Source organism: Varanus komodoensis, unplaced genomic scaffold (assembly GCF_004798865.1).
Source record: "Varanus komodoensis strain SLA01 unplaced genomic scaffold, ASM479886v1 scaffold1, whole genome shotgun sequence".
NCBI classification, from domain to species: domain Eukaryota; kingdom Metazoa; phylum Chordata; class Lepidosauria; order Squamata; family Varanidae; genus Varanus; species Varanus komodoensis.
In genome coordinates, this window is record NW_025335268.1 from 59,164,831 (window position 1) to 59,309,009 (window position 144,179).

Genomic DNA, 144,179 nt, shown 5'->3' on the forward strand with positions numbered 1-144,179 from the left:
TAATGTGGGGGTGGGAAGTGGGTTTGAAGAATATCCAGAAGAGGAACTAAAGAAAGGAAACAGGTAGTTATTTGAAATGCAGAGACCTCCTGCAAGATGTGGACTTCAGCTCATGCGTCAAGACTTCATCCATCTGGCTAGAAGTGCCTCCCAATCTCCTAGAGAGATTGGAGAGACAGGGATGTTCACTGCACCAGCAGTTTCTAATATCCCGGTGAACTGGTGGTATTGTGTACAACCCTCCATTTGAAGTGAAAGCTGACAGGTAGGATCCTGCAAAGAACAAGAAAAGCACATCTTAGGGTCAATTCACAGAAGGCCATGTCCACATTAACTCACTGAAACTGACTGGATTTGGGGATGGAGCAATGCTTGCTAGGAAATGCCTTTAACTGATGTAGGGAGGAAGCATAGCATGTTACTGAGAGTCTTGTTTTGAAAAGGCACCTCAAGGTTTTCTGGTTGCTGGGCGGGGCCATAGCAAAGGCACATTGTCGATATTCTTTTGTGGTAAGTCAAGAGCACATTATCCTCATGTTTCTAAAGGCCAATCAAAATGAAACCTGCCATTAGAAGAGAGCAAAGATACTTCACACCCACAGAGACAGCATGCACTCATTTTTGTAAGAGAGGTTAGAGCAAGAGCCTCACACTCTGTCTCCGGGGTCCTGCAAAAGCAATTCTCCATATGACTGTGCTCAAAGAGTGCTTTAAACCTCATGACCACACAGCATTTTAACTGCTTATTCATAAAGCTGGTTTTCACTTTTTTTTTTTTAAGTTCCCTTCCACTTTTCAAATTTGCTGACAGTTTAGAAATAGAGTGTGGTCTAACTGGGCTAGATCAAATGCAGCATAAGACTGCTCAAACACACCTTTAAATATCATGGGACTGGAAAGGGAGAGCTGCTCTGGCAAACCTTAATATCAAGGTGCTCTGGGCTGTATAGGGGTGCCTGGCTCCATTTTTCAATGGCCATTTTAAAAGCAAACATTTCTTATCAGGTACACAAAGAATAAAACAAAAAGTGAGCTGCTTGTGCTATGAATGAGGAATATTTCATACTGTCTATCCCAGTGAAAAGAAGCATGGCATTCTTACTTGTGTTCTCAGGATCTGCTTGGAATTATACCCTGTCATTGCCAAATAGTAATGACCCTCCTTTTGGTATACAGAAACCACTGAGCCTAGGATCCCAACTAGCTAACAGGCTAATGGGTGTGAGAGGTTGCTTTGTTAGCACTCTACTCTAGATTGCCCAGGCAGAAACCAAATATTGAACAAAATGTCTGTCACATCACTCTAGCTGCGGATGGTCTCTTCTCTCCAAGTAGGCCAGAGGCAGGCATCCTGGTGGCCTCCAGAAGTTTTGGCCTACAACTGCCGTACTCTCTGGCCATTGGCCTTGCTGCCTGGGGCTGATGGGAGTTAAAAACATGCTCTAGGCATGGGGACTCCTTTCCTCCTTAGTTAAGAATGAGTGGACATGTGCACCCCTGCAGTTGTGTGTGTGTGTGGGGGGGGGGCGGTTAATCAAGAAGATTTAGCCAATGTTCAACACTTCTTTCTCACAACTTCCAAGTTTTCTGTATATATTTCTTAACAGAGATTCACAAATATGCATATTTAAAATTAATCAGCTTGTTTTTGATACCAGTATGATAAATGGAAGTGCTTGTTTCATTCCTTCTCTAAACATCACATTAATGCTTTTCTTTAATATGAAGCTTGAGACGGGCTTTGCTTGTCAGTGCTTTGGAAAGACTTCCTTTTTTTGCTAGAATAAAAGTGGCAGCAGCTGCCGCTCCACTGCAGCTTGATGAGATTGCTGGTTACACTGTGCATTGCCTTTTGACTGTGATGTGTTTTATGAAACATCTTCTAAAGCTTGTAAGTGACCTCGGGACATAGCTCTCCAACACAAAAGTCTTTCCTGGCCAACTAAAGAAGCATAATTTATGATGCTAATGCTCAGTCGAAGGTATGTGTGTTTGTGCATGTATTTTTTTTTAAAGAATCGGTGCTCTGTAGAATATAGGAGCATAACATGCACCATTTGGCACATTTATGACAAAGGTGCTCTGGTTTTCTTAACTCCACAGTTCTGTGCTGGCAGTTTTTCACATTCTTCAGACAGATGTTTAAATGAATTTAAGAGGACAGAGAAATACTTTTAAAACATCATTCAGAGTTGAGGGTCTCAATATAAAAAGCAACATTATTTCTCTACCAATTCAAATAGGAAAGGGTACCACATGGCCTATCCTGTTTAAAGTCTGGTGTTAGATGATAGAAACAGCAAATGTGGAATTAGCTTTGTGGGACAAGCGCTGTTTAGTATTCAGTTGTGGGCTTGTGTAGTGGGAGGGTGCTGGGAGCACTTTGCAATTCTTCTAGACTTAAAATGTATTCACATCTAGTTTCTGAAAAACATACCAGGAGTTGACTGGCATGCAGAAAATGTGGTTGTTACTGTTCATGCAGAACCCAAGCTGCTGTTGAGACATTAAGATACGTCATGTAAGACCTTCCAAATGTACTCCAAAAATAACGGGTGCAATTCAGGGGAAGCCGGATATGTTGAAAACCAATTGAATTCTATAGGGCCTAAGCCCTACAGGGAGACAGAAATATGATGTTAGCATCAGTGGGCAAAAACATATCCACCGTTATCTTCAGTGCACTGACAGTAATGACTAAACTAGGTAATCACAGCTTCTCTGAAACTGCACAAAGTGTATGCTACCCATGTGTTAATTCCATGTAGGAACTCTGAAGCAGAACTCTGTCATCTGCATGTGTTTTGAAAATGAAAACTGAGGAACAACCATGTGAATTATCTAGAATCTGATGACAGATTTCTTTACATGGCAACAAATATGAACACAACATACCCACAAATGAAGGGCACTTGCCATAGCACAGGAGTCCAAAAAACAAGAAGTTTCATAAAATATATTCACAACTTAGTTGTAGGTCCCACTATCTAAAGGAGACTTTCTGTGAATGGTTTCAGTCACATGGAGATCACAGAATTGCATGAATGACTGACATGGCCTGTCCGTGTGTCTTTTTCATGTAATAGCTGTCATCAGCACCCAGTGTTAGTGAAGTTAGTGGACAATTGTCCTTCCATGTATTTGAAGACCCCTGGGCAACACACCATCAATGGGCACCCTCTCCTACCCAGCCTGTTTCACTGCCAGTGTCACAAGTTGCTTTTGCTGTCCCCTTTCTCATCATTTGCTCCTGCTTGTTGGTTGGACAGGCAGAGCGCCAGTGACCAAGTCGGCAGCGGTATCTACGATTCCTTCTCAGCTTCACCATTGCCTTGGTCGGAGAGGCGAAAAACAATCATACAGCAATGGTAAAGGAAAGGAACACCGAGGAGCCTCATCCAGGTCCCCTGCTGGGTTGCTGGCCCTTAGAAGATGGCCAGCCATGCCTGCCCTCCATGATGACCCATCAGTTGGCTTTTAACAAGTGGGCAATTTGTGGTCCTCCAGGCGTTTTGGCTTACAACTCCCATCAGCCTAGCCAAGTTGACCATTCTAGGTTTATAAGAACACACTGCTGAGCATGGGATTACAGGTAAAGGAACTTCAAATATAAGGGTTTGGGGGGGGGGAAGGGAAGGGGTGTAAAAATTTGTTCCATCATTACTTGCAGAAACAAAATTACTTCCAACCAGAAAGGTGTGCACAGTACTTTCTCATATAAAATGTTTACCTAGGGTTTCCTGAGAATGAAAAATAAAGCACTATCTCATATTTAAGAAATGGATGGGAGTCACTGGTAAAGCAATGAACATTTTATATTTAATTTACATTTTGACATTTTTGCACATAAATAACAATGTAAACCAGTACGTAAACATAAGATAGTTTGTTCTAGCAAAGTAAAAAGCCTGTTAACTTTGGTCAGAGCCTGTTCTTAAAAAAAAAACACTGATTGTTGCTACATTCACATGTAAAGTTCCTAAATGGAGAGGAGAAGATTGGACAGAGAAGCAAATTTTAAAGCTGATGCATGTAAATCTTTGCAAAATTTGTATCAAATACATGAAAGCACTACAGACAATTAATGAAAGCAGGTGTGTGTCCAGTGACAGGAGTAGTGGTACTTTGGATTATCCTAAAGTTAAGTCCTACATTTATGAAACATTGCTACATTTAAATATATTTGCCTCACAATTTATGGGAGTGGAAATGTAATGAACTGTAGTCCTTCCTTCAAAAGCTATAATTAAAGTTTTCCTTGGGCTATTTTAGACCATAGATATGTTTGATGTTTTAAATAAGAAGGCATTATAATTATTTCACTTCTGAAACAGTCTAATTCCTTAAGACTATTATGAGATACAAATATATATACACAGACAGAGTGGAAGAGAATGTAATAATGCTAGTTCTTTTCCCCCGTTACTTATAGGTAATCATGCAACCTTTAAGAGGCAGAAAAAAACTATGGCAGACTTCCTGGACCACTTTAAATACCTCACTCTACTTTTTTAACATTTTATATTGTATTTGTCATGCATTGGTGAGTGAGATCTTTTTTCCCCCATAAAAAAATCTGGGTTGGGTGGTTTTCCCTCTACAAATGAATTTTTTTAATGAGCATATGAGAAGACAGAAGACTCAGCCATGCAATCTTCACAAAATTCTTTGGAGATATTTAAAATAGCATATGATTAAACTTGTTTATGTAACAGTTTTCAGGATCAAGCCTCAGTAAATATTACTGTGCGAATGTTCATTAATCTTTGGCACAGTCTTATGGTTTGGAGGCTGGTATTCCTTTCCTTTGGGAAGGTGAAGTAAGCTATGCAAAATAGGTTTTATTATAAATTGGCTCACAAACTTAAGTGATACAAAAATATATGTGCATGTGCACACATGGTACATTGGCATAAGGATCCTATAAATATACATGTTTTCTTTGCCACACCTTGTATGCTGATATGGACTCTTTGGATTTAGCAAAACAAAAAGGATATACAAAAGAAAAGAAAGAAGAGGAAGAGGAGGAAGAAGAGAATGTGCACGCTTATCTTCTCCTCTGCACATTTTGGTTTGTTCTCTAAAGTAGGAAAGCAGTAGATAAAATAGCATTTTCTACACCACTGGACACACTCAATGAGGTAAATGTTGTTCAGCAATTTTGCAATGCCCTTTGCATCTTTAATTAAATTAACCACAACATGTACTAATACAAATACTGAAAGAAATCTTGAATTATACAAAAGGTGTGTGTGTGTGTGGGGGGGGGAGGATGGGTACACCATGAAAGGACTTTGTTACCAATTTCTGTCCAAGGAAATTGAGTAGATGGAGACAAAAAGAAAAGATGTCCCTTACATCTTTCCTTTAAAAAATCTAGAAATCAGACCCCACCCCCAATAGGACTCACCCAGCAATACCTTCCTTTGTAGGCAGCATCCTTGGGGTATTATATGACATATACTGTATGAACAGTTTGGGAAGGAGGCAAGTAATTTTGTAATACTATTGTTCAACTACTACTTTACAGCTAATTTTGAGGTGGGTGGGAACCCTATTGGACATCCCATTTCTGATAAAGTATTTTAGTTTCCCATTCATCCTAGACATAAAGCATTACAGACCGAAACCACCACCCTCTTCATCTATTTGAACACCAGCATGTCTTTTGGTGCTGTGTAGATTTTAGAGGGTCATCTCATATTTCTTCCTACTTTGTCCAATTAGACAGCACTGTTCCAACTTGAAGGGTTTTTTTTTTTTTTTTTGGAACAAGTATATAACATTTTCCCCTCAGAGTCCTTTCAGTCTTTAGGCTTTGTTAAACTGATGTACAAGAATAAATTCAAAGAATGGCCACAAGACAAGGAAAAAAACACATATTTAAACTTACAATGAATTTTCCTATCATTGTAAATATTTCTATCTATTGCTTTTTGAATGGTAAATTGCATAATAAATTATGAAGTATTAATGGAGAATGATTATGGATGAAAGATTGTCTTTTTTTGGAAGTGGAGAGGCAATAGAACAGTTTTTGCCTCTTTTCATGCCCTGAGAAAACAACTTTGGAGTTCCTTCTTTCAGTTGAAGTTAGAGAATCTACTGTAAGCCAAGATTGCTTTGCAGCATTGACATTATATACAACTGCTACAGGCACCCTGACTTGCCAAGTCATAACTTAAAAACAAAACAAACCTGCTTGTTACACATTCAATGCACATGTAAGTATGCATGTGTGCGCAGGCTCACTCTCTCTCTCTCTCTCTCTCTCTCTCACACACACACACACACACAGAAGCACATCCCACAGTATTTAAGGGTCCATTGGTTCAACTGTTTCTTGCTTGACCTTTATAGGTACCCGAGGTAGTGGATGACCATGAGGCAACTTCACAATGGACATATCTGACGATTCATAAAGATTGCATCCTGAGGAGACCAGCCCATTTCCCAGGTTCCTCTGCAACGATGCTTTCAGAGTGGTTCCTTCCATTTCTCTTCGAAGCACAGCAAGTATTTCCTTTTCTACCACTGATGCCGTGTCAACATTGTCCTCAACATCGTCCAGCCTGTCTGCATTGTCACTAATGTCGAATTTCTCTATCTCTTCATTGATCCGATTGAGGTCCTCTGTAGAAAGGTTGGATGCAGGGACAACAGGACAGTTGCCCTTCAGGTGGACTTTGAGGCTGCAGAGGTGGATGTAGCTCTTATGGCAGTGCACACACTTGTGTGGGCGCTCTCTGGTGTGCAGTCGTTTGTGCAGTTTCAAGTGCACAAACTGGGTGAATTTAGCAGTGCACAATTTGCACTGATAAGGCTTCTCTCCAGAATGGAGCCGCAAGTGGGTCTTCAGGTTGCTTGTGCTGCTGAATCGTTTATGGCAGACCTAATTAAGAAAAGACAAATAAGGGCATTAGGAGGATTACTGCATTTAAAATAATTACATGTTTAAACAGAAACATGTTAGTGATGAAAGTGTAATTCAGCCCCACGCAGTCTTTTAAAATCACACCATCCCCATATTTTTAAATCCATGCTAAAGTATTATCGCAACTTCATGTCTACCAGGCTTTTAAGTACCAGGGGTTAAGGCACAAGAGACATTACCCAAAAAAGCAGGCAACCAAAATTTGTTTGATGTTGTGTTACCACAGTTGCCACTACAAGAGAGAAATCCAGTTTTCAAAAAAAAAAAAAGGAATACTATCCCTTCAACATTGCAAGATAATATCAAACAATGCTGAGTTTTGCCTCCATCATATTCTCTTTCTGTACAAATGGTTACATACCTGACATTCATGAGGCTTTTCTCCAGTGTGTACCAAATAGTGCTTTTGGAGGTGAGCCAACTGAGTGAACCCTTTATTGCAAGTAGTACATTTGAATGGTCTTTCTCCACTGTGTACTCGAAGGTGAACCTTTTAAGAAACAAAACATTCATTGTAGTCTCACAATGGCTGCTGAGATACTAAGTATTACTGTTATTATTATTAGTAGTATTTATTTGTTGTATATCTAAAATACCGGGCATTGTAAAAAGTGATGAAACAAATATTTGAATATACTTGATAAGTAATAGTGCCTGAATTCAGTATATGTTCCATGAATCGTATGGGTGGCATCATCTGTCATGCGTTCTGATCCCTGCTAAACACAGTTCTTTGATCAAGCTTTCTCCAGCTCCTGATTCTAGATTTATATTTTTGGATTTCTATGTTGTTTTCATGGCCCCATTGGTCCTTTTTTATGATGCACACACAGTCTTATAAGTGATCTGGAAATTACATTTCCAAATAAACAAGAGTTATTGGAATGGCTGCTGATTGTGTGGCAGTGTTCAGTGACAGAGGCGATGAAGTCAGAAGCTGCCACCGCCTTCTTGCAATATGTACCACCCCTGTCCTTACCCCTTCCTTCTCCTCCTCCTCCTCCACCACCACCACCCCTTAAAGGTGGCAGTCTCTTCCTGCAAGCTGCATTTCTTCACCAGGAACCACTGGCTATACAGATACCGATCAAAGTAAGCAGCATCATGCAACATCTGAATGGTGTATCCCATGTATATGCTCACTTTCTGAGTGTAGTTGTCAAAAACTCATGCAGCAGTACAGGAAACCCTCAAAGAGTGAAAGTGAGAGGGTCACACCCACTTCATGTCATACCCAACTTGTTTGCAGCACGGAATTACCATTTAAGCCATTCATGGAAAATACACTATTGTTTGTGACTACCTGATTTTTCAAATTTTTAAAGATGCAAATGCATGCACATGACATGAAGGAAAGCTGCAGAACCCCAGTGTCAAGATACAATACTAAAACCTAGGTAGGTGACTAATCTAGAGAGGAAAAAAAAGGTCTTTTCCAGGTTAAATACAATCCTTCTTAAAAAGGTACTGCCATTTGTAGTTAGACATGAGGAGAGCTGTGTAGAAACGTTTCCTTTAGAGACCTACCTTCAGGTTGGACAGCTGCCCGAAGGTTTTGGAGCAGACATTGCACTCATACTTGATTTTACCATTCTGCTTCTTCAGTGGGTATGGGAGGGTTTTGTAACCAGTCATATTTCGCTTGCTCTTGATGAGATTCATGGCTTCTTCACTGCCAGTGGCAGCCAATACTGCTGAGGTAGGTTTAGGTTGCATGATGTGTTCTGAAGTAGCTGCTGTGCCTGCTGTGGGTGAGCCACTCGTAGGGCTGCAGGGCTTGTCTTTCATGCTGGCAGCGGCTCCTGTGATGGAGAAGGCACTGTTATGCGCAGGGATAAGAAAGTCCCGTGGATGCTCAGGTTGTAGCAGCTGGCGGCTTCCATCAGATGGCAAGGAACTTGGAAGAGGAGAGGAGTTCAGCATTGGATTAGAGATGCTTCCTCCACTGAACAGGCCGCTATAAAAAGGATACATCCTTGGAAAGAGATTGAAATTGCTCATGTTCATGCCATATGGTGGTAACAGGAATTTGGGATAAGAAAAGGGTTGTGAGAGATGGGTTGAAGGTGCATACCCAGAATATGACCCTAATCCTTCTGAGTTATAGAGTCCATTCAAGTAAGGATAAGGTTCTCTGTGCTCTTGAGGCATGGAAGCCAGGGGTGAAACTGTAACTCCCGGACTACTGTGAGGACTTGAACTTTTCAAACTTTGGTCTGGGCTACTTCTTGCTGAAGGGCTTGGTGTGGTAGAAGACTGGATAGGTGAGTGGGCAATATAACTAGGCCTTTCAATCGCATAAGCGAGAGAAGCTTTTAGGTAATCTTCTGGAATGTGAGGTCGGATAGGGTAGACAATTCGAGGATAGAAAGTCCTTTCAGGGCTACAATTTTTTCTCAAACCCTCCAAGTCTTTTTCTTGAGTATGTGGAGAAATGTGGCTATAGAATACATCCCTTCCTCTAGGGTTACTGAAATCAGTTTTCAGGATTTCCTTCACACTGTGCTCTCTTTTGGGAACGTTTTTCTGATAAAGTTCATCTTTGTCATTGGTTTGCTGCTTTGGGTTAACATGTCTTTGTGCTGAAATAAAGAAAATAAAACAACAAAGAAATGAATAATTCAACTCAATATAGACAGTTTATAACATTTCAAGAACAATGATATTTGACCTTTGTCAAACAGAAACCTTTTGACAGCACTTTGATTAATATAAACTGTCTTTAAAAAGAAAGATGATCTTAGGCCTTTGTATCAGTAGAATGACTAGCACCAGATTAAACTCGAGGGACATAAAATTAGTGATTATTAAATAGTAGTTAATTATAATGAGTCTCTACGTTCGTCTCTGCCTTCCTAAATAGGGATTAACTTAATTATTAAAAGCTTTTCTATCCCATCCCCTACAAATAAATTGTATTAAATTATTTACAGAAAACTTTATCCATTTGGCCAGGAGGGGAATCCTTTGGAGTAAGCCATTTCTTAGAAATTCTCATAGTCCTGTCCTTCTGTTCTCTAATCCAATCAATTCCAGATTTTGATAGGTCCTTCACAGACAGCTCCATTGCATGTCATAATATATTAAGGAACCAAGGTGACACAAGAAGAGTCCTTCAGCAGCTTTCACACATGTGAAAAAAGTGTCTTTGCTCACTATTGCAGGGCATGAATACAGTGATACAAACTACCTACACTTAAATTATCAGCAAAATGTCACATTTTGCCACATATTTTGGAGTTCAAATCAGTAGGTGACATCCAAGTAAGGATGGAACTGCTTCTGTCAGCAGGAGATATTTCCTTTGCCCTCTGTACCTTCAAAGCCTGCCCTGGTGAGCTGAGTGCTGGAGGACAAAGGAAAAAGATCCCCATCATGCACACAGACTTTCATTCGCACACCACTGGACTTCACTGAGCCACCTTGGTTGGTGTGCAATGTCAAAACCGTTCAAGCACTGGAATTTCTGTCGTATTCTAACATTCGCAGTAGCAACTGATATTTCCTTTGCTCTAAAATTTCTTCAGCATTCCAATAACTATGAGACAAATTTTATTAAAATGTTTGCAAGAGGAACAAACCCTCTGCTTCTTTGTTTAAATCAATTTATGAAAAGAAAATGAACTTTACTCTTCCTCCCCCATCTTGTTAGTGCTTGCACAATAAACCTAATCTAATGTGTCCCTATTATAAGCACAGCTTTATGTCCCATAACGTGTCAGGTGGCTACATTAACCTTTTCCTACCACACACACACACACACACACATACTGCTGAAAGATGGTGGGATTTGATGAGTGGCCCCAGTTTCCTGAAGTGTGCTTCTGTGGTGAGAAAACAAGCCATGTAGCCTCTTCAAGCATACCAGTTTGAATATGTGTCTGCCTCTACTGTGCTGTGCAAAGTGGTTCTCACTCTTAAGATTTAAAAAAAGCAACTATTCTGTCTCTTCCTTTCAAATCTTCAACCTACACTATGATACTGGCCTGAGTTTTCTGTAAAAATTCACAAACCTGCATTTTAGTATTCTAGTGCACAGCTGTACCCTGGAAATGCCCCCCAAATCAGAGCATGCAAATTATAGATTTGTGGATTACAAGGCAATCTTTTACACGCCTTTCTAAGGAGAGGTAGTTTGGCCAGTCTGGTTCCCCCAACTGTCTCCGACAAACAAATAACTCTTAACATTTGTCACTGCCTGAGGTGGGCAGCTTTTTTCTTTAGGGTAACACTGTCTCTGGGTAATCTGTCAGGGGCTGAATGTTGGTGGGTGTCCAGTAATGGATAGTTTATCCCTTTCCTCTTCTTGCAACTGCCTTTTCATTCCCTCTTTTTTCCCCTCTCATGTGGCAGGCTGCTGAATCTTCCTTAAGGCAGCAATCCAGAAGGAAGATCTGGAATAGTTGAAGAAGGGGGTTTATATGTACATTTGACAGGTAAGAAGGCAGAAAAACAAATAATTAAGAGTCATACTCCAAGCTTTTTAGCAGAGTCTAGCCAGATAGCAGGAAATTAAAACTGTCACTGTTGTGTTTAAAAAAAAAACAAAAACGATTGGTACAGGAAAGGACAGCATTGCTGGATTTAGTATAGAAAACAGCATTTTTCTACAGGTTAGCATAACAGCTTAGTGAGAACATTTTCTCTACAGAAATGTCCATCACTGATTTCTACCACGGAGGAAAGAAACACTGCTCTTTGTCCTGATACAAATAGATCATTAAGAACTATACGTAAGCTTAAGTTCAAAGTTCAGCATATTTTCCCCACAGATTATACTCAAACTGTTGAGTGTTTATGCCAGCGTAAATGTTACCATAGTCAACAAAACAACTGAAGTATGGTGAATCATGATGTCCCCAAACCTAGTCTGAAGAACCATCTCCTTTGTGGATCTTTTGTTAGCAGCCTGAAAGATTTAATTTTAATTATTTCCCCTGAGACCTCAAAAAGTAGTTGTGGGTGTGTAGAGTCATTTCTAGAGTAAATGCTGTTGAACACTTTGAATGATGGATTTTAATAATGCTGACTCACATTTTTGTTCTAAATAAGAGGCCTATTTTGTTAGACGAAAGAGAATCTAGAGGTCCCAAGGTTAAAAAAAAAAAATCCACTGAAGCTAGGAACGGAGACTAATGTTTACCATTATAATACCTCATCATTTATTTTTAAATGGGTCATGAATATTCACACACATTTCTGCTTAAAAACCATTGCTATTTAGAAGAATCACGGGTGTCTTGGATGACCTGTGTGTGGTTATGGGAGAACAAAGACCATTGAGCAAGAGGGAATCCCGTGTGTGTGTGTGTGTGTGTGTGTGTGTGTGTGTGTGTGTGTGGTGGGGGGGGGAGGGCGGGAACAGGAACAACCCAGCAGCTGGATTGGAACTCAACATCTTCCGGGAAGTCTATACACAGGATATGAAAGCGACAGTTGTCTTCGTCTCCCAGAATCAGGCATATTCAGTGCATGGTTTTAGGCGATGGTAGTTTCATTTAGTTTTCCTGGCCAATAGATATTAGTTTAAAAACTAAGTGGGCATCACCTCATCTTGTGGTAGTAATTCTGTACATTAATAGCCCATTGTGAAACAAAGTGTTCTCTTACTCTGTCCTGAATCTATTGCCAATCAGTTCATTTTTGGGGTTAATGAGAAAAGGAGAAACATTCTCACTATAATTTCTGTACCATAAATATTTTTATTAATTGCTGATATTAATTTAATTAATCAATGTCTCTCCCCTCTAAATTTAAATCCCCATGCTTCAACCTTTTTTTCCCTAAAGAAAAGATCCAATCGCCAGGTCAGGCTTCCAAATCATGTCATCCAGCCTCCAGATCAGCTTTGCCCTTTCCTGTAACTTTTCAGGTCTGAGATCAAACAAACCAGATAAAATCCAATTTGGTTTCAGATAAAACAAACTAGTATTCCAGCATGTCTGCACCAAAGAGCTATATAAAGATGTTCTGTTGCTGGCTGCCTCATTCTAGGAATGACAAGTTCTGGCTTTCTGCACAAACTCAAATCTCAGATTTTTAAAAAATCCTTCTATGCAAAATCTATATGGACACAAGATATTAGTCATTGATATAATCATGCATCTTATTTTTAAACGACATGTCATTAGGAAGCTTTGTCATACACTTACTAATATTCATCATCCTCAAGTCTCCTGTGGAAGGATAGTGCAACCTCTCTGCAAAGTCCCGGCAGTACCACACGAGCAACTCCTGCCCAGGCGGAATGGGCTTGATGGTGTAAAAGTAGATGCCCATTCCGTTTTGACAAGCTGCCAAATTCTGCTCTTGAACAGAACGGGCTGGGTTTACATAGCGCATCCAGTTACTCTTTTCCTCATTAAATCCATCAATGAAGTGGAGCAGCTCACCGCCAGAGTAGATCTACAGAAAAGAGATGAGACAAAATGGTATGAATGCAGCAGCCTTTGGGGAAGACAATGAGGTCTCCCTTCTTTTTTTCCAAATATAAGGCTATCATTCCCCCTCGCCAAATTAAATATCCTTTGTAATCTTTTTGACTTTTATATATTTAATACTGGGTCTTGCTATTAGCATTCATTCATACAATTTTATTGCACGCTATCCAGGGACTAAAGTGATGGACAGCCTAGAAATAGCCTAAATAAATAAACAAACTGAAAACATACTCCTTGAAGTGAAACATTCAGTCTTTCTGCTTTCAACATCTACTTTATAACTGCTGGTCAACAAGTGGGCGGTGTTAGCGACTTCAGGTCTGGCTGTGGGCTTGCAATAATGTGGTGAGTCACATTTGTAAAGACTGATTAGTTTGGTTATGTCACAAATTACCACGGATTTTTCTTGTAATTTTTTTCTCTACAAATTCTGCACTTGCAGTTTTCCACTCCCACCCTAAGTTTTAAGTTATGCAAATATCCCTTGCTCTGAGTCCTAATATAACACTTGTTCATACTTGGCATGCAAGCCGTTTGTTCAAGGTCTGGGTGGAGTAAAGTGAACATGGTACAACTAAGTGGACATATGGAAGCAGGCTAGTAAGATAATTTTTTTCTCCAGTCAGTAGGTACACTCAAGAAAATACAACTGTATATCAGATGATGGAGCAACATATTATGTGGCAATCAAGTCATCCTTGTTTTCCCCTCTGAAATTATTAAAGTCTTGATGAACCTGTATTCTTGGACTGTAGCAAAGAATTACATTTTATTGCACTTTGACATAACTGCTTTCAGATTATCACTGAAAGAGTGGCACATTAACTAGAACTTAAGAGGCTTTTTATAGTTTCTCAAATCATCATGATCAAATAGGAACTTTGTATCTGTTTCCTGCCTTGTTCCCAGGAGCTCTGGGAAAGTGGCCTCTACTTCCTTGTTTCATTTTACTTTCATCAACTCCTTGCCCCCATGAGGTGAGCTAAGTTAGTTAGGCAATTTCCAGAAAGCCATCCAGTTGAGTGTCATGGCTGAACAAAGATTTGAGTTTTGTTTTCCCATGCCCAAATGCAGCATTACACCATGTTCCCTGTGCTTTTTTCATATGCATGTTCAGTTTTATCTGCATGCTATTTGATGCAAGAATTGACTTAGAAGTCATTAAAAAAGCAGCAACAAAGCTGGCCTTTTAGCACAGGCAGTAAACACCAGAATCACTTTCTTACTTCCTGTCGTTTGAGGCCGAGGAAATACATGTGGCTTCATCAAAGAAGCTTGAGAGATTTTGTGGTGTTTTTGTTATGAGAAAGATGGAACAAAGCCTGAAGAATTATGCTCTCAAGAGGAGTTCGTTAGCTCCAATTTGCAAACATCCAGGAACTCAATTGTTCCATTGCTGTGCACTTCTTTTACATATAGAAGCTACTTTTCACATTAGATCAAGTGACTTCCAGGCAGCTTAACAAAGTCCAGGCAACTTACTATGTGCTTCTTCAAAACAAGCACTCCTCACTGCAGTAAGATCTCATGACCTCATAAAACTTTATTTTGCCACCTCACCAGATTTCCATGTATAAGGAAGATAAAATGTGCTGAGTCATACTGTAGCAATTACAAGAAATGACATCACCTTGGAGTTTGCATAGTATATTCATACATTCTCTTTTTAGAAGATATAATTTAATTGGAACACATGGTTACATACAACAGATGTTCCTGTTCCTGCCAGCCAAATCAGGATGTCTTTTATATGACATGTGGGAAATTATTTTCCACAATTTCCTTTGCATCTGTAAGGCTCTTTTAAGACCCTTAGGAAAGAACTATTATTTACTTGAGGGTGTGTGAATCAAATGAATCAACCCTGGTATTTACTAAGATTTTTCAGAAGGCAAAGAAATACAAGCATGATGTCAGCTTACTCACTGAAAGTCTGAAATAACCTCCAGTTAGGTAGACAGAATCCTAAGAATTACTTTCAGACTTACTTCAGTGCTGTAAGACTAGTCTGAAAGCCAACATGCTTATTTTGCTCTGATAATGGATCTGAATATATATATTTGTTGATTATAAAAACTTGATAACAAAAGTCAATTATATCACCCAGTGCAGAAAATGGCAAAACTATCCTAAAATTAATCTTACAGAAGAACAAACAAGGAGGTCCAAGTCACTCCTGTTTCTATTCTTTTTTAAAGATATACACAAGAAATGGATGAAATGGCTACAGTTCCTAGTTTTTGTAATGACATGCAATGTTGGCATGATGTGAGACTAACACTCAAATGTCATTTTCCTATCGCCATCATCTAAAAGTTTGAACTAAGTAAATCATAAAACAACACTTGTTCATAATTGGAATGCTGTACTAGGTGGGGTAGGGTGAGCTGTCTTTGATATAACTTAACAGAAATCTGGAAGGTGAGGAATTTGAGAGCTTTGATATTAAATACTTGTGTCTTGGGTACTTACTCTTTGAAGCTTCAAATATGTCTTCAAATCAAAAGTAGAGTACTCTTATGGCAAAACCTGATCTAGGACTTGAATCCATAACTCAGATTCTTGCCTAATGTCTACCCTGCGAGGCTGTCAAACATTAGTGGAATCAGTCCTTAACAGATGTTCATTTTTTTTAATGCTGTGCTACATAAAAATGACTGCACAGCAGCTCTTCTTTTTGACATTGTAGCATCTTGTGGGCAGACCATTCCTCCACTTTTGGTCTGATATGATGTGGTATCTCTAAATGTGCTCCAGTCATGTTTGCATATATAATACGATGCTGCATTACAGTTTAAGCTAAAGGAGTATATTTGAACATTATATTTAAGTGTTACATTTATAATCTTATTTTCTAAAGTTACTTTTAAACTCACAACAAAAGTAAGGTAAGAGATAGTGATTTGCTCAAAACTATTCAGTAAGTGAGTTTCCAAGTCCTTTGTTATGTGCCATTCCTCTCTGTTCACCATTATTATGTAGGACCAGCCTGATACAGCAGGCTTGGCAGCATTTTAGGAAGTAACCTAGTGATTTCTGTAATTAAAATTCAACTCAGGTTAAGTAATCTATTGCAATAGTTCAGTGTTTCAAAAAGTAATTAGGGTGCAATCCTATGCATACTGAGACAGATTAAGCATGGCTGACTGGGGGATGCTGGGAGCTGTAAGACTTCTGTCTAAATAGGTGTAGGATTGCATCCTGTATCATTTAATCAACTGCAGGGCAGGAGAAAGAGAGAGAGAGAGAGAGCACAGGTAATACTAGTTAAGGTTGTGGGAGTCTGCTGGTTCGCACCTCTCTGACATTCCCTCTGCCCATCTTGGAGACCTGCCATGCAGTGGGGCAGGGGGAAGCAATTTTACAACTGTTGCTGAAATCACATAAGAGAGCATTCCTGAAAAAACCTATTGTTCATTTACCTATTCACAGCACTCAAATTACAAAACAGAAATGTGTTGCATTTTCATCACAGCTCGGCAATGCATTTATATAAAGCAGGTTTTTTTTTTTTTTTTTTTTTTGCTTACCCGCCAAAAGTATTTTCTGCTTGCATCCTTGGGAACTGTGTCATTTGTATAGATTTCACCAACCAGGGGTCCAAAGCGTGTTCCTTTGGGGATAATGTCTTTGCTAATAACTCCAATAACCTGAAAAGAGATGAGGTAAGACCATTTAAAAAAAATTATATGCTTAAAAATAGAAAGGCTAACAGTTGTAGAGAAGAACATGATTCCAAAAGCAACTTTTTGGTTCTGTTGGCCACCCACTGTATTACTGGGAACTGTAAAGTTGAATTAGATTGGCTCAGCTTAACTTGCTGTCTTCCTGTGAGAAGATTTAGGAATGATAATTCAGAATTTCATTTTGCTGTCAGATAACCAGAATTTGATAGTGATTGTAAGACAATAATAATAGTAAGTCCAGATCCTGTTATAGGATAGCACAAATGTTCTGTGGGGAAATAAAGACCATTGGAGTCAGCAGAAAGAACTGGTCTGTAACTACAGATCCACACATACCTTTAGAGTCTTTGTGCCTTGATACCCTGCCCAGTGGTAACAGAAACAGCACCATCCAACACTCCATTATCTGAAAATGTACTTCATAAAGTACTGTCAATTTCTCATCTCCAGATATAGACCTTGCTTATTGTGAATTTGATCACAGAAATGTAGGAATTTTGAAGGCACTGGTAGGCACAAATGTAAAATACACTGGCCCTTCAGCTTTCTTCTTGCCGGTGCCCTTATCATGGAGCACAAATCAGAAATCAGTTCACTATTTAGCAGACATAGTTGTCAGTATCGCCTCACACAATGCTTCAAAGGCTGGGGCTTTCCTCTCCCTTTGCTTACCTCTGCCTCCACTAAGCCTGCTAAATTTTAATTTGCTCCAAATGATGTATAAACAGAGTAACTTAGTAAACCAGGAAACATGAATAAGGACTTTAAATGACTGATGTCTGCAGCTTAAATGGAAAGTGGGGGACGAACAGAAGATGTTTGTTCCACTGACTTGGTAAACATTCATGTTAAAGCTAATGAGGTCATGTTCTTCTCACACAATCGACTAGTTTCATTATGCCTGCCAAAATAATGAAAGGATACAATTGTATTATGGATCCATTGTACTTACCTCAAAAAATAAGCATTATTAAGTGCAACAAAACATCAGCATACATCCTATATTAGCATAAATACTCAATTTCTATTATTAGAAAGTATAAGTAGTATTTGCAAAATTAACAAAATTATAAAAATAAGTGGTTACTATGGTATATATCAGAAGACTGAAATACAGATTTTATTTTATTGGCAGAGTATGATTGCTTCATAGGGAACAAAGGCAGGGGAATTTAACCGTATGGGTCCCTTCCATGCCGGTACTCATCCTTCACTAGGTTTCTGCAGAATGCCTTTAAAGCAGCATTACTGGATTGCCTGAACTTGAAAGGAGCTTGCTTTCCTCAATATGTACGAATAGTTCTTTGAGCGGAGATGCACAACACTAAATGCTCAGTCTCCCAAATAATCTCTTCAAGTTCTGTCTCCTATCTGGTACAAACACACAATTAGTTCATTATTGCAGCTTCTCCCAAAGAATCCTGAGAACAGTAGTTGTACAAACTTAATTCTGCCCTCTTGCACAAAACTACAACTCCCAGGCATCACAGGGGCGGGGAGGAGGGGGAGGAATGTCTGTTAAACAAATTTAAGCTGGTGAAATGGAAAAAAACTCTTACTGGAACAAGCGCACTGAAGTCTAGGATTCTGCCTGCCCTGAATTTGACTGAGTAAGTCTGTGGCAAATGTTTCACTATGTTTTTTAATATTTTTTAAAAATCAAGCCAGATGTGCTGAGGACAGATTGAACAGGGACTTTCAAAACAAGTAAGAACAAATAAGAGCATGCCCAATGGCAGTGTTTATTTTTATCACTCTTGAGCATTTTTCATAGAGAGGTGAAAAAGGCAGATGTTCTTCTAGCTTTCCCCAACTACCTTCATTTACATTCTGTTAAACTTTCAAGAAAAGTTCACACCCAGTATACAAACTGAACTTGCAGTTTGACCGTAAGGTACGTTTTTGCTCCTACATAACACACACACAACTCTTAGTTTTAATTCAAATGTATACTGAAGTTTTCAGAACGTCTAGGAATCAGTATTACTTGGAACTTGTCAAATAGAAAGTTAGGGGATTTTTGTACAATCATTCAAAGCATGCCCCAACAGTATTTTATTCTTTGTGTAAGGTGCTTTGGAAAATTATAATGCTATTTTTTATTATCATTAAGTGCAGTGTATGAGTGTGTAAAACGGGGGAATGGTTGGCAAATAGGAGGCTCAAGCGTACCGCTGCCCAAAGGGTGGGCTGGATGAATATGGCAGAGAGGAATATTTGCTTTGCTTAGCCATACTGCTCAATATTCTAGACCGTTTCAACCATACTGTCTCTCTCTCGGATACTTGATGGATGCGCACACTAACAATAACAAGAGAAAGTGCACAGCCTTTCCAGTCTGTTCATTTTTTAAACCTCACCATCCTAAAATTTCTCAACTAGAAGAATAGTATTGGTTGTCCTTTTTGCACAAGGAAGAATCAGAATGCCACAGGCAGAAGAGCCACAGACGTGGCTTGCTACCTCTCACTTCATAGGGAATGACTGGCAGGTGTTCCTGACAGCTGAACAACACTCCAGAAGGCAATCACAACAAAACTGGATTTCCTGAGGGGCAGCAGTGTCAGTCTGCTCCAAAAAAAAGCTGCAAAGTGTCTTGTGGCAGCTTAAGCACAATATTATACTCTTCAGCTTAGTGTTGCTTTCATGATACGACACTTAGTGTTGCTATAATCCCCTTCATCAGATGCATGAAGTGCACCCAAAGTAAGAGAAATTTGCAGTGGCAGCACACTCTAGGGGGAAGAGGGCTAGACTATGGCAGATTGGTAATAGGCATTGTATTAAGTCCACTGTACTTGCATGGAAAGGCCTTTCCTTAGCTTGACTGCCTTTTATAACAGAAGGTCAGCTTGGCACTTTCTACAGACATCAAAAAATATAGTTATTAGTATAATGGTGCATTGGCGGTATTTTATTTCTGTGTTTGTTTCAAGTAGTCATAATGGCCTCAGGCTATACACAAACCTAAGAAAAGACACTAGTACTACTGCTAAAAAAGAGCAGAAATAGAAGTTAATAGGCCTTATTAGTTTACTGAAATAAATTGATATTTCAAACTTGTCCACAAGGTGTCATTAAGAACACCTGCTTTGTAATGATACCATGCTAAGCCAGAACTTCCTGGTAATGCAGTAAAAATTTATAGGTGCTCTTATGAATGTCAAGAATGCCTTTTTAGCATATCTTTTCTTTCAAATTCTTGCTAGGGCTTTTTAAAAAGTCCCTATAGGTGATATGCTGAAATTATATGTATAATTGAAAATATAAATAAATAATAGCAGAACATTAAAATTACAGTAATTTGTCACTTGAAAATAAATAGTCTCTGGGTTATTGCTACCAATTCCCAGTATTTGGAGGGTATATACCTGAAGAAGGTAAAGCCACAGGTCTGTTGTACCAAAGGACAACATTCTGGTGTTCATTGCTGAGTTACATTTTCACACAGTATAAAGTCATGGCACTGACTTATTACAACCTCTTGAAAGCCAACTGCCAGTAAGTATACAGGAAATGAAGATAGCCTGCTATTTCTTTACTATTAGAAGGTAGCAGGATGTCAAGTATTCCAATACATTCTCATAGGTAGATGCTTTATTTTTACTGGTGTTTCAAGTATAGCAAAGTTTCTCTACTATTCATACTATACTCAAGTAGTTCTGAAACTCCAGAATGACTTGGATGAAACTGATTATTAACTGAATCCTTTCCAAGCTGCTTTCAGGCCCAGTTAGGGGACTGAACCAGGACTGATGAAGGACTAGAGAGAGGCAATGTGCCTCTGTTACCTAGATCTTTCAGTGTCATCTCATATTGATCAAGATATCTTCCTGAAGCAGATATGGAACTTCAGGGGACTTTTAGTGGTGGTTCCAGGCCTAATTGGCTGAACATTTCCAGAAGGTAGTACAGGACTGTTGCTCAATCCCATGATCATTGGCCTATTGAATTTTTCAAGGCTCTGATTTTTAACACTTACATGAAGCCACTGAGAGAGCGATCATGTAAAGTCTGTGGGTTAGATCTGATCGTTACGTTTTTCAGTGCCAGCAACACTGAGGAACATCTGAATGCTTGCCTGGATGTACTAGGGGCCTGGCTGTGGATGAGATTGAGAATCAATGCATACAAGTTGGAGGTCTCAGTGGTCAACCGAACCTGGAGAACCAACCTATTCCGGAAGGGGTAATATTAGTTTCAATCCTGCTCCTGGAAGGCAAGTAGCAATGGTAGCCAGGAGTACCTTCACCCAGTTTCAGCTGTACCCTTCCAGGGAAGGTGCATCTGGCAGTAGTGATCCATGGCTTAATCACTTCTCATTTAGGTAACTTTAACACAAAAACTTGACATGTGAGCTCTCCTTGAAAGCTGTTCAAAAATGACAGCTAGCACAGAACCTGCTGGTCAGATTATCTGGTGTACAGCATATAACAATGGTCTTGTATCAGCTTTACTGTCTTCCAATTTCTTTCTGAGCCAAACATGGGGTCCTAGTTCTTACCTATAAAGCCTGAAAAGGCTTGTAGGCAAGGCTACCTGAAAGACTGCCTCCTTCTGTATTAATCTGCCAATAACTTATGGTGATTAGACATACTGCTTTATACCCCACTATCTAGAGTGGTTAAGTTGGTGGGTTCATGAGGCAGGGTCTTTTCTTATAGAACCCCCTCATTAACCCCTTCTTTCCCATGCTTTGGATGGACCCAGCAGACTGTATTGTTATTTTAATGAATTCAAAAGTTAACTGCATTATCCTAAAGATGATACCATCTTTGCTTTATCATAGGTTGGTTTGATGTATTTGTGTTTTATTATGCATTGTTGTTTTAGCTAATATATGTATCAGGTTGGTTTGATTTATTTGTGTTTTATTATGCATTGTTGTTTTAGCTAATATATGTATGTATTGGATAGAGGGGCAATGTATAAATATGCAAAATAAATAAAATAAATAAATGGCCATTTTAAGAAGACAGCACACTTGTCCAGGGGGAAAAATAGCAGTTGGAACTGGCCAGGGTCCTAATGAATTATTGCTGGAACAAAGCTACTGTATAGCTCCTGTAAACATTTCAGTGGCAGTCGAAAAGATTTGATACTCTCATACTTCATTTGTCCATACAGAAGCCACTTTCCAAGATGCTTTATGGGCATTGCTGACCTTTTTGCTATTTCATCACATTTGTCTCTGTCACTAGACTGTGTCATGGAGCACATCCTGACAAGTAGGAGCTTCTAGACAAGAAACAGCACTCCACGGTTTTCTCTGCTGAGAGGTTTTGTTTTTTGTTTTAATGGGAGTGTGTGTACTTGTGGATTCCTTATTGGGAGGGCAACTGTAGAAATAAACTCCATTAGGCACAGAATGGATGTAGTTAAATGCTCGTGCTATTATATCTTTCAGTGGGCACTAACATAATACCAAACAAAGCAAAACTTAACAAAACGAGTAGGAACTGGATTGATGGCCAGGTGTTGGAGCAAGAATGATTTAATTTTAGCTCCCTGTTAATTTAACCTCCACTTCCCCAGTATTACCATGATGACTTGTTCACTTAGCTTTTTGTTTTGAACAATATATACTTTCATTCTTTTGTTTTTGAACATCGCTGACTGAAAGAATGATGCAGTTGAAAAGAGGGCTTACATCCTATAATTTATTATTTTTAAAGGGTGGAGTGAGAGGAAGTGTTTTCCTATTGTTTCCTTCTTACATATACACAGCAACAGAGATAGCAATCAACTTCCATGTACAGAGAAGACATGTAAGTGCCAGATGTATGGCTCATGGGTCAACATATTATTTTGTTAAAAAGTTTATTCAGATTTTCTGTAAGCCACCTTGATCTTCCTGTTGACTGGAAGGATGGTTTATTCATTCTAAGACAAACCCCACCCAAATGCCACTTCTCCTGAAGTGCAGCCTTAAGCATGTGTGTTGGGTTGCCTTTGAAGACATTTGCAGCTAGGTTACTGGGGGCACATTTATGGGACACAGTCTTAAAAGTGGTATATTCCTTTCTGGGCCTACGTCAACCTTTTAAATCCTAAACATTTAGGATCAGAGGATTTCCTTACCCCGTATCAACATATCCAGGTATTACGATCCTTACTGGAGGCCATTCTGTTGATTCATTCTGATAACCCTTGGTGGGGCTTTCTCTGTGGTACTGGCCTATGTTGGAAATGCTTCCCAAAGGACACTTACCTGGGGCTATTATGCCCTTTCTATTAACCTAGGATTTTTAATATTTATATGGTTATGATTGTTTAATCTGCCTGTTCTTTTCACTAATTCATTGTCTTTTATTGCTGATTGTTTATTTCAGATGATTTTTTTAAAGTACAGACCAGTTTGGGAGGTTCGCCTAAAAAGTGGGCATAGAAATATTCTAAATAACTGAATAAATAAAATCATTTAGAAGTATTCACAAGCCAATTGTCTCTTCATGGGAAGTACTTTACTAATTTCAGTTAAAAACAGTGAACATTGAATCAAGGAGATAAACATACCCTATAATGAAGGTCCAATAAAACCTTAAATAATAAGAACAGGAGAGAGTTGCTTTAAAATGATGCCAACACATACTGCAAAATAAAAAACAGCTTCTTCAGATAATCCCCAAAGGCCAAGCATGTGACATGCTAAGGTATCTTCTGCCTTTACAATAAAAGGTGGGGTTTGGGAATTAGTAAAACAATGAGGTAAACGAAAGCAAAATCCAGGCACACGCAAACGCACATGCTAAACACAGAAATATCAGTAGGACCTTGAAATATTACTCTACATATGGTCCTTAATGACAGCATTAATATTTCATAAGCATGTTTTTTTCTCTATAAAAACAGCTTATTGCGTGCATGATTACGTGAGCTGACAGTTGAGTAATCTCCCAAAAATATTAGGAAAGAGAGTTCATTGTCAAAATCTACCAAAAGTATGACCCTCGCATACTAAAACGGTGAAGTTCTCCTTGTGAAATTGCCTCTGTAAATCAGAATTAGATTAAAAATTTAAGCTCAAAATATTGATATTATGCAGTAAATGAAAAAGCATAAAATATCTGTTCTCATTTTTCCCATTTGCGGGAATAACCAATGGTAATCAGCTGAAATCCAGACCAGAGAAAACTATTGGATTCTGTCATGGGTCTTGGGACATGGGTCCAAAGATCACCTGGCTTTGGCCTGCTCATATTCCTTGTGCTGCCCCCCCCCATTTCAGAAAGTGGTAATTAATAGTACCTACTATTCTCATACAGGTGTTGTCAAAATGAATGATTAAGGACTGTAAAAAACAGATCTGAGGGTGCATAAGATATATAGATAGTCTGATTCTAAAAGGGATGCAAGGAATACAGAATTAATAAAAATATCCTTCACAAAGGACGCTAGAATCACAAGCACTGTCTGGCCAGATTCTTATTTTGTAAGGTTTCTCATAAATTTTATTTGGATCAACAGGAAACTTTGTAGTAACTTAAATCAAAATCATGTTTCAAACAATCTCAGCAGTATTCCTAAAGTAGTACTATAATGTAAGAAAACACATTATATATACATATCCAAGTGAGCAAGTTTTTAGAATTTTTTCAGCCTGACTGTGAAGTGGCAATCAGGTTTAAACCAAACAAATGGTAATATTCTAGCACAAGAACTGACATTAGCTGGTTGCTTCATCCAGTTCATCATCTCGCAAATCAGTCTGCTTGTCACAGCATCACAGTTTCAGCACCTGAGTCAGGGGCACAATAGATACCAGGCACCTTTTTAAAGTGTCTCTTTCCCTCAGCTAATCATCTGATTGGCAGACAGGGTAAGCAAATCCATTGAGATAACTAGTCCATGCAGATTTTCTGAGCACTCCAACGGCAATGGTAGTAGGTCCTAGTTTAGATCAGCCAAAGTTCCGGTCCTGTTTTGCATGCAGCCCTTCAGCATGAAAACCTTTTGTTTTAGAAGGCTACTTCTAATAACTCAAAAGGAATGACTTTACGCCCTTCCTCAGCTCCGTGGTCAGTTTATTTAGCTGCAGTAGCAGCACAGGTTATGGCTGTTCCACCACAAGTTCTAGGACAGAGACAAAAATGATGGGCTGTCCCAACCATTATTATCTAGCTGAACATCACGCCTAGCTATTATAGCTCCTCTATAGGTAGGAACAAACAGGCAGCCATTGCTCATCCAGGCTAATTTTTTCCCAGCCCTTCTGAAACAACAACAAAGAATGCACCCAATCCAGGGACATGGACTGAAATATACCTGTGTGTCCAGCTACAACTAATGGCGTGCTGCCCTAGATAAACAAGTCACACAAACAGGTTACCAATTAAATGATCTGGCCATAATTCCACCCTCGCAGAACACCAAAAAATCTGACCAGAAGATACAAGAAGCCATGAAAAAATCCTCAGCTGGAAATGCAGGAAAAGTAACACATTTAATACCAAGCTACTATACAGCCACAGATTTCACTGACTGATCTAGAAGCACCTACAGAATGCATAGGTAATATTATCTGTCCTTCAAGTGTGTATGCGTAGAATGCTATAAAAGAGCAAGTTCTACACTGGGTCTGTGGCACAATTTTTGGAATAATCAATTAAGATGTTAGGCAACTTGTGAACTGATTTAGGAACATACAGATCCTTGCCAGTCAGGAAGTGCTTGAGCATTGTTATAAAGGATATTAAAAATTAAAGCATTAATAACTGGAATTCTGTCCCCCCCACCCACCTATGCACTGCATGCATATACCTAGTCTCATATATATCTTTAGAGATGAGCCTTACAAATTAATGGGGAAAATATTTAAAAAGAGAGAAATCAAAAGAGCACATCCAATTTCAAGAATGATGTAATCTGGCGACCAAGTTGTACTCATCCGTGACAAACACATTCTTACCTCTTTGCAATTTGCTGCATATTTAAAAATCAAGTTCCTTGGCAAGGAAGACTCAGCCTGGGTAACTGTAGAACCTTCTGTGCTGGGCTCTGTGAGGTGATCATTTACGATGTATGTACACTTGTCTTCAAATTCAGCCTCTGTCCATTGAGTCATGTCAGCATCCTTCATGTCCATTTTCATTATCAACTTTGTACTTTTCCTCAGCAGTCTGTGATTCAGAATATATGCACTACACCGTGTGGCAGCCTGGAAAAGAAAATCACATTTACTTCCCATTCTCTTCTCAGAATCTCCAATAGTGTGACCTAGAAGGCTATTTGGTGGCATAGCTGAGAACTGTCTTAAATGCACTACACATTGAGCTGCCTTCCCTGAAGCAAAGTTTCAAGAAGTGAGATTGGTAAAAATAATAATCACCAAAACGGGGGAAAAACGTATTAAGTCCGAGGGCACCACCTGTGCATATCTCTTCTAGAGCATTTCCTCAAAATCTGAGTTGGGGGAGGGGGAAATGCAAGAGAGCCCGTAGAAAATCAGCCTTAGAAAACTGTCACAAACAAGGAAAGGAAAAGGAAGGAACTGCTGTCTGCGTCTGAATGAGCTAAAAATGGAAAGTGCAGGCTGGAAAAGCGGAACCCAGCCTTGCCTTTTCCAAATGTGGAAGGCTGAACTTTCCCACCAGCTTCTAACACACAAACAACTTTCAAAAACATCCCCCCTTCCCTGTATTGACATCCTCTGGCATGGAAAGGAGACTGTATCCTGCTAGCATCACTCCAGAAACAGCCTGCTTTAAATAAGAAATACTCACTTGGATCATTTTTTAAAGGTGGGCTACAAAGCTCATAATTCAAATCTCAATTACAGATTCACTAATGTAAAGCTGTATTCTCAGGTTCACTTCCCCATCTACCGCACAGGTATAATGACAATGGGCTACCTAAAAGGGTTGTTGTAAATATTATTATGAGTATAACACGCTTCACTCTCATTCATATAAGTCTACTATAGAGTAGAACAGTAATATGCTGTGAAAAAGTACAGCTCTAAAATGCCATCCTGGCCACTATCAGCCTTACAACTATCCCATCCCAGCAAGAAAACTTGCCCACTGAATAATGTTAGCCAATCATTTTGTTTTGTCTGGCATAAAGTTACTTAATTAAGCTATAGTTTTTTCTATAACAAAGTCCTAAAGCTTGAGTACTAATCTACTAAACCTACCAAGGATTTCCATTTCCACTGGAGTCATATTTCCAATTCAAAGAAATTTGCACAGGGTAACATATTTGGAAGAAAAAGCTTAATTCCACACTTCTTTACTCGGTTTAACTTTTGCAGGTTTAGTAGTTCTTCATGTAGCACTCAAAGGAATGGTAAGAGTGATTCTCCGTACCCTTGTTCACACAATATGAACAAGATTTAACACTTTGTTGGCTAGGGCAGAGAAGTAATACTGAAACTTAATGAACTGGCAGTTGCCATTAGCGGTGAAAGAATTAATCATCATAAAAACAAAGCTCCCTTGAACTTAAGAGAGAGGCTCCAAGGAAAACGTTTTGCCTTTTTCAATGTGATCAGTACTATAGTCATTCAAAAGCATGCTTAAAAATCTGTTTGCCTAGATTATGAAGGAGAAAAAAAGTTGCTTACCAAGGTACAGTCCACAAATATTTCCAGTTGGCAGCCCGGCGTTTCAGGTAAGTCTCACACATATCTACCGAGTAAACATTTCTCCTGTCTTCCACTTGGTTAAAGTAATACTGACTCACACCTAGAGAGTTAACTCTTTTTCTGTTCCTGCCGCCGCCTCCTCCTCCTCCCTCTCTCTCTCTACTGTCAGACAGGTGCTGCCTGCTGCACTTACTGCTTTAGCACTCCAGGGCTGAATGTTAGAATTACTGTGTTAACCAAATAGACTCTTCCTTTCTCCACCCCTATTAGCCACTCATCTCAGATTTACTCAGACTGCCAATAGCAGGGGTGGAGTTATACCTGCAGAGTTTATCCAATGAAACTCTGATCCAGTCACAAGGAATTTTTCCTTTCTGCAAATCACACCAGTACAGATTTTCCTCTTAATACAGATGCCTGTTAACATTTAGCTGCCACTCAGCTTAATTTCCATGTGAAGGGGAAGCATTTGGTGGTGTAAAATATATCACCTTGGTCTTCTAGAAATGCATTACACAGTACACAGTACTACAAGAAAAAGTAGTACTATTACTAGCTTTTTTTTCTTTTTTTCCTTTCCTTTTCCCTTCCCTATTTTTAAATTAGAACACTAACAATAAAACAAAATTTTACTTAAATTTCTTTTAGAAATATTAAACTATATTCTTATCCAGTTTGATATATGATTAATTTTATATATTTTAAAACTTTATTAAATGCTTTCCTATTTTACAGCACTACATGACTGCTTGATAGCAAGACCCATTGCCTTGGGACTTACTCTCTGGAAAGTGGGTATAGGTTTGCCTTAACCTTGTCTGTGCTAGTTTAAAACACCAACAATTTAGAGAGGGAAAGAAATAAAAGTTACTTTCCCCCACCTGTGTGTTTGCAAAGAATGGAGCATACACTACATAAGCTTTTATTAGGCAGGATCACTTAAAGAAAATGCTGCTAATGAAAGAAGTTCTGGTTCAGAGCGATTAAAGGGACATGTGCTCCTGCCATTTCTTTTTCCTTCTGTCCATGTTAGTGTGCTGCCTTGAAGGAAGGACATCCTGTGATGATGGCATACAATGTCCTGTTTGTTTATTACAAAGCACATAGACCTTGCATTCCTATTTCTCATTACCAAACAAACCAGATGCCTAACTTCCTTCAGTGGTCCTGGCCCTTTGCTGAGGAATCCTTCATCTCCCAGCAGTTATGAGGATGCATAGCTCCATTTATAGTCACTCGTAATATTACAAACACCAGTCGGTTCACCGAAGGACAAGTCTCCTACTTTTCCTTTTTACATCACATCAGCAGACATCTTATCATGCCTTTCCTCTTACGTAGGCAGAAACTTGTTTTGACTTGTCATAAAAATACAGAAACACAAGAACCAGTTTATTCAGGGATTTATATTATTCATAGAAATGATTACTCTCTTCATTCTGTGAAGTGAATAATTATTCTCTCTGACACATATGCCACTCCATCACCCTCCTGAGGTTCAGGAGAAGAAGGTGAAAGGGATTATTTGTCATTCTAGGTGACACGGTACTGAGAATAGTACATATCTGTGTAAAGACCTTTGGCATCTTCTAATTGAGAAGTGCTCATACTGTTGGACATAAGTAGGACAACAGCGCCAAACAAGTGTCCTGGCTTAACTGTTACTTGCATGTAATTCCACAAGAGAGGTGGTGAGGGCATCACGCTGACGGGTATAAAGGTAATTGGATATATAGTAGGAGGAAACATTCATCTAAAGCAAAGAAATCCTACAACCTTGACTAGAGTAATTAACTGATGCTGAGGAAGCATCAGAGGACAACATTGAGGCTGCTTAAAAACTTACTCTGCATGGACAGAATAGTTTGTGGCTTCTGCATATGTTGCCAACCAACTACTCTACCACTTGCAATTGGGAAGTTGAGCTGTATCACACGGCTGGAAGTTACAGAGGTCCTCTCCTTGTTCCCAGTATAAATTAATAAATTTGTAGGAACAAATCATGTGGATCAAGTGACTGACATAGTCACTTCCCACAGCAAAATAACCAGTCTGCGGTAGAGGGAACCTATATATTGGATAGTCAAGATGTCCTTGACATCAGAAGTAACCATGTCACTCAACTTATGTGACACACTTTGTTAAGCTTAGGAAGGAGCCCTTAGAGAGGCAGTCAATATACTACAAGGTGACATAAATGGCCCCGAGTCACCTCACATGGGATGGAAAGACAATGCAGCTAATCATACTGATGCTGACTCTTTCTCCCCACATATATATCAGGACTTAGTCTCACTTAGACATGAATATGTCCTAGAGCTTTGCAGATCCCTGAAAATGTTGAAATAGAAGTGAAGCAACATTTTGTAAAATGATTAACACACTGCTGTTCAATACAGAAATTAACTCCATTTACAACCAAATACCAAAATTATAGGGGAAAAGCATTAGTGGTTATTTTTCATGTGAACAACTATTCTGCATCCATTTAATGTAAATAACTACAGGGGTTTCAGGAATAAATGCTGCTGGCTTAGAGTTGCTGACTTGCTGACTGTACCACTGCTTACTACAGCTGCAGTGCTTAGTGAGGTTGGAAAAGATATGGAGCCCTTGGTTTGAATCTTTGCTCAGTCACAAAGCTTATGGGTAATCTTTGCCAGGTACTCTCTGCCAACCTAACCCTACTTCACAGAGTTATTGTGAGGACAAATCATAGAAAGGGGGGAAGTTGTATAGGTCAGGTAGAGTCCCTTGGAGCAAAAGTGGAATATGAAATAAATGGGTATATTCTGGCTACTTTAGGAATGAAAGCAAAAGGCAGGACCTATCTGGTGCTGCAGTAAAAACATAAGTGAGATATAACTTTCCCTCTCTCTTTCCATCCTAATAATTCTGAGCACTAGTCTTTGGTACATAATAGGAGTTCCAAGAACTGCAAAGCACACTGTGGTTCTTCAGAAAGCAGACCAGTATTCTAACAGCACTTCTCCAAGGCCTCTTATTAATCATTACGATTCACTCAGTTGCAGTTCTGGAGCAGGATTGGTATTTTAAGAAAGGGCCTTTAAATACCCTGTTCTGCTGCTGCTGCAATTTTTTATGATGCTGTGATGGTTCTAGTCTTTGCTAATGGTTTTATTCTGCAAACATTTTTATTTTTTTGTTTTAATGCCTGTACCGTATGTTTTAATGCTGAAGTTACTAAAATAAATATTCCCAACTAAATGAAGCAAAGATGTTGCTTTGCAGACTCATAGGAGAGATGTTGAATTGTGGTGGCAAATATGAAGGATTTTTTTGCCCTTTGCACCAACTTCTTAAATGTTTGCATATTTATAGGCACTCTCTCTCTCTCTCACGTGCACGCCTGTGTGAATATTCAAATCTCTCTAGAAATGTGTTAACTGACTGGCAGTTTTTTGTTTTTGCATAGGTTTCTCATATAGCAGTAACTGTTCTCATCCGGAATTTGCAGTCTCAGTGTTGTTCATTTCAGAAAAAAGACTTTTTAATCATGTTTTTATTTCCCCCTCCCCGCTCACAGAAAATCTCAACTACCGTATTAGTCAGCGTTTCTCAGACAGGTCTCTTTGCATGCAGCCGCTCTCTCTTTCCCTCTCTACAGCAGTTCTCAGCCCAGCGGCAAATCATGAATGGCTCTAACAGCGCTGACGTCAGAAACTCTCTCCCACCCTCACCCCACTTCCTTTGATGCTATCGCCACTTGAGCTCAACAGTAAGCTGACGCTACTCATAGCTTCAGCAGCAGCAGCTGTTACTTCTTTTTTTTCTTTTTCATTTTCTTTATGCCTGTGCAAGGACGTCGTTTTTAAAAAGGGAAGGAAGGAGAAATGGTGCAATGAATCTGAGAAACTGCCTTCAACAGATGAAACTTTCTTTAACATCATGTAGGGATGTTAAAGTGCACCGGAGTCTAAGTTTGTTTTTTGTTTTTTAAGAGCACAGCCATGTTCATATCCTTCCCCTCCTTACACAAGATGAGGGAACGACTGACCACTTCAATAACTGCAAGAAATCCTTCTATTTTTCACTTCCTCTGTCCTTATGGGTGTAAAGATTTCAAAGCAACTGACTAAGATGCTTAACAAAGAGTATACAGGCTTCTTTGGGCTTGTTTGTTCACAATGTTTTATGCTTCTGAAACAAATACTGATGAAAAAAAATCTGCTCAAATTAAAAATGTTTCATCTTCATTATTGCACATCATGACAGCAGGTTGACCAGGTGTTGAGAAATGGATGTCAAGTATTAAGAACTATTTTTCAGAGCAGAAAATCAATCCCCTTGCCACATGTCTAGTACAGTCTTGCAATAACAAACTACAGACTTCAAGTATCTTGAATGAAAGATACTCGTATGTGAGAGAAGCTTTCTTTAAGAAAGGACAGACTTTCTTTAATTTCACCTAAGATTTAGTAAAGGTTTTAGGAACACAAACAGTTTGGGGGTGTAAGCTTCATAGCTTGAAGGCTTCTGAATACATTCAACTTTCAGTGCCTTCCTTTAATTATAGGGCACAGTGGGTTATTAAATCACAATACTTCCTCAACTCCTTGAAGTTTGTTTTTGTCTTAGTTGTGCAATAGCAACTATAGATCTAGCAGCAATGTTTTACTGTTCTAATGTCCATTTCATTTTTTAAAATGTGGCCTAGTACCATGTTGCCCTCATGTAAATCCACAGCAAAGAAACAACTCAAGATGTCTAACATTTGACCAGTTTAAAATTTAATCATCAATGCTGCTTGCATCTACTTCCTTCACCTATTAAGAGAACAAGCAGATAATGATCACAACCCACTCCAATTTATTACCACTGGTGGGTTGAAGCACCCATGGGTGTGAAAGTTATAGCCCAAGACCACATCGCTTCTGCTTCTCATTTTAGTGGTTGACAAGTGCCCCAGAACTTATGGCCTGTTTTTGGGTTGCAGCTGGCAGGTCAACCGCCCCATCAACTCATTGGGTTTGCACATAATGTGAAGCTATAGCATGGTTCCACTGTGCCCTAGATATTCAAAATGGTGGCCACCATTATGATTAGAATACTACAGGAAATTCACCCACAGTGGCTTCTGGAGGGAAAGCAGGGTCAATTTATGGTATATTTATTTAATGTAGGTACAGTTGATCTAATAACTCATTTACAAAACATTCAATTAAAAAATAAATTGCAAGAGCCAGTTCTTCCCATTTTACAGATGTTCTGACACAACAGCTTTTCAGAAACTACCTGCCAGGTTGAAGCAGTAATCTGAACCCATACCAAAGCCCACATTCCTACCCTTTCAGCTATGATATATGGTGCTTTAAACCATGATTTTTGTTTCAAAACTTGCAAAGGAGGAAGGAATTAACACAAAGAACTTCTAAGAACTAGAAGTGCAATGATGACTTGCATTGAAGAGATGACTTGAAGAGATGTGCTTGCATTACATTTAGAGCTCAGTAATAAGAGATGACCTTAAGAAGAAGGGTTTCACAACTGCTATTTGTTTTTAAGTAAGTTCCACTTGCCTTGGTGTCCCATGAGACGCCATTCTACAATTTCTGAGCTGAAATCCAGTTATAAACTTTTAAGTTTTGATTGATTTTTCACTTTAAAGTAGAATGAAATAAAAACTTAAACCATGCTTAGAAAAATGTTAACCTTCTATTTCTCCTGACCATCTCTTTATATTGTAAGGAAGTTATCCTGGTTGCACTGCTGTTTGTCACTTTTTGCCTATCTGACATCCAATGGCACCCATTTCCAGGCAGTGAAATTGCATGTAAAAAGATGACAAATTTATCTGTTCTCATTAAATAGCTGACACCTTATCCTCCTTTCGAAAAGTTGCCAATGTTTGCTCTGCAAATCCAGGAAAGCTTTTAAAACAAAGAAAGCTAAGCTGCCCCCCACCACTTCCAACTATGCATCCTTGCTTATCTGCTGCTTTATCAACAGGCTATTGTTTCACCAATGGGGCTCACTGAAGAAGGTTGACCAAAAGTGGTTAATGTTCAATAGGTGTTTTTCAGGTCTATTAAAGGCACACAGGTTGCTGACAGAAAACTATCACAGTGACTTCCTTAAGAGACATCATGTCAATGAAGTGGCAGGGGAGCAGGGAGAGTGAACGTGTAGGAAAACACCCACAGGCTGAAGCTGATTTTATTATATTTGTTTCTTTTCCTCTCTTGCATCTTCAGAAACAATAACTTTTAAAGAAAGCTACTGGCTCCTGGAAGAGATAATCCCACAATGGAGAGTCCATTAGAGGTATTAAGGCATGGGCAGCAGCCTGATCTAGGAGAGCAGCTCTGTCCCGACAATAGACAATTAAAGCTGATAAATCTGAACTACTTGTTGCTGTTCTAATTCCTCGTAATTGTGTGCTGCTTGTCCCTGCCTCCTGCACACAGGGATGAAGCATGCTTCTTTAATCTCCAGAGTACCTGACCTAGTTCCTATGTGGTCTTTTCAGGACCTGTTTTCTTCCCATCTGGTCCTTTCCCTCCTCCTCTTCCTCCAAAGCATTGAGCAGAAAAAAAACCAGAACTCAGTGCTTGATCTGCAAACAACACATTACTCTACAAATAACTGCTAATTGTATTCTGTTTGGCACACGAGTGATTAAACTGTACTTTTGCATTATTAAATGCCCAACAAGCGGGGCAGGCACACAGTGACGAATGGAATTGCTGCATCAATACTGATAGCTCAGCTAGCATGTTAGATACCACGTGCAATGGGCTTCCACACACATATACTCATGCACAAGCACACAGGGCATGTATCCTTAGTTGTATTCCGTATATACGGGAAAACTCCTGTCAACACTCCCACATACTTTAACTCTCTCGATTTCAAGTTCCTGTGCTGTCTGTAAGTTGACAAATGAAATCTGTCATACATTGGTTTCATGAGATAGGTAATTGTTTATCTCTATAATGTGCACAATAGCAAGGAAACTTTGAATATCTGGGTTTACTAGATTCAAACAGAATATTTAATCCTCTTGTGGAGCCTGATTAATAATTTCAATGATGCTTTGGGTTGGCAGCAAAGGAGATCAGAAAAGATGATCATAACAATGCCTTCTGGCCTATTTAGTACTGAATATTCTTTGGGCAGCAAACATGTAACTAATGCCTATTTCTCAGTTAACAGCTTTCTTTCTGAGCTGTTATTAGAATTGTGGTATATTCATTATTCTTATCCTCCTTATTTCAGACTTGATATCATAGTCCATCATTTTCAGAAATGTGTGTCCCTGTATGTACATATAGTGTACACCATTTATTCCTGCCATTTTTATCAGGAACCCTAATTTTTTGTTGGAGGCTTTAGTACTGTTCATAATTTCTTCAAATATGCAGAGACTGAATGGTTCTACTGCTCACTTCAGCTAAGCCCTCACTTGGTGCTTTCTTTCAGTTGTGTGAGTCAGACTAGCAGTCTAAATATTAGAAAAGCATTACTCCTCCACTATTGTTTTTAGTAATCACTTGCTTTAAATAAAGCATTAAAAATAAGGCTGTAGAGTTCTTTTCCTGCGAGGTTTTAAGAAAAAAACCAGTCCTAATTACACTTCCCATTACTTGTAATTTCACTATTTTTCCCCTCCTTTGCTTTGTACTAAAAACAACAATAGAGACAAGGAAGACTTTCTAGAGACTGCAGATAAGATTACTACAAAGGACAACTCCACTTATATTTCATCATATGGAACTGTAACTAAACAAATGAATAAGGGCTTTGCAATAAAAGGAGTGAACACACACGCACACACAAAAGTACAATGCCCAGGACCCTTTGTTTCCTTTTAGGTTAACAACTGGGCTTTGCAAAGAAAAGACAACAGGCATTTCATACTAATTTGGACCTGCCAACTGCTACTTAGAATATTGCGAATAATTTACTTTCCATGATAAAAGCAAAAGCAAGCAGCACCCAGCAGGGGCCCTGCTGATAAAACTGTGTCAAAATTCAAACCATTTGTCAACTGGGAAGGAAAGGAGAGAGCTGAAAGATGGACTCAGGAAGCAGAATTATCTAGTGCAACACATTAACTAATATAAATACAGGGGGGGGGAGGGGAAAGTAAACACATTTACTCAGCAGTTTCTCCAACTAGCCAGGAAAAAATCACTCACACAACCCACTTGCTCGCGCCACCCAAATATTCATTTATCACAGAACAGTAGCATTTTCTACATTGTATTCATTATAGTATTACTTAATTCAGAGTTCTGAGAGGTGATTAAACCAACACATGCATAATGCTGTCATTATAGTCTTTAAGCAATAAAACATTCTGTTCATGAACACATAAATTGCCATGTACTGAAACTTCCACCTCCATTGTAGTTTTTTTTAGTGATGATATCAAAAGGGTAAAAAGTACAGAAAAATCCCAAAGCTACATGCAAGGTCGTGTATGAGTGGACCCAAACAAAACACCCAAGGCTTTAAAACATGCTGTCTTTCTTTTCCATATTGGTTTTAAGTACTCAGTTATACTGACTTCTATAAAACAATGGTACAACGTTTCAGTCAAAATGACTGAAAAGTATATGGAGCAGATTTTTAGAAGAGAATATATGCAACAAGGAATAGAAAATGGTCTCATGGCATTTAACATTTTAAAACTGCATCAGCCACAATTATTTAATGCACACACACAAATCTAGCACAATGTGATGTTCAGCAGTACCTTTGCTTAGCCATATAGGAAAGATTTCCAATCTTCATTCACACATCCCAGCGTTTTACTCCATATGCTTGTCTTCTGTCATTTACTCACACCATGCAGCCATATGCCCATACACCCATGCAGCCATAAACACACAGCACACATGCTTTCCACCTCTCACTCTCCTCTAACTCTGCCTGGAACTGAGCCCTGGATTTTAGAATTTCCTCCTGTGAGAATGTCCCCCCTCCCCTTTCCTTCTACTCCACCCCATTCAGTAATTAGGCTTAACAAGAGCAATTAACAAAATAAACTGTGCTAAGGCTGTTAGCTCAATAATTGTGATTGCTAAAATGCTTGAAAAATAAAGGGGGGGGGAATCTTAAGAAAAATTAAAATGCTACTCAGCACTAACTTTGCATCTAGTTTAATCTTCTGGTTTACAAACAATATGACCTTAAGCATCACTTCTATATTAAAAAGAAGGCAGGCACTTCTGTTTGTTTGTACCTATTTAATTAATGTAAAAATATACTCAAATACATAAATTTTAACATAATTTATTTAATAATACATAGTATTCCTATAGAGTCTTTGTACTTCTCTTTAATAAAAACTCTCTTGAGTTATTGAAATGAAGTTCAATGGAATAAAATGTGGAGCTTATTTTTATCACTCATCATTTGATCAGATATTAAGATTAATGACGATCATTTCAAAGCCACAAGCAACAATCAGCAGCTTTATGTTTTTATAAATATCACTGTTTCATAAAATGATAACCTAAATTGCTCAATTGAGTGACTGATTAATACAACTATATGAAAACTATAATTTGTATATCCAGAGAACTATTAGAGAAGGAAAATATGTTCAAAATTGCACAGATAAACTAAAATTTTACACATACTTGTATTAATATTAATGCAAGGAAATTTGGATTTAGAGAGCAAAGTGATGGGCTGCTTTTGTTTATCTACAAACCTCCATGTCCTTCAGATGCATTAGCTGTGTTGTGTTGTGTTGAACAGGTGTGTTGAACTACAGCTGTGGCAATGATGGAGGCTACAGTTCAACACACCTGGAGGCTACCAGGTTGGAAAGCCTAATCTGGGCTCTTGAAATAGTATCCTATTATTTAGCAATATTTATATTAGTAGAGATAAAAATTAGTTTGTTCACATACAGCCTGTCATGTCCTCTTCCATGTGCTGATACTGGTTGGGTGAAAGGGTGTCTAGGCAAATACAAGACTCAGTTTATCACTTTCTGAATCCCACAGAAGGTGATTGGCATGGGGTGGAAAAATACTTAGCTACAGAGGAACATACACAACCTTCTTCTATACTCATTTCAAAGTTTTAGAGAAAGGAAGGAGCCTGCAATGCTACTGTGAAGATGTGACGTGCGAATTCTACAGAATATACTTATTGTTAATATTCTATTTCTACCATGCTTTTCTACTCATGGACCTGCACAAAGATTTATAATAAATTCAGCAAAATGCACACGTTGTCACATCTATACTACGCACTCATAAACTGGATGCCAATGTGAATACACATGCACACATTTTAGAATGTGTCATACCAATTTTATTTGGAATCGTTGCTCTGTAATTTATTCCCCCATTTTTTGCTTGTAGCAAGTGACAAATATACTCAAAACACATGCCACATATTCCAACCTGGCCTTCACCAACTTGTGCCCTCCAGACATGATTTATTTATTTATTAGATTTCTATTCCACCCATTAGCCAAAATGTCTATGCTGCCTGGCATTACTCTGGCAGGTACCATGTTGGAAAAGCTTGCTCTAGCTGAATGAAATGAGATAAAATTACCATAACTTCTACAATTTATAATTTTATGGCACGCAATTAAACCAGCCTTGAATTTCATACACTGCAAAGCAGCTGGAGGCAACAAGGAATCCCATGCAGAGTTCTTCTGCTGAGTACAGAGAAAGAACAGGCCATCCCTTAGTTTTGTCCTTTGTTCACCAGCCCACTTGATAGTAGCCATATTGTTATCATTCTTCTGCTAAATATCCTGAATTTCCAGGCAGGCTGCAGAATTTCCAGGCAGGCTGCAGAAGAAGAAGCTGGCATGGAACCACAACTTCTTAGCAGCCTACTTGCATACCTACAGGTCACTAATTTTTGTGGGCTTATTTGCAAGATCTGGTTCAACATTGCAAAGGAGGCCACACAAAGTCCTAAAATGTAATTAAGAAGACCCCGCTCCACTAGCATCTTCCCACAAGCCAGGTAAGTGGGAGAAAGGAAGTCTAGTGCTAGAATTAATTGCTTAAAACATCCGCTATCCTGGAGACAACCACTTCCCTTCCACAGTCCGCTTCTCTAATTCAGGGTAGTCATATAAACACCATAGCCATATAAACAACTCTGCAAAATTAATGCCATGCTCTCCCCCACCCCCAGCAAAAAATGCAAACCACACAGTTGCCTGGGTTTCACATTAACAGGTCCCTCAGGGTTTGCTCTATGATGCCTGCTCATCAACTGGGCCATGCTTAAAGAAGTTTCCTAAGTTCCTAAGGAAAGACACCCACTCCCCTTTATATAATTCAGCTGTCATGTTAAAAAAGCATCTGATTTTTCCTGGACTCCTGTATCTTACACTTCGGATAAGACCTCCTGCACTTGCATTATGGTAGACACTCTCATCAGGAATATGATGCAGTGAAGGCCAGAGATGTCAATGAAGGCACGCTTATCACGGTGCAATACATTTCAAGGAGAAAGGCATGACTTCCATACCGCTACTCCTGGCTCCACACACATACCTTTTCCCTATGTTGTTCTATACAGCGTACACATGCTACCTCTTTTGCTGAGTAAGTGGAATGATATGCATTGCTTAGCATATTATCAATAGATTCTATCAACTGTATGAAGAAATGGTTTCCAAATGACTAAAATGTTATGTACCTCGGGGTACTGGTTGACTGCAGGCTAAACATGAGTCAGCAGTGTGATGTGGTGGTCAAGAGGGTGAACGCTACCCTTGGTTGCATAGCCAGAGGTGTGGCTTCTAGATCAAGAGAGGTATTACTACCACTCTACATGACTCTGGTGTGCCCGCAATTGGAGTATTGTGTTCAGTTTTGGGCCCCTCATTACAGAAAGGATATAGCCAGGTTGGAGTCAGTGCAGCGTAGGGCCACAAGGTTGGTGGCCGGTTTGCAGGGGATGCTGTATGAGGCGAGACTGACGGAACTGGACTCTTCAGCCTGGAGGAGACTCAGAGGGGATATGTTGGTGACATACAGGTATGTGAGGGGATGTCACATGGAGATGGGTAGAGACCTGTTCTCCCCTGCAGAGGAAGGCAGGAGGTGCTCCAGCAGAGCAAAGCTCAGGGAACCCAGGTTCCATTTGGATGCCAGGAAGCACTTCCTGACAGTCAGGACCCCGAGGGTGTGGAATGGGCTTCCATGAGAGGTCATTGAGGCCCATCGGTGCAGGTGTTCAAGGCCCCTTCTGACTCGCTCTGTTTCTATGTTTCACCTTTTGTGGGAGAGTTTCAAAATAATTGTTTGACCGTCTTCAAGAGAGCCAAACTCCATTTATACTTGAGTGGTCCCTTGCTACTATGAGACACATCACATTTGATATTTTCTTCTTACATACTGTAAGTCTAACACAGGTGTTGGGAAAAAAAACAACCGTGTGTCACAGTGTATGAAAATCATGCTGAGTGTTGTTTGTTTTTTCACTTGGTAAGCAAACAAGCTGAATAGGTTTCTAGTATTTCAGAGACAACAATATTTCATATAATAGCTACAAATATCTAATATTATGCTAAACAGTTTGCAACTGAAGGATCACTTTAACTGAAGAAGGCACAATAAACTTTGCAATAATTGCACGTTCAGATGTTTTGGTATAATGGGACCAGAAGTAGCAGGGTCAGCTTACTGTGAGCAGACAAAAAAGAGGTAACATGTGTATGACTTAAAGAGCTAAGGTGGGGAATAGTTTACCAATACTTCTGAAAATAAGATTATGGAGACTGACATGCTACCTTGCACAAAGACTCAAATGTGAACTTGAACCCATGTACATCTTCCATAGATTAGGCCCCACTTACATGTTTTATCTGTTGCAGAAAATAAAAATATAGTGCATATGTGTGTGCACACGTGCACAACTGCATGCACCCTTCCCTTACAGCTTCTTTGTGAGGTGGAAGTTATGCCAGAAATACTAGTCTGTAACCTATCTGTGGACAAACTATGCAATCAAACCACTTTGTGAGAGCACCCCAATACACACTCAACATTTGAAATGTGTCCATCAGCTATAAAAGACTGGGAACCCTGCACTGTAGCATGTTCCACAGACAGCATTTTAAGGATCACTTATAAAACCAAGCAAAACCTTCTCAGAACTCTTTTAGGTCAAACAACTAAAATGAAGATATACTATTTTCCAGACTTTTGTTATCTGCTAGCTTTAGGAAATCATTAATGAATATAATACCAAAATGGATTTAGCAACGTTAAAAAAAAAGGCTTACCGTGCTTTCAATGACATTATTTTTGTCAATTAGTCTTAAAGAAAATAACACCTCTATTAATCATTTCAATTAACAGCAAGCACCACATGACACCAGCACCACAGCCCATATGTTGTGCTCCAATTACCCAAATATTAAAGCCTTTTTAATTGATTTATCTAAAGAACATTCAACAGACTCAAGGTGGCAGCCAGCCAGGAAATCCCAAAAGAAGATGACAAAAAAGGTGGGGGTGCTAAACCCTTTTCCCAATTTGTTTTTCTTCTTTCTCCATGATTCACTGTTAATCCAATCACAGTCATAAAGCAGCCTTTTAATAAAATAAATAAATAAATAGATAAGGGAACACACATGCTGGCTCTTTATCTGCTTGAAGAAGCCTTCTCTACTGCAGTTGGCTATCCTGCTAAGAGAGGGCTGTGTACAACAGCACATTTTTATCCAGCAGAAATATTTAGCTTGGCTACCTGCCAAAGAATGCTGGAAGAATAGAATGAATTAGGGGATTTACCTTCCACGTGTTTGGCACGCGTCACCCAAGAGCCTGTTTCTTTTCTCTGTCCCCCTCCTTCCTTTATCAAATATCTACTACAGTGAAAAAGTACAAGCCATAAGAAGTGATGCATTAACTCAGTGTTGGCATGGTGACACTGTTCTGAACTAAGAATTTTGTCTCCTTACTTTCAAAATAGAATGGTTGCACCAGAAAAACCTGGGAGTGCCTGGATTTTTTTATACTTCACATGAAAATAAAGAGGTAGTGATTTAAAAACATATCCTCATCAGATATTAATATACTAAATTTAGCACTGTAGATATAAACAAAGTAGGCTGCTCTGTTCTGTGACTTCAGTATGTTTATATGGGCTTTCCTTTCTTATATTTATGACCTTTGCCAACTTCTTGACTGAACTATTTTTATTTATATTGGCAACAAAGAGGGGAAGAGTTGAAAAAGGCTGTTAGTTCATGTTATACAATGTATCTCCAATGAGCTCTTAATTTGAGAAGCTAAGATGATGCTTTAATAGTTCAACAGATGGTGCTACTATACATATTGTAGAGAGATAAATGAAGGCTTCACCAGCATTAAAAAGGCGAGCTTCTAACTAGCTACAGTTAATTTAATACATTGCATATGTCGGTCCAGCATTTTCACCCACCAATGGTTGATAAAGGAAAATAAAAATACATTTTAAATTTAAAGAAAAAGGCAGTAAAAACATAGCATGATTTCATTTTAGTGAATAGATGGCATCGCTTATCAGGGTTTGTTTGGTTTTCCCCCATACCAAATGCTAATTTGAAGATGCCACAAGGAAAGCACATTAAAGGATGGTCTGAACTATACATGATTCTCTGCTTCACTTTTCTCTCCCAACAGCTGATTGTAATAACTTCTGTTCAGCAGTGATCAGGGGGAAAAAGGGAGAGGGGAAGGAGGAAATCCCTGCATACATCAGTGGTTTCCCTACTTTCTGCTGTGCTCAAGCATCTCTGGATCAGTGCCAGTATTATTTGCAATTTTATTCAACTGAGCAATGGGCCAAATCAATGCAAATTTATCAATATATCACATTTCATTGCAGGGAATATTGAACTTTTCATGTCCAAAGGTCAAGGTCATTGATTTCCTCCAGTCTAGGATGGCCACATGCTATTATGGCTCTCATATGGCTATGCATATAGCACAAGGGTTTTGGCTTAGCTAGAAGTGGATAAATTTCTAGTAAACCTTGCTTTCGTGTATGTGTAGTGTATGTTCTCTCTCTCTCTCGCTCTCTCTCCCCCCCCACACACACACACTCCTTCCATTAGATAGCTTTGTATATGCAATCCATCAACTATTAAAACAATGCAGGACATTTGGGATATACATATAAGATTGCAACTGATGTAGCCCTATAGTAGTTGACACCTGAAGCCTTATGTACCATTTTGCCACAATAATCCAACAGCTCCAATTTCATACATCAATTTTATAGTTTTGCTAGTGCAGATATTTATCCAGAACCCATTTTCAGCTAGGGTCTACCTGATTTCGTTTCTGTTGGGAGAAAAAGCGGTAAAATGTTTGAAAACATTGATTGATTGAATTTCTATACAGCTCAACAACCAAAGCTCTTTGGGCAGTTCACAGCAGCATATTTAAAAACAATATAAAATATACCAATTGAAATGTATTAAAATATTATAAAAATTGGCAATTGAAAATTTAAAACCAAGTAAAAAACAGAACAGCAAAAATATATATTAAAAAGATCCAGTTAATCCCTGTCTAACAACTAGCAGGCCCCAGTAACTAATTAAATGCCCTACAATAGAGGATGGTCTTGCTGAAAAGATAGTAAAGTTGGTGCCAGGTGGGCCTCAGTGGGTAGCTTGTTCCATAACCTGGGGGCTGTGGAACGACCAAAAAGGGCCCTTCCCCTAGTTGCCACCATCTGATCTCCCTTGGAGATGGCAATTGGAGAGAGACCCCAGAACTTGATTGTAGTTTCTATCCGAGACAGAGGTGAGGAGAGGGGTTCCGTCAGATACTGTGGTTACAAGCTATGCAGGGGTTCACAGGTCAAAACCAGCACTTTGAATTGGGATCAGAAAGATACAGGCAGCTAATGCAAGTAGGCCAGAATTGGTGTTATATGATCAGATCATTTGATCCCTATTATTAATCTGGCTGCCACATTTTGCACTAGCTGTAGCTTCTGAATAGTCTTCAAGGACAGCTCTAAGTAGAATACACTGCAGTAGTCCATCTTAGAAATTATCAGGGTATATATCACTGATAAAGGCTATCTCTGTGGAAGGCACTGAGACACTGAAGCTAACTGGGCCTCAACAGAAAAAGATGCTCAAGAAACACCCCTAAAGCTAAAAAAATGCTATCTCAAGGGGAGTGCAACCCTATCTGAATTCCCTCCACCTGGTCATAAAAACCAACCACTAATAGTCTTGTCTGGATTGAGCTTCAGTTTGTTAGCCCTTGTCTAGTCCATTGCTGCAGTCAGACACTGGTTCAACACATCCATAGCCTCACCTGCTGAGGATGAAAAGGAGAGATGGAGCTGCATGTCAAAAACACATTGATGACAATGCACTCCAAAACACAGATGACCTCACTCTGTGATTTAATGTAGATGCTAAACCACATGGAGGACCATGTTGGAGAATCCAAGGAGCAGAGCTATATCCTGCAAGTATCAACTTCTACCATCCATCCAAGTAGGAGCGGAACCACTGCAGTTCAGTGCCTCTCACACAACAGTCATTTCAGAAGAATACCACAGTCAATGGTATAGAAAACTGCTGAGAGGTCCAGGAGAACCAACAAGGTCACACTCCCCCATCTCTCTCCCAGCAAGCTGTTTGCATGCCAAAACCAGGCCTGAACCCTAACTGAAATGGATCCAGATAATCAGTCTTATCTAAGAATGCCTGGAAATGTCTGGCTACTACCCACTCAAGAACCTTGTTCAAGAAGTGGATATTTTCCACCGGCCTACAATTGGACTTCTTCTGGGTCCAGGAAAGATGTCTCATAACTTGCTTCATGTAGCCTGGGACCACTCCTTCTCTTAGAGAAGCATTAATCACCTCCCTGACCCAGCAGGCAGTTTCCTCCCTACTAGGTTTTTTTTAGCTTAGAGGAACAAGGATCATGACTTGTCCAAGCACCTTGTCAACATTCTTGAGCTGTATTAACTGGAACTCATCCAAGATAACTATACCAGACTGCTCTGGATATCTCACCTGATTCCACTGCTGTAACACTAGATGCCATGTTCTGGCTAACACAAGGGATTTTGTTATGGAAGTGCCTAGCAAACATATTACAGTGAGCCTGGGACAGCTTCAAGATGTCCTTTTGGCCAGCATGGAATAGGCCCTGGGCATCCTTGAGAACTTCACTGGGTGGTGAATGGCATCTTGAATGGACGCGGTCAGTTGTTGCTGCTCTCACTGCCTCCAAATATATTCAACTATAAGCACATACCAGGACTTAACTGTATTCACTAGTTTCTTTCCATCTGCACTCAAGCTGTCTCCTGATTAATTTCATCACTCTCAGCCCCAGGGTATACTACACAGCTGTATGAACTCTACTACAGAGAGGGTGCTCAGGAGTGATTGTGTCAGCTGCCTGGATCATCTCTAAATTCCAGAGATTAAGCAGGGATTCAACAGGACCACCAGCCCTATCAGCTGGAAACCCCAAGAGCTCTATCCAGATCCATTTGCCTCCAGGAGTGAACCATCTTAATGCAGAGCAGAAAAGTCACTGTTAGTCTAAATCTCAGCAGGTGGTGATCTGACCATGACAAAGTGAATGATTCAAAGTTTCCCACCATCAGACCACTATCCCTCTGCCTGGCTGAGAAAACCAAATCCAGAGTGTGGCCTTTTACATACTCTGGACCAATAATATGTTGGGGTAGCCCCATGGTTGTCAAGGAGTCCATGAAGTCCTGAGCTGCCCCTCAGCATGGATGCTGACATTCCCAAGACCATCAGCCTGTGGGACTTCAACATCACAGCTGAGACAACCTCTGCCAGCTGAGGTATGCAGACTGTTGGGTTGTGGGTTGGATGGTAACCCAACACAATCTCCAATCTGTCCTGCTGGCCCAGCACAAGATGCAAACACTCTAGACTAGGAGGCAGATGGAGACGGAGCCTGGAGAGAGAGACAGAATTCCTACAGACCACAGCAAACCCCTCCCCCAGCCCTCCAGTCTATCTTGATGCTGTACCAAGTACCCAGGTGGGCATAGCTGGCAAAGGCTAACTCCCGTGTTCACCCACCCAGGTCTTGGTTATGCAAGCCACTAGCCCCCTCTTCCTCCACTACTGAATCAGGGATGAGGGAGAATTATTAAAGCAGTATCTGGAGAGCTGAGAGCAAGCTGATAGGGCAACTGCATAACCTGTGGTTGGGAGCAAGGCCAGAACATGGCACAGTCATTAATTGCCTGGGCTGTGTTACCCCTACTTGCTAGCCCTCCACCCAACACCGTATCTTCCTCTACCTGTCACTGCACTGTTTGGTTCCACATCAGAACACCCCACTTGGTCCCATCCCCATCCTCCACTGCACATATGCAGGGCCCGTAAGGAAGAATACACACACCTTGGCACAGAGAACAACACCACCATGGGGAGGGGGGTTGCCCTCTGCCCAAAGTGGCTCCCCCAAAAGGGAGCCCCCTGTGATGTCAACACTTTCATTTAAAAACATATTCTAATATGCATGGCATGTATGCATACATTTCCTGAAAGAAGGGTATCTGAGACATTCTAAGAAGTTTCCACAGATATCCTAGAACTACGGTGAAAGCAAGTCCTCAGGAATGAAATGGAAGGTTTTATATATATGTAATTCTAACTACAGCAACACACAATCATTAATGCACTATTGGTATTCATCTTAGCCCTCTGGAACAATGATAATTGGAAATTTAGGGTCAGGCTATAATTCAGAAAAATAGTATTATTGATAATTATACAAACCACATCTTTAGCTGGTTTAAAAACATGGCTATAGTCTCTTACAGGTTCTAACAGTTGCCCAGTTAGTTTTAATTCTTCTTGTATTAGTATTTACTATTTATTCTGCTTGTATTGTACTCATGTCTTACCTTAATATAAAGTAAAATGCACAGCTGTTTCATAATGTTTATTTTCTTTCGTAGGTACAGTCAACAAGTCAATCAGATCCTTTATCCTCCATCCCCTCAAGTCCTTGAGATAAAAAGCACTGTATATATTTAGCATGATACCATGGTGAGATTAAATAATAGCTGGATCTCTGATGTATGTGTTCATTTTAATATCTTTGCAGTCAATTGATTTTTTCTGAATGACTCTGGACAGTCAGGGCTGTACTCAGCCATCAGCAGCACTAGCATCTGTTGCAGATAATCCACCAATGGCTTTTAAATTATCAAATGAAAAAGCAAAAACAAAACAAAACAAAAAAACCCCAAAAAAACTGAAGAACTGTTACAGTTGTGATACACAAACTGGTACTTATTTATTAGTAACATTCAGTTTAAAGTCTGCCTTAGCGTAAAGGCATATTTAAAAACACACCACTGCCACTGAAGATGTGTTCTATGGTAAGCAAACAGACAATTAAGCAATATGCATAAAAGGACATATGGCCTTGTACTACCACCTGTATAACGGACCTGTGCACATTCTTGGTATAAAACATGTACCATACAAAATCTGAAATCACAGAATCTCTTTCTGCTTTACATCTGAAATGGCAAAAAATCATAACGCTTACATTATATTGGCATTCAAATCATTTAGAAAAGCAAGACTCATTTAACCCTATTCAGTATAATTCAGGCTCTACAAATCAGACTTGCTATATTTCAAAATAGTATTTTAAGAGTGCATATTGATTTGTTTTTTAAACAGCAAACTGTGTACTTTATCTCTCTTATTCAGTCACATTTAGAATAACTATTTATATCCACAACAATTATTACCATGTCTTGTCTGCAGCCAAATCTAAAATAAATTAAAATATGGAAGTTATTAAATCAAAGTGCAGTAAATTGTCCTTCCACAAACCTGCCTTCTTCATTAAAATCTTATTTGCTTGGTAATCGCCTTTGATCGCTAAAGTTATAAGAAGCCCCCTCCTTTCCTTTTGATACTATCAGTGTAGCTTTTGACCAGAGAGCGTGATGAATTAAATGTATGACAGATATGACAGGTGAGGAGTGCTTGGAGGAGGCTTAAACAGCAGGGATAAGACAAAGCCCCCATTTAAGAACAAAACCCCCACCCGATGACTAGGCCATTAATAACCAACCACAGAATCACTCTCTTTGCCCTGTTGGATGAGGAGCAAGCTGATACCACAGACAAAGCTTTGTTAGCCACAGGGCAGTTGTTCAATCAGGCCACACAGCCAACTAATTGAAAAGTCCACTCCCCATCCCTATTTCTTTGGTATTCGATATACTTTCCTAGGTAAACTGCTCCCTTCCTATAATGTTGTATTAAGTTATCTACCACAGGTTTACAGCTGGACTAAGTGGTATTACAGTTTATAAACCTGAAAATCTATCTGCAGGGAATCCAGCTAAGCCCCAGAGAGAAACAAGTCCAGCATTACAAATCCAAGGAATTTTGGAAGTCAATCCATTAGGATTATTGGGAATACGTCTTTGATTTTGGAAGTCATAGGCTCAAAAATAGAGAAGCAACAAACCCTTTAATTCACTCTTAATTTTAACTTATCTGTTGGGTTTATTGTACTCCAATAAACAGATACATATAGATGAAAATATTTGCAAGAGATTATTGGGCAAGAGGCCAAGGAAGAATATTTGCTGTTCAGCTTTTTGAGAAACTTTTAAAATATTTGTCAGTACCTGATAATATAAACACAAAATCACAAATGTAAAACACATGAGCATATTACTCATTTGTGATTATCTTAAAAAGCGCAACACCTCAGTACAGGCAAATAAAGATATCTAAATCATCATAAATAAGTAAAACATTCAATGTACCAAAAGCAGAAATAGACTGTGCTGAGCTACTAAGCAGAAAAGCTACTAAGTGCTAGAATACAAAAAGCCTTGGGCAGGTGGGGAAAGAATACTCAAGTGCTGTATAATGAGTTCTCAGCAGAAATTTTACAGTGTAACTGTGTGTGCGAGTGTGCGCATGTGTGCGCACCCCCCCCCCCGTCATTCCTTCTATTCTAGGAGGGAACAGTCTGTGCTATGTGACCTGCCATTTGCCTAAACCTATTCCGCTATTCAGGAGTAGCGGAATAGCATGGTCAGTGTTGAAGAGCCATCTGTAAGTCCAGTTAGCTTTTGTACATGACATGAAGTGGAACATTTTGGACGTTAGACAGTAAAGTATTTTGGGGCAGCACTGCCCTTCTAGAAATATCCAGCACTAAAAGGCTATTTCCAGGTACATCAAACTAGAGGGGGGAAATGTAATCTGGGTTCATACAAACTCGCATTTTTGTCCCAATGCAACTGATGGGACAAGTTAGTCACAGATCCTGTGGCTTCAATCTGCTCTGTTTCTCTGCCTGTGTCTAGAGTCAGAGTCGCTTACCCCCACCATTAATTAAAGATATCTAGGGCTAGAGCCCCCTAGATTATGGTTCCACCACTCCTTTTACCTGGGCCAGTGCAAGCTTGCAGGGCAAGAGATGCGCCTGTAGTGCTCTCAGTCTGATCCTCCTTGGCCCCTCCTAGGACTGCTGTGGAACCAGCCCAATCTATGATCAAATCCTAAAGTGTATAATTATTTCAGGATTACACAAAGAGGTTATAGAAGTCATAGATGTATAGAAAGATAGGTGTCTGAAACATTATACAAAATATTATTGGCTTTGATCATCACTTGAATTGCTTTCTCATTCTCAATTTAAAAAGGAAAAAGAATATAATTTTACCTCAGAATGTGGCATCAAAGGAACAAAACTCTGGATAAGATATTTATATTTTTATTCTCCAATTTCTTTGTATAAAAATAGAATTATACTTGTTAATTTCAATTTGATTTATAATAATAGTTTTAGATAGCCATACTGCCATGCTAGCTAAAATGCTGATCTAAGCAGTGCAATTTCAATATATTATAAAGATTCCATGAAATAACAGTAGACACTGCCCCCCTCCCCCAAAAAAATCTATTTTAGGATAACTGTCAAAATACACACTTAGCAATCAATCTGGCAATAGATTAGGACCACACCAAAAAAACAAGTCATAAAATAGTGTACAATTTTTCTAGTTATGCTTTCAATATTTTAGATATAAATGTTACTTCCTAATTCAAGCCACTTCTCTATTGTGATCTCTGCATCAGAGACATGAAGCGGCTTGTATCCCAAAGCTGGCCACAAAGTCCTAACTGCTCCATCTCCAAAAGCTGTCAATAGGCCTGGATTATGTCTGTCCACAGCTCTGTGCTCATAGAGAAGGTTTGACAGAAGGGCACGGAAAACATCCAGGAAAACTGCTTTCAGACCTTATCTGAACAACAATACTTAACTTTCACCACCTGGGCATGGCTTCCGGAGAGAAAACAATCAGATGTATTGTACCTTTTTAGACAAATGCTCTTAAACAAACCACCAGCTGATGCTAAAGAATTTAAAACATTTTTTAAAAAAATCAGGACAACCATTCTGTAGTTGTTCATCCACAAGTCATTATCATGTTTAGTTTTAGGAAAACATCATGGCCAAGGCAAAATGCTTTGTGATCAAGTTACTATATTTAAATGAACTTCGAGAATTAAGGAACTCCTGAACAAAAGAAAATATGTTTGGTTTATGATTTCTGCTTAATAGACTGCACCATTAAAACAATGACTATGTTTGCACATCATAGCAATAATTCCTGGGTTGTTTAACCCAGGAATTGTGGCAACTAGTGGAACCTATGAGTTCCTGATCACTGTTTCCACTTTTAATTTAAAACCCATTGTTTGATGTTGTTTGATCAGCTCTGGAAGTCTAACTAAGGAGTTTTTGGGTTTGCATGTCATCAAGCAGTGACATGACATTCCTGCATTAAAAGCAGATTAAAAGCAGAAATAATATGTGCATCTGATGTGTTCCAACTCATCCCCACAAGTCCCTGGTTAAACAATCCAGGAATAACCACCATGATGTATGAACCAGGTTAATTTCTTTGTATGAAAAAAGAAAAGAAAAGATGGAAGAATCTCTCTGCAATTTCAAACTTGTTTTTGTTCTGCCATTAACTACTTCTTCAAAAAAAAGTAAGATGTATTTTAGCACTTTATATTTTTCATGATTCTTTTCTCCTGAAAACTGATTTAGTCAAGATTATGTTCTAATCTCACATTCAGAAATACTGCAAGTGCAAATATAGATCTGGCAGTTGCCAGATCACAATCCCTTCTTGATGTCTGTATGTGAATTAAACATTGTTCCCAAATGCCATCCTACAGTATATTTAGCAGCCATCTTTCATTTATTGACTGAATAAAGGATGACTTTGGTTTTAATGGGTGTGTAACACAGCAATGCTGCCACTGAACACTGAAATATTAGAACATAAGAACGTAAGAAAAGCCAAGCTGGATCAGACCAGAGGTCCATCTAGTCCAGCACCGCATACATTTGGTGTCAAACCAGCTGCCCACAAGATCCCTCAAGCAGGATGGGGGTAAGACCTCAGCAGCTGGTGTATGCAGGCATGCCACTTTGGTAAAACAAGTAGCCAGCAAGGCTAGTAGCCACTGATAGCCTCATCATTCATAAATTTGTCCAATTCCTTTTTAAAGCCACCCAATTCCTTTTTAAAGGCAGCCATCAACACTTCCCATGACAGCGAATTCCATAGTTACACTGTAACTATACAGTGTATGAAGAAGTGGACAGTGGAAACTCTGTGGACATAATCTATCTTAACTTTAGAAAAGCTTTCATCATAATGCCCCATGTCATCCTAATCAGCAAGCTAGCAAAAAGTGGACTAGATAGAAAAACTATTAGGTGGATCCAAAATTGGCTGGTATATTGTACATGAAGAGCATTCATCAATGGCACCTCCTCAAACTGGGAAAAGGTAACTAGTGGGTTGCAGTCCTAGGTCCAGTACTCTTCAACATCTTTATTAATTATTTAGATGAGAAAGCACAAGGATCAATAATCAAATTTGCAGATAATACAAAACTAGGTGGACTAATGAACACCCTGGAAGATGGAATGAAGATCCAGGGCAATCTTGATAAGCTTGAATGCTGGGCTAAAACCAATAAAATGAGATTCAATAGGGACAAATGCCAATGACAAATGCCATTTGTCTCTTAGGTGAAGACAAATGCCTCTACCTAGGGAAAAAAACCAAGATGGGACAGGTATGGCTCAACAGAAGCGACAGTGAAAAAGACCCTGGAGTCATTGTGGACAACAGGCTAAATATGAGCCAACAACGTGGTGCAGTCACAAAAAGGGCATGCTATTTTGGGATGAGAATTAATAGTTCCCCTATACTCTTCACTAGTCAGACCTCATCCAGAAAACTGTCCAGTTCTGAGCACCAATATTTAAGAAATATGCAGAAAAGCTCCAGAGAAGGACAACAAAAATGATCCAGGGTTTGGAAACATTGCTCTATGAGGAGAGACTGAGAAAACTGGGTACGTTTAACCTTGAGAAGACTGAGGGGGGACAAGATATCACTTTGTAAGTACCTGAAAGGCTGTCACAGAGAGGAGGGGCATACCAGAGTGAATGAGCTCAAGTTGCAACAACCCAGATTTAGGCTAGATATTCAGAAAAGTTTCCTCACTGTCAGAGCAACACAACAGTGGAACCAGTTACCTAGAATGGTCGAGGGCTTTACCATACTAGAGACATTCCAGGTGAAAATGAGAAGTCATCTGAGTGGGACGGGGTAAAGTGGTGTCCTGCACCAGCAGGGAGTTGGATCCGATGGCCTTCTTGGCCTCTCCCAGCTCTACTATTCCATGATAAATACTTCCATTTATCTAATAAATAATAAATATTTGTTCTAAACCTCTCAGCAATCAGCTTCATGGAATGACCTTGGGTTTGAGAGTTATGGAAGAAGAAGAAAAATGTTCTACCATCTCCACATGTGTATTATTTTAAACAGTGTTATCACGTCTCTTCTTGCTTGCCTTTTTTCTAACCTGAGCAGCTCCAGTTGTTATAGCTCCTTCTCATAGGAGAGCTGCTCCAGACCCCTGATCATTTTTGTTGCCCTTCTCTGTACATTTCACATTACAGCATGCAATTCTATACTCTCTTCATTTTAAAATGAGTAAACGTAAAATATATCCTCCAAGGTTCCTTCCAACTCCTATGATTATTTCTTGAAAACTAAGCCCAACCAGACAGTAAAATACTGTGCACATTCATAACACAATTTAGTAATTTTGTTCCCACTGTCTAAAAGCACACTCAATTTAAAGAGGGCTGCAACTGACTGAAACTCCAACCAAGATTTGCATGATTACCACAGACTACCTCAGTTTATTGAGCCACTGGTGGCTTGTGGCACTGAAGAGTTGTCATTTTGAATGTTCAGCCCTTGGCTGGGAGATCATCATGGTTTGTGGTATCATCTGAACCTAGGAGGCAGGGGTTTTTTGAGGATTAAACAGCCCTCAAATAATCCTAAAACAGACCATGAGTCTGTGTTTATGCAAACCAACTCTTCATACTTTACTAGATTCCTGGACTCAAAATTTTAAAGGTACAGGTTTCCCCATGACATTAAAGTCCAGTCATACCTGACTCAAGGGGGCGGTGCTCATCTCCATTTCCTAGCCGAGGGAGCCAGCTTTTGTCCACAGACAGTCTCTGTGGTCATGTGGCCAGCATGACTAACCACCAAAGTGCATGGAACGCTGTTACCTGCCCACCGAAGTGGTACCTTTTTATCTACTTGCATTTGCATGCTTTCGAACTGCAAGGTTGGCAGGAGCTGGGACAGAGTACGGGAGCTCAACCCGTTGTGCAGATTCAAATTGGCGACCTTTTGGTCAACCAGCCCAGCAGCACAGCGGTTTAAACCACTGCGCCACCTGCAGTCCTCAAAATTTTATGATAGTGCAAAATAAATTGTAAAATAAAATTAGTTATAATGATTACTGTTCTGTTTTCATGATTTATTTTCACATTTAACTTGTTTTTTCCTTCAATTGAACTGTAATAGATCAATTCCAAAATATCATACTCTAGGTAAAATCATAAACAGTTATTAACTCGTATTTATAGTGCAAAGGTAAGCAACAAGTGAGACTGTAGCTATTCTTCACATCTTGATCAAAATTTTGATTGAAAGTAGAATTATATGTAATGAATGTATAGCTTATTGGAAGGTGTAACTTTTCCATAAATACTTTTAAGATAGAACTGTTGATATGATATGAAATGAAACTTTTTCTGTTTGGGGAAATTTTTATGTGAGAAATTATTTCCCATAATGCCACTGTGTTGATTTTGGCAGCTATAAACTGCCAAATCCTACACAGTTTATATCATTGTAACTGCAGAAACGTAGACTGCAGTTGTACTTCCTTTGTTGATAAATGAACTAACAGCTATAATTTCCATTTACCCTTTTAAATGTCCATTTAAACACATATAACATTAACTACTATCCCTCTGTCCAGTACAGATCATTCAGTTATAACCCAACTAATTTCACAAAAGCAACATGATTCATAATGCACATTTATCCCATATTTATTTACAATGAACTCTGACTGACCTTCAGGCAAAGTTTTAAAGTTCTCTGGCTTTGCTTCAGTCACCATCAGGAAACTGTCCTCTGGAAATGTACTTTGAAAAACTCCACAAAGAGCTGCAACAGCTGACATGACCTAGGAGTCAATACTGCATCCCTGTATGGGAGAACCTCCTTTACCCTTTTAGAGTTTCATCCATCTTCATTTGCTTTTCGTTGCTGCCATTTCCTCTGACTTTCCAAATGCAGGGCAGAGAAATTCTATTATTTCTCTTCCATACTTCTTCTTTTAGAATTGACTGCTTCTCTCTAGTTGTTCACAGAAAGTATTTTATTATTAAGAATACCTTTTCTTATAGTGAGTTCCACACCCCCCCAAATCTGCTATTATAAGCCACAAAATCCTATTGCTTATAAAAATAACACTCTTGTGCTAATAATGCCATTGGTTCCCTTGATCTAATATAGTCTACAATTGTGCAAAACTTCATGGTGAACCAATTAAAATTGCCAGAAGGGCTTGCACTAGTGCAAGAGGCAGAGAAGCTCAAGTCAGTTAAGAGCAATTCCTGGTGAGAGCTTATAGGCCATTTAGCCCAGTCCTTATTTTATGCTGGAAACCCAGAGCTAAAGCAATCCTACAAGATGGCTGTAGTTGGAAAATTAGTTCCAATGCAAACTGCAGCTTCAAAAGCTCTTCACCTACACTGTAGCTAGAGACAGAAGAATTAATCTTCTTCCTCTGCTGTTTTGCTACTAATGAGCTGTCCTCCCAGAGCCGCTGTTTGAATTTTTAAATATAGATATTTTAAAAGTGAACACACATATAATGTCATGTCTGGTTTGGCCCCCTGCTCAACCTTCTTACATTCTTGTTGTGAACCTAAGGTGTGTTTCCTGCCCCACACAAAAAAGTGCAGTTTTGGCAACCTTATCTTATTTATATTTAAAATTAACTGAGCATTTCCTGTTAATTAAAAAGGCATTTCAGTGCCCAAAGGCTTGTGATCTAAATGCTGGAAGATGCAAGAAGGGTCAAGGAAGATACAAAGCGATATGTGCAGAATATGTATCTTACAAAGCATGACAAGTTTCCACTTTCTCAACTTCACAGACACATACTAAAGTAGCTAAGAAAAATGGTTAGGTAATTGGGAGAGGGGAAAAAAGGAGAGGTAAATGGCAAGGGAAAGTAAATCCCAGCCAGAGTGAAGAGGACACATCAAAACAAAACGCACCAGACCCAAGGAAAGCAAACAAAACAGAAAAGCAATAACAGAAGGTAATGTGTCTTGGCCTCTTTGAAATGCTGTGCTAAAGGGCAACACTGAAGGCCACAGGCAGTCTCAGCTACAATGGCAGCTGTTAAAACCCACCTTCCTGGCTCCTCTGGATACAGTTTTAACTTGTGGATCTAGCATGTTGTCTGGCTTCAGGCTGAATGCAGGCATAAATCAGCTTGTCAGGCAAATTCTATTGTGATGCACAGGAGTAAGGCTCCCGAACCCTATGTTAAACAGGTGTGATTTATATTTTAAAAATAAATTGCATTCTAAAATTGTGGAGGTGGCTGTTGCCACACCAGTGCAATGTGAATGCTGCCAACCAGGTGTGGGTTGAAGGGGGCCCTGGACAAAATGCCCTCTGCTGAGACTCTTCCTCTGTTGGTAGGTTCTAGCACTTATATTGTGGAAGGCAACAGCAGTGCTCCAAGGAGTACTAAGATTAAATTCCATTTTAATCCTCCCAGTGCTGTTCAAACACCAGGCTAGATTTTTTTTTTAATGAGGTGCCATGAGTCAGTAGTCAGCGGTGCCAGGACACTGGGGTACCAGAGCCAGGCCAAGGATGTTAGGTGCTGGCATGAGCTTTACATTTTAGTGTTGCTGGTCAGAAGCCATATCGGAAACAAAGGGAGAAAAGAAAACACATGGAGGAAGAAAGGGATTGAAAGAGAGAAAAGATGATCTCTGAGTGACATAGTGAATCAGAGAGGATAAAAGAATTGTTTATAGGAAGCAAAGGAAGAAAATGAGGACAAAATGGAGGAAGGTAAGAACAAGAAACAAATCTACTTGTGAAGTGTGGTAGGATGTGTGGTTGGAAAGAAACTGAGGGACTGCAAAGGAACCCCACCCTTCTTACGCTGCAACCTAGGAGTGGAGGGAGGCTCCTGCCCACTCTGTGATGCTAAGCTATTGAAATTTCTTCCAATGTAGGTCTTGTGCTGCCGTGCCAAAGCCCACATATGTGATGCACAGAGACCACGACAAAGAACTTGTAGTTGGCTCTGATTCGTGGAGTCCTGTGGCATGTCTTCAGCAGTGGCTTGCAAAGTATGACCATGATCTGCCTAGAGATGCTCACTTGCTATGAGAGCTGGGAAGAAATGCAACGTTTTCCAGGTTGGAGGAATTGTAACTAAACAGGTTTATTGTATCTTATAAAGCATGACAGAGATTATTAGTGCAATAACTGTACAGCACATTTATTGTTGTTATTAGATAGTATCTGGTACATAATGTAAATAAAAATGTTGATCTTTTTGAATACGGGAAAGGATATTATTGAGTACAGCACGAGTGGGAAGGAAATAATTCTGCAGATGTTTTGAACTTCAGTTCCCAACATTTCTGGTCACTGGCCAGGCTGGCAGGGAGTTCTGGGAGTCCTCCACTCCGTTTTTATCTTCACAACAACATCCGTATGTGGTAGGTTAGGATGAGAGTGGGTGACTAGCCCAGAGTCAACCAGTGAACTTCATGGTTGATCTCCTGGGTACCCAGTCCAACTGGAGAGCCAGTGTGGTGTAGTGGTTAAGAGCATGTGGCTGGGACTCAGAGGATCTGGGTTCTAGTCCCTGCTCAGCCATGGAGCCAACTGGGTGACTTTGGGCCAGTCACAGACTCTCAGCCCAACCTACCTCACAGGGTTGTTGTGGGGATAAGATGGAGGAGGAGAGATGATGTAAGCTGCCTTGAGTCCTTTGTAGAAAAAAGGCAGGATATAAATCACAATATAAATAAATAAATAAACTTTAACCATCACACCATATTGGTTCTCATCCTGCACATTAGCAGTAGAAGGGCTTGAAAATGGCATTCTACTTCTCTGAGAATAAACAACAGATTGGCATGCACCAGGAAGTTAGGTTATTTAGTGAGCCTTTTGTTAATACCACTGTTGCAGATGTTTAATTATGCTTTGGCCTAGTTTAGTCACCATAACTTATCTCCTGTCTTCTTTCTGGAGTGGGTGCTTATAGTAATTGATGTCTTGGCAAACTTCTTTGACTGAGTAGTGAAAATTATAGAGAGGTTCTCAAAAGAAAACCCTAGATAATTATAATGTAAATAAACTACATATTCTCTGTATCAAGATAATCTTTAAGCAATTTCTCACACTCCTAAATGCATTCATTTTATGTAAAACAGATGTATGTCTTTGGGGTAGGCTTTGTGTTTTATTCATGCACTGTGAAAGTTCCTTGTAATTAAAGGAGGAAATACAAATTTCCTTGTTTAGTTCTAAGGATAAATTCTAGAGATGCGGAGGCTTGGGAGAAAGAAACACAGAAAACTGGGAATCCCACCCCCTCCAAAAAGTTTTAAAAATGGAAACACTGAAGAAAACTGAAGGGGGAAATCCTAATGAAATATTTCTTTTTTTCAAAGTATAAAATGATTTTTAAAACAGTATTTACAATTAATTAAACATACCAATATGGATGTTTATCCATGAGGCAATCCTCCTTATGAAGTTTCTTAATATAGGCCAATGTACATATTTTAAAGTCTAAGGAATTTTCTGGCACTACGACTCAAGAGTTCCACTTGCTGACCTTTCCTGTTGTCACTAATTCGCTTGGCATACTTTAAAATGTCTTCATAGCTTGGTATAAGAAATTTAGGCATAAGATAGGCACCAGCATTAGAGATAATATGAACGGAATGAGTTGGTTTATGAAAGGGATATTTTGTTCAGAATGGATTGCTAACATGTATTTTTGGGTTTTTCAAAAGATTGAAAAGACTCAATAAACACTATTGCTACAAGTCTCTTACAGTACAATCCTTCGCATGTTTAGGCTGAGAAAAGACTGGCAAACCCTAGCATGCTTCAGCCAACCATGTTGGCTAGGGACTGCTGCCAACTTCAGGCCTTTCCTTAGTCTAAACATTCATAGGACTGTGCTACAAGCTTCAGGCCAAATTCCCCAAACCTCCATCTCAGCCAAATGCATTCACAACCAAATCCAGCTCTTGATGCCCTCTTCCAGAACCTTCTCTTGGATAATTTATCTGGGTTTTTGATACCCGCTTCTATAATCTCTCTCACTTTTTCCTGAAGAATGTTAAGACAACCTCCTGGTCTAACACAAACTGCTCCCCACTCCTAATCTTCACTAATAATATATGGTTATCTCAAAAAGCTAAAGAATAGCTTAACATCCAGGCCTTAGCCTTTCACTTTCTCTACAGCTTTCTTCTAGTTCTTCTCTAATGCCACCAACCCACCAACTAGTTGATATTCTCCCTCTGATATTCAGACTTGTTCTCTTTGTCAACACTTTAACTGTCATATGTCATTTCCTGATTACTGTATCCCACATAGTGAGATGCTCCAGCTGATCAAACTTTACAGGATCCAGGACCTCTCTATTAATAATCAAAGCAACAATCTTTCTTCAGACTACCACCAAGCAGCTACTACCAAAACAGGCTTTCAGCACCGCAACTGCCCTAGGTTTCTGGTTTACACAGACACATTATAGCCTCTTGTTACATTTTATTTCTTCATGGAATGGATTCTGCATTCAGGGGCTTAGCTTGGCTGGGAAAAACCTGTGTGTAGTGAAGCTGGCAGATGATAAGGAAGGTCACCGTCTTGTTCCCTGATGCCATCCAGCCCATGTAGGAGTTGGAGGGAAGAATCTGGCACAGCACCCTGAAGATGTTTGACATTGTTGATTTTGAACAACAGGGATTTGTTTGAGTTTGCCAAGCTTATTGATCCATATATAGTGGGAGGGGCCTTAGTACAGCGCAGTCTCTTGCAACTTTTACTTCCAGCATTTCAAATTCTTCCAAGTTCTTGATCAAGTGCAACATGGAAGCGTTCAGAAATGTGTTTCAATTTATGCAATTCTTCTACTTTCTAAGTCCATATAGCTCAAGGTGAACATCTATGAGGGTTTTCATACTGATCTCAGTCAGAGAAATAAATAATTGTATTTTCAATTATATTATTTACTGGATAGAGACTTATGAATAAATTTCACAGTTGAAGATACCTATTTTGGCCACCCAGAAAGCATGATGCTAATGGGGGCCATTTAAACAAAATGGAATAATATTAATATTATTAATACTGAGTTTTATTTACTTAATTCTTGCTATGTTGTGTATGATGATACAATAGTTTGATAGTTAGCATAGCTCATTCAAAATGAAGCATATGCTGCATTGGCATACATTACTCTCCCATCTCAGCCACAGAGTTATAACAACATTGGCTCTTTCAGGTGAAGCCCCTTTTCCTAACCTGTACTATAGTATCATTTTTAATACATGCAGGGCATTTTTTAAAGAGTTAACAAACTAAAATATATTTTTCCACATGAAACAAGACTCACATTAGTGTAATGTGCTTGCTGTTACCTTTTGGTTCTGGTTGTACAACACCTATTATGGTTTCAGTTAAAAACAACTACAATGCAAACAACAAACACCTTTATTGTTGTTTGTAATAATGATATGTTGTTTGCAATAATAATAATGGTGATACTTAATTATCATTAAGTATGATGATAATTCAGTGTAATTATTTTCTTGATCTAATACTGCATGGTTAGATCATACAAACTTGGGCTACACATTTTGGATAATATCTATGTGAATTAAAAAGGACAAATAATTTGAGTTATTTAAGATTGTTCAGGTTGGTGTCTACAGAAAGGACTAGAAGAACCCAAATCTCACACCTATCAAGAGTAAGTGAACGTCTTTATTAACTACATGTTAGGAATGGCCAATTAGTTCTAAGCTATACAGCTTGAGGAAAGGGGGACAACTTGGTATTGTCACCAGCAGTCTTTGCTAAACTGAGATCAGTTCTTCATGTAACATGTTCCTCTTTACATTTCACTGGTGTGGGTCTGCTGTACAGTACAACCAACAGTAACGCCCTTTTCCTAGTTAACAAACCAGTTTTAACAAAGCTTGGGGCAGAACTGTGACAAATCTTATGTAAAGGAAACCACATTTAAGCAGAGATGCAGTGTTAGTTTCAGGCTACTTTGAACTGACCATTCCTATCTGCCTAAACGGAAAGGAAAGGTTTTTCTTTTAGAGAGAATGTGTATGTATTTCTGAATCTCCCATGGAAAGAAAAAAAGACAGCAATTATGCTGAATCTGAAAAACAGGATTTAATAAAGTCCTGACCTTGACTACTTACAGCTGAAGTACTAATACTACCCATGGAACATTTAAAAAATAAAAGCCAGGGCCCAAGGGTTATTCTCATGATAAGTTAGTAAACACAGCAGGAAGCTTAGTTAATAAACACCAACTTAACCCCTCAATTACAGCAATAAATTGTTCAATTGGTTAAATGTCCACAGTTTTTGCTCCAAACCCTACCATGAACTGTTTAATCAGCAAACTGTTGCATCACTCAACAAACAGATATTGGCGGTCTCTGGGAGACATGAAGCGGCCCCATAAGGGTTAGTCCTTGCTAGGCCAATCTACTTAGTTTCTTCAGTGAAACTAAAAAAAGGTCTAACCAAAAATAAAAGCAAACTACTATTTTCCAAAAGCAACACAATTATTTTCTGCAAAGGCCAAAATAGGTTTTCTATTCTGACATAACATTTACATGTGGGATTGCCTTACAGATAGTCTGCTATCATGGAAAAGCTTGCCTCTGGCCTTGATGCAGTAACAGGACTATAGGCCACATGCAAAGATGGAATATACATTTAGTGATAATATAGACTATTAAGATGAACAAACAAATATGTATTATTATTTTTATTACATCCTTTTTTCAAATTTACATGTCACATTTCTGGTCAAAATGCCTTCAAAGAAGATCACATGTGCAATCTCTCTGATCACAGCCATTATGTTGGGAGCTAATTGTATCTTGCTCAAATTGTCCATTCTATGGAGCTATTGTTTAAACCTCAGTGGCCCTGTCCCAAAAAGAATCTGACAATTCTGCAAGTTGCCCTCTGGCCTTCTATTCTGCATACTTCTAAAGATTCAGTTCATAACCTTTGTACTCCAGACAGTCTTTAGCATTAATTATCTGGCTATGAGAGTTTGAGATTTCATGTGTACTTTCCACCCAGGCAAAGCATTGTAAATATTTGGAAGTACATTGAAACTGATAAAATTGTCATAAAAGTGTTAGTAAAGAAACTTCTTTTCACCCCAAATTATTTTCACCAATAACCTAACCTTTGTTCTTCATAATCCAAACCAAGATAATTATTACACAAAATAGTCTTGAAGGCAAAAATTGCATTGAGCATTTAAAGGAATTGGTTGGAGCCTGCTCCAATTAATTTTGAAAAATGAATTTTATTGCCTTTCAGATGTTATTTACTTAAGACACCCACTTGCACAACGCAAGTCAGGAAGATTCTCCCAATATCTCAACTCACCTGCAAAACCCTGTGACACATTACATGCAGCTTCACAGCACCCCTTGACATAGGCAGCTGCTGCAGGGGGGCAGATGAGCTGCAGCAGAGGAATGAGCCAGAAAAAACCCCTTCTGCCAGCAAAGCGCCACTCATCTATCTCTAGACAGGATGATTACACTAGTGCAGATGTGACCTGTGGGCATCCACTTGAGGCCCTCAAACATCTGGCATTTACCGTACGTGGCTCTTCCATTGAGCAAGCCACCGTGGATTACTGTGTACAAAGGAGAGGTCTTCTCACTTCTGGAATCATCTTTCATCAGGGGTTTATCATGCTCTTTTACCTGATTTCACTGGCATTCCCTTAAGTCTGAGACATTGATTTTTACTGTTACGATTTTATTGGCTTTAATTTGCAACTGGTTTTTATAGATTTTATTGAAACAGATTTACAGATTCAAATCAATATATTGTGTGTTTTTATCTTGTACTCTGTCTTGAAATGGTTTTATATAGAAATTTTTCCAAGTCATTATCCTCCTTAATTTGTGGTTTTAGCTACCTTAATTTGGGGATATAGCTTTGGTTTTATTTATTCATTACCCTAATTTTCTGTAATCCTTTTATATTCAATATGGTCTGCAAAACATGAAAAACATAATTATAATATTATAATTTAACTGTAGCACCTTTTAAAGCAGCAGTCCTCTGAACTTAAAAGCATTTAAACAGGTTGGTCTTCAAAGCCCATCTAAACAAAAGAACTCCAGGGAAGGTATTCTAAAGTTTCAGTGCAGTCACTTTAATGGTCCTATCTCCTGTATCTATTCTATATTTAGGGATGACAAGGCAGAGTCCACAGCCTCTCAAGCCAATCTCAAGATTTGGGACAGTTTATAGGGAAGAAGCCTGTTGCTGGTCCTACGTTATTAAGGGAATTTTTAAGGTTAAATGCTGCATGTAAATGGAATCTGGAAAGAAATTGCTAATGGGGCTGGGAAAAGGATGAATGGGTGGGTTATAAATACTCTGCCAGCTCTATTTAGTGGTAATATCAGTTTCTGAACCATCTTTTAAAAAGGTAGCTGCATTTAGAGGATCATTGCTGTAATATGACCTGGATGTAAATTATTTCACATGATTAATCTTGTTCACCTTGTAATCACCAGCAGCAAGGTGAAAGAAGTTGGAAAGCAGCCTGTGAAGTTGCTAGCTAAAGAACATCTTTTCGTTCTCTGGCTCAGTCTTTAAATTCCACTAAGACAGCTGTGTGTGTGTGTGCAGCATTCCACTGTAGTTCAGAGTTCCAGAGCAAACGTCTATATAAAGATCAGAGTAATAGGAAGAGGAAAAAATCAGTCCAGATTTTGAAAAACAAACAAGAATTGTGATTTATGAAGCTGTTCGCTCTTGATCCTGTCACCAAGAGCCAAACTAAACATTATGCTAATGGAAACCCATATTGCTGAAGGCTAGCTTTTTTTCTTGTGTTAGCATACATGTCTTGATTCATATTGGGACCACTGCATACAGGAGGGAAAGATTAACCTTCACAACCTCATGACCATTTACTGCCCAAACTTCCTGGAAGTGTATGAGAAACAATAGGGATGTTGCTGCTGAACCATCTATCCTGTTGCCAATGATTTATTTCTCCTTTGCTAGCCAATGGAATTTCAAGCATCACACTAGAAAATACTTGAGGGGTTTTTTTGTGCTGAGTGACTTCAACAAATACCCTGTGGCTGCCCTGTCAGGAGTGGTCATGACTCCTGTCTCAGTTTGTTTCTGGCTCCACTGATTTGGCAGAGCATACTCTAGATCAGGTTTTGTAGTGTTGGATGGAGTGAGGTAGATCTGGGTGAAGAAGGACTTGCCAAAATTCTATTGTCACTGACAGATCACTGCCTGGTGGAATTTAGACTTACAGGGACTCTGGACCTCTACAGATGTGGGGAACCAGCTAAAATGGTCAATCCCAGGAGACTGATAAATCCAAATGATTTCCTGAAAGACCACATGTTATGGCCATTGGACTATTGTGTCCCTCCAGATTCCATCTTGTCCTCCATACTTTTCTACTTATTTATACATTAAACCATTGGGAGGGTCATCCAGACTTTTGGAGTCTGACACGGTAATATGCTGAAAATGTCCAACTCTACTTTATCTTTCTATCTAAATCCAAGGAAGCAATGCCTGATATTAGATTCCTGAATCAAAGGAATCTGTGGCTGCTGTTGGTGAGGGCAAACAAACTAAAACTTAACCCAGACAAGACAGAAGTCTTCTGTCAGGAACTCATCCTCACTGTTACATTGAAGACTGAATAGAAATCATCACTGTAAGTAGTATACAAGATACAAACATTTGAATGTGTTTCCCAAGGAAGTATGTCTGGCACTTATGAACATGTTTCTGTACCATGTAAAAACATTTCTGTTTTTCCACACTTCTAAGAACTTTGCATGGCAAATAAACTATAATGTTTTTAGCTTTGCACAGTTTTAGTGTAAATCAAAGTCCATTTGGATTAACTATTCTTGTTTTAGTATGTATGCCTTCCTGTACTGTTTTTTATCATACTGTTATTTTTTTGTTAGCTATCTCGGAAAGGTAACTTTTATGTCTAGCCTTTTAAAATCTTTTAAATATTTAAATAAACAAACACTTCAATGTGATATTCACAAATTATTTACATGAACAGTCTTTGTTGCACTCTTAGATTTCACCCTTATAAATATCGAGTACCAGCAGTTATGTCAGATGGCTAGCTGTTTTCAAGTGGAAAACGTAATTGCCTTCAAGCATGATCCACAGACCTTCAATTCACCTGCTCTGCAAGATTTAAAATATTTCCTGTAAAGAAAGTGTAGCATTCCAACACCACACTGTCTCTTCACTTGCTGCTATCTACAGTAATGGTACCCACAAAATATGTACATGATGAGCATTTTCCTCCCTTTTTGCCCCTTTAAATGTGAAAAAAGGTATTTAAGCTATTCCTAGCAGCTTCATACTGCATCAGCACCTGCTCAGGCAACAGTCTGTTAAATAAGCAAAACAACAGCTGGATAAGTCAGGTCAGCTACCCTATGAACTTCAAGAAGTATACACTGGAGACCTCACCATGCAATCCTTCCTTCTTATTTAAAAATAGCAGGTCTTAGTAATATGATGCCTGCTGTATGTGTTTGAAGGGACAGTGAAAGACTTCCTGATGACCTCCAGTTCTCTCTCTCTCTCTCAGGCTGCATTGTCTGCAAGAGATGACACAGCTCACAACATTCCACATTAGCAATGTTTGTTTTAGGGACTCAGGTTCAACAGAAGGCATTGATTGTTCACTAAGTCTCATGGTGGTCAAATTTCTCTTGCGCTACATACTAATTATTGTGCTTTTAAAACTTCAGTGTAGTTTTGCCATAGCCAATCACTACTGTTACTCACTGGGCTAGTTTGCATTAAACAACAACCCACGGAGCCTGTTGCATTATTTTAACTACCTGTGGGACTCCAACTTACCAAATTATGTCTACGCCAGGTGGCCAAGGCCACTTGAGGGTCAGGCAACACTCAAATAACCTATGGCTTGTTTTAGCTTGTCTTACCTAGAAACAACCCAAGCCTCCAGGGTTTGCATGACATAATAATCCACAGCAAGCCAAGCACCCATGAACACCATGCAAAAAACGTTGCTGGTGGGTGCCCGACATAATATGACAATCCCGGTGAATTCTGATCTCATCTTCCCTCTTTTCCACTCCAGCAGACTCTGATGAAACTTTTACTGAAGATGGACAGCCATTTTATTGAAGATGGACAGGTTACTGAACAGTATAAATCAAGCAGCATTCTTCTTGTGATGTGAAACATCTCCCCATGCAAAGACTTGCAACCAAATGGAAACTTCTCCTTCCCACCCTTTCCAAAAAGTGACTCCACTTCCAGGGTGCCTCCTGCTGTTTGGGTGCTAAGGAATACTGGACACTTCTTAATTGGTTCACTTGTTTCAACTGTAATCTCCTAACTGGGTCAAGGAATTCCCTCTTAGTTGCTATTTTCATAACTCTGAAATGTCTCCCTCCTTTCCCAAGCTGGGGTGCATCTCACTCTGCCTCAGAATCTTCACTCGGTAACCTTGAAACTGCAAGTTGTTTGCTCTGCCCTGCTCATCTGTCTCCTCTTCAGAACTTGATGGATCTATCTGAGCAGAATGTAATGTGCTAGAGCTGACCCTCTCTCTACCATCTCAAGAGATAAATTAACCCATGGTGGTGTGGCGTATCACGTGAACCAGGTCATTCTCTTTATAGGGTGCCATTAATAACACAGAATGCATTAAATAAGGTGGCAAAGCAAGGCTTCGAGTTGAAAATGAAAATTACCTCTGAACTAAAAATGAACTTCACTATTTACACTGTTTAGTATAAGCACTGGCAGATGTATCTATATCATTCTAGACTTTAAATCTTTGTAAAACTTTGCCTATTTAACAAACACCTCATGTATAGAACTGTTGTGACTATAGTTGTAGTTTATATACTAAAAACAGACAAAAGATGGATTTCACTGCTGTGTTACCCTTTCATTGGCTCAGCAAGGACTTGGACTAAATGTGTTTTACACTGATCTAGCAAGCTAATTCTGCTAGAATTAAGAAAAGTTCTTAAGGATTTTACATGGCCAAGTCCTCTATGTTTAGCAGATGTAATGCCTGGGTGATTGTTTCCTTGACTAAAGTACTCAGTCCCAGTGAAAAGTAAGCACCATCATGTAGCTATTCTGAAAATACATAACTATTGACATATTTATTCTCACTCAATTAAGCAATTAAGAACTTCCCTGGAAAAACTGCCAATTACCCATCATGCAATTAATTCTGTCATTTTTGGTACAAAATTTTGCAATCTCCTTTCTTAACTCCTACAGTTAAGAAAGTTCAAGCAATTCACATAGTTGCACACTAGTGGTTCAGTGATGGTTGCTCGACTACATAACCGAGTTGAGGATAAATGGAACTTCTATTAATGTCATTTCAAACTGAGTACAAACAGGCTACATGACAAGTGGAAATGTTGAAGACAAGTTAACCAATGCAATTAAGGACATTGATGTTGCGGATGTGTGCAAAGGGTGTCTGATCTGGAACAGCTAAGGTGTTCCTATACTCCCAATTCTAGTACCCTGTGAAGGATGAGGGTCTTGGTGCATGAGACCATCACCCCAATTAAGTAAGAGGAAATAATCTAAAAGGCTCCACATATTAGATGATATTCTAATTTTCAGCTGAGGGTACATCTCTAGGATGTCCTCCTAACCGGTCAGCGCTTACAATGCTGATGTGTTACTGTGTCTCTAAGCATTTGGCAGTGGCAGAACACCAGAGCTAGGTATCAGATCACACATTTCTGTAACTTTGTGTTATGAGCAGAAGTTGATGCAGCTGCTCATTTTGGAGTGATGCTTCTAGTTTTGTTTGTTTTTTGTTAAAGGAGGACTAGATCATAAGTGGCTTAACTACCATAGAAATACTGTACCAAAGCCAAGGATTGATTTCCTGATTATCACTCCAGTTCCTAAATCCATAGGGCACCTACTGCTACAATCTTGTGTCCATATATGCCAAGAGATCAGAATCAGCAAGCATGTAACTATATCCCATTAAGGTCAGAAGCAAAATCCTCACTGATTTTAATGGAGCTAGACTACATCCAATGGCCACAATGCTTTTAAAAGGAAGATCTGCTTAATTTAAATGAAATCAATACAACTTAAATACATGAAACATGTTAAAAGCCCACTGATTTCAAATATGAGCCTCCTAAGCATTGAACCTAGTGCATTTGATAAACTTATATGGAACAGAAGATTTTGGTCATAAACAGTACATGTAAGAAATTCAGTGTTACATTTATAGAGAATGATTAGGTCTAAACTGCTTTAGCAGAATATTTGCATATGCTTGACTTAGTTTATAACTGAGGTTTTTTTGGATACAAGCCTAAACCATAATTTAGATGCAGGTGGGATTATGAATTTTCCAAACAGACTCAGTATTTTCCAGAAGTCAGTATTTTTTCTGGACCAGGTGATAAATGAAAGACCACTTGTTTAAAATTTCAAGATCTGTTATGGGCAATTTGCCCCATCCTTCAGGTGGGTGTGACCAGATATTCTTGCCAACTTTATTTACATATCATGATAAATCAAAGGACATGCAAAGTGGAAGGCTAGGCTGCTTTGCCAGCAAATGGTCTTATGTTCATATCTTATGTTCATTCTCAGTATCTGAATCCTTGGAAAACTACTACCTTTACTACGTTACATAAACCAGTAGTCTGACTCAGTAAGGGGAGCTAGTGATAATGCTAAAATGTGATAGATGTAAAATGGTAATGTACACTGAAAATAGAAAATATACATTTCTGTTTTCAAAAACCCTTATTTTGCTTGCTCATATACACACACCTCTGAAGGAAAGTAGGCAGTCTTTAAAATTGTCCAAAACAAGACTTTATACAACAGAAATAGGAAAATCTGGTACACCTTAATGGCTGATTATCCCTCCCAAAGATTGTTTTTTTGCTAATAGCCTTATTTTTTCTGTATTTTCCCTTGCCCTACCCTTCTGACCCTTGTGCATTCAATAAAACATGTTTCTCTAGAGATAAAACTTTATACTGACCAAACATACCTTCTTACAGCCGGGTTCACTGTTCAAACTAAAGACACCTTGTCTGCTTCAAGGATATCCATATCAGTTCAGCTGAAACTACCATAAAATTGGGGAAGTTAGAAAGAAGATAGAAACACTGAATGTGAGATGTAGAATGATTTCTTTTTTGCCAACAGTACATATGAGTGAAGGGAAAGGGGCAATCCCATCTTGTATGGATGTGTACATTTATGGTCTCGCCAGCAGATACATATTACTTTTCTGGATTCAAGTGTAAAGCAGGACATTTGAACTGATTTAAGTACATGTGACTTTCTGATTATCAAATACACTCGAATAATATAAAGCTGTACTTGATTTTTGGCATCAATTAATTCTACGTACTTTCAAGGAAACGATTTATAATTGTTGAATTAGATTTCCCGTAGATGGATAAACTTTCAAACAAATTGTCCTCCTAATGATGAAATCCAATACATAGTGCAACCTGCGTGAGATGTGACAATTGTCAGAGCTTGTCATGTCAAAATAAAAGTATTATTTATCTGTCTCCTTGCCCTGCCCATCAGGGTCAACGGGAGAGAAAATTTCTAAAGGAGAGCTAATGGGAAATAAAGCACTCAGATAATCTGCACTTCCTCACCTTCTTCTCTGGATAGTGCAAGCAAGGAGTGGTAATTTCCCACCAGAAAGTGTCTATCAACTGCTTCCCTGTAACTGCTAGACTTCAGGATGAATGATTAATTGAACTGAAATAATTTGCCTATGAATGAAGCATTATTCATTATGCAAAAACCTTCTTTTTGTTCAAATGATGAGATCACAACAGGAACCATACTATGTTTAGGTAAGGAGGGAATATTTCTTCAAAGATAGTGCCTTCCAATTTAATTATTATTTTTATCTACAAGCATGTTAATCAGGGGTATCTCCTGCTTTAGTTGATCTGAAAGGTTTTAAAAACAACAGGAACAGACCTGAATGCTTAATTGACTAACTGTTAAAACCCAATTACCTTTATTGTAAAAATAATGTAATAGAAAATGATCAGATGTTTAGTTACTGAAAAAATACAATATAAACTAGGTTTGTACTCAATAACTCATCTGGTAACCATACGCAGACAGAAATTTCATGCATGTAATACGGAAAGGGGAAGAATCACTTTTCAGAGGGCCCACTTGCTTCCTCTACTGCCTACAGAGGAAGGAAAGTCCTCATTTCCAAAACCAGCATGGAAATCCAGAGGACTGGCAGAGGAGGGACAAGCTGATCTGTCCCTTGTCTGACAACATGCTTTATTTTTACCAAGCAACAAGAGGCGCATGTTTTCATACAGGGCATAGAAGATAAGGCTTTGCATACTCTGAGACTAGCATGAAAATGCAGGCTGCTAGCCTCCCTTCAGAGTAACCCTTTTCGGGCTTTTGCAGGTTTATTTACAAGGCTGACATATAGCCACAATTCAAGTTGAAGCATGGAACTGACAGAATGTTTCCCCATGTAATTCATTAAAACTAGTTTTTATAGCCGAACTGAATGTTTTAAGTATTAAGCAGATATAGTTGAAAAGCTGTCACAAGTTTTAAAAAATATGATGTTAACTATAATATGTTAACTATATAAAAATAATAATAATAAATAAACTTTGCTAATGACTAAGATATTCTGAAATAGGTAAACAGTTGCCCATCATTAATATTGTTCTTTCCATGCTATGTTCTGAACTTATGAGAACTATGTATCTGAACTTATTTTCCTTCATGTTAGTTTTATTCTTCAGCTATAGTCATTACTAAGGAATCTCATTAGCACAATTCCATTACACATCATCATCAAAATAATAATAATAACAACAACAACATCTTCTTTCTAAAAGTTTTTTAAAAATTCCATTTAGCTAACAAATACCATAAAATCATGGGTCACTCATCTTCAGCTCAAAATAAAAATAAAAACTGGTTTTAAAAAGTGCAAACTTATACCTGTGTTGTGCTTTGTTGCTTCATGCTCTACTATCTTCCAATCATATTAATTTACTTTTGCTTCATCAACATTTAAAAATGATGGAAAATTATTTTCATATAAAGAATTTCACATACATATCAGTGTCTATTTTGGTTTTGTTCTATGTTTCTTTTAACACTAGGACAACATATATTATGGGGAAAAGAGGAGAAAGAAAGATGTGTGTGCGCGCACACATAATCATACACATATTTCATATGCACCCCTTTATGTACAAGGACTCTTCCCATGTCATTGTGAATGAGATTGCAGTCTGGAAGAAGAATATATAGAAGTACTGAAATAAAGCTTTTTTCCAGGACAGCAGGCAGTTGTTACTCTCATACACCCTTTCTCAAAAGGGTATGAGAACAGTTACTTTCTTCTCCCTTCCCCTTTCCTCGAAGGATATGAATTAAATAAATACTCACAGTAAATACTTGTTTTCTCCCTTAGTAAGCGTCAACACAGTATTTGAACTCCAGATCACTGAGAACTGTACACTCAGCAGTTTTTTCCTCTTTACAGCACAGTACCCACTCACTGCTCAGCCACTCTTAAAATGTGAATCCTAAAGTCTTCTGTGTCAATAGCAATATAAGGCCAGGTCACATGACATGGTCCTTTGTCTCTCTTTCTTGACAGTGTGTCAGTGGTCATGGCCAACGATTAAGACAGGGAAGTTAAAAACTGATGAAAAATGTTCATCTCTATTCCAGCTATCAAAGCAGTAAGAAAGTTCCTTCTGCTCTTTCTTTTGGAGTATAGTACCTGTGCTACTGTCTGAATGATTCAATGGGAATGCAGGACATTCTCATGCAAAAGGAAACCATTTTAAATTTAGGAACTGTGGGTACAGTCCTGAATGGTCAGGAACAATGCTCTATGTCTGTGGTTAGCAACCGAAGAGCACTTAGGAAACCTTGAACTTCTGCAGCTACAACTTAATTCCCATCATCCAGCTTTACAATCTAGGTCTACAGTCAGGCTGGAAAGTTCTAATTCCATTTAACTGTTTCTGAAAAGACTTCCTTAGGTGCCAAATGAGGATTTACTTGTGAACACATTATCTTTTGGTAGCAACAAAGTACTCCCACAAAGAAACAAATCTCTGTTCATAATGAAGATTTGTAAGATTTCTAGCTCTGATGACAGTTTATTAATTTTTTACTCTACCTAACCTTATCCTTTCCAGATTAGAAAAACATCATTTCCCCAAACTTAGTATCAATGACACCTCAGGAGTAAATTTTGTCCTCTAAGACCATTCCCAGTCACAGTGTTGTCTCAGTCCTCACATTGCCCTTATTTGTACTTCATTCTAGCAGTAACAGTGGTAGCAAAAGACATTGAAATGTGGATAGGAGTTAAAAGTTGCAGGAAGAAAACATTCTTGAGCTGCTTGGAGCTATTTTGAGCTACCTCCCAAGAAAACAGGAACAACCACTGCACTTACGTTCAGCTTTGCTTAAGCTTTGCCTTCAACTTTAAACCCCCTTGCATCACTTAAAATTAAGGAGATACAACACTCTTTTGCAGATAGAATATTCATCCTCAGTCAGTCTTTGGAGCTGTCTTTGAAGACAGTCCAGGCATTTCAAATAATCCAAAACAGAGCAGTGTTTTTATTAACAAGGACTGGTTGTAGAGAGCGTATCACGCCGGTCCCCCGCCAACTGCACTGGCTGCCTGTTATTGCCCGGTCCAATTCAAAGTGCTTATGCTTACATACAAAGCTTGGGACCAGGATATCTAAGGGAATGCCTGTCTCTATATATCCCTGCCAGACCACTTAGATCTTCAACAGAGGCCCTCCTTTGTGAACCCCTATGTGAGGGGGGATTGGCAAGAAAAACGGCCTTCTCTGAAACTGCACCTCATCTTTGGAACTCTCATAGAATAGTAGGGTTGGAAGAGGCCAAGAAGGACACCAAGTTACACCATCTCACTCAGATGGCTGCCAGTTTCTTTTTGTTTCTCCTTCTAAAACGGCGAGACTGGCACCATTGTTATTTTGTTTTCACTGCCAAGTAAAGTACCTGCTTTTAAAACTATGGCTTTATTTGCTTTTTGCTGATTTTATTGTTTTTATGTTGTTTATGTTATGCTCCTGTTTTGCAACTTATATTAGTGATTTTAAGTGATTTTAGGTGTTATTGTTTTATTTTACTATAGTTATGTTACATTGTTCTCTTTTTTGTGCACCGCTCAGAAAGCCCCTGGGTGATGGGGTGGCATATGAATACAATAAATAAATAAAGTGCATGTTCTCTGTTAAAAAGGACATGCCACTGTTAAAGTGTTCAGATTATGTTTATCGCTGCCTTAGGCAGGAATACAGCCTAAATATGCCTTCATGTTCAATAACATGAACAAACCAAGAAAATGAGATAGACCAAGATCTCTCTTTGGTTCCATCTGAAATCATCTGAGGTAATGTCAGCATAACAGCCTTTATGCTAGAGCTTGCTCTCAGCCAGGATTTAGACCCACTACTTGTTTCCAGTGCAGGTGCTCAATGTCCAGAAGAGAAGTAGTAACAACAGAAAGCATACCTCTGAATAAATGTGAAATACATATGTTTTCATTAATTTATTCATTAAAGAATGCATATATCACCTTTCAATTGTATGTGCATAAGTGTATGTTGTATATTAAAATATTGGGATTTAAATCCTTGTAAAGCACCCAGATTTGCTGTATATGAATGTAATTAAGGATTTTTTTTAAAGTAAAACAGAAAATCCTATTCAGTAGTCAAGTAGAAAGCTGGGGCGGGGGAAGAACACAATTTCTCACTTGATACTCTGTCATAGGGAGCATGATATTAAACAATGAAAACAATGCTGTTTCTGTTATGAAAATATTAGTTCTAGCCTTCATATAACAATCCAGTCAGTTATGACAAAGTTATGACATCTACCTACAGCTAGCAAACTTGCATTGTGCCTTTGAATAAATAACTGTTGATCAGTGCAGGAAATATCTCTGGTTGATGCTTACACCATTTGTCTTACATGGCCATTGCTAATGTTTCCAAAGGAAAGACAACACTTAATTGTTAACTTTGCTTAGCTCTCTGATCAAAAGCTGGTTCTGCTTGAATCCAGGGTTGTAGGAGGAAACAAGGCAGAGAAAGATTACTGTACTTTCATTGTGCATGAAGCAAACATAAATAAAAACAATGGGTTAAATCCAACACCACAGAAGCTGACTTTAATTCACGTGATAGGATGTCCTCTTGCTTTTCCTCCTGCTTCCCTGCAGATTTGTGGGATGCTTAGAAGGCTTCAGGGAAGAGAAGACACTCATTTGGCCAGAGGTTTCCCCTCTGCTGATGGACAGCCAGTGCCGGATGCAACCTTATGACAGTCACCCTCTATTAGTGGAAATCACTTTTGTTTACACAAGTACGTGTGCATGTGCACGCAGGGAGAGTGTTGCTGATTCCTACTCAGGCTTCCCACTGAAGTCTGGGCCCAATTTAAGGTGTTGGTGATGACCTATAACGGCTTGGGTCCTGGTTACCTGAAAGAGCGCTTACGTCCATATATGCCCGCCCGCCCCCTGAGATCTGCGGGAGAGGCCCTTCTCCGGGAACCCTCTGTGAAGGAAATTAGGAGGGTGAGTATTCGGAGGAGGGCTTTCTCTGCGGTGGCACCCAATTTATGGAATGCGCTCCCCAGAGAGGTCTGCCTGGCGCCGTCCTTATTTGTTTTTCAGCACCAGGCGAAGACCTTTTTATTCAAACATCATTTTAACTGTTAATAGTATTTATTTATTTTATTCTTTGGCCAGGGCGACTTATTTTACTGTTAATTTATATTATTTTAGAGTTATTTATGTTGTGAGCTGCCCCGAGGCTTCAGAGAATGCGGCGGCATAGAAATTTTCTAAATAAATAAATAAATACTTGATGCAGCCAGGGCCTGTGACCCACAGAGGCAGCATGCAATGGAGCATGGAGGCCTGCAACATGGGGTAGTGGGGAGGAAACTAGTGAGTTGTCCCCATATATGAGAGGAAATGCCCTCTGCCCAGGGCATATGGATCCTTCGATTTAAGCCCATATAATTCAAAATGTGGTACAGTAAGCAAGAAAGAAGGAGGGGGAAGTTGGAAAAGATTTTGGTGTGTTTGACCTTCATGTTCCCTCTCCTTTTTCATTAACTGTCTGCTGAGGTGATCTGGCCAAATACAGGCAATTGAGGGCCTGTCACAGAATTACAAGATGAATTAGGAACTGTTACTACAAATTTATAGCTACCAAGGTCTTTGCTGATTAAATTTTCCAGACTTGAAAGTAATTTCAGTGTCAACACTCTTTTATTTAACTCACAAACAACATCAGGACAAATGAGGAAGGAGGTGATGGTAGAGGCAGCTTAGCACTTTTCCCTTCAAATTATCGCATGGCTTGATTAGTGCTATCTTCCCTTCATTCTGAATGGCAAGCAAATAAATGTTAACAAAAGCTAAGACAGCTTGAGAGTTCCTCTAGATAATTTGCACACTTGAGAACTAAGAATGCTCAATAGTTTTTAACATTTTTCATTTTCCTTTTTTCATATATCAGTAACTATAAATCATATTTCCATCATGATCGCCTAAATCCAAGTCATTTCTTAAGGCCACTTTTCCTCTCTGCACCACTCTCCCTCAGTACAGTAATACAGAGAAAGTATCACATGAACCAATTATAGATGATTAAGTCTGCAGTGATTTCTGAAGCACTATACCGAACTGAAGCACTATACCATCTCATAATATGAAGTAGCCCTGAATATCATGGTTAAGCAGGGACCTGAACCTGAATTTTCCACATCCAAGCCAAACTCCTGGGGCATTTTCACAAGTAATTCTAGAAATGCAATCCAGTACATGTCTACTACTTAATCAGTCCCACTGAATTCAGTGGTGCTTATCCCCAGTTAGAGATGGCATGCAATTCTGAAACTACTTGTTTAGGAGAAAGCATTGTTGAACTCAGAGCACTGTTTACTTACGGACAAACATGCATAAGATTATGCTGTAATAACTCTCTATAGTGTATAAAGTATACTAACATGAGAGAAAGACATTTCAAAAGCAAATGTACAGTGCAGCTAGTACAGCTGTTTCATCTAATTACAGATGTAGGAACTGTAAATCTTGTGCAAGTTCCATAAGAATTACTGAAACAGCCTGGCCAAACAAGTATAATATTATGCCTTATGATGTTGACAATTGTAGACATTGGCAGAGTATCAGTATACTTTTATGTCCCATAAATTGTATGATAAATCATATAATCAAACCATAAAGAAAATTTTAAATAACTGTTTGGGAATTTTTAAAAAGTGCATATAGAAACTATAAAATAAAATTCTCATTCATTTGGGTAGAACTGCTTGAGTAGTACACAATAATATAAAGCACTCTTTCAAAGACAAAACTAAATTGTGCGATAAAAATGTTTGTCTCAGTAAACAAAAATATGTAGTTTTAATACTAAGCTAATACCTATCTGCACATATGAACACACACACACACATATATCTGCAAACTAGTTGCTGCTTCATCTAGATCTGGAACTGCTTTTCTAGTAAAAAAAATCACAAGAACCTTAACTTTTGTTGGTTTTGTTTCTAGTAAGGCATTTAAAAAAACAATTTCCATGTGTGCAAGTGAACCCATTTTTGATGGCATGACTATGTGTCCACTGAAATCAGGAAGGCATTATATATAACTAGTATAGAATAGCAAAATTTAGACTGTAGCAATCACTAATATTCTATTTACACAGAATGAAAGTAAGTTGGGGTAAATTAATATCTGCAAACATACAAATGTTATGACAACATTCACTGCACAGCTTAAGTTCTCTGGGCAGTTAACAGTTAACAATAAAGACAGTACAAGATTTGAAGGCCAAAATATAGAAAATAAACAATATGTGTTATTGATATAATTGTAAGAATAAAAGAGATACATGTTTTGAACTTGGTAATCGTTACTAATAGTAAGTTGATGTACTAAACTAACCAGTTGGTCTCACATATAAAAGAACATTGGTTAATACAGGTCTGTTGGATTGTTTAAATATACAGCACGCTATCAACTCGCATTTTAGGCTTCTGCAGCTCTATGATTTTAAATCCTACATATGAGTATTGGAAAAAGGCACTATATAAAGCAGAATTTCTGACATTCTCTATTTTTCATAGCTAATGCCTCACTCTTATGCCTTGCTACTCAATAGTAAGCCTTAGGGCAGTCACAGGGGCTTAGTCCCAGGGGGAAAGTACGGATTGTGGAATTAATCACTACAGCAGAGGAAAAAGCATGACCCTCACCTTCTACGTAGATCAAGACATAGGCTGCAGCATATAAGTGCTCAGCAGCTACAGCAGGTGTGAATAAGGGCAGGCTGCTTTCACACTGAGCTGCTGGCAAGTGGATGAGAGCCTTTATCTAGTGAGAAAGTAGAACAGAAGCAGAGTACATCTTTTAAGCAGGATATTTACAAGCCCTTCAATCCTTTTACCAGACACACAAATGCAACCCAGCTAACTTTTTTTAACTACTTAAAATACTAAACCTCCTACTGGACTAGTTGGAGAAGTCTTAGAAAGGGGCGGAGTAAGTGAAATCAGTCCAACAGGTCACCTTTCAGCTACCTATGACATCAGACCGCTGCCCTGATTCCCTTCATTAATGCACTGGAGCTGAAGACAATGGGCCTGCCATTAAGTGCCACACAGCACAAGATAAGGAAGCTCTAAGCAGATAATAATCGGTGCATTTAGTTGGATTTTAAACATTCAGCCGCTTAATCATTTCTTCTTCACTCCCTGCTGCTGCCTAAACATACAGGGAATGGTTTGGATGCCTTCGCTGAGGAGGGAATAGGGAAGAGAACATAAGAGGGAAAAAGAGCTTGCTTGAACAGAGTAATGCATGCAAACAGCAAGGGATTTCATTGGCAATCCTCTCCAAGGGGATGAAAACAATTCTTAATTGCCATTAAGGATATAAGTTAAATACTGTCTTAGTAAGCTACTGGCAAACAGATTATAAGAAACGCACCGCAAGGGTGCTTATTTCCATTTCTGACAGAGCATGGAACTTCTTTTTTCTAGCTTTTACCAAGTGGCCTCAGCTCACTTAAATGTGTCTTACTAGACACGTGAGAAATTATCTAGTTTTAACCATTCATTGTCAAAAGCTTGTCACGGTCACTGATTTAAGTGGCTTCCTTGGTTTATATTCAAGAACATGGAAACTGAAAACTGTGCTGGTTAGGGTTTATGTCTGTATGAAAAAGACATACAGTAAAGAAAATAAAAGTAAATATAAGAAATTAGCATCTTTAAAATTAAATATGACCAGAAGAAGTCACGCAATCAGTAAGGTGATTCAGCCTGTTTAACAACCTTAGAACTGCTCTGGCAGGAAAATGTAAACTTTCTTCGATGCCTCTTCCATTTTGTATAAAATGGAAAATTATGCTTACTAGCAAGATAGCATGCCTAGAATAATACTTAAGTACTCTAGAAAATTCCTCTCATTGCAATATATTGTATCTTAGCCGTCTGCACATATCTACGGCTAGTAAACATCAGCCATATTAGGCCCTATCCTAAAATAATTATATTGCAAAACAGTGGAATGCACTCCCCAGAGAGGTTTGCCTGGCGACAACTTTATATTCTTTTCAGCACCAGGTAAAAACCTTTTAATTTAACTCTCATTTTAAGAATTAAGGATTTTAGATGTTTTAAGATTCAGTCGCTTTTGCTTTTTCTTTCTTTTTTTTTTGTTTTGTTGAATTTGAATGTTAATTAGTGCTTTGTTATTTATTGCTTTAATTATTGTATCAGCATTATTTATTACTATCATTGATTGTAATTTTATTATTATTACTGCTTTAATTATTGTAAGTCGTCCTGAGATGTTTTATTGGGAAGGACGGGGTAGAAATGTTTTAAATAAATAATACAGTGGACATCAAATAACTCTGTGTGACAATATTCCCAACAGTTCACTGTTTCAGGCTGTCAACTAGATCGAGATGAAACGAAATATTATCTGCAGTTATGTTGCATACTTCCCCTGAAGTTTTGGTGTTTATTTAAATCATTGGCAGCCTCAGGATCCAGAGAGTTTACACAGGAATAGAAGAAGCTGCTTAACCTTTTTTCTCACTAGTGACACTTAAAGACACATGCCACTATGTATAATATCTATGTTATCTAAGCTGCTTTTTTGTTTTATTTAAGCTCTTTTATATCACTAGACAGCCCAGGATTTGCATGCAGTTTGCATTAAAAACATCTATTATAAGATAAAAACACAGTATGACCAATAAATACCTTGAAAAGTTTAAGGTAAAACAAAAAAGTGGGTGGTGTAGTACTTAACTCAGGCAATCTGGTTTCTAGTCCCTGATCAGCCATGGAGCCAACTGGGTGAGTTTGGGCCAGTCACACTCAGCCCAGCCTACCTCACAGGGTTGTTGTTGTAGAGCTAAGACTGAGAGCAGCAGGAGGAAAATGATGCAAACCACTCTGAGTTCAGGATACACACCACATACATACATAAATGTCAGAGTGAACAAATGTGTTTTCCAAGAAGCATTTAAAGATTGATTGGTTTTTTTTAATTCCTCAGGCCACATGTGGCAATGCACTGCAAATTATGGGTGACACTACCAAGAACGCTTGCTTATGTGCCATTGCCTTACAGCAATGTGGAAAAACTTTTTGGAAGATCTCAGGCATCACTTTAGTGTATGGATTAAAAAAACCTGTTTTGTCATGGACCATCAGGCATCTTTCATTTTCTCAGTGACAGAATCCAGGTTTTTACATGAATGTACAAGAATTTCCCAAATTTGCATTCGAAAGTTAATATTAGCACACGTGTGCACTTGTGAAAAATCCCCCAAAAGCTAGAAATGGTCCACAAGTCTGTGGAACCCACATGAACTTAAACAAAATGGTTTGCTGCATAATCTACAGGTCAGATTCCTAGAAATCCAACCTCATTTAATTTGTTGTGGATTTCTCTAACATCTCCCTTATAGGAGGAGGTGACCAGTTTGGAATCCTTCCCCTGAGTTGCTTTGAGCTTTGAGTATCAACAGCAAAACTTTGAACTTGGGAGCTAACAGGCAGGCAGTGTTCGAACCATCAGAATACTACTGCTGTAATTACTACTCTTACCATGACTATGTATTTATTTAACACCAGCATTATATGCAGACAACATAGCATAGGAACATAGAAACAAAGTGAGTCAGCTCCTAGGTGGGGCGGTGGGGGACAGGTGCCTGGGAAGAGGCCTGTTGTTGGGGGTGGGAGAGAGGAAGGATATGCAGAGGCTCGGTTTTGGCTGATAGGTGAAAATTTGGAAGGAGTGTGGTGGTAGCGGGCAGGTTGTCAGCCCTTCTGATGTAGCCGTCACTTTCTAGGTACCGTGCCTTATTGTGCCTAATTTATAATTTAAACTTTATCACAGATAAGTACAGCATATACAATGCAGTGTTTGCTATGACCCACAGTCTTGGGTATTCACTGGCGGGGGAGGAGGGCTTGGATCCTATCCCTGCAGATATGGAGGTTCTACTGTATCAAATAGTAAATGTCAGTTTTAAAAAAATCATGAACAGATTGACCACATTAAAATGCCCAGGCATAGAGAAAAGGCTTGACCTGGAACCACGCCACACCTCAGTGGGTAAGGTGTTACACAAAGATGGAACCACAGTAATTATTCCTAGCTGTCCCCTGCAGATTCTAAGACATGAGTAGGCTGGCATAGGGAGAATGTTCTTTCAAGTATCTGGGTATTGCTCTTTGGGGTTTTGTGAGTAAGCACCAGCTCCTTCTTGGGCTGACCAGCAAACATGCAGCCAGTGCAAGTTCCTTAGGACTGGTGTAGTATCTGGCCTAACCGATTAACATTCCAGAAGCTACACTCTGCACAAGTTGAAGCAACACACCTGTTCAAATGTTCTCTGCCACACAACTGTTAAAAGTGCAGAGCTCTGTCATCTTTTTTCTTGGCCAGGCCAGCCTGTTTAAATCCGAGACCTATCAGTTGCAAGTTTTCATGGAAGAGTAGCATGTGCACCAGTCATTCAATATGTTGAAGGTTTCCTATATCTTATTTTCAATTGCTCAGTTTTAAAAATTTCTTGTTAGCATAGCGAAAAGCTGAAAGAGCCAGAACCCTGGCTTTCTGAGGCAGCCCCTGTGCATGGCTATTGACCTAGCACTACTGTAGGCAACCTTCAAAATTCCAGGCAAGCTACCCTGTTGGCCTCATGCTACAAGTTGCTTATGTTAGGGCTCCATCAATTGTCTAAATGCAGCAAACCCACTCTATATCCCCCTGCTTGTCCTGAATGTAAATCAATTTAATTTCCAGCATGTCTAGTAGAAATCAGTGTAACAGGTCTCCAGTTCAGTGTTATTAAGATTAGAACTTACGCATGCATTCATTCATTCAATTTATATCCACATTTATCTTTTTAAAGTGCTCATAAAGGATTACATCATTCTTTTCCTCCTGCTCTCTATCTTATCGCCACAACAATAACCCTGTGTGGTAGGCTGTCCTCCTATCAAGGAACCAAAATCTGTCCTTGTGCTCCCTTCCCTTCTCCCCTGCCTCTCATGAGACAGTTTTCTGCTCTGTTGTGCCACCTGAATCAAGCCATTCTGCTTCGTATTAAAGAATGAAGAAGCTGATTCCTTGCTTAAACATTGGTATCTTTATGGTCACCCACTCTAGCATAAAAATAGCCTTACCCAAAAAAACTCTATGTATATTATACATGAACTTACGCATCCCATGCACATTCCTACACCCTTCAACAGGTAGTATCTTAATTATCATCATGTATATTTTAGAGGCAACAAACTACAAAAGAAGGCTTAGTGGGAGTCATTGCTATATTGCAAATGGTGTTTATCTGCCTATGTGTCTGAATGTGGTGAATAACACAGTTTCCATACAGCAACCACAAATCATTCCAGATTTGTAAAAAAATATTTGCCTTTTAATTCTTCTCTGTTCCATTGTCCCCACTCCCTGTACACTCAACATCTTTTACATCGAACAATGTAACAAAGGAAAGAAAATCTTGGTTACAACATAATGCTCCACTTCAAACAAAACTAACTTCAACACCCAGTAATAAGGGTTGTGTCTGAAGTCATGTCTGCTGCAGAGTGTAACTGTTTGGAAGATGCTAAAGCAATGGTTGGCCTGAAGAGCAGATAATTTCTAATGCTGAAAATAAATCATCCTGGAAAACAAAATACCCCCTGCATCATCATCATCATCATCACATTACATTTATACTCCTTTCTTAATCTCACATTAGTTACTTATAACAGTCTCTTTGCTGCTCGCCAACAGCATGGTACATATATCGTTTTGTAACTGTGTTTTTACCATGAGTGATTCATTATTTTAAAAGGGCCTGTTTTTTTCCCCTGAGTAACTCTGCTGAACAAACATAAACACAACCACACAATGCTATATTAAATAGAAAAGTTATTAAACTACTTAAGTGAACAAACTATTTTTAAAGGTGACTAACGGTTTTTCTTCTTAACTCTATTTTCTACACAACACAAATAAACCTAGAGCAGGATTGTATAACCATAAAGAATTAATACAAAACTTACTACATGCTTTAAAGAGAGAAAATCTCTAGGTCACCATAAAACTTTCAAGTTTTCATTCCCTCTCCCTACCCAATTTGCATGGAGGAGTCTATTTTACAGCTTTATCCATGTAATGGTCTCACAGGCCTCCCCTTCATGCCAAAATTTCTCTTTGAAGTTTGCCCTCCCATTAGTGCTTCATTGTAGGTATTCTTACAGATCACACAAGCACAGAAAAACTTTAGAACTGTCCACTTCTGTCGGATACAGTTGTTTCATGTTGCCTGTGATTTACAATCTTAATTATTGCTCAAAAGAAGAAGAGCACATCTTTGCTGAAACATTCCCCCTTCGTAGTCTTCAACTTTTCTCTCTCTCTCTCTCTCTCTCTCTCTCTCTCTCTCTCTCTCTCTCTAACAAAACAGTGCTCTCGGGGTTTTGTTGGACATTGTGCAGGATGTCTTTTGCCAAGCCGAATGGAACACACTTAATACTTCTCCTTTATAACCTTTGTAATAAATCAGCTGTCACTCCATTTGCACAAGTGCAGCCATTAGTGTCCTGTCCCCTCCTCCCCAGCACTTCCCGAATTTTAAACAAAGTAGGAATAAACTGAAGCTGAACAGAGCCAGCGAGCCCAGTAAATCAGTTTAATGAGAACTCAAACAATTGAAAGAAGTCCACATGAGGTGGGCATGAGGGGCTCATCTTTGGAGTAAAATGTGGAAAACTGTGGGAGTAATATTGGTGAATAAGTCATAGTTTAGTTATGACACAAGTCTACAGTGAACACCATGTTCTTTGAAACTGCTTTTACTGCCATTCAGGAATGTATCTTGTTTAGATTCATTGGGTTGGCCCAGTTATACTTTCATGTTACCATCTTCTCCGCCATATGTGAATTGTTCTCAACTCGTTACTGACCTCTTAATTTCCTTGATTCTCTAGCCGTATTTCACGTGCTTTATAGGTGATATGCATGTTTTAGACATGAATAGTTAACAACAACAAAGCATTTGATGAAACAAGTTTACTTGGAGACACTTTTGGATTCATTACCATCTAATCCAAGCGTATGTGAAAAGTGATGGCACTGGCCAGGAATGTCTTTTCTCACTCCATTTGGTCCATTAGCTGCAAATCTACCTAGGGAAAGTAGACTGGACTACTGCAATGGACTCTGTGTGAGGTAGCCTTTGAAGACAACTTGAACACCAGTTGGTGCAGAATATGGCTGCCTTCTTTGTTGGAGCTAGCTGGTCAGTTCATATTCCATTGAATGTTGCCCTTGTTGCCCTGGTGGCCAATGCCTTTCCTGGCCTACTCAAAGGGCTTTTGTTGCCTCTTAAATGTTTGAATTCAGGCTATTTGAATTGCCAAAATTTGTGTTTCAACAGGTCCTCATCTTCAGAGGGCCTGCTCCTTGGCCCATCAGCAAAATCAGTAAGGTTGATGGACACCTCAGATAAGCCCTTATCAGTGGTGTTACTACCCTAGGGAAATCCCTCCCCAAAAGTCTACAACTGGCCCCATTTTTGGCTTCTCTTAAGGAGGAGTTAGAAATTCATCTATACTCCCTGGCTTTAAACTGAATATGTTTATTGTATTTGTTGCTGGTGGTTATTTTGAAACTGTATTTGACTCTAAGTGGTTTTATTTTCTAAGGAATATCAATTATGATTTTATTAATAAGTGTATTATATTTATGCTGTAAGCCACTTTGGAAAGGTTTTGGATTTGAAAAGCAACTAAGAAATGGATTAAATAAATAATTGGTTTAAGGTTGTTGGTTTTTTTAAAGTTTTAAAAATCTTACTAGCACTACAGACTTAAGTGTTAATTGACCAAGTATATTTTTGAAATTTTCACTAATAAAATTTCAATCTTCCTTGACTGTTTCTCTGTTGGGTCCCAGCATTTCCTGGGAGGGCCTGAAAAACTCCTGCCTTAAAACTGGTGAGCCAGGCAGTATCAACAATACTGAGCTAGAGAGACCAAGGACAGGACTCAGTATATGGTGGCTTCGTAGGTTCCATGTGGAACAACTAACATGTGTATAGGATAGGGATGCATTACCAGAACAACTCATGATAAAATCATGGTTCCATTTTTTATGGTGCAATATTCTGTCAGTCACATGGTTTCCAAGACTCATGCCCTACGGACTCTTCTCAGAATCTGGTGTATCCTAATTTTGTGTGTGTGTGCAGGAGGGGATTAGTGAAGGAAGATCTGCAACTTTTCTGGCTGCATAATCATTAAATATTTATGAGTTTCATATTTCAGCCGTAATCATATTTCTTTTTCCTTATGTCATGCTGATTCCAAATGAGGCTACTTCTAGCATCCACTGGAATTAAAAAGAGGGGTCACAGCTCAGTAACTGATTACCTGTTTTACATTTTGAACCTCTGGCATCTCCATTTAAAGAGATCCTAGGTAGAATGCTATCTGCCTCACACTTTGGGGACCTCCTGACAATTAGAGATGACAATTCTAGGCTAACTGGTTTCACCCCAGTAATTACTGAATATCAATCAATCACTCAATTGACTGATTAATTATTATCAGTAATTTGGGCCCTACTCTCTTGGTTTTAAAAAAGATGTGATGTCCCATGTCTTTAGTTTAGATTTTAAATTGTTTAGTTACTTTAGTGTTTTATAGTTTTAAACTGTTCACCAACTTGAAGGCTTTTTATCAAATGAAGCAATACCTAACTAATAACCACACTTTAGTACCTATTTTTTTGCAGTAATCAAAGGACATTTAGAGAGGAATCCTTTAGTCCTGGGGGAGTACATTAAAGTTATTAATGTCTTCTCATGGGAGGAGAGCAGAGAGGGAGGGGTACAAGGAAGTCTATGCCATCTCCTAGGTGCTCCAGCCAGCATGCCCTTTCTAGATGGGTTCAAGCCCTGTCTAGACAGGAAAGGGATATAGGATAGAAGGCAAAAATGCCTATGGCACTCCTGTTCTTCTGGCAGCAGCCCAGCAGTGCACTGAATACTTATAAAACTCCAAGATCAAGACTTTCTTCTAAGGGTGCAGTCTTACGGTGCAGTCATTGCATGTTTAGACAGAATAAAGGCCTTCAACACCCAGCATCCTAGCAGCCAAGCATTTGTTCTCTTTAAACACACATAGGATTGCAACTTCTAGCCTACAATCCTGTAGCTGCTTATCTGGAAGTAAGTGCCATTGAATTTACTGGAACTTATTCTGTTCAATTAAGAATCTATTCTGTAGTCATGTTTAGGATTGCACTGATAGCAACTTCAGATGTTACAGTGCTAGTAACATCTAATGCATTTTATATAGCATTGGGCAGGTAAGCTGTTAAGGTATAACATCTAAAATATAACATACTAGAAAGTGCTGCTTTTGTTGAAGCCACTTAGGGATAATTAATGGAGCTAAACCAACTTATCTGCCCAAGGGAGCTACCATCATAATGAAAATCTGCTTTAAAATTCATACAGAAGAATTCAACAGGAACTAATTTTTACTGTTACTCAGTTGAGGAGTACTATTATGAGTACTATTCACAGCAGTACTCAGAACAATACTCATAAAAGACCAAGTCAAAACCACTTTTTAAAAACATAAACAATTACCTGTCATAACACTGTAAATTCCTAGCCCAGGGAGATTCCTATCTAAAAACATATACAGCTTAGACATGGTAAAGCAAAAAGAATGAATACATGGGAAAAGAAGGGGAACATATATGACCAAGTTATACCTATTTTGGCTTACTTGCAATAGGTTATTTGGACTAAGAAGCAGTCGTAAATTGTCACACAAAAGTGAATTTTAAGGACTTGAAATAAAGGAAGAATTTTCAGACGCATTCTGGAAATCTGTTACAAGCAAAAGGGTCAGAAAATGCAATCTCAAAGCAATATCCAAAGTTGTGTAAAAGTTGTAGGGTAGCTATATTATCACAATTGAGAAATGGGGGAAAGTGGTATCCTTACAGGGCCTAGGGTTTTATTGTACTATGCAAAATCATTAAAAAGAACAACCAAAAAATCTCCTACACATGGAGAACATTTAGTTCTTCTGAAAATGAGTAAAAGGCACAAACACAAGAAGAAATTCTGAACAGATTTAAGAGAGCTATTGATATCTAACCTGCTTCTGGTTTATGCAAATGCATGCTAAACTGAGTGTGGTGTATCTAAAATGTGTATTAAAAGGCTAATTAGTTCAGAGTGGAAGCTTTTGAAACACAATATTTGTATATCAAATCTAAAGGAAATCAGATTTTCTTTCTTTAAAAACCATTTCTCTTTTAAATAATGTTTGATTAACTCCGTCTACACCACAACTCAACAGATTCACTACTGCGAAAAAGCTTATTTCTCGTCAGTGATCATGGAAACCTGGTTCGAAAGTTGGTCTGTCTTGATATATCTGATCCAAAATAACCCTTTAACACCTGTCAGTCTCTATCAGCATCTTTAGTGTTTGGAAAGTTTATGAAGCTTGTGAAGCCCATCCACCATTTCCTCTTATCCAGTGGCTCTATGCTAATGCCATTCTGGCTAGAATATTCTCAGTATTGATGGACAGGGTCAGTCCTTGCAAGATGTCACTAAATCAACATGCCTTCAGGGTCTCATTCTAAAGGGAGGATGTGTGCCTGCAAATGACCTTCAGAGTTCAAAAGTAGCTTGAGCTGAGCTGCTGAACTATTCATCACTGTGGCATAAGAAGACATTTGCACAGGGTCCAAATAGCAAAACTCCTGTGAACTTCCCCACATACTTTGTGCTAAATATAGGCTGCTTCTTTAAATGATTCATGGGGGAGGGGGCGATAGAAGGTAAGGTTAGTCACAGTACTTTTAGTCAATTTCAGAAAGTACTAATGAAAACACACGCATTCACTGATGGCATGAGTGGTTTTATTAGTCTGCATTGCAATAAATCTTATCTTTTCAATCAAATATTTTGTCTTAGATACTTCCAAGTAACAAGCACTTCTAGCCACCCATTAGGGGAAAAAGGCAGAAGGAGGAAAGATGACCTCTCCATTTGAAAAGCATTTCCAAACAAGGTTGGAGCCACTTCAAAAGCTGAGGGAGAAGTACTTCTCTTAAGTCCTTTAAAGGAGAAAAGAGAAAAAACACAGTACCAGTCATCCTTATTGTCCTCACATCAATGTTTACTGAATGTAGCTGGAGTTGAAGAAAACAGGTAGAATCTAAATAAGAAATCTTAGAGAACAAGAACCAACTAGTATGACACATAAATAATTAGGAACTCTCTTATGCTGAGGGCTGGCTCAAGCTATTTTGTTACCAGTGTCATGGGATAAATGGCACATCTTCCTGTTTCACATACAGAAACAGATTAGGCTGGTCACTGAACCTTACTTCAGCTCTGGAAACACAACAGTGTTTTCCACCTGAAGGAAGCAGACTAGCTTACTGACTTGCCATTGCTCTCTCTTCAGCATCTGCCACCTGAAATGACTACCTCACTCTGCCTAATGTGCAAGTCTTATTCTGCAGGTAGGCATTATTTACACACAAATACCTAATGATCACTACTTTGTGATAGACCCAAATTGTATACTTCAAATGTCAGTGTCATGTTTGAGGACTGTCCTAGGGTTGGGATGACCCCTTTCAAGTATCCATCCTTCTGCAAAGTGAGCAGAGGCAGGAGGAAGTTCACAAACACTTGTAGATCCTCTGTGGCAAAATCGGCACCCTTTCCCACCAGGGTGCAACCTCCCAAAGAGTGGCTGCAGGATGTGGAATAGGGGTGCTGAATGGGCATGCCAGGCACCATTCCTAGCAACCCATTACAGCTAGCAGTGGCAGCTCTAGGCATGGAAGAACTCAGACTCTGGGCCACTACAAAGTGGACCAGAGTCGAGGAGCTGAGCCCAGGGAAATTGGTGGATTCCCAGCCCCAAACTGATTCCTCACACAACCCTAGAATGACCAAGTGGAATATGTTATTCTTTGGCCAGGGCGACTTAAATTTTACTGTTATACTGCTAAATTACATTGTTTTATATTACGTTATTTATTTATGATTGTGAGCTGCCCCAAGGCTTCAGCGAATGGGGTGGCATAGAAGTCCTCTAAATAAATAAATAAATAAATAATGTGCCAAATATCGTGCAGCAGCTTTCGTATTTACCTTTTATTTATTTATTTATTTATTTATTTATTAAAACATTTTCATACCACAGCTAATGAAATACTGTATGAATTGGAAGTGGAGAGTGATACAGACCTGTTCTACAGATAATGGAAGGGTCACAGTTCAGTGATAAAGCATATGTTCTTCTAGATACCCAGCATCTCCACGCAGGGCTGGAAAACCTGTCTGAAATCTTGCAGAGCTGCTGCCAGTCAGTGTGGGCAATATTGGGCTAGGTGGCCCAGGGTCTGATTCAGTACAAGGCAGCTTCCAAGGTTTTCTATATGCCTGTGTGGTCACTAACCCCATTACTCATGTTTTTTGTTCACATATGCACTCCTGTAACTCAGTTCAGTGACTGAAAAGGTGCAAAGGATTTATGTCTATTTATTGCCCAGACATAGATACCCTGAGGTACATTGGATATGGCAGGATTTCAGAAGCTGGATGTGAACCATCTGCCTATTGCTCCTACATTTCTTCAGAAAATAGCCATCTTGGATTTAAGTAGTTTTACCAGCCCCCTTTATATTGATGCACTTTTTCCAACCATGACAGGCCTCACTCTTCCACATCCCTAAATATCTATTCCAATCAGCAGAGTGTGCAGCTAAGCAGACAGGTTAATCACAGATGCCACACATCAGTCTGCCTCTACTGTTCCACTTCCTGATCCCACAAAAGTTTCCTGCCTTTTTCAATACTACTTAAGTCTTGTCACTCGTTCCTCTCTCCAAACTTGCCTTACCTGCTCAGAATGACTTACGTATTTTTCGCTCTATAAGACGCACTCCCCCCCCCCACAAAAGTAAGGGGAAATGTCTGTGTGTCTTATAGAGCGAATGTGTGTGTGCCCAACACCCAGGACGCTGCCGGCCCGCCTGCACCACGTGGCACCACCTGGCCAGCACGCGCTCAGCGCGCCCTGCTCCGCCCCCCCCCGGCGCAGGTGAGACCTGTGCCGCTCAGGGGGAGCGGTGCGGAGGAGGAGGAGCCGCGGGCTTTAACCTACTGGCTGCACGGAGAGACGAACTGCTCACCCCCACCGCCCGGGAAGACCTGCCGCCGCTGCTGCGCCGCCCAGAAGACCACCACCGGCACGCTGCTGGCCTGGCTGCACCGTACCTGGCTGGCACGTGCTCGGCGCGCCCTGCTCTGCCCCCCTCCTCCGGCGCAGGTGAGAGCTATTACAGGTCGGTGTGTGTTTTCAAATGGCAACCCGTCTTTTAATGAAGTCCATGGGGAAGTGATGGGGAATGTGCCTGTGATTCTCAGGCAGCTTTCCATGGATCCCTCCTCTAAAAACTAGGTGCGTCTTATGGTCAGGTGTGTCTTATAGAGTGAAAAATACGGTATCTCTCTAGCCAAAGTCAAGGAAACAGGCAGAAGCGGTTTATGATCAGGCATTTTTCTTTGTCTTAGCCGTGCACAGACAGTATTTCCTAGCAATTGTTTATTCCCTAAACTACTTTTCTAGTACAAGCATAAACACCATTATAGTGATGGAAAATAATTTTGAAAAAGGTTGCTGTGAGACCTCTAATAGAGAGATCACTGATGCTACAGTTGTATTACCTCTGAATGTGCTCTTTATTGTGCTTTGTTTTATCCCATTTCAGTGAAGCATAAACTTGTTTCCCTACAGAAAAGACTGATGGGCAAACTGTGTTTGAGATGTTGTGAATCTAGTTATGTTGATATTACTTGTACTTTCATATGATGTAATTATGCTTCTACTTTCCCCAGTACAGCCAAAAGGCTGATCACATGGAAAGAAGAATTTGACAGTTTACCTTGTAAGAAATGAATCGAAAATTACATTTTTGATGAAGTAACTCCCCCCCCCCCATCCTCTGGGTTTTCTCCTTGGGTGCGTTTATTTCACAATATGATTTCTATCTGCAACCATGCCAGCCCTTGGTCAGACTGTAAATCATCACATATTCTAATTCTGATTCAGTTCCTGGACCACTGTGGCATATGTAGTCCTATCACCAGTGCACTTAACACGTGAAAGGGTATCTGCAGATACAGAGAAAAGCCTCTACTGTGGAAGGTGTGTGCAAAACACCCCAATAAAGACTAAACATATTCAATGACCACAGAATGCCAACTGCTCTTTGCACAAAAGCATGAGCAGGAGAAATGGACCTGCTGATAGAGGATGGAGTAAATATACTCCCTAGATATAAAAAGGCATAGACAGAGGCGTGTCATTGGACTGGACCTAGTACAAGGCTTTCATGGACAGAAGGGTACTTTCATCCTTGGATCCAATGGAACATTTTCACCAGCAGAATGCAGATGGACAGACCTTACCTACTTCCTCACCAAAGGTATCCTATGACACCTTCTCCAAAATCTGCTCTGGAGGAATTAGGGATCCTCCAAAAAGGCTGCAAAGGGACACAGTGGCCATTTCCTGCCTTCTACTGCACTAGGAACAAGTTTGTTTTCAAGAAACACGAAGTTTTGTTCCAAGGCATTAGGGTCCTATTGCAGGTTGAACTGAGATTTACAGCAGGTCTTACAAAAACTTCACTTAATTTTACATGTATTTATAGGCCACCTATAACTGCCAAGGCCTTCCTGGGCAGCTTATAATACATTAAACACATTAAAACATAATAAAACACAATAAAAACCTATTAAAACACTAACAAATTAAAATAACTATAATAACAGTATAAAAAGGGCCACAGCATTCAGTGGCTAAGTGTTAAAAGCTTTGCAGTCTTATCAACTGCTTTTACAGTATATTTATACCAACACTGCAGACTGGACTAAGAAAATAGTATGTAACAATCCTGCATGATAATTCACTGTTACACCAGTAATGCAGGTTGGGAGGTTGTATTGACAGAGAGGCTCTTATAGCAGCCCTCAATGTAGCCACTCCTAGGACTGCAGGTCAGAAGTAGAGTTATAGCTGGCTTGGATTCCTAGTCAAAACTGCTTTCTGATCCTTCTCAGGTGTTACTGAAGGTCAATCCTTCCCTTTCAAACTTCCCTGCAAGCCAAATCAAGCACTCAACTGAATGCAGAACTCTCCTGCTGTGTTAATTTGCAAGCAGACTGATTTCATGGTGAAGTAACTAAGTTTTGCACATGAAGCAAGATTCAAGTTAGACTGTCTACCTGTCTTTAATGATAACTGATTGATTGATTGTCCCACCTTTTTTCTTACAAAGTCAAAATGGCTTGCATCATTGTCCACCTCCTGCTCTCAATCTTATCCCCACCAAAGGGAGGTCGGACTGAGAGTCTGTGAGTGGCCCAAAGTCACTCAGTTGGCTCCATGGCCGAGCAGGGACCCAGTTCCTGAGTGCCAGTTCCACACTCTTAACCACCACAGCACACTGTACTTTCAGCCCCCTCATCTAATGGATACGCATTACTGCATTTTCTTAATATAAGGTAATTATAATTAATTATATTATATATATTAGTATAATAATATAATATAATATCCCCACATATGCTTTTTCCATACATTCCTGATGGTGTTTTCAGCTTTAAAACCAGAGGAAAACTTGAATGTTCTTAGAAATACCTCTTTCACATACATATTTTTCTATAGGTTTGAGATATTAAAATATTTGGTACTGTTACAGAAGTTGACAATGTTGGCTGAAGGGGAATGAGAAAGTGTGTTGCTGCTTTTCATATAGGAAGTTGCTAAGGGGGCAGGGGAGGAAAGAGAAAGAAATCAGTTTAAACCAAAACACTTAGCTTGATAGCTTCACTAATTACAGGCCACTGCTTCTCCTGCTGAGCAGAAGAAGGCAGATAGACTTGGTGTCAAGCAGACAGATTTACCACTGTTACCCATTAAGGCCACCATTTGAGTGTAGACAGAGACACAGAGGAAAACATAAGAAAGCAGCATGTGCATAACCAAACAGGCATCTGTAGTGAAAAGAAACTCCCTTAAGTAACTTTCTGCTTCATTAGCACATGAACACAAGGTAATTGAACATTTCATTCTTCCATCACAAGTAAAGATCTATCACTCATGGGGAAAAGAGTTTTCATAATAGGAGTGTGCTGAAAAGTGGCTGCAAGCCTTCTTGAATTATGTCATTCTTGGTTATTTAAACAGATATATAGACATGTATATTAATTTTTTCATGTGTACTCATACAGAGAATGTTTGAACTTATAATCAAGGACTTCTTTAAACGTATCAGGAAAGGGATTAAATAAATATTTAATGTAAAGAATTTTAATTATACTGCTTCAAACCTCAGATATTTGTTTTATTCTCCCCTTATAACTTAATAAATTCCTACTTTACACATACAAGGTGTTTTGTCCTATATATTTTTACTCAGAGGAAGGAGTGATTGAGTTCAGGCAAGTTAACTATAGGACTGCAGTGCAAAACAAACAGTAGGTTGTACATATATCATTATTCTTAGAAATGTAACATTATGTAACACCAACTCAAAAGTTAAAGAACTAACATTTGAAACAGGAAAACTGTAGTAAGGGTTAACCCATTCTTTCACTCACAAATAGGGGCCTGAAAGTATATACACAATGTGGATAAACACAATGCTCACTTCCAGTATTTAAAGACCACTTGCTCCAATAAAAAATACCCAATTTACAAAGATAAAAGGAAATGATAACCCTTGATCTTTAATAACTCTTTATCAAAGGCCTTTTTGGCTCATAGTAAATTACAGACTATCCCTCACCCTTTTCCAAAAATTGCTACATTTACATTGTCAAAGAAAAATCACACAAAGTTATAAAAAGGGGTAAGGAAATTGATTGGCAGGTTGTTGAGAAAAGACCAACAGATTCCACCTTTTTTAGTAACAATATATTGAGAAATGATTTGAATATAGGTGATAGACTGTAGGAAGGGGAGGAATTCCACATGTTCTACTTGTACATGTTAAAACTTCTCACTTCAGATGCAATAAGAAACAGAAAAAAGAATTATAAATGTATCAGCAACTATACTTGTACAAAAAAAAGATCTGATGTCATGTGCCAATAACACTTTTGGGCCCTCTAGGAGATATATATTTATCTCCATCTTCCTATGCATTATTCACGTACATTAATCTCATATCTGAAAATCTTTTAAGGACTTTTGCCTCTAAGCTCTTTCTAGATTAGTTTCTGGAAACCAAGCTTGAAACCAAGAATGGCTTCATATATTAAGAATGTTGTGCAGGAGAAAGATGGAAAGTAGATTGTATCCAACTCTTTACCAGAAACAGAAGTTCTGGATTTCTTCCTTTTCTTACAGACATGCAGAAGGGAGAGTATCTCTATTCCATGGAGAATGCCGAGCTCAGTTTCAGAATAAGAAGCATGATAGACAGAGAGAAAGAGGCATGCCTGTTTATGTTCTGTAATTTGTGGTGGTTCTTTGAGCTGAAGAGAAGAATTCAAGAAGGGACGGCATAGAAATAGGGATGGGTGATACATTCATGGAAAAAATAAACAAACAGAAGGCGGGCAAAGGATTGCATGACAGAAACATCACAAAGTGGCTGATTTAAGCCATGATGGGTTTTGGTACATGCTGGCAAGGATATTGGCCACAGCATTCTTAGCCATTGATTTGTAGTATTGTACAAATCTGGGTGAGAGTGGCTGTAAAAGAGTTAACTAATGGCCACATAACCCATGGTGTTATTTAGTTATATAAAAAACGTTTGACCACCTCTCAACTCCTGCCAGCTGGGTTTGCTTGATGTGACAAGCCAGGGCCTGGGGTTGATTATTCAGAATTACTTCCTGCACATGCTGCAGACCACCACAGCTTACATAAGCCATGGTGGGCAGTCTGGTCACATGAACAGCACAGAGAGACAAATAATCAGAGATTAGCACAGGTAAAATTCTTACAAAATTTTGAAGCTTTTCTCCATGAAGTATAGCTTTTAATAAAAAGGAAAGCAGAGATGGGGACCTTAAATGTGATGTGTCTTGATATCCTCTGTTGTTAATTTCCCAGCAGTGGTCATTTAAAATCAAGCCACTTTATAGACAACATATATAAAAGCATGAAATACAGTTGAGTACTAAGCATAGTCATTAATGGGACTTATGGCACCTTAGACCTTCTTTTTCAGCAACAGCAAGCAATACATTTCATATTTAAAAGGTAAATTCCATCAGTTCCTAATGATACTCACTGCATATAGTGTGTAAAACTGTACAACTGAAGCAAGCCATCACAAACAAATGCATCATTTTCAGTGAAAAGTAGGTGAACTTAAGTGAAAGACATGTTAATCCTGCTCCTCTGACAAAGCAATAAAGGCCTTTCCTAATAGTAAGATATCTGATTTCCTGCATTCAGTGGATCCAGTTTGCACATCATTTTAAGAAAACTATCCAGCCTGAAGTAGAATTATAAATTAAAAGTTATGAACAGCTTCTGTCCTATTATTACTACTGTTGAATTCTATTATACATATAAAGCAAGAGATCCTTGATGCTCCAACAGTGAAATGTTTTGAATAATGGCAAATCATTGTCTTGTAATATTTCAAGCCACTGAAGAGTTATTACTCTTTGCCTTTAATGATAAAATTATTTTCATCAAATTCACCAATGTTACCTAATAATTTAAATTAACCTGGGAGGAATTACCTTTTTAAGGTTTTTCAGCTTTTTACCAGGAGCGCCCCCCCCCGCAACCAAAATTGCAAATCCAATCAAGAGGTTATTGAGGGCCCAAAATCCATATAATTCTGAGTAATGTCTACGGGAAATATATTACCAAAAATCACAGTGAAGAATCCTTCTAGAGTGAGGAGAAAGTTAGTGCTGCTTTTTGGGGGGACAACTCACTTTGAGAGACTTCTGTTTGGCTACTTCAAGTATCTGCCCCATGGAAATGTAATTTCAAAGTGCTCTTAACGCCACTTGTAAAGTGTTTGTGAGGAGAGGGGGAGGGAGACTCTTATCCTGAAAGGTATATATTGTAACAAAAAAGATAAATTTCTGTTGTGATCCACTAAAAGGATTATGTGATTCAAATGTTTAAAATGCCTTTAAAACGTTCACAAGGTCCAGTTTGCTTTGTATTCACTTTCATTTTCCTTTTCTTGTCACAGATTAAACAGAGTCATATATATATATAAGCTATACATCATGATTAATTAAATTAAAGCATTGTACGGAATACTACAAGCCTTACATGCTCTTTTGCTAGCTATAAGCAACAGCTAGAAAGCAACAATCTGTTTCTGTTCGGGTTTTTGCAGGGCGGTTTTGTTTTAAATCTACTTATATAAAAACCCTCTTAACAATGTAAGTTGTTATTAGTTTAATTGTATATGCACTGTTGAAAGACTAGCCTGTTTCAGAATTTGATTGTAAAATGTTCATTTCCAGTTTCTGTCTCTCTCTCCACCCTCTTATCACGCTTCAGTCTGCTGCATCCTGAACTGATTAAACACATACCAGATAATAGACTTTGTAGAATGAAAGGGGAAAGCTTTGTGCAACAGATTTCTGGTTATGACCACCTTTTAGTGAAAATTGGCTAACAATGAGCAAAGTTGAAAGGTCACCTACACAAGCTACTTCGTCCCTTTCTCTTTCTTCACCCTCATTACACCACACCAAGTTTCTGGGCCTTGACCATAATTGCTGGATGAAACACACACACATGCAAGCACACAGAGAGCTACTTTTGTATTTAGGAGTCACATCTGCCTACTTTATTAAATGGCTATTTTCCACCGTTACTTATAATGTTAAAGAAAATCATTCTTATAACAGCAACGAAGAATTGTAGTATATATTACCATCTTAAAATGCACAGTCTCACTCAGTAGATAGCATAGTGAATCACTCTTCTGCCATGGGCCCAGCTGGCCTTATCAAAGAGCACTCTTAACATTCCCTTGGAAAAATTCTAGAAAGTATAATTCAGTTGAAGAAGCAGAAAATGAAAATGCAACAATAAAATAAATATTGGAACCTTGGATATATTTTATAGTCTTTGGGTTAGTCTAATAATGGTCTTACATCAAAACAGATTTTGGAATAATATGTGAGACAGTAATCCAATTTATTAATATATTACATGGACATTTACTTTAAATAAATTAATTTAAATGAATTAGATTTATATTCACATTTAAAGTGATGATACAGATGCAGTTTTCCATGTATTTAACAGCAGCTGCATGTAATAGGTAAGCATAGATCCACAAATAACCTGAAGGCATTTCAGAAGCACAAAGGTTAGAAGGACAACAACTCATTGTAAAGAACACTTACTGTTTCCTTCAGTTCTGAAGGACAAAGCAGGGCAGAAAGCCACTGCCTTGCTTTAAGCTCACACATTGATTAAAAATAAATTTTAATTTATGATCAATTTATAAACATTATCTTGATACAAAGAGAGAGCACAAGAGCATAAACCCTGTACTTCTAAGTTAGGTAAGGTAGATTTTAGACTGCTAATTTGTTATCTCAGAAAATTAGACTGAGAAATACAATACACAGATGCCTGGGATTCATAAAGCTATTTCAGGCATATTTCAGGGCTTTGAGCATGTGATTTTTAGTTTCTTGTCCCAGTGGAAAAGTAGACATCCTACAGTATCACAAACTGTTTTTGAAAATCCCCTCAGTACGGAAAGTGGTTTGAGAGGGTATGTGTGTGCTTGTGCGAGTGAGTGTTAAGGGACAAGAGATGCTTGTGGAAGTGAACGCAAGCCCAAATGCTTCTTGGGTATTCATGAGCAGTAATGTGATTCTTTAGACCCTGGAAAATATATACCAACAATATCTTGTGTACACTATCATGTTTAAACTTGACTTTATTGCAGAACATTTACCAATATTAATATACTATAACTGAGTTTTTCAACACATTGTTTATTATATTATTCTAACACTGACATCGAAGACACTGGCTATATTTTAAAATGGAAAAGACACATTATAAGAAGCTGGAATTCTGTACGAGTTGTTGTGACAACATTAAATACTTTTTACACAATCCTAGTTGATCTTGTTTTTAATGTTTACTTGCCCCACTTCTTTTTAATTTATTTATAAACAATGTAATAGAGTTACTGAAGGTGGGATACTGGAAATATAGAATCCTTCCTTATGTAGGTAATTCCGTCCTAATTTCTTATACTCAGTTGGGCTTATGAAGATTGTTGAACCAATTCACTTTACATTGTAGGAATGAACTTCCCATTTATTACCCCTTCCAAAAATGTTTGGTAAATCCAAGAAAAAACTTAATTGGTCACTCAATAGGAATAAACTAGACCAGGTGCTCTTTCAAATCCCTTGGTCGTCCAGAGGACAGGTGCATGGACTTTACACATACAACCATGCATCTTGTTACTAGCTGGCCATTAAATATATTATGGTTTTATAAAACAAAAGGGGGAATTTTGGTTCTGCTTACCCTAGAATTGTATTAGAGTTTTGCCAAATTGGAGCTCTATTATGGGCTATGACTAATTTAGAATCATTAGAAAAGATTCAAAATAAAATTTTATGTAGACTTTAACAACTCCTGTCTCTACAAAAGACAGAACTTAGTGTAATAAATATTAAAGCTAAATGCTTAGATTAATGCTACTGTTTTGCTTAAAATATTTTTAAAGCAGGTATTAGAATTCATTCTGAACTCATTCAGAGAAATGGGCCTGAACTCACAGAAGCAAAAAAATGCAACTGGTTGTCATGTGCTTGGGATTCTCTATCTCATTCCTTTTAGCTCAAGGATATGATAGTGTTAAAGCAATATTGCTCCAAAGGCTTTAAGGATAGTGAGGTGCAATCTCACTGGGCTGTGATTAAGCCCTGTCAATCTAACAGCTTTTATTCTTCTTTCACTGCCTTTTATTTACTGCTTCTCAAAAATGCAGCAGACTTGCAAAATATAAAAATGAGGGTAGCCCTTACCAGGGCAAGATTACATGCTTTTCCTTTGGCAGACTAGGTAGCATAAAGGGGTTCCTATGAAAGACAGATGATGAGGTTGCAATTGTGTATCAGCTAAAGGTGCTCATGTAATCCTAGAATGTTCTATTTATAAGGATCTTAGAACTAAATATATTCACCCATTGTTAAAATCATTGAAGGGAAGGTCAAGTTTTGTCAAGGTTTGTTTCTTAATGTCCCTTTTAGGTATCTAGATTTCTTGTCAGTGCTTCATGGATGCACATCGTAAAGCTCAGTGGATGCAAGGAAAAGTACTACTTTTAGTAGAGCTGTTAACTGTTAATGGCAAACTCCTAAGACAAAATATGCTCTACTGCTTGCCTGCTAATGTAAATCAAATTATCTGAGAACAGGAAAAGGGTGCTGGCATATCTTTTTTGCCATTTCATATATTGTCATTTTTACAAACTTTTTCAATTGGGTTAATGCTGCTCATTCAGAGATTTCTTTCAAGATTTACATAATGTTCATTTACTATACAGTAAGGTTTTTCCATATGAGCTCCCTTAACAGATCTATCAAATCTGCATTTTCAACAATGATAAAAATGTTGGAGGAGGGCATGAAAGAGCCCCATTTTCTCCAAACAAATGTCCAATGTTGCCAAACCACATGGCTGACACAGCATAGAGTCCTGGTCATACAGCCTGGTCCATAATGCCTTAGCTTACATCTGCTGGGCCAAATGTACTTTAAACCCTACCAAGTGAACACTGTATTCAGTTTGCAATACAAGCACATAATCCACACACAGAACTTTCTTCAATGTGTGGATTAGCCTCAGTATTTAGTTGGTAATTTTAAGAACAATGAACCTAGCAAAACTTACTTTTAAGAAAAGTCCCACCATCAGTGGTGGAACATGAGAGAAGCCATTTAGAACTTTCAATACCTAGCCTTGGCTTGTTGCGTCTTGAAGTTTTGCTAACATGCAGTCAACAGGTTCACATATGACAAACTACACTCAGACACTGCATATGCAAATCCTGCCATGGGCCACCATGGGTTACACAACTCATGTTGTGGATGTTTTGACCATACAAACCAGATCACAGCTTAGAATGGCACTGTAAAGTTGTTGGTGTGCCACAGTGGTTCAGATTACTGGAGTGGGAGTTCAAAGGATTCCGGTCCTCATTCAGCCATGAAACTCACTAGATTGACTCTGGACCAGTCACCGACTCAGGATAATTTACCTCACAGGTTGTTCTGAAGATAAAAATGGAGAGGAAGAGGAGGATTATGTTAACCCTCTTGAGTTCTGTGCAAGAAGAAAGCTGGGATATAAGTTCTCTCTCTCTCTTTCTTAAATAGGGTGGCCCTAGGGTGTCCCCAAAACAGGGTTTCCCCAAAAAAGATGAAAGGCATCACCAAAAGAAGAATAAACAAATCTCACCATAGTGTCTGCGCATTTTACTGACTCCATGCTAACTACTGATGGGCAAGATCAAGGCCCTTTTGGTTCTCCCATCTTGTAGTTCTTTATCTTTATCTTTAAATTGGATTTAAACAGGAAATATTTAAACAGAGGGATGCCTCCCATAAAGTAGGACACATAGTTACCCCTTACCTTAAACCTACTTACTTCTGAATATATAAGGCACAGGATTGCGCTGTAAATTTTAAGTAAATAATGGGCAACAGTAAATGCAATCTCAACTGTTGTGTTTTAGGCCTTTCCTAATACTGACTTTAAAATCTTTTATTCATATAGGCCATATTACATCTTTAAAGCTGAATTATTTATATACTCACAAGCATGGAAATAGTTTACAGAAAAAGTATTTCCTTTAAGAATTCAATAAAACCTCATGACATTTTAACAGAGTTCCCTAGAGCAGTGGTGGCGAACCTATGGCACATGTGCCGCAGCAGGCACACAGAGTTCTCTCTGATGGCATGCGAGCCAGGTCACCCCAGCATCTCCCCAGCATCCGAGCATCAGATAACAGTGCACACAGGGGCCGTGCAGATGCTCAGAAAGGAGTAGTGGTGCCAGGCGATGACATCATGAGCCACAACTCATTAGCTGCGACTTGTCTGAGCTTTCACATGGCTGGTCAGTGCATTGCCAAGCATATATATATATATGTGAATTGTTTTTTCTAAACTAGAACCTCAGTATTCAGGTTTTATTGCAGTGTCGGCACTTATGTGCAATACCCACATAAGTGGGTATTGGGTTGCAGTTTGGGCACTTGGTCTCTAAAAGGTTCACCATCACTGCCCTAGAGAGACCGCTGCTGCAAAAATAACAAAGGGCATTATCCAATGTAACACAAGTGCTAATGTGAATTCCACTGCTCTAGAGCAGCCTTTCCCAACCTTGTGCCTTCCAGACATTCTTGGACTGCAACACCCAAAATCCCCAGTCAATGAGAATTCTGGGAGTTGTGGGCCAAATGCTTCTAGAGGCCAGCAGGTTGGGGAGGACTGCACTAGAGTAAGGAAACCAACACAGTACCAACAGCATCTAAAGCTTTTAATATTGTAATACTAATGCAATATGATTTATATTAACACTGATGTCACACAGGATATTTCCCAAAGTGTCTGGCAATAAAGTAACCAGTGTTAACAAAAACCTATGTAAAAATAAATATATTCTTCTTTAATATGTCACAAGGTCCTTTGTTCTTCCTATGTAGTAACCATATGGTTAAAAGTAAATCAATGTATGAATATAAAAGCTTTTCCCTTTCACTGAAACAACATCTTGACTCCCATGAGAATAAGACTTTCACTTTATAAAATGAAGCAGCAATGTAAGTGGTTTACTCTATCTGCCAAATATATTTTTCAATTCGTCTCATTCAAAAGGCATGTTCAATACATGCAATTTATTCTAAAATCACACCAGTGTAGCCTTGTTTAGTCAGTATGTTCAGAGAGAGAAAAAGAGAGAAATGAAGCTAGGGAACAACTGTAAAATAACTAATTTGTAATTCTATCAAAATGTTACTGTTCCCTTTTTAAAATCTAAATAAAATCCATTGTGTTAGCTATAGCAAAGGTTTGAGACAGGTTATAGATTTAGAAAATGAGCGTAATGTTTAGGAAATGGTCTCACAATGTTGAACTTTGTTTTTAAGTCTTTTGAAAAAAGAATTCTGCACTGCCAGGCTCTATCTCCCTACCTTTGCCAATCACAAGTAGCTAAACTTAGGCAATTAGGAAGTGGAACTGTTTATCATAATCAGGATCCAGAATTACAAATTCCAGTGAAGCAGAAATTACTCTTGCACTTCTTTTTCCCTATGAGTCCAAACCTAAAAACCCTAGTTTATGGTTACTATTAATGGACCATTACTTTTACAAATCACAAGAGTCAATATAATAAGAGATATATCATAATTCAGAAAAATATATTTTGCCTTCATATACACATACTCGTCAAACAACTACAATAAGGGACCACAAGGAACTTACAAGAAATAAAATTGTACAGCATTAAATATAGTCTGTCATGGGATATGTGATTACTAGAACTAGAATGAAGTCTGAAACAGTAGTACCGTAATTTAAGAGTATTTAATAGCAAGGAACAATCAGATTAGCAATCCTTAGAATTAGACCACAGTTTGTAACACAACGTATAGTGGGCTCTGCAGCATGGCACACAGGGTCACCTCCAAGACATCTATGAACATGATGCTTCCAAACACTTGAATGAATATGTGTGTGTGAAATGCATGGAATATTTTAGCAATCACACATACAATTCGACAAAACAAATTAAATATCACAATAAGTATCCATTTGAAGTTGGCATCTATATGCCACCTGTTCATATACTAAATGCACTTTAAGATCCATTGCACTATAGGAGGTGAGTGTTTATCCTTTCAATTTTATAATAGGTATTCCTGTGGTCAAAAGGGCACAAATAATCCACCTCCTCTTCCATTTGTTAAGTTCAGTGAAGCAGGGGAATAATTTTAAAGTGTGTATACATGAGTGAATATTAAAGAATGTTCTAGCTAAGATTTGTAGTAAAATGCCCCCCCAAAAAACCAACTGCTAGACATTGCAAAAACTTATGCTTAGAAGTACTACTTGTATTGCAGTGCCAGGAATAAGCTAAACTAGATAGCCCCTTCCATTGTGGTTTCCAATACACATGAAACAAAAGGTTTTGCTGAATAAGCCACAGACTAAGGCATGTACACATGACAGGTAGGTACCAAAATAATTATCCACTGTTATTGTTCACAGCACTTTGTCAAATTCCCAAATGTGTATGTCCAAAAGAGGAAGGGAAACCCTGATAGGGTTCAGAATTTCTGAGAATAGGTAGTCATTTATCATACAGACAATAACCTTTCTAATGCACACATCATTTCAGAAGTGTGCTTATTGTTTAACAAATAAATCATAACATAAAGTAAATTTATGTCAATTGTTCTTGGGTAGGAAGCATTCACATTTTGGTGGTGGTAGTTGTTAAATTTGTCCAGAAATAACTTATTCTGGATTACCGTCTCTTTTCTCCTTATCAATATAGTAACTCAACAAGTATCAGGTAAGACCTACACATCTTTTCTACAAATTAAATATCTTAAATTGAAGGAAAGAGCTCTATCATTATGATCTAAGATGCTACAGAACATTCTTGAGGCTAAGCCCCAACAGGGCATTAAAATGTTAGCGAAAAAGTTATCAAGCAATTTTTTAAAAACATTGATTTAAGAAAGTGCTCACTGTTTTTTCAACGGTAAGAACAACAACCTTAACCTTATAGGAATCAGTTATAGCACTGGAAATATTAACATGATTCATTTTTGATTGTTGTTAGCTAAACATGGAAAGAGAAGCTTGCCAAGTATACGTGCTTCCACACTGTAGAAACATACTATATACCTCTCCAAATCACTTACCCTTCACAACACATTTACTTTAACAATCTATCCCCTAGTTAAGATAGCAGTCCTATATACACTAATCTGGGAGTGATATCTATTGAATTCAGTGGTGGATAAACAGCATCATACAGAAACAGTACATTGATCCTTCATACAGCAGTATGAAAACCACAAGCTATTCTTAAACTGCATTAACTAATTTTCGTAATTCTCCTCACAAATGCTCAGAAATTAACTAAATCAATTAGTTATACCATTTGCTTTCACAGTGACCTGTACTCTATTTATGACAGGAAAATATACAAACTGAAAGTAATCCATTACTTTTTACCCACAGAGAGTCACAACAATTCAGAAAAATGACTAAGTTTTCCATAACTAACAAACACAATTTTTCAGAGGCAGACCAATGTGCAGGGCAGTCCCTAAACTCCTTACATCAAACAAACTGATAATAAGAGGGTTGTCAGCACGAGTGTTTAGAAACCTTTAATCAGAAACAGTATTATCAGGAAGCCACTTATAACACACCTACAGGACTGGAGTACTTCTAAATATATGGAAGCTACTACTCAGGTGTGATTAAAAATGTCTGACTTAAAAGAGGACCCAAACTCTGAATAGCTTTTAGGGGGATTATACGAGATATGATTAATGAAATATATGCCTTGGTCTAAAACAAAAGCCAACCAAAGACTGCATAGCTGAGATGAGGTGTTGGTGGGAGGGGGGAAATCCTTCTTTTATCCTTGCATGCTTCTGGAATGTGGATTGAAAGATCATAGCAACACTTTAATGTACTGGCAAATACATTAAAGGAAAACAGTTTAATCTGGGAACAAATACAAGTCTAACCCTTATATTACTCACACTGCATGCATTGCTTTGAATAAAACTAGGTGATCCTAACCAAGGATTAGGTCCATGATTTCTAAAATGAGCCCTCCCAATTAAATAACAATCCACTTACCAATCAAAATTTATACTAAAGTTAATGCAAATTGTTGCCTGGTAATTCTAAAATCAAGTAAATATTTTCTGTGGAGTTTACATTCTCAGAAGTTCTTATAAAGTGGCTACAAGTACCGTATTTTTCGCTCTATAAGACGCACCTGACCATAAGATGCACCTAGTTTTTAGAGGAGGGATCCATGGAAAGCTTCCTGAGAATCACAGGCACATTCCCCATCACTTCCCCATGGGCTTCATTAAAAGACGGGTTGCCATTTGAAAACACACACCAACCTGTGATTAACAGCTCTCACCTGTGCCAGAAGAGGAGGGCGAAGCAGGGCACACCGAGCGCGTGCCAGCCAGGTATGGTGCAGCCAGGCCGGCAGGGTGCTGGTGGTGGTCTTCTGGGCGGCGCAGCAGCGGCGGCAGGTCTTCCCGGGCGGTGGGGGTGAGCAGTTCGTCTCTCCGTGCGGCCGGCAGGTTAAAGCCCGTGGCTCCTCCTCCTCCGCACCGCTCCCCCTGAGCGGCACAGGTCTCACCTGCACCGGGGAGGGGCAGAGCAGGGCACGCCGAGCGCGTGCCGGCTAGGTGGTGCCACGTGGTGCAGCCGGGCCGGCAGCGTGCCAGCGGTGGTCTTCTGGGCGGCGAGGCAGGTCTTCCCGGGCGGTAGGGGTGAGCAGTCCGTCTCTCCGTGCGGCCGGTGGGTTAAAGCCCACAGCTCCTCCTCCTCCGGGGCAGGTTTTCCTGGGTGGTGGGGGTGAGCAGTCCATCTCTCTGTGCAGCCGGTGGGTCAAAGCCCGCGGCTCCTCTTCCTCCACACCGCTCCCCCTGAACGGCACAGCTCTCACCTGCGCCGAAGGGGGGGGGGTGGAGCAGCGCATGCCGAGCGCGTGCTGGCCAGGTGGTGCCACATGCTGCAGGCGGGCCAGCAGCGTCCCGGGCATCGGGCACACACACATTCGCTCTATAAGACGCCCAGACATTTCCCCTTACTTTTGAGGGGGGGAAAAGTGTGTCTTATAGAGTGAAAAATACGGTATATCTTTCATTCTAATATGTTTTAATCCTTTTCACCATTCAGTAATAAGGGCCAAAAGAACATTACTTGAAATCTGTGTCTAGTAGGTCTACCTGTGGTTCTTTTTCAATCTAGATTAGGCACCGATTTAGATCTTAAATCTTCCTGCTCCCAACCTAGGTCCCAGTTTGAATCAGAGGCCATGCACATACTCTACAGTAAAAGTGAAAAAAAACACAGGCGCAAGACACAGATTTAAAGTAAGTTATGTCCTTTTTGGCCCTAAGGCAATTGCTACAGAATGGTGATTCGAATTGGCCAAACTGTAACCACCACCACCACCATCATCATCAGGACATGGATATATGATCACCTGACCATTCAGTTTAAACAAATTTAAGTTGCAAAATATGATGGCTCCGTTGCATGTAGTGCTTATATAGCAACCTAACTTCCTCCAGGATCTTGACTCTAGGTCACGAATAACTGGTAGGTGTGAACATTGCATGCAAAGAGGCCAATATATGAATTAAAATATGCCTTAAACAGACCACATTGAACCCTAAATGTAAGGATTTTACCTGTTTATTACCAGAATGTTGTAAAAATTAATCCTAACTATCTGTTTAGTGGGACATTAGATGTTTAATGGAAAAATGCATTTGAAACTCATGAGAGTTTCAAAGGCAGTTTGTGATGAGACCCTCAGGGTTCCTGTTAATACCAAAAAGTCAGCTGGGTGTGTCTAACCCCTTTATACTACAACTGAAAAGTCAATTATTGCACAAGTATTAAAATAACAATAGTATTCTAAGAACAGCACTAATAAAGCAAAGTTATTACATCAATTAGCAGTAACACTCATATTTGGAAAGCTATTCCATGAAAATATATTGCCTTCCTCCTATGAAAATGTGAATAAGTTTGTGGCACAGGAATAGTAGTTAACTGCCTACTGCAGTACCTATCGGGTTTCATACTTAGGAACATGCCCTGTGGATTGAAAAGGCAGCTCAAGCACTGAATAATCTGAGAAGCAAACATTTGTCTAACATTCAAACCAAGTAGAACAAGACATCAAATGCACAAAATTGAGATGGCTGCCAGCAGAAAGGCAGTGGAATATAGTACAGTAATCACTGCTTGATTTTTAAAGGCAAAGATCAATTCCTGCTATTTACCTCAGAGTTTACTTAAGTAGTGAAAAGAATGGAAAATAACTAACATACCAGTTAAATCCTCCATCGCCAAGAAAATGAATGATGTCGATTTGTAGTGATTACACTAGCATCATATATTTGTATTCGCATCAGATGGAATCACTTAAGAGCCGTCTACCAACCACAAACTCCATTCATATCAAAGGGGTTTGTGCAGAAGCCAACTGAAATTAGATGGATTGCACCTCTGTAGCATTAGGAACTGAAATGAAAAGCTCAGCTACACAAAGCCAACTTAGTTTCTCTATACAGAATTTTTGTTGTTTATCCCTGTAACTACATGACTGTATTTCTGTATCAGTTACTTAAGGCTCTGTCTATGACTCGTAAAAGTCATACATTTTAACTTTCACGCCAACTGCTACTGTGGAAATCATCCATAAATCTATAAGCTACTTGTCTTCATTTCTGCTCTACAGTTATAGAGATATTTCTGATAAATGTTCCCCTTAATTGTTACTATGAAGACTGTCAAGTTGATAAGATTACAAGATTTCAGTTTTGCTGTAATAAATTGCTTCTTGTTCACATCATAGATTAATGAAGGCTATATCCATTACACTATTGTTAGCTCAATGTGCTAATGATCTGCTAAAACTCATTTATACACATGATTGTGAGGGTATTAAGCAATACTAGAAGCCTTGCAACAATTGAGACTAGTGTTATGTTCCTAGGAACACAAAACAAAATAAAATAATCTCTGTGGAACATACTGATGTTCACAAAAAATAAATGCCTGCTTTGAGTCTCAGTCATACATTTATGGAAATGAACCTCTTTTATCATATGATTTCAGTCACAGTCTTCTGATATAATTCATTAACATAACATTCCCATTTTAACCTAACAAATACATTTTTGGAACACCATTGTTTCAGTTAATCAGATTTTTCCTCAGATCTATTCTGTCCTTACCAAGTCGCAAAAAGCCCAATCCCATGCACATAATCTCAAAAGTTCAGTGTACCTTACTTCCAAGTAAATGAGTATAGGATTGCACTTAAAATGAACTTCATACTCAGGTATTTGTTTTATATTTCCCCCTAGTATGAAATTCTTTTGAAGGATTCAATATATTTCCAAAAGCAAATATGTATAGGTAGGGACTACTATTTAAAGATATACTCAAATCTCTATCACACAATTTGGAATACACTTTTTGCAAAATTATTTAATCAAGCTGACAATCTTTTACAGTATTAAGATTAAACTTGATACTATTTCTCACCTGCAACAAAAGCAGGAAGCATAGAACAAAATTAATTTGTCAGGCATATTCATCACGTAACCTTAGAAAGTCACACACTGCCTTATCCCATGTGTATATACTAAGCAAGAGGGTTAACTTCCAAGTAAGTGTGACAAGGTTGCAGTCTCAGCTTGTTAAAGACAACTACTGTATGATAAACACTGGATAATATTATCCCTGTAATTTTACATTGTTTAGATTGGCATTATGCCCAAATTCTTTCACTCAGTATATGAATTCACTTGTTGCTGGCAGACACAACAGTGTGAAGTAAAAAATGATTGAGTCTTAATTGAAGCTGAACAAAATGCAACAGATAAACTTTACAGGACGTACAAGAATAAACACTGCCATTTATTATGATTCGCCTTACTCAGACACAATGAAGTTGTCATAACGACTCAGACACTATTGCTTTTTCCTGTTATCCTATACAGAGTTAATCCTATAGCATGTTGACTGCACAGGGGGCTGAAGTGTTTATAAACAGCTGTAAGATACAATTAAATGACTCAAATTTAAATATAGTAAACATGACGAGTAATTCTGTATTGTTCTATGCAGAATAATTCCAATGATTCCTAGAGTTCTGATACTTATGTACTCATGGCATATGCTGACATTAACTGAAATGTTTGTTTTAAAGGAGTCACAGTGGTCAATTTACCTATCAAAACTGTTAAGCAATACATTTTACATTTCATTCCAATTATTAAATACTCTTTTTAAAGAAATAGGAAAAGGGAGTGCAGAAATAAAAGAAATGTTATATTTGCGAAATACATTATGACTAATTTTTTTATGAAATATAGTCTTGTTTAGGAGGTCAACTGGATTAACAAAAGTGATTGATTGATCGATTGATCAATTGTTACATTCTATGGCACACAATAGCAGATGTAAAATACTGTGATCTGCCCAGAGAACAAGATCCTATTTAAGCCACATGACATGGCCTTGATTTTTAATCTTTGGTTAGTATGTCTTACCTTTTGAAAATCTTCTTCTAGAGCTTTCAAATGAATTATCTAAAGGGGAAAGCAAACAGATCCCTAATAGAACATGGTATCTTTAGCAACTAGCCACCTTCTTTCCCAGTACACCCATCCAACCAGTTAGTTCCCCACTGTTTGAACTATACAAACAGGAAGTGTCCTGCTGACTTATTTTTACCATGCAACAATAAGTTATTCCATTACCTAAATAGCACTGCCATTTAAATTTTACTTTCCATAATCTTGGAAAGAGAACAAACCAAAAAGAAAAGAGCCAGAGAAGTTTCAAACTCATTTATAAATTCACAATGAAGGTTAATAGTTAAGTCCTTGTCTTTCCCACTTACTCCACCCTTCCCCCACCCACTAAGACTGGATGCTCCCTTGAATTAAATGTTTTTGTTCTCTCTTTACCTGAAGCCAGACAAAATTGTCATGGTATCCATTTTTATTTACAGCTTGAGCAGCAGTTACTCAAAACACTGCTATACTTAAAAAGCTAACCTTGTGAGGATTTATTTCACTAGATCTTACAGAGGACAAGTTTAGTATATCAATCAACTTTTTTTAAAGAAGTCCCATGCTGCCTTTTCTTAAGATTAGAAGGAAGCACTCTGCCATTTAAAACTTGGCTATTTCTCTCATCTTCCTTATTCTCCACCTCCAATCCTTCACATCCCACCTGTTCCAAAATCCAGTATGGTTTCAAGAAAGGAATTAGAAATCTTCTCAGTGGTTCCTTTTCAGGTGGTTTCTTTCACCTCCTTCTCCTTCAGTCTGGAGCTTTAAACCTGAAAAACAAACACCTCTATTGAATTCAAAGTAAGCTGTGTCTGAGATAATTCTCTATCAGACAGCAAGTCTCAGTGTCTGGTTACACAAACATACCTTTACTCAGGGTGAAGAAAAATACCCTAGAAACCAAAAAATCAGAACGGACAGAGACGAGGAAAAGAAAGAGGCATTCTAAAAACCCTAAACAGATTTAGTGCTGATCTTAAGTGAGCACATATTGGAGCAAGTATGCTGATTTTTAATGCAAAACAAAACAAAGCGCTAAAGGCGATAGAAAATCCAGAAAATTGGAAAAAGAAAAAGCATGCAGATTTGGAAACAAGTTTTATTGGAGTTTACAAGATACAGCATGAGAAAAACTAAGCAAGAAAAATTTAACTATGTAAGTCGAACAAGCAGGATAACCCTACTCGGAAGCAAGTCCATTGGATTCTGTCACATCCAGGTAAGCGTATATACCGCCTAAAGCACTCATCTTGCACACAGATCCCCGTGCATTTTCTCTGCCCCTCACCAATCCGTTCCCGGTTAACTTCAGGATGATCCTCCACAGAAAGCTCCACACACACACTTACGGCATATATCCGTAGAGCAACAACCGAGGCAACTTACCTGCGTCTCCCTCCTAGGCTGCCTTCCAAGAGCAGGAAACCCCCAGCTTCATCTCTGCAGCGACTGCAGCATTGCACGAAAGGGCGGGGGGAGCGCGCGAGTGAGCGGCCGCTGTCCAGCCACCAGCCTCGCGCGGCGGAGAAGCGCGCAAGGAGGGCGGAGAAGGCGCGAGGGTGCGCGCGTCCGGACGGCCGAGAAAGCCCTGCTCCTGACGCTGGAATAGCAGCCCTTAGCAGTGTATCCCGAGCATTGGGATATCCTCGAGATACCCTTCCAGGCAGAGCGCTCGGGCGGGCAAGGGAGGCAGAGTCACGGAGTGTGACCAACGTGCATGCAACCAGAGGCGTCCTTCTGGGAGAGAGGGGCCGTTTCCCTTGTGACCGGTTCCCTCTCGTGCCTTTTCCTTCCTGACTTGGCGAGGGAGTTTCTCTCTTTCTCCCTTCTCGTTTTGTGTGTGTGGACCCTTGAGAACGGCAGCCTCGTGGGTGGGTGAGTAAGAGAATAAGAAAGGAAGGCAGGAAAGTAAGGACGAGGCACACTCACACGCACGCGACCAGCAGGGTTCAATTCCGCCGCCGCGCCCCCCCCTCCCCGGCTCGCTGCAGCGCGCGTGTGAGGGGAGGTTTGGCGAAGGGGGGCGCTCGGCGGTGCGGCGGGGAGACTCCGCTGGCGATCTCGCGCACCGCACCGCAGCACAAGCCGCGCGCCGACCGGGATGGGATTTAGGTTTTTTTTTTTTTTAGTTTGTGTATGTGCCTCGGCAACTTAGCATGGACAGGTTTTTTTTTTAAAGTTAAAGTTTTAAAACTGCCCCATAGTATTCCCCAAACCTCCCTCTGATTGGGCAGCTTCCCGTCTGTCACGTGCCTCCCTGGACCTCCCGCCCCCTTTCCTGTGGGTTGCTTGTTGCTCTTTTTTTTTTTTTTAATAAATTGCCGCTTGATTCATTCACTTTCACTTTGGTTCCTCAGGCTTCATCCTGAGGGAATTTAGAGAGGGTACAGTTATATAGCCAAAAGGAGGTGGTGAGGGATTTTTTCCCCCTTGTATTGAAAAATGACGCAGCGGTTTCTTCGGAATGGGGGTGGTGATGGGTCTGGTAAAGGTCATGTTTTACATAATCAGACTCAAAACGGAAAATAATAACTAGAGATCATGAGGTACATTTTGATGGCCAACCGCACTGAGGAATGATGTCTACAAGCTTGGGCAATGCCTGACCTAACAAACGAGACACTGCAGCTTTATGTTGCTTACCCCCCCCCCCCCCGCCTCTGGTCCACAGCCACACTCGGAGTCGGGCTGGTGAAGTGTGCAGGCCTTCTGTAAAATCATGCTCCTGCTCTTCATACTTGGGTATGGGTGAGAATATGCTAGATCATGGGGGAGAATACATTTCAGCCACAGCTCTATCCAGTTCTCCCTGTGTCATGTGCAGACTGTGATAAACATAGCAGCATTTGCAGACTTAAAGAGTATTTCTGAACTTAGAATTCAGTTTCCCTCGCCATGGAATGCTTACCTCCTGCCCAAATTCGAGTCAGGCTTGCATCCTGACATACCCGAGAAATTAACCAACTGAGGGAAATAATTTGCCACTAAAGAAAGGCATCCTCTTTGAATGCTATAAATTATGTTTCCTTACCATGCAGAGGTGTACATCTGTGAAATAAGATAGCAGACCCATTTTTTACTAAAATGGCTGCATATTTTTATGTGACTCCTTTAAGTCAGTGATCATGGTGAATGGAAGCCTGCTAGTAAAAAAAAGAAGCTGTTATCTTGCTCTGCTTGCATGCCTTTCCTTGTTAAGTTTTAAAGAAAAACTGAATGTGCACCAGTGAAGCTTTCCTTATTCAAAATAAAGATTCAGTATTTTAAATACAGAAAGGAAAAGAAACCCTACAGGCTGTGGGTTGTGCTGATTAGATAATAATGTTCAATGCTGATTTGCAAATATAGGCTTGAGGGGTTGGGCATTAGCAAAGAAAACTTAATTATCTCTTCTAAGACTACATTGATGGGTAGTAGGATATTGTACACTCCCATTGTTTCTGGAAGGCTTCCTTTCCCTTGGTGAGTGGTTTATCAAACAAAATGCCCTTGGGATAAATGTGATAAAAATCACTCAGCAGCTAAGTTACCTTACCTGATCACTTGGGATATTCTTTACAAAAGCCACCATAAAACAGCACTACTTCTGTTCCTGGAAACCATCTCCCTTGGAAAGCTTGGTTACATACTGTAAAATATGCCTTCATTGTATACCTTTAGATAGCAGGTTATGGCCTTCCTCTTCTATCAGGAATTTAATCATTAATATGTTGCTTTGATTAACTTTACTGCAGGCTCTTTAATATTTTTGTGTCTTTAATGTTTTAATAGTTTATTAAACTATTATTTTAATTGCTGTATTATTCTTTTGTTTGTTGTTGTTGTTGTTTTAATGGATGTAAACTAGTCCTGAGGACATTTGCTGGTGGGGCAGTATATGAATTTAGTAAATAAATGTTGGCAAGCAAATTGTGCTTGTTTAGAACAGTGGTTCATCTGGACTAGTGTTATTTTCCCCGGACTGAACACGTTTCCAGCATGTACATTTAAAGAACACCAAACATAGCCTGTGTGGCCTAGACTTCATGGTTGTGAGATAATTTTTGCATTGGAATGAAAAAGGGAATTACTTAGAGAGGCAAACTCTGAACTACTTTGCATGTCTGTTACTGCATTTGACTATTATTTTCCCTCAGCCATTCAGCTGATTTGAGTAACTGCATTGCAATTGTCTTTCTCTCCCTTCACATACTCTCCTGTTTTTATCACTCTCACTATATGAAACGTTGGGATTATAGATCAAGGGAAAGCACTTCAGAAGTAACTGCTAGCTAATTGCACAGCATGACATAGCTAACAGTGTTGAGGATGCACTCAAAATAGAGCTTTAAAAAGAGACAAAAATATGACCAACAACTATGGGGTGCCTAGCTTAGGCTCAATGCAGGTTGTTCTCCTCCCCTGCAAGTTCTTGACCACCTGAGACATGTATCCTGGTGTACTTTGTGTTAGAACCCATTTGTTCCCCACTCCCTGCTCTAATTGCTCTCTCCCAAGTGAACAGTCTTTCCAAAGTGCCATTTCAACTTTGGTGAAAGAACAGCCAGGGATGAAACTGCAGAAGTGAATGGCAGGGGTTTTGTTTTTTGTTTCGGTTGCACTTGGTGAGTACCTCAGTGGGCTTTTTCAAAAACCCATCATGAAATGCCATTCCAGGTTCAGACAACAGAACAGATACCATGGACAAGATTAGCCCTGAAGTGTGCCACAAAAAGTAAGCCACCCTGCAAAAACTGCACCAAGTTCAGACAACATGATGGCAGGTTACTCATGCTGCATTCTTGTGTTGTGATTTTGAATAGATCCCACAATTGTACAGTGACTTCTATTTTTTAAATAGTGAGGCTTCCTAGGTAAGTGTAGCATCTTGTTGGGGTATGTAGGAAGAAAACTTTTCCATTGTGAAATGGTTGCACTTTTTGGTAAAATTATTATTTCCTCAGCTTTTATAATAGTAGGTGGACTCCAGTAATGATGTAGATTATATTTAAATTGAAGAACAGTAGGGTGGATAAAAATCAATGATTTTTTAAAAAAATAAAAATATTTTTTAAAAATTAAATCATATTTTTATTTAAATTGGATTTTTTTAAATAAAATGTCTTTTGCAGAAAAATCTATCTAAAAATAGTTTTTTATTTGAGATACATTATAGTCAAAGGTTAAAAATAAGGATAAGTTTTAATTATGTAGCATGAATCTGTATATTCATACAATGTTTAATTTTTTCTGTAAACAAATTCCATTAACCCATTCACAGTATCATGTTCTTCCAGAGGTTTCTGTAAGAGTATTGGGCATTTTTCCTATCTAGAAGATATTATCACAGATGCTTGGTTTAAAGTTCTCAAAACTGTGAATGTGTGTCTACAAAGATCACATGCCTCTTCTTCACAGCAAAAATGTTATACAATAAGCATAAAGAGTTGAGAAAAAAATCTTAATCTCATTGTTCCTTTGCAAATCTATGTACACAGAATCAATCCCTTACATCTTAAGTGCTATGTTTCAAAAAATTCAATGAACAGAAGAAGCTTGTTGTGAGTGGAATAGAGCTGCACAAGAAGCTAAGCGTGAGGAGGGAGGGGCAAGCAGTAAAAATGAAAGTGAACCCTTTTGAGCAGAATGTTCCACAAGTCTTTGGATCTTTTTGTGTATAGCCTGAGGTTTAACATATTATTCTTTCCCTGGAGGAGAAAACTTCTGATGGCAGCAGACATTAGGTCCAGTTTGCGAATATTTTAATGAAGTACCTCTACCTACAGGTAAGGCAGGCATGAGTGTAAAACCATAATTTAAACCTAGTCTTACTGACTGGTGAATTAAATTGATTTGATTTGGAACAAATCTACCCTAAAGAGTGGTAAAGGCATGTTAAAAATAAAATAAATGAGATAGTTGGCCCCAATATGTGATGATTATAATGTGTTAATTATTTTGCATTCAAAACGAATTAGAATACACGGTGAGCCATTGTAATTGTTTCCTGCAGTACTTTTCTGAGTGTTCAAAATATTTCACCTAAGAACCATGAGATGACAGATAAGGCCAGTTTTTACTGTCCCATTATTACTGGTAGGGGAGATGAGACTTACCTAAGTACACTCTGCTTGATCCTGGCTGAGGTGTAATTGACATGAGGGTCTTTGTAGCTCAGTTCCTTCAACTAGAACAATATAATTACATTAAGAGTTTTAGCATTACTTATAAGCCTTCTGGCCTTGCTCCAATATAGGCCAAGAACGACATCTCTCACATTCATTCACACAATCTTATGAAGTAACATAAATTCCCCAGGGTTCTCATAATAAAAACAGCAGTTATAGTCAGCATAGCCTGCGTCATCTCTTGCTGAACATGGCATCTGAATATTGCAAAACAACACCGAGGCGACGCATCAGAAAGTGTGGTTAATTTTCTTTTCCCTTCTTTTTAAAGTATCACTAGGCGAAGCCAGTGGATGAGACATCCCTCAGGTTCTACAAACATTATATGAAAGAGTGGCTTTGAACACACAAAAGCTGTTAAACCCTTGGTGCTCAGAAGAGGAAAACGTTTTAAAGTCATTCTTTTCTATGACAGCTGCCAGTAATAGTGCTTCTGGTAACATGTAAAAAATCCAACATATGTTTTGCAATGTTTTATTATAGAATAATTATTTTTCTGACCAGGCTTAAGCCCGGAAAGTTGAGGCTTGGTAGCCCTCAATTATATCCTGTAGTTATTGAAACTGCAGTTAAAAGTCCTGCCCATAAATCTTTAATTTCTTTTTGATTCTATAGTGCTTCAACAGTCTCCTGTGGTAGGGAGTGACACACAATAATTATGTCTTGCACGAACAAGAATTTCCTTTAAACTGTTAATTTGCCCATTAATTCAAGCATTCTCTAATGTCCTTTTGTTATGTAAAAGTACATCCTTAAATCTCCACTCAGTAGGCCTGCCCAATGATGTTCCTTGCACTATTATATCTTTCCCTGTTTTTTTCTTGACTAAATATAAAGGACATGAACCAGCCAAAATGACAGTCAAACGATAAAACTTTAGGTTTTATCATTTCTATGGAGGAAAAATTTTGGAAGTACTTTATTTGTTTAATACATATATACTGTTACTTCAGTGCAAATATTTTCATGCTGAGCTTTTATATGTGTTGGGATAATTATTCTGACTTTCTACCTACCAAGGTGGCTAATAACATACAAAGAATAAAGCACTCATCACCAATTAAAGCTAAACAAACAGAAGCAGGACAAATAATCTATCAGAGTCAAGTTATACAGAATAACAGTGTCATCACCTGGAATTGAAAACTAAAATGAGAGGGGACCAAATGAGCTACTCAGGGTGGAGAATTCAAAAGCTGGGATGTGGCTACAGAAAAGGATCTGTCGTGATGTCCCAACTAACCCAGTAGCCATCTACACTGGGATGCAAACAATATCCTGTCCATCAGATCTTAGGCTGATGTAGAAAGAGGAGCAACAGTGAGAACTGGACATGGAACCACTGATTGGTTCAAAATTGAGAAAGGAGTTCGGCAAGGCTGTATACTGTCGCCCTCCCTGCCTATTTAACTTATATGCAGAGCACATCATGAGAAAGGCAGGGCTAGTTGAATCACCAGTTGGAATTCAGATTGCTGGAAGAAATAACAACCTCAGATATGCAGATGATACCACTCTAATGGCAGAAAGTGAAGAGGAACTAAAGAGCCTCTTGATGCGGGTGAAGGAGGAGAGTGCAAAAGTTGGCTTGAAACTCAACATCAAGAAAACTAAGATCATGGCATCTGGTCCTCTCACTTCCTGGCAAATTGATGGGGAAGAAATGGAGGTAGTGACAGATTTTATTTTCCTGGGCTCCAAGATCACCGCAGACAGGGACTGCAGCCAAGAAATTAAAAGACATTTGCTCCTGGGGAGGAAAGCTATGGCAAATCTAGACAGCATACTAAAAAGCAAAGACATCACCCTGCCAACAAAAGTATGTATGGTCAAGGCTATGGTTTTCCCAGTTGCAATGTATGGCTGTGAAAGCTGGACTGTAAGGAAGGCTGAGCGCCGAAGAATTGAGGCCTTTGAATTGTGGTGTTGGAGGAGACTCCTGCCAGTCCCTTGGACTGCAAGGTAATCAAACTGGTCAGTCCTAGAGGAGATTAACCCTGACTGCTCTTTGGAAGGTGAGATACTGAAGATGAAACTCGAATACTTTGGCCACCTAATGAGAAGGAAGGACTCCCTGGAGAAGAGCCTAATGCTGGGAGCAATAGGTGGCAAAAGAAGAAGGGGATGGCAGAGGATGAGGTGGCTGGATGGAGTCACTGAAGCAGTTGGCATGAGCTTAAGTGGCCTCCGGGGATGGTAGAGGACAGGAAGGCCTGGAGGAGTGTTGTCCATGGGGTCACGATGGGTCGGACACGACTTCATGACTGACAACAACAACAGAAAGAGGAGGTATTTAAGGCATTTGGCAAATTAAGGATAAAATCTTAAAGTAATAAAAATGAAACAACAGCTCTATAGCATTCAGACAATCCTGAACTGGCCATAAAGCTCAGTAGGTGTCTTTGGGTAGTTACTGATTCTCAGTCTAGCCTAACTCACAAGATTGTTATGAAGATAAAAAGGAAAAGAGAATGTTCATGAATGCTAGCTTGAGTTTCTTGGGAGGAAAAGCAGCATCAAAATGTAACTAACAAATAGGTGGATCACCAAACTAGATGTGGGAGCAAATGATCTCTTGGAATCCTCCACTATGTTTGTGGATAGAGAAACTGAGAGGGCAATTTCACTGAACATCTCAAGTGGAGAAATTTTCCAACAGTTTCGCATTACTGCAAGCATGTAGCACTGTATCTTCTTCCTAAAGTTTTTGTTTTTTGCATGACCACTGCAAGTGGCCACAGCAGGAATTCTGTTGGCAGACTCTCCCCTATTCTGCATGATGCCCTGTGACTAGCACTAGTGCAACATTGTTCATTGTGGTGGTGGGACACTCACCAAAAGACGGGAGAAAATTTGGGGAGCTTCAGCAAAGTGGTTTCTTATTTCAGTGGGGTGGTGAGGAGAGCCAGGAAGAGCTTCATCTTAAGAACTGTCTGACAAAATGTCTTTTTGGCTCAGTTCTTAATGTCATTATTTAGGTTTCAGTACATTGCCCAGAATTTTGTAAATGTACATTTCTGAGTTGTGATTATGGATACATCTTGTCTCTAACGCAGTTGCAGAGAGGTGATTGTATACTCATACAAACTTCTCAGCCATCTCATAAGTAAGATAAGGACAAGAACCCTGAACCCAACCCATGAGAATTTCTCCAAAACATCTTCTGTTTTGAATTTCATTTTGAAAGTAATGTCTTTTCTATAAATTGAATAAGAATGGTTGGAAATAATGTGGAAGAAATGTTCGGCACCACACTAAATCTACCTGAGAAGGCCCTCTCTCCAGTCACTGCTCCAGTGACATCCAGAGGAAACCCTCCAAAGATAACCTTAATTTGGGGCAGACTAACCTTGGAGTAGGCAGTCTATGCACCCTGGTCAAAGACCATGTAGGATTACACAGATAATACCAAACACTTTAAATGTGCTCAGAATTGTACCAGTAAAGTTCCTTAAGCACTGAGTATGTTCTCGTTCACACATACCTTTCCCACAGTTCAGTTGGGTACATTCTCAAGATGGCCTGCTACTTGATAGGTACACTGCCTGACTGATTCAGACTGGTGAAGTAAAAAGCCTAATTTGCAAACCAGATAAAACTGTGAACCTGGATTTAAAATTTACCTGGAACTGGGCCCCCCTGCACATACTGTATGTTTACTTTTGAGTAAGTATGCACCTATTAGACTGTAAGCTCCATTGTTTTCACTGACCCTCTAATCTCACATTCATTGTGTAACTAATCCTATAAAGATTTGTGTAAAACCTAGGGTGTGTGTGTATGTGTGTGTACACACGCACACACACATATATGTGTATGTATATGTTTCCCTCTTAACTACATAAGCATATGTTTACTTGAAAAGGCTGTAATCCTGTATACATGTTGCTGTTAAACCCACTGAATTTGGGATTTGTTTTCACGAAGTCATGTATGCGATTGTACTATCAATAGTTTTTTGCGTTGTGCTGTGAGGCAGAATGAAGTGCCAGAAAGTATTATCTGAAAAATGCCTCTACTTCAATTTAAGATGGTTCTAATAAATTCCTAACTACTCCTCCCCTCAAAAAGTTAAATATATATTAGTCTGTAATATTATTTCCTAACTGAAATGTAGAAAAATCCTATTCTTATCAGTACTTGAGTTTGGGGACAAAATTTACAGAATGGGTCAAAGACAAGTGTTTTCTGTTCTGTGTTTTCCTGTGTCAGGCGTTGCTCGCTGTGCCAAGACAGACTTCATACGCTACGTTATCAAATAATGTAAGCCAGGGTTCTCTATTGTTTTAACCAGGTGTCATTTCTCCTGAAAGTCACTCCTCATTACATTTTGTAAAAAGAAACACTATTACCATATGGGGAACTCCCATTGAGACTTTTAGATAGTATCCCGTATAATAATGGCCTGGTATGAATATGGAGAGAATAAGCTATTCATTGTAGTTTGCAGGAGCCCTTTCTTCTCTCTCTGGTGCTAAAGTCCTAAATTTTGTAAAGCACTTCAAAACTCAATACATCATAGGAAAAACTCAGTACTTCTACCTCTGCAGCTTTTGTTTGTTTGTTTGTTTGTTTGTTTGTTTGTTTCTAAGGTGGGAATAACTTTGCTTACAAGTTCTCTTTCCATCTCACCAACTAATCTCACCTGTAATCTTCTGGATTCCTTCTGGGCCTCACATATTATGGATCTGATTTTGGCTGAGATTTATAAGTAACATCTTTCCTGGCTCTGTGTTGTTGCTGGGATCAGAGATGACTTGCATTGATAAGGCCATCTATAAGAACATTCTTATACTCCTAATGAAATATATTAGATGGGACATTTGAACTGGCCTTATCATGAAAAGAGGCAAAGCAGGTACTTTATCCATTTATTATGTATTAGTTGCATTTATACCCTGTCTTTCCTTCAGAGCCTAAAGTGACTTATATAATTCTCCTCTGCTTGATTTTATCCTCACAACCTTGTTAGTTAGGTTAGGTTGAATGTCAGTGACTGGCCAGTGAGCTTCATGGTCAAGCACAGACTAGATGAGGGTCTCCTGTGTCCCAGCACAGTACCCTCATCTCTGCATCACACTGGCTTTTACAATTGTAAAGTGATTCATGTTGGTGAAAAGTGCAAGCTGATGGGAGCTGAGCTTAAAGCAACTCACCAAAATGTTCTTGGGGCTGTGGGGGACAGTTTGATGTAAATGTTGATCCATTGTGTGACTGCCTTTAAAATAGCAAATTCCATGTTAGGTATAATCAGAAATTATAAGATCATGGTTGGCATACACAAAGTTATGGTGCAACCATACTTAGAATACTGTGTACCAATCTGGTCACTACAACTAAGAACAGGCATTGTAAAATTGGACAAACTGCAGAAAGGGGAACTAAAATGATCAAGGGGCTGGAGCAACTCCCCTGTGAGGAAAGATTATAACATCTGAGGAAGTTCAGAGAAAAGGCAAGTGGGAGAGACATGATAGAGATGTACAAAATAATGCATGGAGATCCCATTTTCTTAATAGTAAAACCCAGGGTGGTCATCCCATGAAGCAGGTAGAAAATTCAGAACAGATAAAAGGAAGTCCTCCTTCACACAGCATGTAGTTAAGCTAGGCAACTTACTTCACAGACTGGTGAAGACCACTATTTTGGAAGGCTTGACAAGTGGATTGGTTGCACAGTGAACATGGTGGAAAAAACTTTCAATGGTTACTGGCCCTAATGGCCAGTATCAGAGGCAGTATGGCTAGTCATAGCAGTTGCTAGAGAATTTTGGGAGGGTGCTGTTGTAGGTTTCTATGGGCAACTGGTTAGCCATTATGTAGGCGGAATGCTGGACTTTACATGGACTCTTGGTCTGATTTAGTACAGTGGTTCTTATATTCTTTATCCTAATGCATTCTGTTTTGGCAGAATATAAAATAATACAACTTTTAACCTCTGCATCTACTTTGTGATTTATTTAAAACAGTAGCACAGGATGTATAATGAAGATGTGATAATAATGACAACTTTGCATTTCAACTACAAAGATACCTAAGGTAAGCACTGATGCCAGTTCAAAATCAAGTAATGATATCTTTTTATAGCACTATATATGAACTAACTGTGTTATAGTAGCCATTTGAAGGTCTCTGTTTGAAGGCCTGTCCAAATCCATATCAAGATATAGATCCATAAGCAGGTTAACTTTCAGCATGTAAGCAATGGATATGTCAGCAGCTACAGTCTTCTCTATAATATGTATTATATTTGCTATTTAGTATATAATTATTATGTTTAATTTGGCATCTATGCACATAAATGAAGCCATCTGATTTTTACACAAACCTATACTGTCTTTTGTTCTTATTTTATGATGATGTGTTTTCTATGTTTTGGAAACACCTAAGTAGCCATCTTGATACTGGTGTCTCTTCAGTATACAGTAGGTGTTCCTCCTTTTCGCTTGCCTTATTCAGGGCACATTCCTATTGGTGTGCCTGCAAATCTCCAGACACAGAGAGGTACGCCTGGCATAATCCTTGCCATCTTTTCAGTGCCAGGTAAAAAACTTTTTTATTTTCCAGTTATTTTAATAGTTAAGTATTCTTGTGCTAGTTTTTTTATTACTTGCCACTGCACCAGGGAGTTAAATTATTGTAGTTGCTGCCCTTGTTGTCCTGTGTTTGTTGCCTTGTTGTATTGTTTAATTGTGTTATTGTTTATATGAGTATTTTACAAATTGTATATATGACTTTTAAATTTGTAAACTTCCCAGATTCTGAGGGCTATGGGGTGGTATAAAAAAGTAAAGAAATAAAAGGAATTATGGACATCTGTGCAGAATGAGAGCAGTGATGGAAGCAACCTTCACTTCTTGCTCCTCCCACTCTGGATTTTTGCTAGATTGCCATTTTCAGCAAGCTTGCTGGAGCACTTTGTAGGGGGAGGAGGCTGTAGAGCTGTAGAGAAAGCAGGAAATGTCATAGTCTAGCCTTTGCCTTTCAGTGTAGCCAGTGGAATGCCCCTTTAGCCACCTCCAAGGCTCTGACCTTGGAGACACATCTGGTATGGTTCTTTCTGCATCAGCTGCAGGTATGTACATGTGCATAGTATGGATTTCCAGGTTCCAGACCGGAGCTCCAATGTATCCTATGGCCCCCCAAATGATGCACCATCATGGAATTTTATGCAGGGTCCAGACATTTTCTTTTATTCATAACTCTCCTATGTTTTCCCACCACTTCTTTCATATTTTTTTACTGCAGAAAGCACATTAAGGAGAAAACAGACTGAATAGCTGCACAATGTTTTTTGAGTAGTAGTGCTAAGTGCCCTTTATCTGGAAACACTGGGTGTAATGCCACCAGTACATTCTACTTGTCAAGACAAATCTTTGCATGTATTAAAATGTTTATTTAAAACAAATCATCATAAGGTAAAATGGCTTCAATACTATAGGTGTCCCATCTCTGTAAGAACAAAGTTTCTTAACAATTAATTATATTGGATTATGTGAAAACTTGAAGGTTTTATATAACAGGAAGAGAGAGACATTGAGTCATTTCCATTGCTAGCTGTGCATGATAGTTATTGGCTTTCCATATGCCTGAAATCCCAATCTTTTCCTTTAGTCATATCCTTATGAATGCAAGAAAACCACAATTTTAGAAAAGAGAAACACTATTATAGAGGTTCTTTAAACATCTTTAGAGCAATATGAATGTATCACAGAGTATGCTTAAACATGAGCATGATCACATAAAACATAATATCAGAAATGCATACAAGTTGACATTAATCTTTTGAGAACTATCCCATGAATTTTGCTCCTACAGTCAAGTACTGTTCCTACATACTGGCTCGCCAACTCTGATATAACTTTTCCATATGTATGTGTGCATGTGCATATGCAGTCTGTTTAAAATGTTATCCTCTGAGCATCATTTATGGATCAGAAGGATGCCCTTAAGGGTTTCCGACTTGCATTTTATGTGTACACCTGTTTTAAGTGTATACCTAAAAAAAATAAAGTGTGAATGCCAAAGATTTGCAAATGCATGTGCCACACATTTACATTCATAAGTGAGGTATGGCTGCCTGCTATATCTCTGTAAAATAGGTTCTCAGTGGAAAGTCTAGGTTTGCCCCTGTATGATATATGAAATAGCCCTAACTAACATGCTTGAGCTTCATGAAAATCCACCAAATTCTTCCTGATTTTGTGAAAGGTGTTGGATGACAGCTACTCTATATTTATCCTCTAATATAAATCCATCAGAGTCACAGTCTGTAACTGCCAACAGTATAAGATTGTGTTTGTGAATAGAACCATGTATGCCATATTAGATACTTGGCTTTTTCATATGTACAAATAAAAAAATAAATGTGAAAGCTCTTAGAAACTGTTGTAGATTTTACATGATTGACTGATTTGAGTGGTTCAAGCTTTTTATTTTTGTGCCTGTATCTCTTTTTTGTTACAGTAGTTGCAAAATTGTTAACCATATAACCCATGATTATATACAATAGAATCAACTGTAAAGTATGAGTGTAAGAACTTAACTTGCAATACTATGCATATCTACTCAGCAATAAATCCAACTGAGATAATTGGGGTTGCATCCCCAGCTGCAAGCATTGCAAGTCAGGCTACAGAAACATAGAAGAACCTTGCACTCCAGAAGAAGGCTGTAAACCCAAGTGTAAACACCAACAGCTGAGAACACTTTGTTGTGCCTTGAGTGCTTATGACAGCTTTAATCCTGTGGCAAGTGTTGTAAGCAAAAGTTCCTTTTAAAAGACTAATTTCATACAGAGCATTCTACCAACACAAGAACTATTTTCCCCCACACTCTGGTAATTATGGTGGACAGACAAAAATATTCTCATTTGTCCCAAGAGAATAGGACAAAAGTTTTAAATGATCAATTTATTTATTCTGCGTTGAATCCAGATTTATTTAGAAGAGAACTGAATGGGACATAAAGACTAACTTTGAGTAAACCCATTGAAATAAATTCCCATTGATTTCAGTGGGTTTACTCTAAGTATTATTTAAGTGAATCGGAAATTAGTTTGAAGGAGATAATACTCTGAATCAGAAACATTCAAAACACCCTCTTTCTCAGCTCTTGAATTTCCTGTTTCAGACATAGGAAACACTCTTTCTTCTGGATTAGTGCTAAAGTGAGAAACATTGTTTAAAGGCTAATAAAAAATCAATGAGCCATAAATACTAAGTGATTTTAAGTAAATATGGTTTTTCCCATGGAGTGCTGAGCTGTTAGTGTAATACCTGACAGCTTGTTAAAAAAAAAACCAAACCAAGAACACGTTTTTGCTGAGAAGCAAGAACAGATTGAGGAAGGACAAATGGAAATTTTTCCAATAAAGTAATTGAGGCTCGTTGAGCTATCTGTTTCCCAGATTTAAGGTGTTGCATCAAGCACACAGTGTCCAGAGACAGGGAGAATGTGCAATGAAATGGTTATAAAATACATTTTTGCGAGGGAAGACAGGAAATGGTTCTTACAAATATTAGAAAGCATTCGTCCCATCTGGTGAAATAAAACAAGAAAGACATTTCAGCTGCCCTCCAAAAAGCTGGATCTCCCAGCAAGCACCTCTTAAGGGAGTGAGCACTTATTATGGCAGTTAAAATATTATATATCCTGCAAATCTGTGTGAATATGGTAAAATGGTGTAACTCTAAGGAATTGTGGGTGCCTACATCTATGAAATACCAGGTTTTAGAAACAAAACAAGTTTCATCTTGCTTTGTCAGAGTGGCCCATTTAAGCTTTGCAGCTCAGAAGGTCATGTCCCTTAACTCTAAGGAAACACACTTGCTCTCTTCCCTTAGGGTTTATGGCACTGATGATGGTATTTTCAGGAGTGATAAATGAAGCTCTGCTTGTTCTGTATAATTTAAGGGAAAGTCTGAGAAGAGACTGGAACAGTATAAACACTGCCTCTGTTTTCAGATCTGCTAAGCAACTGTAACTGTCATTCACAAATAATACAGAAAGTTAAATGATAATCAGAATATGTCTGCTTGAAGCAGTTAAAGCCTGGAAGAAGTAAACTGCACTAGGTGGATCTGAATCTAGTGAGACTTTGAGTCCATTGATGACCATGGAATGCAAGTTGAAATCAAGTCCCACTGAATTTGTGGGATTTCTTTAAACCTGCATCTAGCCCATAGAAGTCAACAAGCAAATTAGTACATCCCCTACATACATTTATACATTCTACATAGCCTTTCCACATCATTTACACATGCTGGTGTTGTTTCATACCTTTACAAATAGGCCCTAATTTTCTGGGGCACCACATCTTGGATAAAGCATGCATAAGAAACTAGCTGTGTCAAATTCCTCCCGAAAGGTTAGTTTAGAGGTTACCTGATGTGACTTTTACATGGCTTTTCAAGCCCTTGCTTACACATGGAGGATCTGTGGTTTTTAAGCCACTGAGGAGTAAAGTAGTTGCAAGGAATGTACTAAGGAGCCAAGACTGTCTCCCTACAGCCCCATTTTGTGGGGTTAACTAATACTGGTGTTCACTGGTGAATCCATTTGACTACTTAACTGACCAAAGAAGGTTTACTTAAATGGCTTCCTTCCATCTTTCTATTTATTGGCCATTCACTTTTGGAAGAACTTTAAGGGGATTTTTAAATCACTAAAGCAAAACCTCAGAGGAAAGAGAAAAGGGTTTCCATGTATACCCTCTTTCCTACACCAGCCTCCGTTTGTTTCTTGCAGCAATAGAAACCGGTTGATTCACCAGCCAGAGAAGTTCCTTTGTGGTTTGCCATTCCAGAACAATAAAAGCATAAAACTTTGCAGGATAGCTGTGCGCCTTTACTAGTAAATGAGTGTGCAAGGGGAAAAAGAAAGCCCATACCCTAACCCGAAACAGCCTTTACGATGGGAAATCGGCGCCAGTTACAGTTTAGCTTTTACAACTGCCCTGCACAGTGTGCTTTGACAGCAGCAACCTCTGCTAACTTCCACCGGGAAAAACCCTCTTAACTTGACTATTATTCCCAATCCTATTCATAAAAACCGTCTTGAGTTCAAGTCGACTTCGTTCCACCTGAAATCTTTTTAGACATCGTAGTTGCAAATCTAAGTACACCAACTCCCTTAAACATCACGAGGCTTTCTTCCGAAGAACCGTGCAAAGGCTCTAGCTAGCATCACAAGGACCAGGCCCCGCTGAAACTGACAGGAGTACCGAGACAGACAAAATGTTTACGCAGTGTCATGATTCAGGCACTCCAGCCCGAAAAGCCTCTTAATGTCGGGGTTAAATTCTATGGATACGGGCACAATCCTAAACTTGTGTAGGCAGAAAAAAGACTACAATTCCCAACTTTCCGCTGGCTGGGGAATGTTGGGAGTTGTGGCGCTGGTTTTCCCCCGGTGAGAGCCAATGCACTCTATGGGATTTGCAAGGGCTGCAGTTCGCTCAGTGGGACTTGCTGTTAAGTGAGCGCAGATGGGTAGCTTTCCTAATGTAGCTGCGGAGTGCAATGCCGAGATTATGCGAAAGGAAGTTCGAAGGCGTGCGCCCGCGCGTTGCTTCTTGCCTAACAGATGGCTGGAGCGTCGGCTGGCTCCGATCCTTTGACAGAGGCGTGCCTGTATATATATGTATACACACACACATTCTTTAATGTTTATATACATAAGCACAATGTTTTGTGAATCTTCTGTTTTACTGGGAATAAGATTCTTCCGGGAATAAGTTCCTGCCTCCACAGAAGAATATGCGATCTCCATTCCTTCCCGAGAATTATTCCTAGTAATTTCCCAGCAGTGTGTTTTCTATCTTGTATTACGAATCCGCATGGGTGGCTGTTACTGTTAATCTTTACAGACAAGATAGTGAGGACAGAAATCCTTCTCCTCAAAAATCCGTAAGTGAACTAGAATTTAGCTATAGTCAATTGCGCAGCTCCCACCAATTCGAATCGCCACAGGCGTGCGTTTGCATTTCGCCCTCGATGCCTTAAGGTGGTTGAGAACTATCAATAGGGCCGCAGCATTACTCGTTTCCATCTCACTGAAGTCAAGGAGGTCTGTCAATATCCCCTTAGCTCCATGCAAAGGTACAAGGGTGCAGTTTTTTGCTTTCTTTGATTTCTGCGCTGAATTCGGAGTCTTCCCACTTCCACGGCCTTACGGTTATATTCCAAACGCATGCGCCTTCTGCACACTCTCCTTCAACTTTTTCCCTCTCCGCCCCTTCAACTTTTTGCAGACGTTGTGTCACTTTTAAACATTTCAGCAGAGAGTGGTGTAATGCAGGCTCTCAGGAAAGGAGCCCCGTTTTCTTTTACCCACAGGATGAACCGGACTAAAGGGTAGCCCAGCTCAGCAAAGAAATGGACTTGTGCTGCAGCTGGATCCCGGCGTTAGCAGCAGCTGTAACAGCCATGGGAGTTTCCCAGTTCAGCCTAGGACTGCGAAGGCAGTCACATACTCCTGAAGTCTCCTCGGGCGGGCGGGCTGGCTTTCGGATTAGGTGCAAAACGAACAGCTAAAAGGGCGCTATCTGCGGAAACTGAGAAAGTAATGCCATTGAAATAGATCGAGACAGCTGGTTGTAGAATTTGCTTCCCCCTCCCCCGCCAGACCACAAGTCTCTTGATCCTGTCCCAAGTAAGTCACACGGAATTCACGCGATTTACTTCGAAGAAAACTATTGCATAACGCAGCTTCGAAATTTCTTTTTAAAGATTTATTTTGAATAAGCGTAGTAGAATAAGGTTAATTTTCTCCCTCAATGCTATTTACGCATGTACACCCAACTCTTCTTTGACACTGGGATGGTTGCATTAGGGTTTAAGTATGCCGTGCAGACCATTAATTCAATCATATAAGTTTTTGCGCCACCTCCACAAAATACTCCAAGTTTCCCTTCAGGTAACTCCCCCTCGGCATGCTTAATAGCAAATGCAGAAACCATTTTTAACTGGCAGCCTTCTTGAAAGATGACAGGCTGAAGTTTAGCAGGAATAAGCTTAAGCTGGTGAACTTTGTGGAGGTGAGGGTTAATCGTACCTGTGATCTGTTCAGAATGGATGCTACCTGCACCTCAGCCTTTTAAACAGAGCCACAGTTGTTCTATTCTTGTTCATTGATTTCCCCAAATATTTTCATTATGAGCTCTAGATCAGTTCCTTGCACACTGGATTTTTAAATTCAGAGTAACTGCTTCCCCTAATTTCCTGCTCACAGCCATACAGAGGAACCAAGTTCTTACTTTTCCCATAACCATCCTCTGAAAGGGAGTAGGAAAGTCCACCATTTAACCTCCCCAAAATACTAAGGGTGGTTGAAGAGAAAGGTATCCTAACTATGCAACCTCAACAATGAAGGCCCATTTTTTCCAAGGATTGCCTTTTACGTGGTGTAGGAATATAGATACTGACCATTTTCCACACATGTAAATATTTCAGTCATTTTCTGGTAGGCAACTGTGTGAGAAGATATATTTTACCTGAAAACACAATACACGAGTATGCTACACAATAAACCCAACCTGCTTGATGGGTAGTTCAATGTCAGTCAAAAGTTGGACATACCACTTCACCTGCCCTGCACCTTTTGCTTGCCAACCAAAGATGACTGCCAAACACTGCCAGCACTGCAGGAAAAGATGTTCAGAAACTGCTTCATAGAAGCCAGGTGTCTAATACAGGATGGAAAAGGGGGCAGGAAGCATAATAATAGCCTACGAGTGGGTGGGGGCGAGGGAGTTACTGAGAACTTGTTAGATGATAAACAGTTATTATCACCTCTCTACATTTGTAGGTTATTTTTTCCAACCAGAATATCTTAATAATATATGAAGTAATACCTATAATGTACCAAATACATTCTAATAGCATAGTACATATTACATTTGGGGCAGGATCGAACAAAGTGAAGCAGTCTCCTTAGATATCAGTGGGAAAGTTATAACAAAGCATTGTGGCATCTTAAGATTTTATTGTGGTCTTTCGCAGAACAGAATCCACATATATGAAGTGTTTATTCCCTCCCAACGCATACTTAGGTATAGGGAGCAGGATCGTAAAAGAGTTGAGCAAAGCAGACATGAAACACAGCCCTTGACCACTCTGTGTAAAACTTAAACGTTTACACGATCAGCACGGAATAGAACACCTGTTTAGATCTCGCTCATGGAAAACTACGTGAAAGTGCATCTGGGGGGGGGGTGGACTGTACTCCGATTTGCAATTTTTTTCCTGTTTCTCCAATGACAAAAAGCCCCCAACAACAACAGCGAATGGGTGCGGGGGCAGTCATGAAAAGGTAGTAAAATCGGCAGCGCTCGATGAACGCGAAGAGCCGTCGTAACGTGCGGTCGTCATTAAAGTGTCAATCGGGAAAAGGTGCTGGGGCTAAATAAAAGCAGCAACCCGCGCGTTCAAAGGGACGCCACATCAGCTGATTCCCAGCCGCTGCTCCTCCCTCACTGCCCAGGAACCCAGAGGCGCAAGCATGGCGGGGCTGCCTCCGTCCGTTCCCGCAGGAACTCGTGGGACCGATTCCGAGGCGTCCAGGGAGCGTGGGAGCGCGCCGGGCGACTGTCTGGCGAGTTGCTGAAAACGCGCCCGTGCCCGAGACCTGTCGGCACACGCGCCCCTGGCCAGGCCGCTTGGGCCGCGCTCCTGCCCGGCTGCAGCCTTCCTAGAGAGGGCGCTGATACGGAACGTCAACGCAGCCGGGTCGCCTCCCATCACGTGGCGCCTGCGACGCCGCGTCATGGTCCGCCCGGAGCCGCTGGATGTGCCAGCACCTTTGGTCTTTCATTCTTTGAGCCTAATTATTATAGTTATCATTGAGCGCATGTTGAGTTTTGGTCATAATTGCTGCTGTTAGATTGCATTGCTATCCCTCCTGCGGGGAACCCAAGGCGGCTTACATAGTTCTCACAACAACAACCTTGTGCGGTACGTTAGGCCGATGATGAATGGCTGGCCCGAAGTCATCTGGTGAGCTTCATGGCTGAGCAGAAAAGATAATCCGGACTTCCCTGGTCCGTCTCCATTCCTTCACTATTTACTATGTTACACAAGTTAGAAAAGTTATTTTGATAGTACATGCCAACATCAATATTATCTGTCCTAAAATGGGTTTCATCTGAAATCCATTTTCGCTGGAAAGTAGTTCCATTTAAGGGTGTGTGTTTTTCTCTGTGTGTGCGAATTAGGTGCCTGTTGCAAGAAAGACCTCATAAATGGAAAACACTTCTAGGGCGAGAGAAAGAACGAAATATACAGAGAGGTCCAAAATCGAGAGTGGAAATTACTGTTCTTGGCAATCGTAGCAAAGGTGTAAAACGCGTGCAGATGGCTGGGGGTGTTACAGTTCGTGAGGTAGGAAAAAGATTGTGAGTCCGCTTAGGGGGTAAATCGTGAGTCCCTGTGGGGGCAGAGGGGGAGGAGGAAGGCAAGAAGGACTTTTTTCCCCTAGTTTGCCCGGAAAGTAGATTAAGCGCCTTTCGGCCTCCAAGGGCAACTCAAGCGCCTCGCCAACTCGGCGCGCCTCCTGCCACTTGTGCAAGCAACGCGGACGGCTTTGCTCTTGCCGCGCCGGCGGCGCGCAGCAAGTCGAGGCGCGTCGAGGCTTTGGCGGGAAAGCAGACCTTCGCCGGCCGGAGCGGCGGGGCGGGGCGCGCGCGTGCCGCTTAGCTCCCCGTCGGCGCTGAGCGGCAGAGGGGTTCGGCGCCCCGAAAGCTGGCGCCGGCCTTGCGCCCTGCGCTCCCGCACTCCAGAACGAGCGGGGAAGGGAGTGCCGGGTGTGGCACGGGAGAGACGTCTCCACCTTCCTTGGAATTCAGAGAGCGACTTTTCCCCAAGGCTAAGCCGTGAGCAACGTGAGAAAAATGGTTGTCCCAAGGACGTCCACCCTTTGTCTGATTTTGTACATAGAGGATATATCATGCAAAAGCATGTATAACACTCAAACCGAAGAAATGGCCTTTCCTTGAGAACGGTATAGAAAAGCTTTAAATAAAAAAATATCAGAAATGTATATGGTTAACCGACATGAAAGTACTGATCCACACATGTAGAGTCCAACTTAACTTGTTTTTTAACCTTACCGTTATTTTTCCCCACAACAAACCTGTGGAGCAGATCAGTATAACTGGGGCTTTATTGTGGAGCGAACATGTTTTACTTTTGGTAAAACAGACACATCAGTTCACAACCTGTCAGCCTTAACTCCCATCTATTGAACCTAGTCATTTTCTCAGCAATTTCATTGTGTGAATTAGCCCTCAAAGAACACGTGAAAGCGTTAGCAAAGTGAATTGTGTTTACTGGCCAGCAGAAGAAGCCTGTTTTGCATATTGTTTATTTCCATATATTGTCATTATGAAGTTCTGGTTTCAGTTATTGTATGCTACTCTGGGTTGCACCTATGCATTAGAAGGGTAGGATATGATTACTTCTGTAAATAAATCATTTACCAAGAATACATAAAACCATTTCCTTAGCCCACCAGGAAGGAGCATCTTATCCCTTGCTTCCCTGAATTTCTGATCAGGTACAAAAACCTGATAAGGTTTTCCTCACCACTTAGCAGAAAATGTCATTGCCAGTTAACAAATGTTTGTTTATATTCATCTCAAATCAACAGCTGAAGTGGAATCTGACCACAGACTGTGGGGCCAGATACAGACTGTCACTTCTCATTCACACATATTTTAATATCTAAAGGGTAATTTGTCTATTACATGGTGCAGTGGTCTCCAGAACAATCCAATTGCTCAGATGGTCTAAAGAGGGGCCTGTACGCACATGGAGCACATTCCTGATAACAATTTTCCTATCTGAAAATTACGAGGAAAAGCCAAATTGTGGTAGCATTTCCTCTTTGGAAAACATTGTGTAAAAAGGGTCTTATTTGTAAATTCAGGGAAGGAGGAATTTATTGAAGAAAGCCAAGTGAACAAACAATTTCTGTGAGGTCCAGTTCACTGCCAAAGAATTTCCATTCAACCCTTAAATAACACTGTCACATTTGTGTGTCATAAATTTTTACATTTTTGTCATACGGCCTTTAACTTCTAAAATACTAATATTGTCAATGTACAAAATGGATTACACACTAACCAAATGGTTATTTTAGCTGCTAAAATGGATGTGTTTCAGGGCTGTTGGTTTTGCTTTCTTTGGCTGTTCTCTCATTTGAAGAATATGCCGAGATTGATAGAAGCTGGCTAATTAAAGAGGAAGAAAGGAATGTTGATGAAATATTGAAACATTTTTGCAAGCTGGGTGGGCAGAAGGAAAATAATAGAATAAGAGATGGAAGGAACTAGAGGACTGTCAAGTCTAGCTCTGTCCCACACTGTGAGGCATGAACTCCCATCTGCCAGCTCCTGTTTGTCACTGAATGCAATCCTGGTTAAAATATTCCATAGACAGAGAACATGTACGTAAGTGCAGAGAACATGCTGCTGCATGAAGGAGAAAGGATAAAGCAAGAAGTTTATTTTACTTGTGAATAGTTGAAAGACCACTGGCAATTTAGATACACATCTTGAAGTTCATTACCTGCATGGAAGATTCAGGAGAAAGTCACATACAGAAATGGCGAAATGGAAACTCTCACACTCACACGGTCATTTTATTGCTATAAAGCATGCTGCCTTCTTCAAAGGTTCCTATGGTTATAGATAGAAAAGCATCAATTCCTCCACCGGAGGAAAATTCTGCTTGTTTAAGAACTATTCAGGAACATACAATATGCTCCTGTGTTGATTTTGTTAAGGAAAACTAATTCAGGGCAGACAGGGAAACAAGGGCTCTGCAGGTGAAAGGTTACTGGCCCTCTGGCAGGCAGCTTTTCAGGTGGACTGTAAGTAATCGGCAGTGGAAAATATCCTAGTGAATGTTACAAATGCTTAAGGCTATAATGAGTGATGATGAGAGAAAGAAGAAGATCAGGGGGTTTCAGGACTTGGGAATCTCTTCATTTCATAATGGTTCAAAAAGGGACCATTACAATGTGGATCTTATAAAGTAGGGTTATATCACTTTATAAGTTGCCATAACTTCACATTTTTTCTTGCAAATGATCTGTTTAAAAGATTTGTTTTAACAATTGAGCATAGAAATCTGTGTAGTGTAATAAAATCCATGCATAATTTATGCTATTAAGGATCAAATTCCTTGAAAAATTCTATTATTTTCCTCTTTACAATAAACAAACAAATACATAATTATTCTTTTGTCCCTGTTTTGCCACTGGCACACTTGACTGACCTATTTATTTATTTATTTGGGATATTTCTAGGCCATCCAATCACACTGAGTCTCTGGATGGCTTAAGAGCTGCTGTTGCATTGGAATAATGATAAAAGCTCATTGCATGTAGTATATCGTTGTCTTCTGCCCACAGAATAAGCTAGCTCAAAATGATTCAGGGTTTCATGATTTCAGGGGCTTCACATTCTCTTTTATAAAAGGAAATGCTTGTGTGCTGAGGGGGATTTCCCCACTGAATACACGGAGTGTTTTGCCTGAACGAGCAAAACTGGTGAGGAAGCCCACTCACTTATATTTGGAAGCTCGTTAACCATGAGCCATCCCCTGACAGTGCAGTTCTATGATGTTTTCTCATAAGTAAAGTCTATAAAGTTCAGTGGGACTTACTGTGGCTTCTATCAGTAGTGCTAGATAAAATATTGTGCCATAGTGCCTCAAGGTACACACTTGACTGGATTAAGAACTGCTGTTCTTCCCCCTTGTTCTCTTCCACTTCACCTGCACTGTACCTGCTTGTGAAGATTAACTACCTTTCTATTTAAAATGCTTCCCACTGACCAATGTTCTGCTGAGAGGGAATCCTAAACCAATGTGCACCCTATTCCTATATAACCCCAGTTTACACTGGTGAGCAGAATATCTCAGATCAGCTTTGTAACCACTCCACATGAAACTTTGCAGCCAGTCCCATGCAGCACCTCTTCACTGGAAACAGTGCCAAGAACACTCTTTGCTGGATACTCAGAAGATGAAGAATTGTCTGCAGAATTCATGTTAATTCCATTGCTTTCAGTGCTGGTGGAGCTCTCATTTAACCTCACTATCTAGAAGCCATAGTTAAAATACAGTGTTTTATGATGGTTCACCATAGCATAGGAAATTGTGAGAAAGTATGACAGTGTGACCATACAATAACCCTGAACTTCAGGTGTGGTGTTTATAGCTAAGATCTTTTCCCTGCTGAGTTGCAGTTTATGAGATTGTGGATTCTTTGAGTAGAATTCCCAGTTAGCACTATATCTGAGGACTAGTTCTGCACCCCAGTCTGTCCACATACTACTGCATATCCTCAAGTCTACTTGGCTGTACTACCATTGCTATGACTGTCAGGGCAGAAGGATGTAAGGCACAGCCAAGCAGCAGCCATTTGAGCCTTTGGAAATGTTAGAAATGCTCACAAGCAGCAACCAACATAAATGGTGATTTGACTAATGGAGATGCTAGTGCTGTACAACATAAAGTTCATATCCCCTTGCAATGATGAAAGATGTGCAGGCTGTACATACTCCAGTTTCTTCTTCCACATTCTGCCAGACTTTACAATATCTGTTAAATACTCCAAAGCAAAATCAACACAGGGAAGTCAGACACTAATTTATTGTAAGTCATAAACTGTCAGAATTGTCTATGCTAATTTTTCAGTTGCACTATAAGTCATTATGCATGATTCTGGAAAACAGTAGTAACAGCATGATATTTCGGTCTCAGTCTTCCACCTACATGTAACCTAATCAGCCATTCATTACTGGTAATTCTTTTTTCTGTGCTCCCACTCCTAAGCGCAAGTAGCATCAACAGTAGCACTTGATTGGACAACTCTTGTGCATATGGAAAGAGAGAAGAGAGAGAGAGAAAGAGAGAGATGGTGGAATACCTATACAGTATATACATGTATAACAAAGAACTGCTGAGACATGCAAAGGAATTGTCAGCATTTTTCTATCAGACAAGGATTCAGAGGGAACTATTTTGTTCTGGGCTTATTTTCATGACTTGCATATGTATGTGTGGGTAAGCTATTGTATGCTGCATTACAGTCTTCTCAGTACACCAAGTATTCCACATATGCCATATTCTAAAGTTCCTTCAGTTTCAAAATAAATCTTTCTTACGGTATGTGGGTGGAGATTGCTGCTATTGCAATACTGTCAAAATCTCCCTTGGGCTTATAGCCCTCATTTTGAAGTTCTTTGGATTCTGGCCAAAATTAGTTTAAGTTAATGGTGGTTTAATAATTTAGATGTTTAATAGCATAGTATTTGTATTTTAATATATTAAATATTTATTATATTTTCAGGACAATACAAAATTGTTTTCTCTAACAACTGAAAGTGTGAGTTCCAATACTAGAGAAGAGGTGGCCTGATCCTGGAAACCTTTTAAATGAATAGCCTTGACATACAGTAATTGCTTTTATTAAAGTAAGAAGATTACTCCACTATCATCAGGTAATTGATTTAAAAGTGTTTTACCTTCTGCTTATACTCAGCAGGAATTGGTACTTCAAAAGATTTAATCATTTAATAGCATTAATAATTTAACAAAACCTGATGATCATTGCACTAGTCTTTCTGCTAAACAACAACTTAATCAGCCCTGTCAGAAGCATTATGTTTTATTTGAATTGCACATATACATAAAGTATTTGAAAGGCCCTGCCTTATGGAGAATGGCATTAAAGGAATTTAAATGGTAGATCATGGATGTACGTGAGCAGGTTAAACATTATTTAATTTATGTTTTTAATTTCTATTCCTCTCAACTGCTGAAGCTCTCTGGATAGTTCACAAACCATATTAACCAATAAAAGATACATTGTATTGAAACATATTAAAACAGCATTAAAGTTTACAGTACAAAATTTGAAACCACATATTAATAGGTATAGTAATAACTTTAAAAAGATAAGTGAAAAAATATTCAGAACTTTTTAACAGCTAACAGACTTCCTGACAGTTAGAACCCCGAGGGTATGGAATGGGCTTCCACGGGAGGTGGTTGAGGCCCTATTGGTGAGGATGTTCAAGGACAGGCTAGACATGCACATGGTGGGCATGTTGTGAGCAGAGCCAGCTGGAGCTGGCGGTCCGACTAGTTGGCCCAGGAAGCCCTTTCTGACTTGCTATGTTTCTATACTCCAGAAGCTACTTGAATGCCCTGCAGTAGAGGACAGTCTTTACCTGATGTTGAAAAGATAGCCTCAGTGGGGAGTTCATTTCAGAACTGGAAGGCTACCGCTGAAAAGGCCCTTCTCCTTGTTGCCACCAACCAGGCTTCCCATGGGGCCAGCAGTTAGAGATAGCCCCAGAACTTTCAGAATGAGGTTGGGAAAGGTGTCCATCAGGTATTGAGGTCCTAAGCCATAGGGCTTTATATATTAAAACCAGCAGTTTGAATTGGGCTTGGAAGGATACAGGCAGTCAGAGTAAGTGGGCCAAAATTGATGTTATATGATTTAGATAATCTGATCCCTTCTGATCCTAGAAGCTGCAGCTTCTGAACAGTCTTCAAGGACAGTCAGTAGAGTGCATTACAGTAATCTAGTTTAGAGAGTAAAAGAGCATAGATAACTGATAGTAGGCTATCTCTGCCCAGATAGAAGTATAGTTGAGCCACTAGCCAAAACTGGTAGAAGGCACTCTGAGTCACTGAAGCCACCTAGACCTCAAGTGACAAAGGTGGTTCAAGGAGTACTCCTAAAGCTACAAACCTGCTCCTTCAAGGGGACTGCATCCCCATCTAGAATGGATTGTACACCCTTCATCTGGTCAGAGGAACCACCCACCAGTAGCTTCTCAGTCTTGTCTGGACTGAGCTTCAGTTTACTAGCCCTCATCCAGTCTGTTGTTGCAGCCAGGCATTGGTTCAGCACATTCATAGCCTCACCTGCTGAAGATGAAGAGAGAGAGAGCTGCATGTCATCAGTACATTGATGACAATGTATTCCTTACTCTGGTTTTATGCACATGTTAAACAACTTGGGGGAAAAGACTGACCCCTGGTAAACTCCATACTGGAGCATTCAAGTGGCAGAGCTAAATGTCCCAAATACCAACTTCTGGAGTCTACCACCCAAGCAGGTCACAATCCCCCAGTCTCTCTCCTGGCATAGGTCATCATACAGGACAACCAAAGCCATTTCCATGCTAAAACCAGGTTTGAACTGCATTTAAAATATGCATGCTAACTGCTGCCTATGTTATTTGCCTATGTTAATGACAATGATCTTTCAACATATTGGTATCTCTGCTCATTTTTTTTAATGTGATGCTATTTACATCATTTTAGCTACTACTGTGTGGGGCTACTGGTCTTGTGGTTACACTTATTGAAAGGCGCTGCCAATGTGGAAGAGGAGTGGAAATAATATCACACATGCTTTTGGATTGTTCACTTTTTGAGTACTTGTGCATCAGGTATCTAGGTTCAGTCTTGATCAACATGAGAGCTTGGTCAGACCAGGAAAAGGTATGATTTGTTCTATCCACAGATTTGACTAAGAGCACAGTAGCCTTTCTATGGGAGATTGTTAAGAGTCACTCTAGTGCCCATTAGCAATGCTGTGCTTGGGAGATCGCTATGGAATTCTGTGGATTTGTGCAGATTTGTATTGTATCCTTATTCCAATAAAGGTTCCTACTACTACTACTTATGACAAACCTGTTGCACATCAGGATTTATTATTTAGGCTGCAATTCTATATACACATCTCATGGCTTACATCTGAGTAGACAGCCACTCCCTAAATATAAAAGTGTTCAGTCAAAAGCCAGACTAATGAATATAGGACATAAAATTACACTAAAACTATATACATTTCTTTTAAAAAATAATTTTTATTAATTTTTCAATCTAAAATACAACAAAGAAAAAACTTACATAAAAATAGCAACATATAAAATTAAACATACAATTAAAATAATTCTTACAATACAGTGCCCCCACCACTAGGAGCAATGATACATGTTATAATCAGATGATTCCCCCCCACCCCATTCAAACATTTCAGGACACTTCCCCCTTCCAAAACTGTAATGAATCTTTTGAGGACTCCAACCCTTTCCCCCTTTAAAAGATACACTCAATAAATACACCCAAATAGCATTAAACTTATTTTCGTTATTCCCCTTTTTTCACTTTAATCTCATACGCAAATTTGTTATTAATAACTATATTCCAAATGTCTGTACAAATAAAAAAATTGTTCATCATATTTTACTTTCCAATTCCTAGCTGCAATCTTGCTGTAGTTATTAAATTTGCTATTAATTCTTTATTATTCCAGATACATTTTTTAAAATCAAATAATGAGTGTGATGCAATTCCAGGGCATAAGTCTATATTGAAACTTAGTATTTTACTACACTCTCTAAAAACCTCTTTTCAAAATTTCATTATATATTAATGAAATTATAATATATAATATATATTCCCATCACATATGGAAATATGTACCCACTTCATGATCATATCTCCAGCATCAATTGGAGTATTTGTTCTCTATACAATTCAACTTCACCAGAATTAGATATTTCCATACAATCTTGTAAAATTTTTCTTTTATTCTTACTGACATTTTAATATCCTCTTCATCCAAATATTTTCCCTATCTTCATTACTAATATCCTTTACCAAATCTGTTTCCAACGTTGCTTTAAGTGAATTATATTGATCCTCTTCTTCCAATATTTTATAAATTTTACTTACTATCCCTTTCATCCACATATTCTCTTGTTTTTCCTGTTCTAGAATCATCTTCAAATGATAGAATCATCTATCACTTTTCCTTATCCATTCTCTAGCCCAACTTTCTAATTGAATCACATTATACCAAGTTATTTTCTCCTTGCTCAGTATTGGATGGGTTCAATCTTTTAATCTAACTATTCGTTTATTCCTTAATATTTTCCTTAAGTTTAATGGAAAAAACTTAAGGAAAGTTTGGTAATTGGACATAATAATGAGATCGATGGTGTAGAATGTTCCTTATACTTGGTCAAAATTTATAATATATTTTTAAAAAGAATTTTCTACCTTTTTAATAGTATTTTTCTTTTCATATTTAATAATATCTATCATGGATCCTTCTAATTTGGATGATTCTAATTTTAACCACTCCTTCATGGATCACTGCCTTGTTGTGGCGAACGGGCTTGCGCAGCTCAATGAAGCTATGAGCTATGCCGTGCAGGGCCACCCAAGACGGACAGGTCATAGCAGAGAGCTCTGACAAAACATGATCCACTGGAGAAGGAAATGGCAACCACTCCAGTATCTTTGCCATGAAAACCCCATGGACAGTACCAAAAGGCAAAAAGATATGATGCCGGAAGATGAGCCCCTCAGGTCGGAAGGTTTCCAATATGCTACTGGGGAAGAGCAGAGGGCTAATACTAGTAGTGCAAGAAAGAATGAAGCGACTGGGTCAAAGCCAAAAGGACACTCAGTTGCTGATGTATCTGGTGGTGAAAGAAGAGTCCAATGCTGCAAAGATCTATACTCCATAGGAACCTGGAATGTAAGATTCATGAATCAAGGCAAGCTGGATGTGGTCAACAAGAGATGACAAGACTGAACATCGACATCTTAGGAATCAGTGAACTAAAATGGACAGGAATGGGTGAATTTAATTCAGAAGACCATCAGGTATACTACTGCGGGCAAGAATCCCTCAGAAGAAATGGAGTAGCCTTCATAGTCAATAAAAGAGTAGGAAAAGCAGCACTGGGATACAATCTCCAAAATGACAGAATGATCTCTGTTCGAATTCAAGGCAAACCATTCAACATTACAATAGTCCAAGTCTATGCCCCAACCACTGATGCTGAAGAGGCTGAAGTTGACAGTTCTATGAGGGCCTACAACACCTTCTAGAATTAACAGCCCAAAATGATGTCCTTATCATCATGACGGATTGGAATGCTAAAGTAGGAAGCCAAAAGATAACTGGAATAACAGGCAAATTTGGCCTTGGAATACAAAATGAAGAAGGGCACAGGCTGGTAGAATTTTGTCAAGAGAAGACAATGGTCATAGCAAACACTCTTTTCCAATTACCCAAGAGACAACTCTACACATGGACATCACCAGACGGCCAACACAGAAATCAGATTGACAATGTGCTCTGCAGCCAAAGATGGAGAAGCTCTATACAGTCAGTAAAAACTAGACCAGGAGCTGACTGTGGTTCAGATCATGAGCTTCTGGTTGCAAAATTTAGGCTTAAATTGAAGAAAGTAGGGAAAAGCACTAGGCCACTCAGGTATGACCTAAATCATATCCCTGATTAATATACAGTAGAGCTGAGAAATAGATTTAAGGAATTAGATCTGATAGACAGAGTGCCTGAAGAACTATGGATGGAGGTTCACAACATTGTACAAGAGGTAGCAACTAAAGCCATCCCAAAGAAAAAGAAATGCAAGACAGCAAAATGGCTGTCTGAGGAAGCTTTACAAATAGCTGAGGAAAGAAAGGAAGCGAAAGGCAAGGGAGAAAGAGAAAGATACAAACAAATGAATGCAGAATTCCAGAGAATAGCTAGAAGAGATAAGAATGCCTTCTTAAATGAACAGTGCAAAGAAATAGAAGAAAACAATGGAATAGGGAGGACAAGAGATCTCTTCAAGAAAATTTGAGATATGAAGGGAACATTTCAAGCAAAGATGGGCATGGTAAAGGACCAAAATGACAGGGACCTAACAGAGGCACAAGAGATTAAGAAGAGGTGGCAAGATTACACAGAGAAACTGTACAAGAAAGAGCTTAATGTCCCTGATAAGCACGATGGGGTGGTCACTGACCTCGAGCCAGACATCCTGGAAAGTCAAATGGGCCTTAGGAAGTCTGCGCAACAACAAAGCCAGTGGAGGCAACAGTATTCCAGCTGAGCTATTCAAAATCCTAAAAGACGATGCAGTAAAAGTGCTACACTCAATATGCCAGCAAATTTGGAAAACTCAACAGTGGCCACAGGATTGGAAAAGGTCAGTTCACATTCCGATCCCAAAGAAGGGCAATGCCAAAGAATGTTCAGACTACTGCACCATTGCACTCATTTCACACGCTAGCAAAGTTATGCTCAAAATCCTACAAGCTAGGCTCCAGCACTGTGTAGACCACGAACTACCAGAAGTACAGCCAGGATTTCGAAGAGGGAGAGGAACTAGAGATCAAATTGCCAACATACGCTGGATCATGGAGAAAGCTAGGGAGTTCCAGAAAAACATCTACTTCTGCTTCATTGACTGTGCTAAAGCCTTTGATTGTGTGGATCTCTACAAATTGTGGCAAGTTCTTAAAGAGATGGGAGTCCCAGACCACCTTATTTGTTTCTTGAGAAACTTATATGCGGGTCAAGAAGCAACAGTGAGAACTGGACACGGAACCACTGATTGGTTCAAAACTGAGAAAGGAGTTCAGCAAGGCTGTATACTGCCGCCCTGCCTATTTAACTTATATGCAGAGCACATCATGAGAAAGGCGGGGCTAGATGAATCACTAGTTGGAATTAAGATTGCTGGGTGAAATATCAACAACCTCAGATATGCAGATGATAACACTCTAATGGCAGAAAGTGAAGAGGAACTAAAGAGCCTCTTGATGCGGGTGAAGGAGGAGAGCGCAAAAGTTGGCTTGAAACTCAACATCAAGAAAACTAAGATTATGGCATCCAGTCCTCTCACTTCCTGGCAAATAGATGGGGAAGAAATGGAGGTAGTATCAGATTTCATTTTCCTGGGCTCCAAGATCACCGCAGATGGGAACTGCAGCCAAGAAATTAAAAGACGCTTGCTCCTGGGGAGGAAAGCTAGGGCAAATCTAGACAGCATACTAAAAAACAGAGACATCACCCTGCCAACAAAAGTGCGTATAGTCAAGGCTATGGTTTTCCCAGTTGCAATGTATGGTTGTGAAAGCTGGACCATAAGGAAGGCTGAGCGCAAAAGGATTGAGGCCTTTGAATTGTGGTGCTGGAGGAGACTCCTGCGAGTCCCTTGGACCACAAGACAGTCAAACCGGTCAGTCCTAGAGGAGATCAACCCTGACTGCTCCTTGGAAGGTCAGATACTGAAGATGAAACTCAAATACTTTGGCCACCTAATGAGAAGGAAGGACTCCCTGGAGAAGAGCCTAATGTTGGGAACAATAGATGGCAAAAGAAGAAAGGGACAGCAGAGGATGAGGTGGCTAGATGGAGTCACTGAGGCAGTTGGTGTGAGCTTAAGTGGACTCTGGGGGATGGTGGAGTACAGGAAGGCCTGGAGAAATGTTGTCCATGGGGTTGCGATGGGTCGGACACGACTTTGCGACTAACAACAACAATTATAACCATATTAATCTATCAGATTGTAGAACAATATCTGGTATATGCCTCCACTGATTAGCTATATTATACAACTTAACATTAGGGATACCCAATCCCTCTATCTTTTGTGACCTATACCATCTTTTTTTTTTAAAAAAAATAAATCCTCACTTTTAATCTCCATTGCAAAACTTACTAATCATATGCCACTTTTTAAAACTATCTGCATTTCTGATGTGAGCTGCAAAGAAGATTCAAATTTGTCATCTGAAGACGATGTACATTGAATGTAAGAATATTTAGCAGCTATACATCTGTATTTTCTAGGGCATAAGATGTAGTTAGGGCTGCACTAATAAGAAACTTCCTGTTGTTCTGTGCTGTTAAGGCATCTCTGACTTAGGCAGCCCTGTGAATTATTGCCTTCCAAGATGTCCTGTCTTTCACAACCCTGCTCATCTCTTACAAATTCAAGGCTGTGGCTTCCTTTATGAAGTCAGTCCATCTCATGTTTGGTTTTCCTTTCCTTCTGCCTTCAACTCTCCCTAGCATGAGTGTCTGTTCCAGTGAGCCTTGCCTTCTCATGATGTGCCCAAAGTTTGATAGCTTCTGTTTTGCCATTTTTGCCACTAGGAAAACTCTGCCTTGATTTGAGGCTATGATAAATTAAGAAAGACTGGTTCATCTTTCTGTCATTCTAGGGCAATTGCAAAGCTCTGCTCTGGCACAATATTCTGAACAGATTTTTTTCTGTCAACTTCCTTCACTGCCTAGCTTTCACACCCATACATAGTGATTAGTGTGGATGATCTTGGCCTTGGACTTGGCAATATTTATCATTTATATATGCCCCAATACAAGCCTTCTAGAATACCTCTCATACAAACTGTAGTACAGCTGTGCAGAACACAGAAACATAGAAACTGTGCAAGTCAGAAGGGGCCTCCTGGGCCATCTAGTTTGACCCCTGGCTCCAGCCAGCTCCACTCATGACATGCCCACCATGTGCATGTTCAGCCTATCCTTGAACACCCTAACTGATGAGCCTCAACCACCTCCTGTGGAAGCCCATTCCATACCCTCGGGGTCCTAACTGTCAGGAAGTATTTTCTGGCATCCAAATTGAACCTTGGTTCCTTGAGCTTGACTCTGTGGAAGCGTATCCTGCCTTCTTCTGCAGGGCAGAAGAGGTTTCTACCCACCTCCTTGCGACACCCCATCCAATGCATTCCTAGGTATGTCGTATTCAGAAAATATTCCCACGGGACTGAATTCCTAGGTTTATTTGGTATTGTACATTTACAAAACAATCCTATAGATGCTTACTCAGTTCCACTGTGTTCAGTGGGGTTTCTTCCTAGTTAAATTAGACATAGTTTAATCCCTTTTAAATAAATGAGACAGTGCTGAAAGCCAATATTGTACAAGTGGGCTTTTACTTGTGCAAAAGAGGACTTCCATGTTCCCTTCTTACATCAAGAGTCCCTCATGTTCCCCCAAAACCTGCTCTTTAAGGTCCCTGACCAACTAGAGCAGATTTGGGAGAGGGAACTTGGAAAGGCTGCAGGAGAGAGGAGAAAAATTGCCTGCTAGTGGTTTCCATTCTTCTGACAGGAGGATACCACTGAATTCAAGCTTTAGCCTGGTTCAGTCCTGGTGTGTTTAGAACAGTGCACCAAACTATTGCTTATTAATCAGGAAAAAAGAGAGATTGAAGGTTAATTAATGATCTCAAATTTGCAAATTATATTCCACATACAGTGGCTTAATGTTCATATTTTGGTGAACAAATTCTGTTTAAATGCATTTATTTTATTTATATTGTCCCTTTTTCTTCCAAGGAGTCCAAGGTAGTTTACATAATCCCCCTTCTCATCTCCATTTTATCCTGTGAGGTAGGTTAGTTTGAGAATCAGTGACTGGCCTGAAGTCATCCAGTGACTCATGGCTGAGTGACATCTTTCGATCTTCTCAGTCACAATCCAGTGCTTTAACCACTGTACCACAATTTGCACTTCAGGCCTTCAGCTTTTACTGTGTCCAGTTGCTTCTTGCTAGAATTGA

The 144,179-nt window shown here is 39.3% G+C and overlaps 1 protein-coding gene across 4 annotated transcripts; it reads right to left on the reverse strand.

The window, feature by feature from the left end:
* Positions 1-3,698: 3,698 nt before the first annotated feature.
* Positions 3,699-110,062, reverse strand: PRDM1 (PR/SET domain 1). Of its 4 annotated transcripts, XM_044427173.1 has the most exons (9): positions 109,967-110,062; positions 109,242-109,350; positions 108,554-108,592; positions 25,972-26,220; positions 16,908-17,027; positions 13,090-13,342; positions 8,465-9,519; positions 7,299-7,427; positions 3,699-6,895 (listed from the first exon to the last, which is right to left on the reverse strand). In XM_044427173.1, exons 4-9 carry the CDS (start codon positions 26,152-26,154, stop codon positions 6,320-6,322), a joined length of 2,316 nt encoding a protein of 771 aa, XP_044283108.1. In that variant the 5' UTR covers positions 26,155-26,220; positions 108,554-108,592; positions 109,242-109,350; positions 109,967-110,062; the 3' UTR covers positions 3,699-6,319. The 4 variants fall into 4 exon arrangements, with proteins under 4 accessions (XP_044283108.1, XP_044283092.1, XP_044283115.1 ...); XM_044427157.1 differs by lacking the exons at positions 108,554-108,592; positions 109,242-109,350; positions 109,967-110,062 and adding an exon at positions 27,628-27,782; XM_044427180.1 differs by lacking the exons at positions 108,554-108,592; positions 109,242-109,350; positions 109,967-110,062 and adding an exon at positions 26,431-26,885.
* Between the last annotated feature and the right edge of the window lie 34,117 nt (positions 110,063-144,179).

Excerpts from the sequence above, each read along its gene's own strand:
- PRDM1 (XM_044427173.1), bottom strand. The coding sequence starts at position 26,154 with ATGAAAATGGACATGAAGGATGCTGACATGACTCAATGGACAGAGGCT. Across the intron at positions 9,520-13,089 it reads CTTGAGGATGATGAATATTA|CACAAAGACATGTTAACCCA; the intron begins GTAAGTGTATGA and ends TCTTTATTTCAG. Across the intron at positions 7,428-8,464 it reads GGCAGCTGTCCAACCTGAAG|GTTCACCTTCGAGTACACAG; the intron begins GTAGGTCTCTAA and ends GTTTCTTAAAAG.